Source organism: Musca vetustissima, unplaced genomic scaffold, assembly GCF_032173495.1.
Source record: "Musca vetustissima isolate MV318-11 ecotype Yass unplaced genomic scaffold, APGP_CSIRO_Mvet_v1 utg22496, whole genome shotgun sequence".
Lineage (NCBI taxonomy): Eukaryota > Metazoa > Arthropoda > Insecta > Diptera > Muscidae > Musca > Musca vetustissima.
Window position 1 is genome coordinate 133220 of NW_026880323.1, and position 144179 is coordinate 277398.

The 144179-nt window shown below is 34.2% G+C and overlaps 9 protein-coding genes across 9 annotated transcripts; 6 read left to right on the top strand and 3 right to left on the bottom strand.

The window, feature by feature from the left end:
• Positions 1-4828: 4828 nt before the first annotated feature.
• Positions 4829-8026, bottom strand: LOC133325899 (farnesol dehydrogenase-like). The gene is made up of 2 exons (XM_061534599.1): positions 7414-8026; positions 4829-5005 (listed from the first exon to the last, which is right to left on the bottom strand). Exons 1-2 carry the CDS (start codon positions 8014-8016, stop codon positions 4829-4831), a joined length of 780 nt encoding a protein of 259 aa, XP_061390583.1. The 5' UTR covers positions 8017-8026.
• A 2815-nt stretch (positions 8027-10841) lies between these two features.
• Positions 10842-14542, bottom strand: LOC133325900 (farnesol dehydrogenase-like). Its single transcript, XM_061534600.1, has 2 exons — positions 13909-14542; positions 10842-11018 (listed from the first exon to the last, which is right to left on the bottom strand). The coding sequence occupies exons 1-2, from the start codon at positions 14479-14481 to the stop codon at positions 10842-10844; spliced, it is 750 nt and encodes a 249-aa protein (XP_061390584.1). The 5' UTR covers positions 14482-14542.
• A 15009-nt stretch (positions 14543-29551) lies between these two features.
• On the top strand, positions 29552-30367 carry LOC133325902 (farnesol dehydrogenase-like). The gene is made up of 2 exons (XM_061534602.1): positions 29552-30121; positions 30191-30367. The coding sequence occupies exons 1-2, from the start codon at positions 29552-29554 to the stop codon at positions 30365-30367; spliced, it is 747 nt and encodes a 248-aa protein (XP_061390586.1).
• Positions 30368-45154: 14787 nt separating this feature from the next.
• Positions 45155-46006, top strand: LOC133325896 (farnesol dehydrogenase-like). Its single transcript, XM_061534595.1, has 2 exons — positions 45155-45748; positions 45821-46006. Exons 1-2 carry the CDS (start codon positions 45179-45181, stop codon positions 45995-45997), a joined length of 747 nt encoding a protein of 248 aa, XP_061390579.1. The 5' UTR covers positions 45155-45178; the 3' UTR covers positions 45998-46006.
• Positions 46007-49554: 3548 nt separating this feature from the next.
• On the top strand, positions 49555-50384 carry LOC133325897 (farnesol dehydrogenase-like). Its single transcript, XM_061534596.1, has 2 exons — positions 49555-50145; positions 50208-50384. The coding sequence occupies exons 1-2, from the start codon at positions 49576-49578 to the stop codon at positions 50382-50384; spliced, it is 747 nt and encodes a 248-aa protein (XP_061390580.1). The 5' UTR covers positions 49555-49575.
• A 14112-nt stretch (positions 50385-64496) lies between these two features.
• On the top strand, positions 64497-66272 carry LOC133325895 (serine/threonine-protein phosphatase PP2A 65 kDa regulatory subunit-like). The gene has a single exon (XM_061534594.1). The coding sequence runs from the start codon at positions 64497-64499 to the stop codon at positions 66270-66272; it is 1776 nt and encodes a 591-aa protein (XP_061390578.1).
• Positions 66273-90589: 24317 nt separating this feature from the next.
• LOC133325903 (discs overgrown protein kinase) lies at positions 90590-92092 on the top strand. The gene has a single exon (XM_061534603.1). It carries the CDS (start codon positions 90637-90639, stop codon positions 91957-91959), a length of 1323 nt encoding a protein of 440 aa, XP_061390587.1. The 5' UTR covers positions 90590-90636; the 3' UTR covers positions 91960-92092.
• A 12551-nt stretch (positions 92093-104643) lies between these two features.
• Positions 104644-108550, top strand: LOC133325893 (uncharacterized). The gene is made up of 3 exons (XM_061534593.1): positions 104644-104754; positions 104854-105000; positions 107990-108550. The coding sequence occupies exons 2-3, from the start codon at positions 104880-104882 to the stop codon at positions 108535-108537; spliced, it is 669 nt and encodes a 222-aa protein (XP_061390577.1). The 5' UTR covers positions 104644-104754; positions 104854-104879; the 3' UTR covers positions 108538-108550.
• Positions 108551-112188: 3638 nt separating this feature from the next.
• LOC133325891 (alkaline phosphatase 4) lies at positions 112189-113854 on the bottom strand. The gene is made up of 3 exons (XM_061534590.1): positions 113653-113854; positions 112904-113587; positions 112189-112839 (listed from the first exon to the last, which is right to left on the bottom strand). The coding sequence occupies exons 1-3, from the start codon at positions 113767-113769 to the stop codon at positions 112189-112191; spliced, it is 1452 nt and encodes a 483-aa protein (XP_061390574.1). The 5' UTR covers positions 113770-113854.
• Positions 113855-144179: the final 30325 nt, after the last annotated feature.

The window sequence follows — 144179 nt, forward strand, 5'->3', positions numbered from 1 at the left end:
AATCCAAGCCTATGGCTGTGATAAACCTTTGAAAAAATATTCTTTAAAAAATCCACGACTATGACTGTAATAATCCATGGAAAAATATTCTTAAAAATATCCACGCCTATGGCTGTGATAATCCTTTGAAAAATATTCTTTAAAAAACCATTATGGCTGTAATAATCCTTGGAAAAATATTCTTTAAAAACCTATATGGCTCTGATAATCGTTGAAAAAATATTCTTTAAAAAATCCACGCCTATATGGCTGTGATAATCGTTGAAAAAAATATTCTTTAAAAAATCCACGCCTATATGGCTGTGATAATCGTTGAAAAATATTCTTTAAAAAATCCACGCCTATATGGCTGTGATAATCGTTAAAAAAATATTCTTTAAAAAATCCACGCCTATATGGCTGTGATAATCGTTGAAAAATATTCTTTAAAAAATCCACGCCTATATGGCTGTGATAATCGTTGAAAAAATATTCTTTAAAAAATCCACGCCTATATGGCTGTGATAATCGTTGAAAAAATATTCTTTAAAAAATCCACGCCTATATGGCTGTGATAATCGTTGAAAAATATTCTTTAAAAAATCCACGCCTATATGGCTGTGATAATCGTTGAAAAAATATTCTTTAAAAAATCCACGCCTATATGGCTGTGATAATCGTTGAAAAAATATTCTTTAAAAAATCCACGCCTATATGGCTGTGATAATCGTTGAAAAAATATTCTTTAAAAAATCCACGCCTATATGGCTGTGATAATCGTTGAAAATATATTCTTTAAAAAATCCACGCCTATATGGCTGTGATAATCGTTGAAAAATATTCTTTAAAAAATCCACGCCTATGGCTGTGATAATCCTTGGAAAAATATTCGTTAAAAAACCTATATGGCTGTGATAATCGTTGAAAAAATATTCTTTAAAAAATCCACGCCTATATGGCTGTGATAATCGTTGAAAAAATATTCTTTAAAAAATCCACGCCTATAGCTCTGATAATTGTTAAAAAAATATTCTTTAACAAATCCACGCCTATAGCTCTGATAATTGTTGAAAAAATATTCTTTAAAAAATCTATATGGCTGTGATAACGAAAATATATTCTTTAAAAAATCCACGCCTATATGGCTGTGATAATCGTTGAAAGATATTCTTTAAAAAATCCACGCCTATATGGCTGTGATAATCGTTGAAATATATTCTTTAAAAAATCCACGCCTATATGTGATAATCGTTGAAAAAAAATATTCTTTAAAAAATCCACGCCTATATGGCTGTGATAATCGTGATGCCCTAAAAATCAATAATTTATATTCACCTTTGCAGAAAGAACATTCCTGTAACACCGTTTACGAGGAGATTATTAGCCGAAGCTCTCTGTCATCTCATACGAAATCCAAAGGTCTACAATTATAATCCTTGCTACTTTATGTGAGTGACTGTGCTTATTTAACACTTGGAATTTTATCTACGCAGTGGCATTCGCAAAAGACAGTGTTGTTGCTGTTATGAAATGGGCGGAAGGAAATCAAAGAAGGCCAAAAAGAAAATTCCTGATATGTAGCGGTGATTAAAACCAGTTAAATCAGACACACAAGATAAAAACTTTCGGAGAAAAGCAGGCGGTGGAAAAAATAAGGTTATAAATTATATAGAACATTCACCATAGAAGAATATGGTGGACTCCAGCACTACGAATATTTAATTTAATAGGAACAACATTTATATTCCAACTACCCATTTTAGAGCAAATTTGAGATAATTCACTTTGTATTTCATACGATAATCTGAGGATATTACAAACATATATATGTGAATAAGTGTGCACACATATAACACCGGAAAACTCAATTTGTACTTTTTTACCCTTCTATCGGCCATAAAAAGTCACCTGCAAAAAGGGAACTGCAGATGTTGGAATGCAGTTTGAAAATGACACAGACAACAACAGAAAAACTCAACTTAAGCCCGGAAACGAAAACGTGCACTATCGAAAAAAAGGATTGACTCGGCTGGCTGACTGGCTGTTTAACAGCGAAAGCTCACCTGCCGACACTTCAGTTACACAGAAACGGAAATCATTGTTAAGTTTAACATTGGCAGCCAACTGGAACGGCAACGATGAATGCAATGATGAAGAATGGAAGACACTTGTGTAAATAATGGCCAACGAAGTGTTGGTATAATCGCCAGTAGGATTCCATTCTTGGGTAAAAGGGTTTTTTTATTTAATTTGCTTGTGTGTGTGTGCAATAGTAATGGCAATTTCGAACACAAAATGAGGATGGAAAATTGCGAAGTAAGAGAAAACATTAAACTATTTGCAAAAAAAAGGCTAAAGTCAATACTAGCTAAAGGCAAATCACGAACAAAGTTTGAGTTTTTCTGTTGAAAACTAATTTTGAAGTGATTTAGCAAAAATTTACAAACTTCAGCAAAAAAGCGCAATTGTTTAAATTTTAGGTTATTTTTTCTGTTGAAAAGGGAAACAGGGCAATTAAATGGAAAGCTTTTTCAAAAAGAATTATCACTGCCAAAGACGTGGATTTATTAGAGAATATTTTTCAAGGATTATCACAGTTATAGGCGTGGATTTTTTAAGGAATATTTTTTCAACGATTATCACAGCCATAGGCTGGATTTTTATACCCTTCACCACACTGTGGTACAGGGTATTATGTCTTTGTGCATATGTTTGTAACAGGCAAAAGGAAACGAGATAGACACATGGTTTCTTTTGAGAATATGCATAGAATCACTTTCTAAATCGATTTATGCATGTCCGTCCGTCCGTCCGTCTGTCCGTCTGTCCATGTTAAATTGTGAACAATGTACAGGTCGCATTTATGATTCGAATTGGATGAAATTTGGCATAGGTCACTTATTCGGCCCAAGAACGAACCTTATTGAAATTGGGAAAATCGGTTCAGATTAAGATATAGCTCCCATATATATATATTTAACCGATTTAATGTAAACGGTCCCTATATAACTTTCGATTTGCACGAAATTTGGTACAGCCTAATCATTTAGGTCTAGAATGATGTCTGCCAAGTTTCGTGAAAATCGGTCCAGATTTAGATATAGCTCCCATATATATATTTAACCGATTTAATGTAAACGGTCCCTATATAACTTTCGATTTGAACGAAATTTGGTACAGCCTAATCATTTAGGTCTAGAATATATATCTTTCGATTAGCACGAAATGTGGTATAGCCTAATCATTTAGGTCTAGAATGATGTTTGCCAAGTTTCGAGAAAATTGGTCCAGATTTAGATATAGCTCCCATATATAGTTTCGTCCGATCTCATGTAAATGGTGCCCCAAAGTTCCTATATATCTTTCGATTTGCACGAAATTTGGCAAATGGATAGATCTAGGTAGATTCACATTTAGATAAATATCACATATTTTATTTCATCTAATTTCATATTAATAGTCTTGTTTAATATACCCATAGTGGTGAAGGGTATCATATAGTCGGCCCCGTCCGACTTTCCTTACTGGTTTAAAGAATATTTTTGTAAGGATTATCTCAGCTATAGGTGTGGATTTTTATACCATACACAACTATGTTGTCAGGGTATAATAGCTTTGTGCAGCCGCAAGAGTTTGTAACACCGCGAAATATTGTTCCCACCTTCCGTCCATTATAATTTGTAAACACGATACTGGCCACCGTTATGGACTAATCTTCACGAAATTTTGCATGTAGGATGGGTTCTGGCCAATGAAGACCCCTATTGTTTTTGGTAAATATCGGTTAATATTTAGGTGATGAAATGGACCAAAAACTTTATTTTGGTCTGATTTTCTGGTCGCTACAGAGGCCACAATAATGACCAGAACATCGTGAATTTTTCCATGGAGAAGGGGATCAGGCCAAGGAATAAGTATGCCTGTTTTTATAAAGATCGATACCAATTTTATTGTCATATGTACTCGGATGTGGGAGATACACTTAAATATTTACAGGTGCTTACGTATTCATATATTATTTAGTAAGCCATTACACTACTAGATGGCGGATGATCAGATATATTTATTGGGATAAAGTGGACCGAAAACTTAAGTTTTTGTGTTTTTCGAGTCGATCTATAGGTCACAATTGAAAGCCGAACAACACAACCCACAGTGAATTGAATCTGGACATGTAATTAGAAGGATTGTACTTAATATTAGTAATATTTGTTGACCTCTAGTCGACTACACTTCTCCGCTCACTGATTTAAAGATTATTAGATTTTTAAGAAAAGCAACAACAAGGAATTAATAAAGAAGTAATTAATAAAATAGTATTAAATTTGTCGAAGAAAACTTCATGTTCGTTTTGCGCATTTTTTGTGGCTTCACAAATTGCCATATGATAAAAACCATAAATTCGTCATACCATTTTTTCTCACCATCAACTGACCATGACACTTACTCGGAACTTCAAACATGTTGAAGGACACTCACAAACGTTTTGCGTCAATGCCAATATATAAGAAAAACACATTCACCCACACAACTTGAAATACGCATAACAATAATATTAATTGCAGATATTCCCAGTAGTCATCCAAAATGACCATTAATAAAATAATTATGAAGAAGAGGAAGATGTGTGCTCGGCTAAATGACTAAACCAATTTCATTTCGGCCACATATTTTGTTGTTATATTAATGGAAACTTCCTTGTCATGATGGGTTGTCTGCAAATAATTGCTTTTTAATATCGATATTATGTTCGATACATAAATAAGTTTGAAAAAAACACACACACACAAATTAATCTAAGATTAAAAATCCATGTATTTATTATTTACATTATTTAAGAACGTATTCTTTAAACCATTTCCCCTACAGGTTTAATTGTCATTTCATGAATTTGGACATGTGGTGGTGTGGATAGAGTGTACAAAATTGCATTGGATATATCGTGAGCATCCAGGAAGCATTCTCCCAAAAGTTTTCTTGTATTATCGCTAATAATTTCTGTATTAACAGCACCGGGACTAATGCTCTGTAAAAGAAAAGAAAAATAAAATCAAATTAGTTTTTAAGATTATTACAGCTATAAACGTGTGTTTTGGAAAAATATTTTTTATGAATATTTTTTAAGGGCTATAAAGCTATAATTGTGGATTTTTTTTATAAATAGTTTTTCATCGTTAAAATTGTGATTTTTAAGATAATTTGTATTTTTGCAAAGGCCTACAATTTTAACTCTAGATTGCCGAAGGAGGTCATTTTGACCGCTTTTCAATTTCAAGTACAAAAACAAGTGTGTATATTATGACACAGTTTTTTTTAAAATTTGGTGACTTTTTTATAATAAACGTAATTCTGTGTTGTACAAAAAGTCACCAAATTTAAAAAAGCGTCATTATATGCACAGTTGTTTTTATACATGAAATTGAAAAGCGGTCAAAATGACCGCCTTCGGCAATCTAGTGTTAAACATAATTTATAAATTATAAACTTATCAACGATTTTCGTGGCTACCTGGTATATTTACCTGGTGTATTTTTATACCCTACACAACTATGTTGTCAGGGTGTTATAGCTTTGTGCAGCCCCAAAAGTCTGTAACCCCGCGAAATGTTGGTCCTAGACCCACCTTTAAGTATACCGATGGTCGTATCTCGACTAGCTGAGTCGATCTAGAGATGTGTGTCCGTCCGTCCGTCTGTCCATTATAATTTGTAAACACGATACAGGCCACAGTTATGGATCAATCTTCACGAAATTTTGCATGTAGAATGGGTTCTGGCCAATGATCGGTTAATATTTAGGGGATGAAATGGACCCAATACATAATTTTTGTCGTTTTTTCTGGTCGCTCCAGAGGCCGCAATTATGGCCCAAATATCTTGAATTTTTACTTGAGAAGGAGATTGGACCAAAGAAAAAGCCTGTTTTGATAAATATCGGGTTAAATGGACCCTGACTTTTGTGTGAAAAATTACAAAATTTGTATTCTATAGCGTATATATTTACTCCTGAAGGACATAGAGTCGAGAAGTTGATAGTATATCCAAGAGGAGTGGTTGGCTTTTAAATTGATGCCAATTATATTGTCGTATGTACTCGGATGTGGGAGTTACACGTAAATATTTACAGGTGCTTACGTATTCAGATATTATTTAATAAACCATTAACACACTAGTGGGCGGAAATACAGCGCTGATCGCTTTGAAATGTTTCATGAGGTTCCAGTTATGGTCAAGTACAACGCCTATATTTTTCGTTGATGATCAGATAATAATATTGGGATAAAGTGGACCAAAAACTTATTTTTTGTGTTTTTTTTTCGATTCAATCTATAGGTTGCAATTATAAGCCGGACATCACAACACAACCCACGGTGAATGGAATATGGACAAGTAATTAGAAGGACTCTACTGAATATTAGTAATATTCGGAAAATATGTCAATGTAAGGAAGAGGTCCTGTTGACCTCTAATCGGGAAAGAGGGTGCAACTCACGAAATATTGCCCGAATATTGCCTAGAGGACCGAATTCGGAGTAGATATAATCATCTTTTGCTAATGCTTCCATATAATGGTACCTCTTGATTTTCGGTATTTGATTCCAATTAGGTTCTAATTGGGTATCAAATCTTCCTGCTAAAAATGATTAATATTGGTCAAATTTTTTGCGTAGCTCCCATATTACGATACCCACTCGATTTCTTTGTTTTGAGGATTTTGGACAGTTTTTTAACCAATTATAACGAGAATGCACGAGGTGGCACTCTGATACGGCAAACATTTGCCTCATCGAAATATTGATTTCATATCCCATGTTTGTTTGGACCAAATCCGTTTCAGACAATTTGGAGTCGATTTACAAATGTCCGTCCGTCTGAATGGCATGTGCGAACGATAGCTCTCGAAGGGAGTAACCGATTTCATCCAAACTTTGATCATTGTAATATTTCATCAAAACTTAGTTTAAGTTCGAAGAGAGGGAATATCAAACAACTCCCACAAAATGGTTAAATTTTCCTAAAAATTAATTTAAAATATCATGCGAACGGACTTTGTATGTCAAGCCCGAAGATTTTCAATATTTATAAATTTAATATCAGGCTTACTGGTTAAAGAATGTTTTATGTCTTTTTATATTTTTGTCAGGGATCATTGAATAATTTTATTAATCTTTTTTAGGATTATCACATCTAGAATGTCTTCTGGGAATTATATGAAACTGTGCCATTTTAAAAACACGTTCAATGCAAAGGTACAACCTCAATTTTTATGATGACATATGTTTTCGGATATGAGAGAATCACATAAAATACGAAGCGTTAACGGTGAGGGCAGCGTCTCTCCATACTGCTTACAACACACATTATCTCATAATTGAAAACTGTATGCTTAATCTATGTATAACATTATCTTCAATTTTTTTTATTTTCAACTTACTGTAATTTTCACTTTAGTACCCAAACCGCTGAATTCTTGACGATACATTTCAGTTAAAGCGGTAACAGCATGTTTCGATGGTGCATAGATGTTAGATGCAGGCAACCGACCGAAAGAACCAGGCACTTTATGACCCAAAATACTATTGATTAGAATAACATGGCCATCGACATTACGTTCCTTCATCGATTTGAAGGCACGCTGAGTACAATAGATAATGCCCATAACATTGGTTTGCAAAGTATTTTGTATCGACACTGGATCCATTGTCACCAATTGACCTTCCACGGTACAGCCAGCATTATTAATCAAAATATCTATGCCACCAAATTTGGCAATAATTTCATCGAATGCCTTATTGACCGATTCCAATTTGGAGACATCACATTCGATGGCGGTTAAAAGCGATTGCTGTTCTTTTGGTAAACTGGCAATGATTTCTTCAACACGATTCTTACGTCTAGCCAATGCCACCACTTTAACACCGGCAGCAACTAAATCCTTGGCTGCAGCAGCACCAATACCCGAACTAGCACCGGTCACAACAGCTACTTTATTTTGCCAACGTTCCATATTGAATAATTTTTGCGAACTAACAACCATCGGCTGGTTGTTTTACATTGATATAGGTGTCTATTTTTTCAATATTCGTTAAGCAATAGATAAGGAAAATATCGATTAATTAGTGTGAGGAGTGATAAGAAAAAGTAAAAAAGCTTAGAATAAAAATATTTGGTGGTATCAATGAACTTTAGTCTAAATTTCCACAATTTGTTAAAGTGTACGACCAAAGCAATGTTTGATTTGATACGTTAAATATCAGAGTATACATCTAATTTTAATGGTGACGAATGTATTTTTTTACATGCCCACCTGAACCATTTGGATAATGACGTTCATTTTGGTCGTGTGTCCAGTGTTGGCAAAATTCAGTGATATAGTACGATATTAGTACAGAAAAAAATTATAAAAATATATGTATTTCTTTAACATTTTTTAAGGATTATTAAAACCATAAGAGTTGATTTTTTAAATTTGATTTTTTTTTAAAGAATATTTTTTCTACGATTATCACAGCCATATAGGCGTGGATTTTTATACCCTTCACCACACTGTGGTACAGGGTATTATGTCTTTGTGCATATGTTTGTAACAGGCAAAAGGAATCGAGATAGACCAATGGTTCCTTTTGAGAATATGCATAGAATCACTTTCATAGTCGATTTATGCATGTCCGTCCGTCCGTCCGTTGATGTTAAATTGTAAACATAGTACAGTTCGCTTTTATAAGCCGATTTGGATGAAATTTGGCACAAGTCACTTATTTGGCCCAAGGACGAACCCTATTGAAATTGGAGAAAATCGGTTCAGATTTAGATATAGTTCCCATATATATTTTCGTCGGATTTTAGGTAAATTGTGCACCAAAGTCCCTATATATCTTTCAATTCGCACCAAATATGGCATAGCATACTGAATTAAGTCTAGAACGATGTGTGCTAAATTTCGTGGAAATCGGTTCAGATTTAGATATGGTGCACCAAACTCCCTGAAAATCATTCTATTTGCACGAATTTTGGCATAGCATACTGAATTAAGTGTAGAATGACGTGTGATAAGTTTCGTGAAAATTGGTTCAGATTTAGATGTAGCTCCCATATATAGTTTCGCCCAATTTTAGTTAATGATGCACCAAAGCCCCTATATATATTTCGATTTGCACGAAATTTGGCATAGCGTAATGAATTAAGTCTAGAATGACGTGTGCTAAGTTTCGTGAAAATAGGTTCAGCTTTTTATATAGCTCCCATATATATATTCGTCCGATTTTAGGTAAATGGTGCACCAAACTCCCTGAAAATCATTCAATTTGCACGAATTTTTTCACAGTGTACTGAATTAAGTCTAGAACGATGTGTGCTAAATTTCGATTCAGATATTAGATATAGCTCTCATATATAGTTTCGCCCGATTTTAGGTAAATGGTGCACCAAAGTCCCTGCAAATCTTTTAATTTGCACCCATTTTGGCATAGCGTTACTAAATTAAGTCAAGAACAATATATGAGAAGTTTCGTGAACATCGGTTAAAATTCAGATATAGCTCCCATATATATTTTCGTCCGATTTTATGTAGATGATGCACCAACGTCGCCATATATCTTTCAATTTACTGAATTAAATATAGAATGATATAGATTCAGATTCCTATATATATTTTCGTTCGATTTAAGTAAATGGTGCACTAAAGATCCATTGCTAGGCCGATTGACACTACGTACTGAAGTTAATATAGATTAATAGCTGGCAAGTTTCTTTGAAATCGGTTCAGATATAGATATAGCAAAGCTTCCATATATAATTTTGACTTATTCATATTAATTGTACGCCAAATAATGGGTGTCTGATTGAGATTAAATTTTAAAAAGTCCATAAGTTGCAGAATGACATGTGCAGGGATTGATGTTAGTCGGTGTAGATATAGATAAAGATCACACATTCAGTTTGTTCGTTCAATTTCATGTCAATGTTCCTTCGAAAAGGCGACGTCTTCTAGGATACGCGGTGAAGGGTTTCATATAGTCGGCCCAGTCCGACTTTACTACTTTCCTTACTGGTTTAAAGAATTTTTTTTTCAACGATTATCACAGCCATACAGGCGTGGATTTTTTACAGAATGTTTTTTTTTTGTTTTTCAACGATTATCACAGCCATACAGGCGTTGATTTCTTACAGAATATTTTTTTCAACGATTATCATAGCCATATTATGACAGCCATACAGGCGTGGATTTTTTACAGAATGTTTTTTTCAACGATTATCACAGCCATACAGGCGTTGATTTCTTACAGAATATTTTTTTCAACGATTATCATAGCCATATTATGACAGCCATACATGCGTGGATTTTTTACAGAATATTTTTTTTTCCAATTTATGTTTGCCACCAATTCGTCATAACATTTTTTCTCACTATAAACTGACCATGACACTTAGTCGGAACTCCAAATATATTGAAGGACACTCACAAATGTTTTGCGTCAATGCCAACAAATATGAAAAAAAAAACACATTCACCCACACAACTTGAAATACACATAACAGTAATATTAATTGCAGATATTCCCAGCATTCATCCAGAAAGTCCATTATTAAAATAATTATGAACAGAAGAAGACGAATGTGTGTGATCGACTAAATAACTAAACCAATTTCTTTCGAGGCAAATGCCTATTTGATGAGTACCAAACATTTTGTTGTAATATTAATGGTATCTCCTTTGCGATGTGGTGTCTGCAAATAATTGCTTTTTAATATCGATATTATGTTCGATACATCGACACATTTAATAGAAAAAATGAAAAACGTTATAATTTATGAATATAAAATCTTATATTTTTTTATTTACATAATTTAAGTAAGATTGCTTTAAAACAATTCACCCACAGGCTTAATTGTCATTTCATGAATTTGGACATGTGGTGGTGTGGATAGAGTGTACAAAATTGCATTGGATATATCGTGAGCATCGAGGAAACATTCTCCCAATATTTTTCTCGTTTTATCGGTAATAATTTCTGTATTAACAGCACCGGGACTAATGCTCTGTAAAAGAAAAGAAAAAAGAAACGAATATTTTATTAATAATTTAATTTTTAATGATTTTTACTATAAGCGTGGATTTGTATAGAATATTTTATTTCAAGAGTGTATATTTTTAATTTTTAATGATATTGTTTTTCTAGGATTATCTTAGCTAGATTTAGACTTTTTGAAAATATTTTTCAATGATTTTTGTAATTGAATTTTTCAACTTTTACTTTTAAATTAAATTTGTTAATTATTATTGTACCAAAAGGGCGTATTTTTTTCAGGATTATCGAAGCTAAGTGAGTAGATTGTTTGAAGTTTTTAAGTTTTATTTCAAGAGTGTATATTTTTAATTTTTAATGATATTGTTTTTCTAGTGATTGAGATCATTGTACCGACTGTATTCGAACGGGGCCTTGTTGATGCCTGTTCCTAAAATCCCCCTCTAAAAAACAATCAAAATAATATTTAAATGTGAAAATAAAATATTTCAATTGATAGCGCAAATGTATCAATGCTAAGGGAGCATCTCACAAAAATCTCTACCGGAGTTAACTTCTTAATCAGGTTCCACGAGTATGACTTACTTACTTAGCTGGCTTAAGACAGAACATTTGTTCCATAAGCCGAGCTTAAAAAGGATTTCCAGGCGTGTCGGTCCTGTGCGCGCAACTCATCTTATTTTTACATACCATGCTCCGAGATGTTGTCTTCCACTAAATATTTCCATCCAATTCGTGGCCTTCCCCCTCTACGTGATCCATCAGTTGGCTTGATTTCATATGCCTTTTGGGCTGGGTCATCCTCATCCATTCTCATAACATGACCTAGCCAACGTAGTCGCTGCAACTCGATACGTCTGATAATGCCAATGTCCGAGAATAAGTAGAACACTCATGATTCAACGACGATATTAACGCAGATCGGCCCATAGATCTTTCGGATAATTTTTCTCTCAAATACTATAAGAGGTGCCTCATCTGCTTGTAGTGTGTGAGTTTGGTCTGGCGAGAGGTGACCTTGTTTCAGAAATGCTTACTTAGACCACAGTAGCATCTGTTTGTCAACACTATTCACTCGTTTTATTTATGGCGGTACCAAGGTATTTAAAATCTTTGACTACTCCGAAGCTGTAGTTCTCAAGTTCCTCAGTTGGCCCGAATCTACAAGCTGATTGGAAGACCATCAGCTTGGTCTTCTTGCCATTTACTGCCAGACCCTTTTTGGCAGACTCCTTCTAAATTTGTTCAAAGGTGCCTGTTACCGATCGCTATGTTCGACCCAAAATGCCGATATCATCGGCGTAGGGGAGTAAATGTTCTGCTTAGCTTTGCCTCTCGTATGACCTTTTCCAGCAGGATATTAAAAAGATCACACGAAAAAGTGGCACCTTGTATGAATTCTCGTTCGGTATTGAAGGGTTCCGAGAGGTCCTTTCCGACGTTAACAGCTGGCCTTGCATAGACGTATTTTTGCAGGAATGCCGAAAGCAGTCATGCCTTTTAACACTTCTGAACTGATAAGTCTATCGAATGCGGCATTATAGTCGACGAATGAGTGAAATGTGTCGATTTGGCGCAGAGTGAAAATCTTCACAATGGTGGATTTGCCAGGTCTGAAGCCGCATTGGTATGGTCCAACAATGTCATTGACCATTGGCTTCAGTCGTTCACACAGCACGCTGGATAGCACTTTACAGGCGAAGGGAAACATACATATTCCTCTATAGTTGGCACATATCGTCTTGCCTCCTTTTTTTGTGCACGGGACATAGGGGGCTGGGGATCCAATCATTGGGCATGCATTCCTCTAGCCAAATTGTACTAATCAGCTGGTACATGCTCCTGACCAGCATCTGACCACCGGTCTTGAAGAGATCGATTGGTAACCCATCGGTACATCCTGCTTTATTCTTCTTTAGCCGATTAATTGCTACTCTGACCTCATCTTGGCTAGGCGGTATACAATCTATACCGTCATCTCTTATTGGCTGTGGGGGCAACTATTTGTTACCAGAAGCTTTGCAAAAAACTCCTTCCAGATCCTCAACACGCTGTCTGTATCTGCCACCAGGTTTCCTTCTTCATTTCTACAGGAGGATGTGCCTGCACCAATGCCTTCGGTTTAGTGTTTTACTCGTTTGTAAAATGTCAGGACTTCATTCTGACTCCTGTACATATCGATTTGCTCTTGCTCACGTTTTTTTTTTAAATACGTTTTTACTCTCTCTCCTTTTCTACGGATAATTTTCTCTCGCATTACGTGATGCTATTGTCTGCAGGATTGCCTACAAGCTACGTTTTTCACATCTAGAGCATTAAGACACTCCTGATCGTCGAGTAGGACAGTAGTAGTATTATCAGGGTACCGACAAGGGATTCTTCAGATTAAGAGAAACCTCAAATTTATTCCGAATTTCTCAAAAATTTATCGGAATACTCGATCGAAGGAATTCCGACGTCGCGTGTGAAGTTGGCTCAAGTTAACCTTCAGGGTGGCCCAAGAACTACTGGGGAAGGTCATTGGTTGTCAGTCGACGGCTATATAAAGGACCCATTCCTTGACCGAGTTCATCGTCGGAATCTTCGGTTGATCCGGTGAAAATAAGGAGTCTGCTGACATTGAATATACGTGACAATGACATTGAATATACAACCAAAATCTTAAGAGAGATTTATATACCGCATTTTGCCTCTGATATATACCCAATGTGGTGTAGGGTATTATTTAGTCCGACATTGCGATTTTCCTTAATTTCTTTTTTAATTTTAATAATTTTTAAACCCTTGTAGTTATTATAGCGCATTTTTGTGCGAGTGATTATAGCACACATGACACCATAATTGAAATATTTATGCTTAATCTATGTATAAAATTATCATAGATTTTTTCTTTTTCAACTTACTGTGATTTTCACTTTAGTACCCAAACCGCTGAATTCTTGACGATACATTTCAGTTAAAGCGGTAACTGCATGTTTCGATGGTGCATAGATATTAGATGTAGGCACTTGACCAAAAGAACCAGGCACTTTATGACCCAAAATACTATTGATTAGTACCACATGACCATCGACATTACGTTCCTTCATCGATTTGAAGGCACGCTGAGTACAATAGATAATGCCCATAACATTGGTTTGCAAAATATTTTGCAATTGCACTGGGTCCATTGCAACCAATTGTCCATCCAAGGTACAACCAGCATTATTAATTAAAATATCTATGCCACCAAATTTGGCAATAATTTCATCGAATGCCTTATTGACGGATTCCAATTTCGAGACATCACATTCGATGGCTGTTAACAATGATTGCTGTTCCGTTGGCAAACTGGCAATGATTTCTTCAACGCGATTCTTACGTCTGGCCAATGCAACCACTTTAACACCGGCAGCAACTAAATCCCTGGCTGCAGCAGCACCAATACCCGAACTAGCACCGGTCACCACAGCTACTTTATTTTGCCAACGTTCCATATTGAATAATTTTTGCAAACTAATAACTCTCGGCTGTTTGCTTTACATTGATATAGGTGTCTATTTTTTTATTTCACTTTTCAATATTTGTTAGCAAATAGATAAGAAAAATATCGATTAGTTAAAGTGAAGAGTGATAAGAAGTGTTGAAAAAATTTAAATAACTGGTATCAATGAACTTTTGTATAAATTTCCACAATTGTTTGTTAAGTTTTACAACAACAGCAACGTTTGATTTGATTCGGTAGGGTAGAGATCTAATGGTAGTGGTGACGTATATATTATATACATGCCCACTTGTAACGCTTTGATAATGACGAGCAATTTTGTCGTGTGTTAAAAAATTGCTTTGCGTGTGACCAGTGTTGGTAAATTTTGTTTGTATAAAACAATGTACAAATATACATATATTTAAGTGTATCTAATTATTGCTAGGTCGTTAGATAGAGGTTAGATATATTGCACCGATTTTGGTGTAGCCCCAATTTAACGGTATGACGTTGTGGACGTAACAAAATTGGGGAAGAAGGTTTTTTTTAGTGGAGTGATACATGATTCCCTGGGATAATATCCCAAGCAAAAAACTGAGAGAACTGATGAGGATTTGTGGCGATCCGAATCCGAATTCTCTGCCTTTCCCGAAAGTAATCAATGTGACCATAACCCACTTTAAAAATAAAAATCTTGTTATTTTTATTTTTTAAAACAACAAGAAAGGGATTGAGCTGTCTTATCTAAAAAATGTATCATCAAATATTTGGTATTTTGGATTTTTGCATGGTTTTCAACCAAATTGGCTGTAATTTGGTACTTCATGTTTCCATTGGGTAGCAAATTTCCCTAACAATATAGGTGCAGTTTTTATGATAGTTCCCTTATTATCCGGTATTTTGGGTAGTTTGGGCAACATTTTTTACAGAATTTGCGGTAATTTGGTACTATGACATCTTATTGGGTAGAAATTCTCCCTACTAAAAATTATAACGATAACCCCATTATTGCGGTTTCTGGGGTGTTTAGAAACATTATTTAACTGACCTGTTATTTGGTTGAGTTCTCATTGGGTACTCAAAATTATCGATATCGGTCTACTTTGAGTATAGCCCCTATACAGAGATATCCATTCTTGTTCGGTATTTTCGGCTGTTTGAATAAGTTTTCCCTCCAAATACTTTAGTACATTGAATTATTTAATTTGACTTTTTAAGATAGTCCCCATATAATATCCAACATAGTGGAATTTAATTTATAGTTTATGTTTTCCATATTGTAGATGTATATCCCTTAGCATACATATAAAAATTCTTATTATCATGAGATAGCCACTATTTTTTCCTAAAAATGTGAAAATTTCATTAATATCACAACTATTTTCGTACTTCGCTCAATTATACCACTATTTGTGTTTATTTTTCCTTTTCTCTCTTTAAAAAAAATATGTATTCATTGTTAGACTGTATTCGTATGTATTCATTTATAGACTGTGTTTAGTTTTGGTATCTTTCTCCGCTTCTTTCCTCATTCAGACACTGTTACCGATCTCCGCATTGGTTTTATAAAATTCGCATATGTAATTTCTAAATGATGCTAAATACAATATATCAAACATGTGTTGATGCGACAAACACGAATGTATTACATTGTAAATATGAAAACGAGAAAAGACTTATGCCCCATAGAAAACCCGCCATCACTACTACACTAAATAATACTCGAATGTGTTTTTTTTGACTTTCTCTGACAATAAACCGGTGTTTAAAGTTTTATGAATTGTATTCATAAAATATGCGAATTATCTTTTTCTGAATAATGCTATCCAATTCTGAGTCTGTAGAACATAACGACGTTTCCACTTTTAAAAGTAAATAATACCATACCATAGTACCATATGTACATTTTCTGTACTTTTTATTTTAAATGTCAACACACCTCACCTTGTAGTATATCATTTTAGCAAGTCATTTTCTAAATTAAAAAGCAGATTAGATTTCTTTGAAGATTAAATGTTGTCATTTCAGCAAAATGAGTGAGATTGCACTTCTTTATGAGGCACTAAAGTGCATACGAGTTGTTATTCTAAAAATAGTCATTATCTTCAGAACTAGTTACGCACAAAACTACACACTGTGTTAGATTCTCAATGAATAGTAGGTCTGCTAACATGTAAAAAGTCTGCGAACTACTGCAGTATTTATAAGACTGCAGAATTAATTATAATTTTCAGTAATAACTTTAAAGGGTGAAACATTGACCAACATAACCCTCTATTTTATACCCTCCGCAATAGAGTGGAGTGTATCTTAAAATGGGAGTCCAATCGAAAGAAAACGATGCATAAGGATGAAATTCAAGGTTCAATTCAATTCATTTTGCCATTAATTTTGACATTGCCATTTTTGTTATCTACAGTTGGATTGATTTTTTTCGAAATACGAAACATTTTCTAAAAAAAAAGAAAAAAATTTCACATTACGTGCCGTCCCATATATGACGTATTTACAGTGTCAGTTAGGTATCTTAACTTTTAATGACGTTGAAAAAGTTGTGTTTTAGCAATTTATTTCGCATTTTAAATAAATAAAATGCAGATTAGATTTCAAAAGAGATCTATACCCCAGTAATTATTCAACAGGTATAAAAATTTTGTGGCTGGTTTTTGTGTCTGATACTTAATTATTAAAACTAGTATCAACAAGTGAAAAATCGGTAAGTTCGGCCGGGCCAACTTTGGATACCCTCCACCATAGATATATTGACAGGTACTAGAATGAATATATTGGGAACATACCAAAAAGTGGACCTATACCGACATTTCTAAAAACGGATTGTGTATACCATAATACAAATTTTAGAAAATTTTAAATGATAATAATAATTTTTAAAGGATAATTATACCCTCAGCCTTATGGCTAATGAGGGTGTATACACTTTAACACGGTGAAAATGTGCCTCATCGAAATATTGGTTCAAGACCCCATGTTTCTTTGGACCAAATCCGTTTCAGAAAATTTAGATTTCATCCGAACTTTGCCTATCTTATTATTTCTTCCAAGCTTAGTTCAATTTCTGGAACTTTCAATCAGGGGCTAGGTCTAAATGCGGCTACAGTTCATTATCGAACCTTACGTTCTAATTTTTTATCTCTCTATCCTCCGCAGGTGAAATGATTGCAAAAGAGTCTTAGAACCAAACTCAAAACGCGGAACAAATCAGATAACTATTTTAATATAAAAAGGGGGTTATATGGGGTCGAATATTAATAATTTTTGGTAGGGAGATTTGTTACCATATACGACTACAAAATACCAAATTGCAGCAAATACGGTTGAAAAATGCGCTCAAGAACCCCAAAACACCGAACATTGGGGTTACGCTTATATTGGGGCTATCCGAAAAAATGGACCTATATTTATAATTTTTTGTATAGAGATTTGGAACCTATTAAGAACCCAATGTACCAAATTTCAGCGTATTCGGTTGAAAAACGCGCTCAAGAACCCCAAAATACCGAAAATTGGGGGATATCCGAAAAAATTCACCTATATTTATAATTTTTTGTGGAGAGATTTGATACCTATTAAGAACTCAAAATACTAAATTACAGCCAATTCGGTGGAAAAATACGATCAAAACCTCCAAAATATTGAAAATTAGGATGTACCGTAATATGGGGGCTACCGAAAAAATTGGACCTATATATATAATTTTTTGTGGGGACATTTAGTACCCAATAAGAAACCAATGTACCAAATTTCAGCGTATTCGGTTGAAAAACTCGGTCAAGAACCCCAAAATACCGAAAATGCAAAATTTCAGCACCCTATCTCAATTCCTTCAGAAGATAGCGTGATTACAACAGACGGACGGACATGTCTAGATCGTCTTAGAATTTTACCCTGATCAAGAATATATATACTTTATAGGGTCGGAAATGAATATTTCGATGAGTTACAAACGGAATGACAAAATTAATATACCCTCCATACCATGGTGGAGGGTATAAAAAACCCCGTGCATCTAAACAAGCTTATTAGACGCACGTGTTTTTGATTGTGGATTGAAGCTAGTGGTGCACAATGAGAGCTTCATATCGAAAACGCCATTGTCGCCCCCAGTATCCTCTACATACGAATCGTTGGGCTCAAAGATTAAAAAAATATTTCTAACTTTTAAAATTACTATAACAATTTATATTACTTGGAGACTATTTTTAGCCCATTATCGTCCTCTGTCCCCATATGAGGATAAACAGGTGTCCTCAGGGAGACAACTATAAGTATCTTTCTCATTGCAAATACACATGAGAAATGAATTTTAAGTTTTTTATTGAAACCTTTTATTTAGTCGGTAATCTATATATATAAAAATGAATTGCTGTTCGTTAGTCTCACTAAAACTCGACAACGGCTGAACGGATTTTTCTTATCTTAGTCTTAAAATATTCGTAGAGCTTCAGGGAAGGTTTAAAAGGTGAGAAAAATTTAAAAATCGCGAAAAATTTGCAAAAAGGAAAAAATATTATGAAAAAAAAATATTATGAAAAACAATATTTCATTTGTCAAATATTGAAAATTTTCAAAATATTTTATTTTATTCAATTGACATTGTAACGAAACTTTTTTTCTGAGAATGCAAAACAATAATTGAGATGAATTCGCGATCATTGTATGTACACGTTTTCCATAAAATTCACGTGCATTTTGGAACAAATGCAAGGATGAAAATCTGAAGATTCAGAAAGAGTTCTGATTCTAAGACACGTGCCCTAGATTATTCTTCTTGAAAATAATAATAGGAACATGTTGTTATTGAAGTACCTAAAATGTACCATTATATGGTGGTTATATGCCTAATCGTTGGTCAATGTCTTTAATCGCATATGTGTATCACAGAGAAAATTAAGTTCATATTGAAAGAGAACAACTATAAAAAGCATTTGTTATAACAAAGAGTCTCATGATGTTACCTCAATATGTCAACTACCAATATATTTAATACCATGAAAAATCGTTGTTAAGATCGAACTTTTGTACTTCCTAATATGTAGATTCCTTAAATCGGCCGGGACATTTATATGGACTATGTTACACAGTATGTGTAGTAGATTGGAAAACGGGGGGTAAGAACTTCAACATACTGAAAATTAAACAGGAAATATGTATGGCGCCTTTTTATTCCATTAAGCCAAATCCATGATCCATCCATTCCGTCAAATTCTTTACAAAACCGAAAATGGTGCGGGACCCGTATGTAGGAGCTATACAAAACTTGGTCCTGAATAGAAATGTTTCCGCAAATGTGTTTTACCCTTTCAATATCACGGAATGATATATGATATGAATGATATACGATACTATGGATATATACTAATACCACATGAGAAAATACCGAACAATAAGACCATATCATTATATGTATATCATTATATGGGGCTACTCGGACCAATTTGCACCAATATTGATAATTTTTTGTAAACAGGTTTTCTTCATCCAAAATAAAACATTACAGCACTTCGGCTGAAACACTCCCTAAAATACCGAACTCCTCAAAGTACCGACTATTGTGGGTACCTCAAAGATTTAACCAATATTGACAATTTCAGTACGATTCATTCTACCAAATATACAACCAAACGTGCCCAAATCCCCCACAGTATCGAAAAAGGTGGATTACTATTACATGGGGGATATTTGAAAGCTTGGGCGAACATAACATTGCAGCCAAATACCGAATATTAAGGGATGCCGTTAGATGGGGATATCCGAATACTTCAGTCAATATGGAAAATTCTAATTAGGGAGAATTTCTGCCCAATAAGTATCCCTAATATTAGGTTTGGGAAAAAGAAATCCATTAGACCGGTGGAACGATCGAATTTTACAGGCATGTCGTAACATCGTCCAGGAGCTAAAAATTAAACCATTCACACAAAGCTGGATTCAAAAATAAGCTCAATGGTTGGGTGCCTCACCAATACCAATACCGCAATTTCAGAGCACTATCTTAAAGATAATTTAATATTGGGCTATCGTTATGTGAATTATACATCAACAATATTGCTATGCAAGACAACGTTTGCCGGGCCGGCAATGTTGAATGTTGAAGTGTTCGTGAATCTTCAGGGAAGATTTAAAAGGTGAGAAAAATTTGAAAATCGCGAAAAATTTGCAAAAAATATTTTGAAGCATATTTACATTTCCGCGAATTTAGTATCGAGCTATATGGAAAGCACCACGTCGTAGTTCTTATTTTGAGGTATTTTGAGCGAAAATTGGTAGCGTATCATTCCTTTAAGCCTACATTTGTCATTTATTAAAATTTTTCAAAATATTTAATTTTTTTTAAATTGGATTGACATTGTATTGAAATTGAGAAGTATATTATTGAATGCACACGCGATCATTGTATGTACACGTTTTCCATAGAATACAGATACATTTTGGGACCAATGCAAGGATGGAAAATCAGAAGACATTCTGAATCGAGTTCGTGGCCATTCAGGATATTCGGATTCTAAGATCCATGCCCTAGATTAATATGTTTGAAAATAATAATATGAACATGCTGTTCCTTAAAGTAAATGAAATGTTGATATGCAACGGGAAATATGAAATCAGGTGGTTAAATGCCTAATCGTTTTTCAATATCTTTGAACTTAAAAACAGACCACGTCGCATATATCCCATACCAAAAATGTGTATCACAGAGAAAACTAATATACGAGATATTTTCTTTGCAAAAATCTATCATTAAGTTCAGCTGTAAAGAGAACAACCGACAAAAAACCAGCAAAATTAGAAAAATAGCATAATATCTAATTTGATGGTTGTACGAAAACCTCCATCCGATGTTACCTATTCGTATTGAACATGCCAACTACCGATAACACTCAGATTGGAAAACGGGAGTAAGAACCTTTAGATATAGTGCATAACTTCTGGGATGATGTTATGCCAAATTATAGCCAACTCTATGAGAAGATTAGGTCAATGTATTGAAAATGGGGCGAGACCTGTATGTATTGCTATATCAAAACTTGGACCTAAATAGGTAATTTTTCGCAGAAATGTGTCTCACCTCCAATATCCCGGAATGACATATTTTAGCTACTACAATGGGAATGGAAATATATACATTTTTGGTAGGAATATTTGACAGCATATGAGAAATTATTGGGGTTACCATTATATGGGTGCTCCCCGGAAACTTGGATCAATATTGATAATTCTTTGTAAGGAGATTTTGTACTCACTGATCATTTAAAATATAAAATTACAGCTAATTTGGTTGAAACACGTGTCCAAACCCCCAAAATACAGAGGAGTGGACCAATATTGACAATTTTAAGTAGGATTCATGCTACCAAATAAAACAACCAATTACAGCTGATTAGGTTGAAAAACGTGCCCAAAACTCCAAAAATTTGGAGTGCCATTATATGGAGGCTTTTCCGAAGCTTGCACAATTTTTTAAGGAACATTTTCTACTCAATGATCATCCAATATATAAAATTAAATGAAGGGATTACCGGGATACTTGCCAATATTGATAATTTTAAGTACAGATATTCTGTTGTAAACCGTGCCCAAGATCTTCAAAATATGGAATGTTTATTGCTACCGTTATATGGGCAGTACTCCGAAATATGTGCCAATATTGATAATATTTGGTACGGATATTTTCTGTTCAATTACAACCCATTCTGTTGAAAAATCGTCAAAACTTCTCATATTGCGAGGTACGGTTATATGGCTACCCTAAATAGTGAACCTAGGAGTAGTAGCAATGTATGTGCAAATTTCAGAGCACTAACTCAAATCGTGGAGGGTAGAAAAAGCTAACTTATTATTGGCCTATCGTTATGTGAATTATACATCAACAATATTGCTATGCAATACAACGTTTGCCGGGCCCGCTAGTGAATTAATAAAAATCAATTACAGCGATTTTTGACCGACAGTTTTCTTTTGGGCGTTAATGGGTTAGAATAAACTTTTGTGTATGTCAGACTGATAAATTTTCATGGTTTATTTTGTTTGATATACCGATTTCGCTTCAGGGTTCTAAGTGCATGTTTGCCAACAGTAAATGACATTTTTTTAAAATAAAACGAATTGTAACATAATAAAATGTTATATGTTTAATTTTTTTATTATTGTAAAAAATTTTTAGTTTATAAAATAGGATTTATAGTAATCCATAGTTCAGATTGGCTGAATTACACGATTTCACCAACCGGCTTAATAATCATATCATGAACTTGTACATGAGGCGGTGTTGAAAGTATAAACATTACGGCATTTGAAACATCTTCGGGTTTGAGTAGACATTCACCAAGCACCTTACGTAAGTCATCATAGATAATTTCGGTGTCAACAAAGCCCGGACTAATGCTCTGAAAGAAAAAAATACATTTGAATAATAATTGTATTAAAACAAGTAAAAAAGCGTCAGTCGGTGTTGCCGACAGATATATACCCTCAGCATATGGTTTTGCGTAGATCTTCGGAATTACACACAGGTTTTATTATTCGCTTTATTAATGTATATGTTTTTTATCAAAGGGATTGCAGATTTAATGTTGATTAATTAGGCTTGGACTTGATCTAAGATAATCGGCTGTGTAAATTTTGGTTCAAATCGAATATTCATTTCGCCTAATATTGAATTTACAAATATTGCAAATGTTGATCCATTGTGGGGGAGGTATTAGAAGGATTGGACCAATGGGTCCATCTTCCGACATGATGTAGGCTTGGTAAAGATAATAGTTTGTACAAAGTTTGGATAGTCTGTTCGAATGACATAAAATTATTTTTTGTACAATTTAGACCATTTTTTGGAGGAACCGATTTTCGTTATATTCGAACTTGAACTAAGTTTGAAGAAAACATTACAATGTGCAAAGTTTGGATGAAATCGGTTACTCGTCGAGAATTATCGTGCGCACCAGGCGACCAAACGGACTGACATTTGTTATCTGAAACGGATTTGGTCCATGGCGTCTAAAAGCAAATTTTCGATGAAGCACATTTTGCCGTAACAAAGTGTATATACCCTCATTAGCTATAAGGTTGAGTTTATCAAAATCATCCGACCACAAACATCAATATAGTTGAAATTGTCTTAAATATACTTTCAATTTGACCCGCTAAATATTGAACGATCTTCATCGAAAATTAATTATTCTGTTAGATCTCCTTCCCTGTGGTTTTCGGGTATATGGCGACTAGAAAAAATAAAAATGTTGGTCCATTTTATCCCCTAAATATTAACTGATAATTACCAGAAACTATAGGTATTTTAGGTATTTTTGAATATCTTAGACTTATTTTCCAATGATTGTGTTTGTAAATCAGCATTTCCATTTTTTGGACATCTTGCTGAATATTCGTTTGTTATATGTCTGGCATTGTCTCTAGTTTTAAAAACTAGTAGTTCTATAAAACATGTACCCGCAGGAGTAGATCATAGATCAATATTTATTTCTTAGCTAAGTTTGAATCAAGTCTGATCATCCGTTCCAATGAGATTATAATTTTTTAAAAAAGTCTTTAAAAGTCCAATGTCTCTCAAAACATGATATTAGTTGGGTCTAATTCGGCTTCTTTTATGATCGAATTCAACTGTTAGAAACATATTGTTTCCAACGACATTTGGGATCTAAAATATTTCAATGATGATTATTTTCCCCATTATTGAACATAACAGTCATAAGGGTATAATATAAGTAAAATTAAACACTTACCGATATTTTAATTTGCGTTTTCAAATCTCGAAATTCACTACGATACATTTCATTAATGGCCGTTATAGCATATTTGGTCGGTGAATAAATATTAAATGCCGGTGTTTGATTTGGAATTCCCAACAGAACCGAATGGCCAGCAATGCTATTCACATTTATAATATGACCATTGAAATTACGTTCTTTCATTGATTTAAAGGCGAATTGGGTACACGCCACCAGCCCCAATACATTCGTACGTAAAACCTTTTCTACATCATCCATATTCATCGATGACAATTGTCCCAGTTTCATACAACCGGCATTGTTCACCAAAACATCAATAGCTCCGAACTGACTTAAAATATTTGCAAAAACTTCATTTATACTCTCCCTACTGCTGACATCACAGTACATGGTAGTAAATTGTGAACGTTTATCTTCTGGTAAATCATTGTGAAGTTTTTCCATTAACTCCTTACGTCTTGCCAGACCAATGACTTGCAGTCCAGCCATAACGAAATCCTTAGCAATGGCAACTCCAATGCCCGAACTAGCTCCCGTTATAACTGCGACTTTATTTTGCCAACGTTCCATAATTAAGACTAAATTCAAACTGTAAACAACTGCAGTATGAGTTGCAATTATTTATACAGCTATTTCAAATATTTTAAGACACATGTTTTAGTCGGATCAATATTATTTAAACAAAACAAAGTTTATGTTTGTATAACAAGAACAATTGAAAAATTTGCTAATAACCAAAATATATTTCATTAGACAAAAAAAAAAAAAAAAAATATATATAAAAAAATAAAAAAAATAATCGAAACAGAGCAGAGCATTTCAAGAAACGCAACTGAAAACAACAATCTATGACAAACAAATTTAAAATTCGTAAAAGAAAAATTAAACGATTTTTATAAAAATATATATATATTTTTTTAAATTTGGGACAGATCAAAACTTGTAATTTATTTTATTTGCAGTCCAAAATAAATATATTCATACTAAATATGTTCATACTGATGCAAAATGACGTGAATGCTATATCATTTAATTTTTAGCGTCATTTTTTTATTAATATTTTTTTTTCATACATATCTGTAATGATTTCGAATATTGTGACTATTTTCAAATATAAAAATAAATATAACCAGTAAGGAAAGTAGTAAAGTCGGACGGGGCCGACTGTATGATACCCTTCACCACTATGGGTATATTAAACAGGACTATTAACATGAAATTGGATGAAATAAAATATGTGATATTTATCTAAATGTGAATCTTCCTAGATCTATCCATAAAGTATGTAAATCGACTTCAAACAAATATAAATAGGTCATCCGTTGGGCTATGTCTGTACTTCTACAAAACGCAACTACATAATTCTATGCTCAATTTTGTAAGTTGCGCAAAATTTGATGTTAATCTGACTAACATGAGGAGCTATATAGACCGATTTTCTCGAAATTTGGCAGACATCACTCTAGGCTTAATTCACTACGATATGCCATATTTCGTCCAAATCGAAAGATATATAGGGACTTTGCGGCACCATTTACATGAAATCGGACGAAACTATATATGGGAGGTATATCTAAATCTGAACCGATTTCCTCAAACTTGGCAGACATCACTCTAGGCTCAATTCAGTACGTTATGCCAAATTTCGTGCAAACCGAAAGATATATAAGGACTTTGGTGCACAATTTACATGAAATCGGACGAAACTATATATGGGAGCTATATCTAAATCTGGACCGATTTTCACGAAACTTGGCATACATAATTCTAGGCTCAGTTCAGTACTTTATGCCAAATTTCGGGCAAATCGAAAGATATATAGGGACTTTGGTGCACCATTTACATGAAATCGGACGAAACTATATATGGGAGCTATATCTAAATCTGGACCGATTTTTCCCAATTTCAATAGGGTTCGTCCTTGGGCCGAATAAGTGACCTATGCCAAATTTCATCCAAATCGGATCATAAATGCGACTGGTACTTTGTTTACAATTTGACATGGACAGACAGACGGACGGACGGACGGACATGCATAAATCGACTAAGAAAGTGATTCTATGCATATTCTCCAAAGGAACCATGTGTCTATCTCGTTTCCTTTTGCCTGTTACAAACATATACACAAAGACATAATACCCTGTACCACAGTGTGGTGAAGGGTATAAAAATTAACTACAAAATACCACTGCCTCTGGTGACAAAATAAGTAACTCAAATATAAAAAAAAACTTTTATCTTTGTTTCTATCGTATTATAGCAAGTCACCCTAAAAGTATGCAACATTCGACGTTTATTGTTTTCTTATGTTGGGCAAAATATATAAATGGAATGATAATAGAACTAGGGAATGTGCTCTGTTGATAGAAACCTCCACAGAAGTTTTATACGTGAAATTGTTATTTTTTATACCCTCCACCCTAGTATGGAGGGTGTATTGGTTTTGTTTTTTCGTTTGTAGCATATGGAAATAATCATTATCGATCCTATATAGTATATAAATTCTTGATCCGCGTAAAATTCTATGACGATTTAAGCATGTCCGGGTATCGCCAAAATTTTGCACATGGTCATCTTTTGTTTGCAGGCAGGTCAATTTGGTACATTAGGTTCTTATTGGGTACCAAATTTCTCCACTAAAAATTATAAATATGGTCCCCAAAACCCCCATATAATGGTACCCCCAAATTTTCAGTATTCTGGTGGTTTTGTTAACGGAACAAAAAGGCCCTATATATCTTTCGATGTGCACGAATATCTGCATAGCGTACTTAATTAAGTCTAGAATGATGTGTGCTAAGTTTTGTGAAAATCGGTTCAGATTTAGATATTTTCTTCGGATTTTATATAAATTGTGTACCAAAGTCCTTATACAGTGATGATGTTTTTGAGATTTTACTATGAAAACACATTATTATTTTATATTTTTTTAAACAAAATGGTGAATTTATTTAAGGTATCGGATATCAAATACAAACCAAAAACATGGGGAAGTCATATGGTATGGGTGCATACTCGTACGAATGTAAGCTTCCACTTTGTGATGTGTCCACAAAAATAGATTCTGAAATGTATAATGAATTATTAGACGTTGTTTTAATAATACATATTGATCAAAAAGAGGACAAATATATAATTTTTCACCAGGATAACGCTTCCATCCAGCCTCGAAGCAAACAGAAACTTGGTTTTCTGACAAAAATATAAATATTTTAATACAGACGGCTTGCACTCCAGACACTCCTATTGAAAACTTATACGAGATTCCTGTGGCATAAGTGTAAGACTCGGCATAACGTTTTCTTTTGTAAATTACCTTAAATATGCTGCGAGGGAAAATTTGATATACTCTCTGTCAAACTGAATTCAATTATTAAAAATCAAATTTTGAATTTTTATTTTAAAATGAGCTGCGCTTAAACGAATGTCCTGGCAAAAATTATATCTTTAGATTTGCACGAATTTCTGCATAAATTAATTAAGTCTAGAATGATGTGTGCTAAGTTTCGTGAAAATTGATTCAGATTTAGAAATAGCTCCCATAAATTTTTTCCTCCGATTTTACGATTGATACACAATTTTGTACAATGAATTGAAGTTAATATAAATTAATCTCTAATTTTCGTAGAAATCGGTTAAGATTTTAGGTTAATGGTGCACCCAGTGACACGACATTTTGCACAACATATCGAATTGAGAATAGAATGACGTTATTACAATTTTGTTGAAATTGGTACAGTTTCAGACACAGCTGTATCTAAATGGGTGTCTGATTCAGATGAGATTTTGAAGATTGGAGCCTAACGAATAGACCGTGTACCGTGTATCAAGTCGATTTACTTTAAACTAGAATATATCCAAAGTGATGATCATATAGTCGGTCCAGACCGACTTTACTACTTTCCTTACTGGTTCCGGTTGGAAGAATAGGGTACAACTATTTAGGTGAGCATTTAAATTACCTAAAACGGTAGAAAAACTATACCACCTAGGCAGGATGAGGTCAGAATAGCAATCAATCGGCTGAAGAATAATAAAGCAGCAGGAGCCGATGGGTTACCAGCTGCACTATTCAAGACTGGTGGTTAGATGCTGGTCAGGAGCATGCACCAGCTGAATAGTACAATTTGGCTAGAGGAATGCATTGGAATCTCAGCATCCTGTATCCCGTGCACAAAAAATGAGACAAGACGATATATTAATATCCAGCTGGAAAAGGTCATACGAAACGCAAAGTGAACAGAAATGACACTCTGTACACCAAACAACACATATTACTCGCCTACGCCGATGACATCGATATAATGGGTCGAACATTGGAGCGGTAAGAGACACATTTTGAACAAATTGAGAAGGAGTCTGCCAAAGTGGGTCTGGCAGGATTTTGGATTCCTGTTTGGCAACAAATCTTCCTACGAAAAATCATTAATATTCATTGGGGTAGTGCCCAATTTTCACCGAATTTTTTCGCTGTTATGGGGATATTCTGAACTCAAAATATTCAGTGAATTTTAATCCTCATGGAGGATGTTAACTCGGTAAAAAGTTCTGGTGTACATGGCGTTTATAATTAATTAAATAACCTCCCCGCAGAAAATTCACAATGTAGATCCATGTTTTATATTTTGGAAATCAACTAATATGTTTTTGAGGAGTTTTTAAACGAATATCACAGACAGAATTTTAAAAGGCGTAATTTCTCCTAATCACTATGTTATAATTTATTCCATAACCTAACTTAACTTTGTTTTACTTTTAAAAGAAGGTAATATCTTAAAATTAATAACCTTATAGGTAGCATGTAACCGAATTACGATGACTGTATACATTCAGCTACATATGGGCTTGTGTGTGGTTTATTTCACTTGATCGAAATATTTTGACTTATGAAATGATAAATACCTTTTCGTGTTGTTAATTGTAGAAAAAATTGAGGCAGATGAGTTAATAATTGCACAGCTGAATTAACATATTCGATATGTCATTTCTTTTCGGTCGTTTTGAGTGAAAAAACAATAGCTTGTTTGGTGAATTTCAATTAGCAATTTCAAGGCTGTAGGCCATTTTTTTTATAAAAATATATTCGTAACGTTATTTGTCATGAAATGACCCCTCTCATTTTAACATTTCGTTGATCATGTTTTTTTACTTTAGACTCCGAAGATAAACGATTTGTTTAGAATTACATTTTAATTGTAGACAAAAACAAAAACTTTAAATCGATGACATAGGAAACATTTCGAAATGTTTTCAGTTCGTCTTCGATCAGCTATGCAAGCAGGTGGATCTTCGGTGGATATTTTAAATATTCTGGCTATGGAACGTTGGCAAAATAAAATCGCTGTGGTGACTGGTGCCAGTTCGGGCATTGGAGCAGCCGTTGTTAAAGATTTGGTTAATCATGGTCTGTTTGTCATTGGTTTAGCCCGGCGAGTTGAATGTGTGGAAGAATTGAAAAATCATTTGCCGGATGCAAAAAAATCTCACCTTGTGGCAATAAAATGTGATGTCTCCGATTTGGATTCGGTTAATCGGGCATTCGATGAAATTATTTCGAAATTTGGTGCCGTTGATATACTCATAAATAATGCTGGCTGTTTGAAGGGAGGACAATTGGTCAATATGGATGTTCGCGAAATGCAACAAATTCTCCAAACCAATGTCATGGGTGTTATCCATTGTACGCAGCGGGCATTTAAATCGATGAAGGAGAGAAATTTTAATGGTCATGTGGTCATAGTTAATAGTATTGCAGGCCACAAAGTCCCGATTTGTTCAGATCTTCCGGAATTTAATATTTATCCACCCAGCAAATTTGCCATCACGGCTATAACGGAACTTTTGCGTCAAGAATTTAAAGGATTGGGTACAAAGATTAAAGTTACGGTAGGTTAGATGATCTGATTGTTGTATGCATTGGAAATTATTCATTTTGTTTTTGTTTTTCTCTTAAAGAGCATTAGTCCTGGTGCTGTTGATACCGATATTATTCCTGATTTTATAAGAAATCATGCAAATGGCTCTTTGTTGAAAGCCGAGGATATATCATCTAGTATTGTGTATGCATTGTCAACACCACCTCATGTACAAATCCATGAACTGATGATTAAACCAGTTGGAGAAATGTTTTGATAATTGATATGTTATAAAATATTTTTTATATACATGTCAATAATTTTATTTACATGAGAGTAATTAATAATATATTATTCAATACGTATGATATTATTGAATAGAACCGTTTTTGGTCCATTTTGAGAAATTTTTTAGTGTTCTTTTAAAATGGTGATGTCGCGAAATGAGTTGAGATCGAGTTGGTAGAAAATTACTAATTCTACACTTTATAATAAAAACAATTAGAAAAACAGTGAAGTTCGACCAGGCCGAACATTCTACTTTCTATTTCTATTGCGTGTAGGTCATTGTAAATTTTCTGCTAGTAAGTTGTTTATAAGGGACAACGACAAACCACACTTTAGACTCTCAGGTTGGAAAACTGGGCTAGGAATATCAACGTACGGAAAATTAAATGGAACTTTGAAAACTTCCTGGAAAGAATTTTTTTATTCACACTTATCCAGAATAAGAGCCACCTTCAGAACACCGCAAATGGGTCGAGTTCCTCTTTATATGGTTGCTATTTCAAATGATAGACCTACATCGACGTCACCGTCTATTCGAAGGGTTTTGGTCATATAATAACCGATATTTTCCCACTGTTATTGAAGAATACCAATTCGAGAATATGTAGTTTTAAAAAATCGGTGCCACACAACTCGATCGAATTTGGCTCTATTGCAAGAGACATTTCCTGGACGCGTAATTTCTCGTCCTGGCGATATCTAGTGGCCAACAGTGTCATAGGATTGGGTAATGGTTTTAAACAACGCTGGTTGGGTATACGCTTAAGACCGCATTTATGCAGATAAACCTTCAACTTTTGAAAACACAACATTCGTCAAGTTATGTCGAAGCTAAAGCCCAATATTTGTCGACAAGTAGTCGAATATTACCTCGTAAGAATCAATGCTGGTCACTGTTCTCGTGGAGGTTATTTAAATTATGTAGTTCTTCACACATAATGTCAACATTCAATCTTAATAATAAACCAGTAAGGAAGGTAGTAAAGTCGGACTGGGCCGACTATATGAAACCCTTCTCCACATTGTGTATATTCTACATAGTCTCCTAACAGACGTCGCCTTTTCGAAAGAACATTGACATAAAATTAAACGAAAGATATATAAGAACTTTAGTGCACCATTTCTATTAAATCGGACGAAAATATATATGGAAGCTATATCTATATCTGAACCGATTTCCACGAAACTTAGCACACATCATTCTAGACTTAATTTAGTACGCTATGGCAAATTTCGTGCAAATCGAAATATATTTAGGGACTTTGGCGCACCATTTATCTTAAATCGGACGAAAAAAATATATGGGAGCTATATCTAATCTAAACCGATTTTTACCAATTTCAATAGGGTTCTTTCTTGGGCCAAATAAGTGACTTGTGCCAAATTTCATTCAAATCGAATCATAAATGCAACATGTACTTTGTTTACAATTTAACATCAACAGACGGACGGACATGCATAAATCGACTCAGATAGTGATTCTATGCATATTCTCTCGTTTCTTTATGCCTGTTACCTGTTGGCCTTTCCCTTCTTCGTGAACCATCAGCTGTTTTGATTGTATATGCCTTTCGAGCTGGGGTATCCTCATCCATGACCTAGCCAAAGTAGTCGCTGCTGCCCGATACGTCTAACTATATCGATGTCCGAGAATAGATGGTACAGCTCATAGTTCATTCGACTGCGATATCCATCGTCGACACAGATCGGCCCATAGATCTTCCGGATAATTGTTCTCTCAAACACTCCAAGAGTTGCCACATGTGCTTGTGCCAGTACCAATGCTTCAGATCTATACAACAGCACGGGTAGTAACTAGAGTTATCGTGCGGTTCACCCAAAATTTAAATTGTACAAAATTTAGTACACATTAGTAGAGTAACTTTCGGTAATGTGGACCACCATTTTCTTTTTTTGATATTGTGGGCGTACCAACGGTAAAATCTGAAAACAAATTGTTTTCACAACATAGTAGATTTGTTTGCTAAATATATTCCAGGTCAAAAATTATATATATTTGTCTATAAAAATGTTATTGCATTATATTTCAAAAAACTTTAATCTGCAAATAAAAATAACTTGGCGTGTAATGTGGACCAGTATGTGTGGGTAATGAGTATCAGTTAGTTAAAGGTAGGTTTTGGTTTGGTTCTGATTTTCTGATTTCAATTTATTACACACTTGGGTAACAATGAATGCAAAAATATATGGGTTCATGTTTTGGAATAGCCCCCATTTAAGGGTACCGCCCCATTTCCGGTATTCTGAAGGTCCTTGCTTCATTATCCAACCGAAGCACCTTTAATTTCGAATATCGAGTTTTCAGAGGATAGAATACCTCGTCGCATATTAAATTCACCCACGTTTCGAACTCGTCCTCATGAAAAGGTCCCACTTTTTTATAGTGGTCCACATTACCCGACATTGAATATTTTTATTTAGAAATAATTATTATTTAGAATAATTATCGATTGTAATTACAGCTAAACGTATATAACAAAGTATTCGACTATTTTGCAAAAACGTTCGACTATTGTGCTAAAAAATGTTCAAATAACACTTTTACAATCAGAGCTCCATTTTCTACTACTACATTTTCAACATTGCAATTATTTATTAAAAACCAATTTTGATATTTGTTTCCACTAATAAGGAATATATTTATCAAGGCGGCATTGACATTGTTGGCGTGATACCGGTTAAGGGGAGAAAAAACCCAAAAAGAAAAACAAAATAAACCAATTTTATATTAGAATATATTTTCAACTTTATTTGGCAAGTGGATTTGTTTCGAAAAGCAGCAAACTTTACCTTTAGGTGTGCGTGCGAGAAAGCAAGCTTAATCAACGAGAGCGAGTTTGCAAGTGATGTTGCGATGGGCAAGAAAGCTACAGCAAGGCCGTGATCAACAACTACGACCACAGCATTGGAAAGCGCCTCTCTGCATCCGAACTAAGCGAATGTGGCTTCCAGGAGATATAGTAGAAGAGAGCGAACTCTCCCCTACAATCCGAACTAGGCGAATGAGGCTCCTGGAAGATATGCAGAGAAGATTTCCCCATTGGGCTCCGAAGAGCGGCCAATTAAAGTGGTTAATTGTAATGCTGTAGAAGGGGAAACAATGTATCGAACATATACATTGCCGTAAGCAATGTATCGAACTTAAACAGACATATTTCAAGCATTTTCTTAGATAAGGGGGGTGGTCCATATGAATTTCCAGAACTTCCTACAAAGCCCAATTCTACATTCCAACAGTGACCCTACCATCAAATTTCAAGATTCCAGCTCTATCGGTTCACCCAAATCCAAATTTGGTACCATTTAGTACACATTAGTACGAATTTCCAAAACTTTATACATAGCTCAATACTACATACCAACAAAGATCCTTACTCCAAATTGCAGGATTCCAGCTCCATCAGTTCACACAAAATTCAAATTGTACCAAATTTAGTACAATTTAGTAACCATAAGTATGAATTTCCAAAACTACATCCATACCCCCAATCCTACACTCTAACAGTAACCTTATTTCCAAATTTCAAGGTGTCCGGTTCAATTGTTTCACTTAAAAGTTAAATTGTACCAAATTTAGTACACATTAGTACGAATTTCCAAAACTTTCCACAAAGCTCAATCCTACACCCCAAAAGTGATCCGAACGTCTAATTTCAAAATTTCAGCTCAATTGGTTTTCTCAAACCCACATTTGGTACCATTTATTACAAATTTCCAAAACTTCATCGCATCGGTTCACCCAAAATTTAAATTGTACACAATTTAGTTCACATTCGTGGTAATTTCCTAAATAGCTCAATTCTACCTCAACAATGATCCTAACTTCAAATGTAAAGCTTCCAGCACTATCAGTTCACCCAAATCCAAATTTGGTACCATATAGTACACATTAGTACGAATTTTCAAAATTCTCTACATACCATAATCCTACACCCCAACAGTTACGATCCTGACTCCAAATTGCATTGTTCTAGCTCTATCGGTTCACCCAAATCCAAATTGTACCAATTATAGTACGATTTAGTACTTTTCGTACACATAAGTAAAAAAATTCCAAAACTACTTATATATCCCAAACCGGTAATGCTAATTTAAATTTTCAGGATTCCAACTCGATTTGTACCTCCAAATTAAATTTGTACCGAATATAATACCATATAGTAATTTTCGTATACATAAGTACACGCTTCCAAAGCCAGCCAGCCTTATATCGACCCTCAACCTTATATCCTTATATCCGTTTTTAGCTCTTGCTACGAAATTGTACTAAATTTAGTACATATTAGTACTTTTCGCATACTTATAGTTCGAATGTCCAAAAAACCATTTGCTATCTCTATTCTACACTCCATCAATGACCCTCATTTTAAATTTAACAGTTTAAGCTCTACCGGTTTGCCAAATAAAAATGGTATCACATTTAGTAATTTCCTAAAACCCAGCCTTATTTGTTACCTTTGGACCAATGACCCTCACCCAAAATTTCCAGATTTTATCTTCAGCCGTTTCGTCAGAATCGTTAAATCAGTTAGTCAATTACTTTACTCTTTTATTAGTATAGATTATTTAATGCTCATATATATTTTTAATTTGTCTTTTATTTTTCATTCCAGATTTTTATGAATTATATATGATCGAATTTCCGTATGATGACAAGCGAAAATGATATACAAATTATTTGAAAATATGGCAGGCCCGCTGTCAACGATCAATATATATTTTGGAATTATCCTCATTTTTCAATCATAAAATTCCACAAGGAAGGATTACAATAGAATCTAGTCCAAATAAGTGTGCTAAGTTGTTAAGAAATTTATTCCTTAAAATTTATATTTAATATATTTTTTAAATGTATGTATATATTTTTTACAAAGAATATTGAATAAAAAATAAAGAATAATTAATTTACTAAAAATACTATTCGTGTTTATTTACGGATACAACAAATATGGTAATACATGTCCCTACGCATGCGGCATAATTTGTGTGATGACGTCACAATTTTTCATTCACCTGATTGTATGCATTTTTGCGCAAATTTCACAACAATACCAGGCGCCCAGAAGAAAATAGCATACATATTAAAAAAAAATAAATTTTTTAATATGTTTATTTGTTTATTTCAATAAACGAAGAAGGTTCATTTCTTTATGTACCTTCTTCGTTTCTCAACTCAACTACATACACCATTTACTTAGTAGTACTTAATACAATGGTAGTGTAGAGGAACAAATTGATGAACGATCGATATTTTCTTTCAGAAATTGCTCAAACCTACCAGGCATCCAGAACAGGTAGATCGAAGATTTAACTAATTGGCAAACTGCGGACTTTTAGTTCCGTAACATGTACCAGATTTGATATTCGGAACAACATTTTTGGGCTCATATCAGGAAATAGATTTCAAAAAATTCAACATAACTGATTTGGTAGTCATTAAAGAAAGATGGCTGCTATAAAAATACACTAAGACTGCTTATTTAAGTAAGGAATAGCCGCTTAAGTGGGTCGATTATACAGCCATTACATTGAACAAACGGGCTGTGAACCATTTTAACAGAGCACGCATTTTTATAAAAAAAAAACAATGATTTAAAAGGGTTGATTGTTTGTATGACTATTCATCGTTAAATTATAGCCCGAACTGAAGATGTTTGGCCGTGAAACAATACACGAAATATATTTAAATGGTTAAAAACAGTGTTTGCAATAAGATAATAGCTAAAAGGTCACCCTTTATAATTGAATGGCAGCGTGTAATAAAACTTCAGAATTTCTTCAGATATTTGTATTTCAATTCAACGATGGTCCGAAATGTAGGTGTGGTTGTATGTGATTTATGCACATCCCAGTAGAAAGTGTCTTGCAGACAACATTAACGAATCGTGCAAGACAATGGCAATTCCTTGAAGACACTTTGCAGACAACAATGTGAGATCCTTGACGAAATTTTCACACAAGTGTCGCAGTATTCATGCAAGACAACTTGGGCGACAAGGTAAGCAAAGTTGTCGTTGACGACAACTCGATTCAGACTATTTTTGTTTTGTTTTCATATTTCGAGAAGAGCGACATTTTCGACGATATATCATGTGTTTAGTCATGAATGACAATTCCATAAATTTCGTCAATGAAATTGTCACGCAAGAGAGTATTTTCTACTGGGTCTGTCCCTATAGCTCAATCCTCAACAGTAATTTTAATTCCTAATTTCAGGTTTTCAGCTCTATCCCATCAGTGACCCTTAATCCGGGATCAAAGATCTTTAATCCGGATTAAACCTTAATCCCCTCAGTGACCCGGATTAAAAGTCATTGACCCCGGATTAAGGGTGACTGAGGGGATTAAGGCTTAATCCGGATTAAGGGTAATTGACACCGGATTAAGGGTCACTGAGGGGATTAAAAGTCATTGACCCCGGATTAAGGGTGACTGAGGGGATTAAGGCTTAATCCGGATTAAGGGATTAGTTTTATTAACAAGCAATGACCCTTAATCCGGGGTCTATGACGTTTAATCCGGATTAAACCTTAATCCCCTCAGTGACCCTTAGTGACCCTTAATCCGAATTAAGCCATAATCCCCACAATGACCTTAATCCGGGGTCAATGACCTTAATCCCCTTAATGACCCTTAATCCCCTCAGTGACCCTTAATCCCTTCAGTGACCCTAAATCCGGGTTCAATGACTTTTAATCCGGATTAAGCCTTAATCCCCTCAGTGACCCTTAATCCGGGGTCAATGACCTTTAATCCTTAATCCTCTCAGTGACCCTTAATCCGGGGTCAATGACCTTAATCCCCTTAGTGACCCTTAATCTGGATTAAGCCATAATCCCTTCAATGACCTTAATCTGGGGTCAATGACCCTTAATCCGGATTAAGCCTTAATCCCCTCAGTGACCCTTAATCCGGGGTCAATGACCCTTAATCCGGGGTCAATGACCCCTAATCCGGATTAAGGGTTACTAAGGGGATTAAGGGTCATTGACCCCGGATTAAAGGTCATTGTCCCCGGACTATGGGTCACTGGAGGGATTAAGGCTTAATCCGGATTAAGGGTCATTGACCCTGGATTAAGGTCATTGAGGGTATTAAGGCTTAATCCGGATTAAGGGTCACTAAGGGGATTAAGGTCATTGACCCCGGATTAAGGGTCCCTGAGGGGATTAAGGCTTAATCCGGATTAAAGGTCGTTGACCCCGGATTAAGGGTCACTGAGGGGATTAAGGGTCATTGACCCCGGATTAAGGTCATTGAGGGGATTAAGGCTTAATCCGGATTAAGGGTCACTAAGGGGATTAAGGTCATTGACCCCGGATTAAAAGTCATTGACCCCGGATTAAGGGTGACTGAGGGGATTAAGGCTTAATCCGGATTAAGGGTAATTGACACCGGATTAAGGGTCCCTGAGGGGATTAAAAGTCATTGACCCCGGATTAAGGGTGACTGAGGGGATTAAGGCTTAATCCGGATTAAGGGTAATTGAACCCGATTAAGGTCATTGAGGGGATTAATGGTTATTGACCGGATTAAGGCTTAATCCGGATTAAGGGTAATTGACCCCGGATTAAGGGCCACTGAGGGGATAAGGGTCATTGACCTCGGATTAAAGGTCATTGACTCAGGATTAAGGGTCATTGAGGGGATTAAGGCTTAATCCGGATTAAAGGTCATTGATCCCGGTTTAAGGGTCATTGCCTGGTAATAAATTAATTCGAGAATGCCGTATATAACCTTAATATATAAAGGAGCTTAGTGATAAGTGAGTGGCTGTGAGATTATCGCCCAGACGAAACGGCTGAAGCTAGAAGTATGAAATTTTGAGTACTTATGTGTATGATAAGTACTAAATTTGATACTATTTGCATTTATTTGAGAGGAATTAGGATTAGTTTTGGAGTAGAGGACTAAAAGCACAAAATTTGGTTCAAGTTGGATTTAGGTGAACAAATAGAGCTGGAGTCTTGAAATTGGGAATTAAAATGAAAGTTGGATTGTAGGATTGATGAGTTTAGGAAATTCGTACTTATGCGTACGAAAGTACTAAATGTTACTAAATTTAGTACAATTTGGAGTTTGGGTGAACGGATAGAGCTGAAAACCTGAAATTTTGAATTAAAATTACTGTTGAGAATTGTACTATAAAGACAGGTTTGGGAATTCATATTTATGTGTACGAATAGTACTAAATGGAACTAGATTTGGTACAATTTGGGTTTGAGTGAACGGAGAGATCTGGAAACCTAAAATTTTGATAATAGTTATTGTTGAAGTGTAGAATTGAGATATGAATGTAAAGTACTTATGTGTGCTAAATGGTACTATATTTGGTACAACTTGATTTTGTGCAAACGAATAGGCTGGACTTCAGAATTTTGGAATTAAAATTACTGTTGGAGTGTAGGATTGATTTGGTTTAGGAAATTCGTACTTATGGGAACAAAACGTACTCAATGGTACTAAATATTTTATCATTTGTTTTTGTGTGAACAGATGGGACTGGAATTCTGCAATTTGGGTTTACAAATACTGTTGGAATGTATGTGTACCAGAAGGTACTAAACTTGGTACAATTTCGATTTAATAGAAATGGAAACCGGATAGAAATGGAAAACTGAAATTTCAATAAAGTTTACTCTTAGAGAACATGATTGAGGTAGTTAAGAACGAACAGAACTAAATGGTGATCCCGGTTTAAGGGTCATTGCCTGGTAATAAATTAATTCGAGAATGCCGTATATAACCTTAATATATAAAGGAGCTTAGTGATAAGTGAGTGGCTGTGAGATTATCGCCCAGACGAAACGGCTGAAGCTAGAAGTATGAAATTTTGAGTACTTATGTGTATGATAAGTACTAAATTTGATACTATTTGCATTTATTTGAGAGGAATTAGGATTAGTTTTGGAGTAGAGGACTAAAAGCACAAAATTTGGTTCAAGTTGGATTTAGGTGAACAAATAGAGCTGGAGTCTTGAAATTGGGAATTAAAATGAAAGTTGGATTGTAGGATTGATGAGTTTAGGAAATTCGTACTTATGCGTACGAAAGTACTAAATGTTACTAAATTTAGTACAATTTGGAGTTTGGGTGAACGGATAGAGCTGAAAACCTGAAATTTTGAATTAAAATTACTGTTGAGAATTGTACTATAAAGACAGGTTTGGGAATTCATATTTATGTGTACGAATAGTACTAAATGGAACTAGATTTGGTACAATTTGGGTTTGAGTGAACGGAGAGATCTGGAAACCTAAAATTTTGATAATAGTTATTGTTGAAGTGTAGAATTGAGATATGAATGTAAAGTACTTATGTGTGCTAAATGGTACTATATTTGGTACAACTTGATTTTGTGCAAACGGATAGGCTGGACTTCAGAATTTTGGAATTAAAATTACTGTTGGAGTGTAGGATTGATTTGGTTTAGGAAATTCGTACTTATGGGAACAAAACGTACTCAATGGTACTAAATATTTTATCATTTGTTTTTGTGTGAACAGATGGGACTGGAATTCTGCAATTTGGGTTTACAAATACTGTTGGAATGTATGTGTACCAGAAGGTACTAAACTTGGTACAATTTCGATTTAATAGAAATGGAAACCGGATAGAAATGGAAAACTGAAATTTCAATAAAGTTTACTCTTAGAGAACATGATTGAGGTAGTTAAGAACGAACAGAACTAAATGGTTTCGATTTGAGTGAAAGGATAGACATTGAAAACCTAAATTTGGAATTAAAATTACAGGATTAAGGTATGGATTAAGGAATTTCGTACTTAAAGATACTAAAACACTAGATGGTACTAAATATGATACACTTTTGGTTTGTGAGAACGGACTGAGAGGCAATCCTAAAATTTTGAATTAAAATTACTGACAGAAGTGTAGGATTGAGACATTGAGGTAATCTTGAAAAGTCGTAATTATATGTACTAAATTGTACTAAATTTGATCAAATTTAAATTTGGCTGAACGGATAGAGATGGAAAAGTCATATATCGTGTAAGACAATGGCAATTCCTTGAAGACACTTTGCAGACAACAATGTGAAATCGTTGACGAAATTTTCACACAAGTGTCGCAGTATTTATGCACGACAACTTGGGCGACAGGGTAAGCGAAGTCGTCGTTGACGACAACTTCGGCGAGTAATCTCCCTACTTTCGTAGGGAGATTTCGTTATCGAAATTGTCACGCAAGAGAGTATTTTCTACTGGGATATGCAATGTAAAATATATTTACTTACACATACACACCCTGTAGCTGTATGAAGGAAAAAGCTTCCATTTTTGCAAGATCTATTTTTGTGGTGTTTTTCATTTTTTGGTAATAGGCGCTCAGCATCAAACAGAAAGCATATTTCGAAGCATGGTAGAATTGAAATTCGAATAACTCCGGAAGTACTTAACCGATTTTTATGAATTTTGCAGCAAAGGTTAAAACCCGCTAGCAAGAGGAACTAGTTCGTAATCAGAAAGTCGTCGATTCTCAGCTCTACAGTGACTAGTTCCACTTTACACCCCTTTACAATGTATTTAACTGTTTACTTTAACATGGGGATGTCATAGGAGGCAACCAATTGACACTCCTTCGCTTACTCGAGGGCTAGTATTATACTAGTTACAGGTTTACAGTCAAAGACTAGTTACATTAGACTACCCACATTTCTAGTTCCGTAAGAACTAGTTCAGTACCGTTTTTATGGTGAAATTAGCAATAAAACACTCATTTATTAATTGGATTTTAATTTTTATTTTTTTTAAATACATATAAGTAAAACCGTACTACTTTCATACTGCAATTTCGGTCGTGTCAGATCCTTCGGTTACAGGTATTGAATCTGGAAATAAATAACAATGATTATAATATTATAGTAAAAAAGAGAAAATATGTGTCTAATATCTTACCTAAAAAGAACATTACAAAAATTACTAAGATAATGTAACCCCCTTTTCCATAATTTTCCAGAGTCATTAATTCACGTTTTATAGTAGATGTCATGACCTTGATTTGTAAGGAAAATACAATAATATTTATTCAATAGGAAATAAATTATATTTAGAAGTACTTACATATATATCCTTCCATTTGAGTTAAAAATTCATTTGTTTTAAATGATACAGATTTTCTTTAATATTTCACAATTTGATGCCACCGCACTTCAAGACGATCACAAAAAGACTGGTTATTTCCAAACAAAATTCATCTTGCATTCATGAAGAATAACGGATTTTTTATGCAGACCAACCACCAAAAACCGTGTTTTTTTTCTTTATGGTCGCAAGAGACTCCTTCTCGTTTACTACAGGATAAAAAGGTAGTCAATTGGTTCGGCTGACATTACTTTAGGATCAAATTTGTAACTGGTACGATATAACTAGTGCTGAGACTAGCTACATAACATCAAAAATACTAGTTTTTGTGGCTGTTGGGAGAGAATGTTTAAATATTTTCTCTTCTCGTTTGAAAAAATAAAACTGAGTTTTTTTTGTTTAATATCGCAAGTGACTCCTTCTCGCTTACTATAGGATAAAAAGGTAGTCAATTGGTTCCTCTTGCATTAATTTAGGGTCAAATAAGTAACTTTTACGGTTTATAACTAGTGCTGGAACTAGTTACATACCATCAATTGGAATTTTCATTGCTAGCGGGAAGGAATTCTACAGTTTTATTACGCAATGACATTATATATTTAATACACCTATAATGGTGATTTTTTAGCTATTATATTTTTGGCAACACAGTTTTTACCAGCATACACACATCTCGTGTTTTGTTTTCCTGTCATACATCTTCAGTTTGGTCCATAATTTTATGATGAATCGTCATTCAAATTATTGAATTTGTTTTTGTTTTTTGTAATTAAAGAAAAGTCCTTATTTTTGATGGCGGGCGTGATAACTCCTCACTGGAACATCGGAATCCGAAAATTGACTTCGCTCTAAAATTAACAAAAATTGCGGACATTTGAAAAAATATTTTTGGAAAATCGCCGATTTTTTATCAAAAACCAAGCTAAAAAATAAGGAAGATCTTCACCGATTGGCTTTATCCTAGTTCATACGATAGCTATACACAGAGAAACGTGTAAAAATTTAAAATCGATTGGGTTATTAGTTTTTGAGAAAAAGAGAAAAACGCGTTTAAAGTTTGAGAAGCCCTTTAGCCGTCACTTGATGCTGACACAATAAATCGGCTATATCTTCAAGAGTTCTTGAGATTTTCACTTCAAATTTTGTAGGGACATTCTTGATTTAGTGTAGATTCGAATTAATTAATTCGAATAAATTAAATAAACAGATTAAAAAAAAGTACTAAAAATGTGTGTCTAGTATTTATGGACGTCTAAAAAATCTCTTAGTGAGGGCTCACAATATTAGTTTCTTAGTAGCAATAACGCCCAATGTCACAATAATGGCTCCCAATGAATTAAAAAATCCCAAAAATTTGGTGCAATTTTGCGCAAATTTCACAAAAACACCAGGCGCCCAGAATGAATGAAAAAAAATAAATAAATAAAAATTTCGAAAAATTTTGGTCTGGCAACACCCAACCCGCGAAAAAATTCGAGTGCCTAAAAGAATGCTACAAATTTTGCAATTTCTTTGTACGGCATTGCCAGATGTAATTTTTTTACATTTTTTTGGAGGGCTACTTTCTATTTTCCTAGGCGCCTGGTATTTTTTGTAAAATATGCGAAAAGTACTAAAATATACTAAATTTAGTACAATTTCGGAATGGATAGAGTTAAAAACATGAAATTTGGAATATAACGATCTGGCTTTGGAAGCGTGTACTTATGTATACGAAAAGTATTATATGTTACTATATTCGGTACAAATTTAATTTGGAGGTACAAATCTAGTTGGAATCCTGAAAATTTAAATTAGCATTACCGTCGAAGTGTATAGGATTGGGATATATACGTAGTTTTGGATTTTTTTTACTTGTGTGTACGAAAATACTAATTGGTACAATTTGGATGTGGAAATTCCTACTAATGGGAACTAAATTTTCTACAATTTAAATTTTGGGTGAACCAATACAGCTGGAATCCTGAAATTTGGAAGATAGGGTTACTGCTAGGGTATAGGATTGGGATATGTAGAAAGTTTTGGAAATTTGTACCAATGTGTACAAAATGGTACCAAATGGTCTGAGTGAACCGATTGAGCTGGAATTTTGAAATTTGACGTTCGGATCACTTTTGGGGTGTAGGATTGGGCTTTGTGGAAAGTTTTGGAAATTCGTACTAATGTGTACTAAATTTGGTACAATTTAACTTTTAAGTGAACCAATTGAGCTGGAAACCTTGAAATTTGGAAATAAGGAGTGTAGATTGGTGTATGGATGTAGCTTTGGAAATTTATACTTATGGGTACTGAAATGTACAAAATTTGGTACAATTTGCATTTTGTGTGAACTGATAGAGCTGGAACCCTGCAATGTTTGTACTAAATGTTACCAAATTTGAATTTGGGTGAACCGATAGAGCTGGAATCTTTAAATTTGATGTTAGAATCACTGTACAATTTAAATTTTCGGTGAACCCATACAGCTGGAATAATGAAATTTGGAGATAGGGTTACTGTTAGGGTATAGGATAGGGATATGTATAAAGTTTTGGAAATTTGTACCAATGTGTACAAAATGGTCCCAAACAAGGATTTGAGTGAACCGATAGAGCTAGAATCTTGAAATTTGAAGTTAGGATCACTGTTGGGATGTAGGATTCAGGTATGTATAAAGTTTTGGAAATTCGTACTAATGTGTACAAACAGGTACCAAAATTGGATTTAGGTAAACCAATAGACCTGGAATCCTGAAATTGATTAATAAGATTTCCATTGGATTGCATGATGTAGGTAGTAAGGGAAATTTGTACTAAATTTGATACAATTGGATGTAAGATTGAGCTATGTAGAAAGTTTGGAAATTTGTACTAATGTGTACTAACTGGTACTTAATTTGGATTTGGGTGAAGCTATATTTAAAATTTGGAAATTTTACACGAGTACAAATTTTGTATAGAGCTAAATTTCTTTTGCGGTCGGAATTAGTCTGTAGGGTTGAGATATGGAGGTAGTTTTGGAAAAAAGTACTATAAGAGAACATTGGTACTAAGTGGTTCCAAAATTGTTAATAATGTTTGGTATTGGGTTTTAAATACTTCCCACATTCGCTAACGAAGTAGCGGGTATATGCTAGTTATAAGTAAAACAATCAGGTAAAATCTATGTAAAGACTCATCCAAATTATATAATGGGATTTTTTAGTTTGCGTCCAATATAATCGAACATACGAACCTCCCGAAATCAAAGATAACGGTCGATTTTTGATGAATAAAACCTTTTCAAATTCTTAAACCCATAGGGTACTTGAGTGTGGCCCTCAAAGTGCTACAAACAGAATGACAAGTGAATATAACTTCCATATTATAGTAGAGGGTATAAAATTACAGTGACGCTATTATTATTTTATATCGAGGGTATGTATGTATGTCGAACGTGTAACGTCGTTGATGCTTTCTTTAACCTAGGCAAACTTGCATTGTCATTTGTGTATGTGAAACTGTGTGTGTTTGCGAAGCAAATGCAATTTTATTTATCTTATCTCGTATTTGTTTTCTGACATTGCAATTTTAAAAAATAATAAATAAAACTGACCACATTACATGAAGTAGTCATATTGATGTAATAGATCTTCAGCATAAATTAAGGTTTCAAATAGTTATTTTATTAAAAAAAATATTAAGAAAAAAAAATACAAAATGGATCGTTGGCATAATAAAGTGGCCGTTGTAACAGGAGCCAGTTCAGGTATTGGCGAAGCCATTGTTAAGGATTTAGTTGAAAATGGTTTGCAGGTTGTTGGCTTGGCAAGGAGATTAGAACGTGTGGAGGATATACGCAAAAAATTATCACCTACAAAACAAGGAAATTTAACCGCCCTACTATGTGATGTCTCCGATTTGCAGTCAGTTAATAAAGTATTTGATGAAATCATAACCCGATTTGGTGGTATTGATATTTTGGTAAATAATGCTGGATGTATGAAACAAGGTCAATTAGTGGACATGAACATTCAAGATATTCAACAAGTTTTACAAACAAATGTTATGGGTGTTGTTTATTGTACACAGCGGGCGTTTAAATCGATGAAGGAACGTAATTTCCCCGGTCATGTTGTGCTTATTAACAGTATTGCCGGTCATGGATTTAAAGCATTGCCCCATACACCGGAAAGCAATATTTACGGCCCATCGAAATTTGCCATCACAGCTATAACTGAAATCTATCGGCAGGAATTTAAGGGTTTGGAAACGAAAATAAAAGTTACTGTGAGTTGGAAAAAGTTTTTAAGATATTGTGTGCGATATAACTAAATTTGTATATATTTTCTCTACAAATAGAGTATTAGTCCTGGTGCAGTGGATACGGAAATATTACCCCAGAATGTAAAACACTTGATTGGTGAAACAATGTTAAAGGCCGAAGATATTTCATCTGGTGTTCTTTATGCCATTTCTGCACCGCCTCATGTGCAAATCCATGAAATGATTATAAAACCTCTGGGAGAGATGTTTTAATTGTTGAATACAAAAATTAAGATTAAAATAAAAATTGTAGCTTTTGTTTAACAAATTTATGTAAAAAATTAATATATGTAAAAATAATTGTAATGTTATCAATTTCGGGGTTTCAAAAGTAAAAGTAAATAGAATACATATAAAATATTTGTTCATTATATATCTTTTTTATACTCTCAGCCTTATGACTAATGAGGGTACGGCAAGTATGTATCTTATCGAAATATTGGTTTTAGACCCCATGTATCTTTGGACCAAAACCATTTCTGACAATTTGGAGTTTACAAATGTCCGTCCGCCCATTTATCTAGCCGGCTGGTGCGCAACTCTCGAAGCGAGTAACCGATTGCATCCAAACTTTGAACATCGTAATATTTCTTCCAAACTTAGTGAAAGTTCGAAGATGAGGAATATCGCATCAGAACGGACTATCCGATTTTGACTAAACTTCCAATATTATATACTCATTGTGTTTTGTTCCATAGACTTCCGTAAACCATAGGCTGAGGGTATATAACTGTCGGCAACACCGACTTACACTTTTTTACTTCGTTATTATAAAGTTTGAACGTTGAATTTATGTGTGAAACACTACATCATTTAAATGAGTTCCACGCGAACTGTTCTTTCGACCCTTTTTGGCACATATTGGACTGTAGCTCAGCCATAACTTGACAAATGTTGGTTTTCAAGCACTCAAGCCTTAAGGTTTTATCTGTTTAAACATGTGTAGCCCATAAAAAATGTTTCTTGTAATAAATATTCGTTCAACCAATAATATGTACTACCTACATCGTACTTCCGAAATATCCCACTTATGTATATAAATATATATAAATACGATTCCCATGCCAGATTTTAAGATTTTAGATCTATGTCTTCACTCCAAAAATTTTAGAAAAATTTCGTACAGTATTGTACGAAATAGGTTTGTAAAAAATTTCTTCGCCAAAACTTTTCAATATTGTTCCATGTTTTGATTTCGATGTAATTTTGACCTTTCAGGCTCTAGATGAGTAAAAAAATGGTCAATATATGCACATCATACCGCTCTATTTTAATTATTTTCATGGCTCTAGATGGAATAGTTTCATGGCTTCAATCGAAGTATTTGTAATTTGTCATTCCAGGTCTTAAGTGGTTATACCGTCCGTCCGTCCGTCTGTTGGTGTTAAATTGGCCCAAGGACGAACCCTATTGAAATTGGGAAAAATTGGTTCAGATTCAGATATAGCTCCCATATATATTTCCGTCCGATTTTATGTAAATGGTGTACCAAAGACTTATATATCGTTCGATTTGCACGAAATTTAGCATAGCGTACTCAATTAAGTCTAGAATGATGTGTGTTTATTTTCGTGAAAATTGGTTCCGATTTAGATATAGCTCCCATATATAGTTTCGTCCGATTTTATGTAAATGGTGTACCAAAGTCCCTATATATCTTTCGATTTGCACGAAATTTGTTGTGTGTAGATGTGTTTTCCGTGGATCTTCTCCAGGATTTGTTGCAGTGTGAAAATCTGGTCTATGCTCCAATTATGTTATTGATCATTGGCTTCCGTCGTTCACATGAGCTCTGGATAATCTATATATATAAAAGAGCTTAGTGTTAAGTGAGTGAGTGAGTGACTGACTGACAGATCATCGCCCAGACGAAACGGCTAAAGCTAGATGCTTGAAATTTTGAGTGTAGGTTGTTGTTGTGTGTAGGCGTGAGATAAGGCTGGGTTTTTGGCGATTCGTACTATAAGTGTACCAAAAGTACTAAATTTAGTTCTAATTCTACATATATTGAACATATATAGCTAAAATCTTGAAATTGTATATAGAATACAGGTTACGAAGTGGTGTTGATGTATAGAAATGGTTTAAGATTTTCGTACTTATGTTTTTTAAAAAGTACCAAATGGTAATAAATTTGGTACTATTTGCATTTAGTTGAGTGTATATAGATGGAATCCTGAAAATCGGAATTAAGACTACTGTTGGAATACAGGATTGAGATAGCTTTAAAAAATCGTACCTTTGTGTACGAAAAGTACTTAATGGTACTAAATTTGGTGCAATTTGGATTTCGGTTCACATATAGAGCTGGAGTCTTGAAATTGGGAATTAAAATGACAGTTGCAGTGTAGAATTGAGGTAGTTTTGGAAATTCGCACTTATTGGTACGAAAAGTACTAAATCGTACTTAAAAAAAGCTTAAAACCTGAAATTTGGAATTCTGATTACTGTTGAAGATTGAGCTATAGAGACATCTATGGAAATTCGTATTTGTGTGTACGAAAAGTACTAAACGGCACTAGATATGGTACAATTTGGATTTGGGAGAAAGGAGGGAGCTGGAAACCTAAAATTTGGAATAATGGTTGCTTTTAGAATATAGAATTAAGGTATGGAAGCATAGTACGTATGTGTACTAAATGGTACTATATTTGGTACAACATGATTAAGTGGATAGAGTTGGCCTCCAGAATTTTGGAATTAAAATTACTTTTGAAGTGTAGGATTGACGTAGTATAATTATAGAAACTGGGTACGAAAAGCTCAACATTTGGTACAAATTGGACATTGGTGAACGGGTAGAATTCGAATCCCGAATGTTGCAACTTAGGTCACTGTGGGAGTGTAGATTTGATAAAGTTTGGAATATGGGTACGAAAAGTATAGAATGGTACCAAATCTGGTACAATTTGGTTTTTTATGAACAGACAAAGCTGGAATTCTTAAATTTTGACTTACGATTACTATTTGAAATAAGGATTGAGGTATATTTGGAAATTCGTACTTATGAGTACGAAAAGTACTAAATTTGGACTTTGGTGGAATTAAGTTTACTGTTGGAGAGCAAGATTGATGTAGTTTTAGATAGTTTTACTTATAAGTATGATGGTACTATATTTGGAACCATTTGGATTTGGATCCTGCGATTTAGAATTTAGATTACACAGCGGGCTGAATTACGTCTAGAACAATGTGTGTTAAACATCGGGAAAATCGGTTCCGATTTAGATATAGCTCCCATATATAACTTCTTCCGATTTAATGTAAATGGTGTACCAAAATCCCTATATATCTTTCGACTTGCACGATATTTGGCACGGGGTACTTTACTACTTCCCTTACTGGTTTTAATCTGTTTAATGGAAGTAAAAGAGATTTCGGAAAATAGTGCTTATGTGTATGAAGAGTAATAAATCGCAAACTATAGTACAACAAATTTACTGTATTTACGATACCATATGAAATATTTTTTGTATTCCCTTTTCGCATACGAAGTAGCGGGCACATTGCTAGTACTTAATATAGCAAAAACTCATTAGAGTGTATGATATTCGTAGTCATTGTATGTATACAATGACTAACAACTTTTTAATTATCTTATCAAATATTTGATATTAAATCCAATTCTATTGTGAAAAAATAGTCGCCATTAGAGTCAATAAATCGGTGATTCTGATGTAATATTTGCCCGTATATAAATTGATATAGCAAAACACTTCCCTGTTCATTCATTAACTTACGCTAACACATAAAACAACAACTAAAATTCAATAAAATAAAAACAACTAAACATGGAACGCTGGCAAAATAAAGTCGCAGTTGTAACGGGTGCTAGCTCAGGTATTGGTGCTGCGATCGTTAAGGATTTAGTAGAGAATGGTTTACAAGTGGTTGGCTTGGCTAGAAGATTGGAACGTGTAGAGGCTCTGCGTAAACAATTGTCACCAAAGAAACAAGGAAATTTAACTGCCCTGCCATGTGATGTCACCAATTTGGAGTCAGTTAATGAGGCATTCGATACAATTATTACGAAATTCGGTGGCATTGATATTTTAGTGAACAATGCCGGTTGTTATAAACAAGGACAATTGGTTAACATGAATATCGCTGAAGTGCAACAAGTTCTACAAACAAATGTTATGGGAGTTGTTCATTGTACCCAACGAGCTTTTAAATCGATGAAGGAACGTAATTTTCCTGGTCATGTAATAATCATTAATAGTGTTGCTGGTCATGGTGTGGTTTCGCCGGGTGGTATTCCTGATAGTAATATCTATTGTCCATCGAAATTCGCCATTACGGCAATAACTGAAATCTATCGACAGGAATTCAAAGGCTTGGGTACCAAAATAAAAGTTACTGTAAGTAGAAGTGATATGTGATTTTAAGTGAAATAAGTGGATCATATTTTTCTTTAAAATAGAGCATTAGCCCCGGTGCTGTGGATACGGAAATTATTCCCGATAATGTAAGACCTATAATTGGTGAAAATATCCTAAAGGCTGAAGATATTTCATCTGGAGTAGTGTATGCAATTTCAACGCCTCCTCATGTGCAAATCCATGAAATGATTATAAAACCTCTTGGAGAAATATTTTAAGTTAATCGGAACTTTTTGTGACTACTTACGTGATATATTGCAGTTTAATTTAAAAATAATTTTTGATATTTAATAAAAATGTGATTTTTATTAATTTTTGTAAAAATATGATATAAATAAATATTTTGTAATCAATAGATTACACAAAAAACAAGTTTTAATACATGAAAACTATACAACAACTAAACCTGGTTCAAACGAACATGGTTACAACACAAGCAGTTATTATCGCAATGCTTAATTGCAACTCATGTTGATAAATATAATTATACTAGCAAAGTACCCGCTACTTCGTATGCGGAAAGGGAATAAAAAATATTTCTTATGGAAATCGTGAATACCGTATAATTAGTTGTACTATAGTTCTGAATTCCACCTCTATTCCTACATTTAATATCAAGTTTATTACCATTAAGTACTCTTCATACACATAAGCACTATTTTCCGAAATCCACACTTTAGCAAAAACGTATAGTTCTGAATTCCACCTCTATTCCTACATTTACAGCCTTATTCTGGATATTTGCTAGGGAGATATCTCGCATGTAAAAAAATTCGCTTTCACATTCTCGCCTTATTCTGAATGAATAGGGAGATGCAAAAAATGCGAGATGCGGATTCGAGTTTTCGAAAATGGTGGTTGAAAAAAAGATTCGTGTTGCCATATCGTAAATTAAGTTGCAATGTGTGTGGCCATATTGTAATTTAAGTTGCATTGTGTGTTGCCCCATTGTAATTTAATTGTGTAACATTTTTCAATATATTATTTATTGATTTTTGTTATTAAAAATTGTTAATTTTTATTGTTATTTAAACTATATAGCAATACAAATGTGAAATATCAAGAATCCGCTGTATAAATGCTTTGTAATTAAAAGAAAATAAATTAAAGTTTGAAAATATGGCAACCTACAATATGGCATGTGAAACAGCTGTTCATTGTTTTGATGCAATTTGTTGCAACTACTACAATAGATTACAAATAAAAGAACATTTTTATGATGGCAAAAACACAACGAATAATAGGAAGGAATCTGCGATTTAATTAATTAATACACAGTTTATTATTTCACTACATAATTGTGTGCCTTTTTATTTAATTCCTATATTTTATCTCCCCAAATTCTTAAAATCATAACATAGATTTTCTTTTGAAAAAAAATTTTTTTTTGTTCTTTCATAATTATTATTTAAATTTTTCACTCTTAAGCGGCTCATCAGGCAAATTTGGGTTTTTAAAATTTTTTCTTGAGAGACAGATCCTCACCCAAAATGTCTGTATTTCGTCTCCAAAAATCAAACTCGACTTAAATATGCCTTATTACCTTCATACATTTCTTGGCAATACTTGGTTCAGCATGCATCGTTATCAATGGGATTTCCAATGGCAATTGCTTACTATCATTTATAATATTCTAAATCGTCATAGAATAAGTATTGTGTAAATATTTTTCATAAAAATAGTTATTACTTATGTTTTTGTAGTCAACTCACTTTAAATTTATTAGCGAAAAATTTCGAACAAAATTTCATCTCATTCTCCTACTCCCTGTAATTCAGAATACCTAATTTTTTCCCAAAGCGGATTTTTTCGCTTTCGAACTTCATTCAGAATAAGGCGAAAGAGAGAATGCGCAAAAAATCACAGGAAAATGTTGTTCAGAATAAGGCGAACGGAAAGAGCGAGTAAATTCACATGGAATTGACATCCAGAATAAGGCTGTTAATATAAAGTTTATTACCATTAAGTACTCTTCATACACATAAGCACTAATTTCCGAAATCCACACTTTAGGAAAAACGTACAGGTTCCACATGTAATTCCATTTAGAACTTTTCGAACACATAATTCTACATTTTCAAGACTACCTCTATACCGTCACCTCCACTAAATTTAATACCAAAAACCCTTTGGTCCTTCTTTCTAACTCTCTGTCAATGACCAACATTCTAAATTTTAGGTTTCCAGCTCTCTCCGTTACCCAAATTCAAATTATTCCAAATTTAGTGAATTTTCTTCCACCATAGTCCAAATTGTTCCAAATTTAGTGGTTTTCATACTCATAAGTACAAATTTCCAAATGTACCTCAATCCTTCTTTCAGATAGTCCAAATTTAAGAATTTCAGCTCTGAGTGAAACCATTCCGCACTTTTCGTACCCATAACCAAACCAATCTCAATATTCCAAACCTGCTTTCAATCGTAAGTCCAAATTTAAGAATTTCAGCTCTATCTGTTCACTAAACTGTCCCATATTTGGTACCATTCTGTACTTTTCCTACACTCCCAGAGTAACCTAAGTTGCAACATTCAGGATTCGAGTTCTACCTGCCTCTGCCTCAATTTCCCACTGAAACAGAAATTTTATTCATTAATTTCAGGATAACAGCACTATCTCTTCACATAGATCCAAATTGTACCATATTTAGTACTTTTCGTACTCATGAGTTCGAATTTCCAACACTGTCTCAATCCTTTGCTATAAGAGTAATTTTATTTTCAAATCCATCCATCTCTATCCTTTCACTCAAATCTAAATTGTACTAAACTTAGCACCATTTAGTACAGATAATTACGTATTTTTAAAACTACCTCATCCTACACTCCAACCTTATTTTTAAGTCCAAATATTAGGATTCCCGCCCACACAAAAAGAATTGTACCATATTTAGTACCAATTAGGTCTTCTCGTATCCATAAGTACGAAATTCCAATACTTCCTTAATCTTGTAATTTTAATTCCAAATTTACGTTTACTATCTCTATCCGTTAACTCGAATCAAACTTGTACCAAATTTTTTTTACCATTTAGTACACATAATGACGAATTTTAAAAAATTACCGACATATCTCAATTCTGCACTCAAACTGTAATATTAATTCAAAATTTCAGAATACAGCCCTATCCGTTCACACATTTCTAAGCTTTTCGGTACCATTTAGTACTTTTTGTTTCTATAATTAAACATTTCCTAAACTATGTCAATCCTACACTCCAACAGTAATTTTAATTAAAAAATTCGGGAGTTCAGCACTATCCGTTCACACGTAATCAAGTTGTACCAAATATAGTACTATTTAGTAGTAGGTAGGTGACATGCTTCCATATCTCAATTCTATATTCAAACATCAACCATTAGTCCAAATTATTGGTTTCCAGCTCTCTCCGTTCACCCAAATCCATCTAGTGTCGTTTAGTACTTTTCGTACACATAAATACGAGTTTCCAAAGATGTCTCTATAGCTCAATCTACAACAGAAATCTTAATTCCAAATTTCAGGTTTTCAGTTCTATCCTTTCAATCAACATCCAAATTGTACTAAATTTAGTACCATATATATACCTTTCGTACCAAAAAGTACGAATTTCATAATCTACCTCAGTCCTACACTCCAACAGTCATTATACCCTTCACCACACTGTGGTACAGGGTCTTTGTGCATATGTTTGTAACAGGCAAAAGAAAACGAGATAGACACATGGTTCCTTTTGAGAATATGCATAGAATCACTTTCTAAGTCGATTTATGCATGTTCCTATGTCCATTTTAAATTGTAAACAAAGTACAGGTCGCATTTATTATCCGAATTGGATGAAATTTGGCATAGGTCACTTATTCGGCCCAAGGACGAACCCTATTGAAATTGGGAAAAATCGGTTCAGATTCAGATATAGCTCCCATATATATATTTAACCGATTTAATGTAAACGGTCCCTATATATCTTTCGATTTGCACGAAATTTGGTACAGCCTAATCATTTAGGTCTAGAATGATGTCCGCCAAGTTTCGTGAAAATCGGCCCAGATTTAGATATAGCTCCCATATATAGTTTCGTCCGATTTCATGTAAATGGTGCACCAAAATCCCTATATATCCTTCGATTTGCACCAAATTTGGCATAACGTACTGAATTGAGCCTAGAATTATGTCTGCCAAGTTTCGTGAAAATCGGTCCAGATTAAGATATAGCTCCCATATATAGTTTCGTCCGATTTCATGTAAATGGTGCACCAAAGTCCCTATATATCCTTCGATTTGCACGAAATTTAGCATAACGTACTGAATTGAGGCTAGAGTACTGTCTGCATTGTTTCGTGAAAATCGATCCAGATTTAGATATAGCTCCCTTTTATTATAGATTGATTTTAAGTAATTGACGCACCAATAGGCTGATAGGAACAAAATGTTCTGAAATTAGTATAACCTAACATGTGACAAGTTGGTTTGAAATCGCTTAATATTTGGATAGAGCTTCCATATATATTTTCGCCCGATTTCAAGTATATTGGGCATCAAACTCCTCATGTTAGTCAGATTGACATAAAATGTTGCACAACTTACAAAATTGAGTATAGAATTACGTAGTTGCATTTTCTAGAAGTACATACATAGCCCAACGGATGACCTATTTATATTTGTTTGAAGTCGATTTACATACTTTATGGATAGATCTAGGTAGATTCACATTTAGATAAATATCACATATTTTATTTCATCCAATTTCATTTTAATAGTCCTGTTTAATATACCCATAGTGGTGAAGGGTATCATATAGTCGGCCCCGTCCGACTTTACTACTTTCCTTACTGGTTTTAATTCCCAATTTGAAGACTTCAGCCCTATCTGTTCACCTAAATCCAACTTCCACCAAATTTAGTACCAATTAAGTACTTTTCATACAAATAAGTACGATTTTTTAAAGCTAATTCCGATTATCAAGATTCCATCTCTACACACTCAACTGAAGGTAAATAGTACGGAATTTAGTACCATTTTACACTTTTTATACACATAAGTACGAATGTCTTAAACCATTTCCGTACATCAACACCACTTCCCAACATGTATTCCATTTAAAATGTCAAGATTTCAGCTATATATGTTCAATATATATATACAATAGGAACTAAATTCAGTAAAGTTTAGTACCTTTAGTACACTTATATGTCGAATTTCCAAAAACCCTTTTGCACATCTTTCTAACTTTCCATCAGTGACCAACATTCCAAATTTCAGAATTTTAGCTCTTTCCGTTCGCTAATAAAAAGGGTACCATATTTGGTATATTTTAGTACTTTTCGTATCCTTCTACTTCCAACAAAACTTCCGGCATACCCCGATCCTACACCCCCATAATGATAGTACGAATTTCCAATACTTCTTACTAAACCCACACCCCCACAGTTATCCTAAAACCAAGTTTCAGAATTCTAACTCTATCGGTTCATCCACAATTCAATTTGTACCAAATTTAGTACACTGTAGTACGAATTTCCAAAACTTCCTACTTAACCCAAACCTACACTCCACAGTGATCCTAATCCCAAGTTTCCGAATTCCAACGCTATCGGTTCACTCACAATCCAAATTGTACCAAATTTAGTACACAGTAGTATGAATTTCCAAAACCTCCAACTTACCCTAACCCTACAACCCCACAGTGACCCTAAATCCAAGTTTCATGATTACAACTCTATCGGTTCACTCACAATTCAAATTGTACCAAATTTAGTACACAGTAGTACGAATTTCCAAAACCTCCAACTTACCCTAACCCTACAACCCCACAGTGACCCTAAATCCAAGTTTCAGGATTACAAATCTATCGGTTCACTCACAATTCAATTTGTACCAAATTTAGTACACTGTAGTACGAATTTCCAAAACTTCCTACAGACCCCAATCCTACACCCCCACAGTGATCCTATATCCAAGTTTCAGGATTCCAACTCTATCGGTTCACCCAATTCAAATTGTACAACATTAGTACCAATTTCCAAAACTTCCTACATACCCCAATCCTACACCCCCACAGTGATCCTAAATAGTTTCAGGACACTCTATCGGTTCACCCTCAATTCAAATTGTACCAAATTTAGTACACAGTAGTATGAATTTCCAAAACTTCCTACAGACCCCAATCCTACACCCCCACAGTGATCCTATATCCAAGTTTCAGGATTCCAACTCTATCGGTTCACTCACAATTCAAATTGTACAAAATTTAGTACATAGTAGTACCAATTTCCAAAACTTCCTACATACCCCAATCCTACACCCCCACAGTGATCCTAAATCCAAGTTTCAGGATTCCAACTCTATCGGTTCATCCACAATTCAATTTGTACCAAATTTAGTACACTGTAGCACGAATTTCCAAAACTTCCTACATACCCCAATCCTACACCGCCACAGTGACCCTAACTCAAAGTTTCAGGATTCCAGCTCTATCGGTTCACCCACAATTCAAATTGTACCAAATTTAGTACATATTAGTACCAATTTCCAAAACTTCCTACTTAACCCAATCCTACACTCCACAGTGACCCTAAATCCAAGTTTCAGGATTACAACTCTATCGGTTCACTCACAATTCACAAATTCAAATTGTACCCTAACCCTACAACCCCACAGTGACCCTAAATCCAAGTTTCAGGATTACAACTCTATCGGTTCACTCACAATTCAAATTGTACCAAATTTAGTACACAGTAGTACGAATTTCCAAAACTTCCAACTTACCCTAACCCTACAACCCCACAGTGACCCTAAATCCAAGTTTCAGGATTACAACTCTATCGGTTCACTCACAATTCAATTTGTACCAAATTTAGTACACTGTAGTACGAATTTCCAAAACTTCCTACAGACCCCAATCCTACACCCCCACAGTGATCCTATATCCAAGTTTCAGGATTCCAACTCTATCGGTTCACCCACAATTCAAATTGTACAAAATTTAGTACATAGTAGTACCAATTTCCAAAACTTCCTACATACCCCAATCCTACACCCCCACAGTGATCCTAAATCCGAGTTTCAGGATTCCAACTCTATCGGTTCATCCACAATTCAATTTGTACCAAATTTAGTACGAATGTAGTACGAATTTCCAAAACTTCCTACATACCCCAATCCTACACCGCCACAGTGATCCTAACTCAAAGTTTCAGGATTCCAGCTCTATCGGTTCACCCACAATTCAAATTGTACCAAATTTAGTACATAGTAGTACCAATTTCCAAAACTTCCTAAATATCCCAATCCTACACCCCCACAGTGATCCTAAATCCAAGTTTCAGGATTCCAACTCTATCGGTTCAACTACAGTTCAAATTGGATATTAAGTACACAGTAGTACGAATTTCGAAAACTTCTTACTTACCCCAAACAGAGATGCTAAATACAACTTTCAGGATTACAACTCTTTCGGTTCACTCACAATTCAAATTGTACCAAATTTAGTACACAGTAGTACGAATTTCCAAAACTTCCCACTTAACCCAAAATTTCACCCCCAGAGTGATCCTAAATCCATGATTTAAGATTCCAACTCTATCGGTTCACCCACAATTCAAATTGTACCAAATTTAGTACACATTAGTAAAAAATTTTAAAACTTCCTACATATCTCGATCTTACACCCCAACAGTGATCCTGACTCCAAATTTCATGATTCTAGCTCTATTGGTTCGCATAAAATTCAAATTGTACCAAATTTAGTACCATTTAGTACCCATGAATATAAATTACTGAAACTGGGTAAAAAAATTCCAAAACTACGTACATTCCCAATCCTATACTCCGACGGTAATGTTAATTTCAAATTTCAGGATTCCAGCTCGATTTGTATCTCCAAATTAAATTTGTACCAAATATAGTATCATATAGTACTTTTCGTACACATGAGTACACGCTTTCAAAACCATCTCCTTAAATGGACTCTACATCTCATCCCTAATTCGCATTCCAAATTTCAAGTTTTTAGCTCTATCAATTCACATGCTACGAAATTGTACAAAATTAAGTACATTTTAGTACTTTTCGGATATTTATAGTTCGAATTTCCAAAAACCCGTACATCTATCCTACACTCAGCGACCACCAATCCAAATTTCAGAGTTCTAGCTCTACCGGTTCGCCAAATACAAATGGTATCACATTTAGTACTTTTTAGTACTTTTCGTACCGTTCTAGTACGAATTTCCAAAAACGCTTTTGTACATCTTCCTAACTTTACATCAGTGACCCACATTCCAAATTTCAGAATTCTAGCTCTTCCCGTTCGCCTAATACAAAGGGTACCATATTTGGTACATTTTAGTACTTTTCGTACCCTTCTAGTTCGAATTTCCAAAAACCCAGCCTTATCTCACGCCTACACACCAACACCAACCCACACTCAAAATTTCAAGCTTCTAGCTTTAGCCGTTTCGTCTGGGCGATGATCTGTCAGTCACTCACTCAATCACTTAACACTAAGCTCTTTTATATATGTAGCATCTGTTGGCCAATACTATCCTTTTCCGAATCTCAAACTGTTATTTATTTTTGAATTTATGGCTCAAACAAGGAAATAAAATCTCTGACTGTAGTTTTTAAGTTTCATAGTTGGTCCAAGTCAACTTTGCCCTCTCGCCATTTACTATCAGACCCACTTTGGTAGACTCCTCAATTTGTCCAAAGGTCTCAAAACTGGTGTTATTTTTGCTTTATTTATGGCCGTACCGAGGTAGATAAAATCTTTTATTACTTCAAAACATTGGTTTTAAAGATCCAAAGTTAGTCCGAGTCTACTAGATGTCTTGCGAATTGATAGCATCAGCTTGGTCCACTCACCATTTACTGCCAGATCCACTTTAGCAGACTCCTTCTCAATTTGTTATACCCTACACAACTATGTTGTCAGGGTATTATAGCTTTGTGCAGCCCCAAATGTTTGTAACGCCGCGAAATATTGGTCCTAGACCCACCTTTAAGTATACCGATCGTCATACTAGCTGAGTCGATCTAGACATGTGTGTCCGTCCGTCCGTCCGTCTGTCCATTATAATTTGTAAACACGATACAGGCCGCAGTTATGGACCAATCTTCACGAAATTTTGCATGTAGGAAGGGTTCTGGCCAATGAAGACCCCTATTGTTTTTGGAAAAGATCGGTTAATATTTAGGGGATGAAATGGACCAAAAACATTATTTTTGTCGGTTTTTCTGGTCGCTCCAGAGGCCGCAATTATGGCCCAAACACCGCGAATTTTTGCATGAAGAAGGGGATCGGGCCAGAGAATAAGCATGAATGTTTTGATAAAGATCGGTCAATATTTAGCGGGTCAAATGGACCCTGACTTATGTGTGAAAAATGACAAAATTTGTATTCTATGGCATATATATTTACTCCTGGAGGATGTAGACCCCAGGAGTTGATAGCATATCCAAGAGGAGTGGTTGGCCTTTAAATTGATACCAAATATAGTGATGTATCTACTCAGATGTGGGAGTTACAGTCAAATATTTACAGGTGCTTACGTATTCAGATATTATTTAGTAACCCATTACCACATTAGAGGGTGATATATCGCGCTGATGACTTTGAAATTGTTCATGAGGTTCCAGTTATGGTCAAGAACAACGCCTACAATTTTCAGTGATGATCAGATTAAAATGTTGGGATGAAATGGACCGAAAACATAATTTTTGTATGTTTTCGAGTAGAGTATAATCCGAAAATCACAACACAACCCACCGTGAAGGTAATCTGGACAAGTAATTATAAGGACTAGACTGAATATTCGAAAAAAAGTAAGGAAGAGGTGTTTTTGGCCTCTAATCGGACAAGAGGGGGCAAATATCTCGAAATATTACTCAGACTCGGAATAAACATCTTCAGAAAGTTAGAGTTCGTGGTAGTTGTGTAGGGTATCGTATGGTCGGCCCCGTCCGACTATACTGCTCCGCTCACTGGTTTGATTATGTCGATATCATCGGGCGCCATTACTGTTTATCTTTGCATCTCGTATGATCTTTTCCTACATGATGTTAAGTCAGACCTTAGGTTATATCCTTTCCTGAATCCTCGTTCAGTATTGAAGAACCTTGATGCTGGATTGCTGAACGCAAATATGACTTCAACACATTTGAGTGGAAAGGCCGGATTGATGTGTTTTTCGTGGATCTTCCCCAGAATTTGGCGTGAATATCTGGTCTATGATGGATTTGACGGGTCTGAAGCCACATTGGTATGGTTCAATAATGTTATTAGCGATTGGCTTAAGTCGTTCACACATCACGCTGGACAACACTTTATATGCGATGGGAAGGAGATTAATTCCTCCGTAATTAACACATATCGCATTGTCTCATTTTTTGTGTAGGGAACGCAGGTATGCATTCCGGGATACAGGCATGCATTCCTCCAGCCGAATTATACAAATGATCGGTATTTGACCACCAATGTTGATTAGTTCGGCTGGTAACTCATAAGCACCTGCTTTACCACAACTGGAAAATTCCGAAGCGATCAGTAATATATTCCCGCATTCTAGTGTGGTAATTGATTACTAAAAAATATCTGAATACGTAGACACCAGTAAATATTTAAGTGTAACTCCCACAACCGAGTACATACAACAATATAATTGGTATCAATTTCAAGGTCAACAACTCCTCTAGGATATACTATCAACTCGTCGGGTCTATGTCCTTCAGAAGACTACAATTTTTTCTAAAATATTGACCGATCTGTATCAAAACAGGCAAGCTTGTTCTTTGACCCGATCCCCTTCTGTACTATCTGTATCTGTCACCGGGTTTCCTTCGCCTCTACAGGAGTATTTGCCTGCACCAAAGCCTTCATTTTAGTGTTTTACTCGTTGGTAAAAATTCTGGACTTCATTCCGACTTCTGTGTTTTTTTTTTAAATGGTTTCTCAATTCTTCCGATAGTTCTCCATCGCATTATGTGTTGCTACTGTCTACAGGGCTACCCGTTGTATCCTTTTTCGTTTACGAATGGAGGCCCCCTAAAATATGGTTCCATATTTGTTATCAGAATAAAAATATATAGCGATTTACCCATCTCAGTCTGCATGTTGAAATTACGAAAGAGATCGCTATACTTAAGATCGATTTAAGACATTTTCCTCATACATTTTTAATACTCCTAGGCTGCATGGTATTGAAAATGGGACATATCTGTCCACTTTATAGTTTTAGTCGTCTTTTTCATCCGAAGTCCTCTTAATTTGGCATCCCGGGTTATAGATGGATATAGAAGAATTCAGCCCAATTTTAGTTATTTTTTAGGGTTCTAGCCTTCTTCTCCAAGCGGATTATCGGGATTTCAAAGAATAAAATATCTCTTTACAGAATATTCCATGTTTTGATCTATTCTTCTTAAATTAGTCCGTCCGTTTAAATAGATATTAATGGTCTGAGGCACATTTTCCAAATGATTTTTTTTTTTTTTTTTTTTTTGAAATACATAGTTTAGGTATTTTCAAGGTTCTACCTTTTTTTCCAAGTGATATTTACTAAATATGAATTTCAATAATTTTTAACGTAACTGTATTTTTTACTGGGTTAATTAAACAAAAACAAACTCAATCTTGATTCCAGACTTCTGGTATATCTTTCATTTGTCATCATGTCTGCTAGAATATAATTTTTTTATTTAATTATTTTGTTAACCACATCCAGGTGGTATTCAATTAATTATAAAATGAAAAAAGGGGGAGGAGATATGTATGCATGGAGACCACTTCAGAATTTGTATTCTATTTATTACTGATGGTTACTTATCTATGTCTACCCCGACACACAAAAATTCGCTAAAAAGACACACACAAGAGGTGACGACTTCCTACCCCACATCCGATCCGATATACTACTCCACCACCCCATTTCGATTTTATTATTTATTAATAATTTGTTGTGTCCCTCCCAAAACATAAGTGTTTGCTGATCACATTATTATTTATACACATTTGACATACATAAATTACGCGTCTTCGCATGCTTGAAGTTTTCTTGATTCTTTTTTTATTTATAATGAGGAATAGATTCTGATAAGTTTTTTTTTTTTTTTGTTGTTCGTGTTGTCATTCCGTATGGGAAGAAACAAGTTCATACGTTTTTGGGGTAGATAAGAAAATCTAAATAAAACAAGGAATAGATATTCGTTCTCTTAATGATAATGAAAATTGCATTCGTAAAAAAACAAACATACCGACAAATGTGTGGAGGGTGGAGTGGAGGGGTTTGAAAAATCGGTATGTGAGATATTTAGTTAGGGGAATGCAACGTACGTTGTTTATTTTTAATTTGTTAGCTAGCGCCATCTATTTTATATATAATAACAAACAGATTACCGCTCCATGACACAGAAGTGAATACTTAAGTATGTACGTAACATATATGGCAAAATGGCAAACGCATATCGTTTCCTTGTGATTGTTGTATTTTCGATAACATATAACGCGACGGATGGCTCAACGCTAGCATTCTGCTTAGCCCTTTGTTGGTGCAAATAAATGTCAAAAATGTTGTTGTAATGTTGAACCAAAAAATTAAAAAACAAAATTATAAATGAAAATCTCGTAGTTTTGTAGAGCTTGTTTGGCAATATTTTTATTAACAGTTTCTACAAGAATTTGTATAAAAAAAATTTTGTGAATCTCTTTGTTTTGGCAAAATATTTTTGACATATCAAAATACAACAACCGATGTTTGTTGTAGAAATTCGCCTATGCGGGTAACTTGTATATCTACCTTGATCCGCCGCGTTATTTGTTATCGAAAATACAACAACCACAAGGGACCGATAACCCCAATGCTAGAAGTTGATGTGGGTTGCACTTCTGAGTTATATATATTTTAAAAATAGAATAAATAAAAACCCCATGCTACAATTATACAAGGTAACCGCAATACTCTGCTGATTTCATTGTATCGTAAAACTCGTGTCAAGTTCGATATGACATTTTTGATTTATGTAAAATGATATATCGCTTTTCCTCTGTTGTTACGATATCATAACAACAGAGCGAACAATATTAAACATTCTAAGCAAGCTTATTAGATAAAAGAAATATATTTTCAGTGCAGATCTCTGTTTTTTTTACATTTTATAAACACATTATCGCGTAGTGGCATTTTTATTGTTAACATGCCTCTGTTATACCTGATTCCCCTGGATATTTTTTATAAACTATTTTATCAAAATGCATTTTGTCGATTTTTTACGGTTTCTATATCTTTGTTTTGGGCTCATTGAAAAATTTTTACACTGATTTTACAGTTTTTTCTATAATACAGGTTTTTGTTTTTTTTACTGCTGCTATAGCCAATGTCGGGATGGGCTCATCTCGTCGTATCAGTATTTAATTGATTTCTGAGCCGATTTTTCAACTATGAATTGGCATGAGAATTCCAAATTAAAGTAATCGCAACATAAAGGCCTAAGCAGAATGTTCGCGTTGAGCGTTTTTTGTTATCGCGTTAACGCACGCAAAAAGTTAAAATATATTTAACTCCGAAGCGCAGCGCACATCAACTTCGAGCGTTTGTGTTATCGTTTCCTTGTGGTTGTTGTATTTTCCATAACATATAACGCGACGGATGGCTCAACGCGAGCATTCTGCTTAGCCCTTAAGTTCGTTGCCCTTTGGTTTACAATTTACTTCGATTTCCTAATGGAAAAATGTGAAACAGCAAATTCCTTTGCAATGAAAAATTCCCATTTTCAACGCTATTGTATTTGTGCGGGTCCTGTATTTTGGATCTCTGCCGAAACACGGACCTTTAATAAAAATGTTTTGCCAAAAAAGTTGTATGTTCTTCGACAACCCTGGATATAGGGTCTCCGACGAATAGTTCGAGTTGTTTAAATCGGAAAGATAATTTTTATATACACCTCATGATGGAGAATACATAAAAACAACTCTGCATAGAGGGCCTAGTTCCATCAGATTGTGTTTATTTTCAACATACATATATCTAAAAACGATAAAAATTAATGAAGTCATTTTTTCCCAAAATCATGGTGTAGTTATTTCTTCCAAATGAATACTGTAACATTTTCTCTCATTTCGATAATCGATAGTCAATTTATCGATAGTCGACCTACGCAACCCTAATCCAAAAATGCTCTATGTGCAAAGAAAGAATTGCGACTGGTCTCATCATTCGTAAATTCTCCATAAGAAGCATACTGGCTGACTGACTAATATTGCGTGTTTTGCTAAATATCTACACATATATATATCGAAGGTGGTTTATTGATTGAAAATAACTGTATTTCTATCTGCGAAAAACGATTGGAAAAGTGTATCAATGGCGTCGACTGATAAAACTGTTGACGACTCCCTATATCCAATTGCGGTTCTTATTGACGAACTAAAGAACGAAGATGTACAGCTTCGTTTAAATTCTATTAAAAAGCTGTCAACAATAGCACTCGCCCTCGGCGAAGAACGTACCCGATCTGAATTGATTCCCTTTTTGACGGAAACCATTTACGATGAAGATGAAGTTCTTTTGGCATTGGCTGACCAACTTGGCAATTTTACTAGTTTGGTTGGAGGACCCGAGTATGCCATGTACTTGATTCCACCATTGGAGAGTTTAGCTACCGTCGAAGAGACTGTGGTCCGTGACAAAGCTGTCGAATCGTTACGTATTGTGGCTGCTGAGCATAGTGCTCAAGATCTGGAAATTCATGTTGTGCCTACTTTGCAACGTTTAGTTTCCGGAGATTGGTTCACCTCACGCACTTCTGCTTGTGGTCTGTTCTCCGTTTGCTATCCTCGTGTTTCCCAGCCCGTGAAGGCAGAGCTACGTGCTAATTTCAGGAAATTGTGCCAGGATGAAACACCAATGGTTCGCCGTGCCGCTGCAAGTAAATTGGGAGAATTTGCCAAGGTGGTTGAACTCGAATACTTGAAATCCGACCTCATTCCAAATTTCGTTCAATTGGCTCAAGATGACCAGGATTCCGTTCGCCTATTGGCCGCTGAAGCTTGCGTAAGTATTGCAGAGATGTTGCCTCAAGAAGATGTCGAACATTTAGTATTGCCTACACTGCGCCAATGTGCCAGCGATTCTTCTTGGCGTGTGCGTTACATGGTGGCCGAGAAATTTGTTGACTTACAAAAGGCCGTAGGACCGGAAATAACTAGAGTTGATTTGGTGCCTGCATTCCAATATTTGTTGAAGGATGCCGAGGCCGAAGTACGTGCTGCTGTTGCAACAAAAGTCAAAGATTTCTGCGCTAATCTTGACAAGGCCAATCAGGTGCAAATCATTATGACCTCGATTTTGCCCTATGTTCGCGATTTAGTGTCCGACCCCAATCCTCATGTCAAATCGGCTTTGGCTTCCGTTATCATGGGTTTGAGTCCAATGCTTGGATCTTACAACACTGTTGAGCATCTTTTGCCATTATTCCTCATCCAGCTCAAAGATGAATGCCCTGAAGTGCGTTTGAATATTATTTCCAACTTGGATTGTGTCAATGATGTCATTGGAATTCAACAACTATCGCAATCATTGTTGCCAGCCATTGTGGAACTAGCCGAAGACTCCAAATGGCGTGTACGTTTGGCAATTATTGAATATATGCCTGCTCTGGCCGGCCAATTGGGACAGGAATTCTTTGACCAGAAGCTACGTGGACTTTGCATGGGCTGGTTGAACGATCATGTCTACGCCATAAGGGAAGCGGCTACCATTAACATGAAAAAGTTGGTCGAACAATTCGGTGCTCAATGGGCTGAACAAGCTATAATTCCCATGATTTTGGCCATGTCACGCAACAAGAACTATTTGCAGAGAATGACTTGTTTATTCTGCATTAATATGTTGGCTGAAGTCTGTGGCACAGACATTACCACCAAACTCTTGCTGCCAACTGTTCTCCTCTTGGCCTCTGATCCAGTCTCCAACGTTCGTTTCAATGTCGCAAAGACCCTACAGAAAATTTCACCTTTCCTTGATAGCAGCGCTATCGATTCGCAAGTCAAGCCGACATTGGAGAAATTAAATTCTGATACTGATGTTGACGTCAAATATTTCACTTCGGAAGCTATCGCAGCCATTGCTGCAGCCTAAACTCTTGCATTGTCGAGTATTTAATAATTATATTTTTCGTACCATGAGCTGAAGCTACCAAGGAAGGAAGGAGAAATGAAAAGCCGCCAGTTTATCGGTTTACATTATGTATTAATTACCCCATTTATAAACATCATTTATTATTACGAAGATTGAAGTTTATAATGTTCAAATAAATATTAATTTATCATTTAAAATAAAATAAAAAAATAATCTGTTTGAATGTAATGTGAAATCTGTGAAATCTTTTTAGATACAAATGATATTGAATAATAATTAAAATAATTGTTTTAGTACTACTCCATTTATCTTTTGCATTTTCATTATTCTCATAAAAGGAACTAAATATGCTATAAATTAGAACGGGCTAGAAAGGTCAAATTGTTGATCTACTACACTACCATCCATTCAATTTTTTAATGGGTACATTAAAAAATTGTAAAAAAAAATAATTCATAAAAATAAAAAAAAAAATCAAAAATTGATTGTATTATATTAGGTATTCTGTACTTAAAAAAACTACCTAAATTTAAATATTTAACTCTTAAATTTCTAGGAAAAAAATAAGAAAAACAAAATTGACTCCAATGTACTCACTTTTGCACGTCTGCATTTTATGAATAATTTAAGAAAAGGAATGCAAAAACACTTTTTTTATTCTTTTTTGGTTTTTATTAGTTCTTTTTTATAATACATTAATTAAATCCCGTTTATTAAAAACATTGTGGACATTTTGAACAAAAATCAAATAATTAACTAAAAGTAATAAATCATGAAAAAACGTTCAATAACCACTGAAGAGGCCATGCGGGTCTTGAGTGAGACTTAAAATGTCCCAATTAGTGGTTATATGGGTACAAAAACGATGTTACATTGTTCCCTCAAATTTGAGTTTGTACATCGCTTCTAAGTTGTGTGGACCCACGGAAAAGTGAACTGATAAGTTTTAATACCAAAATATCCTTCGTTTGTACTCGTCAAACCTGTTAATCGGTGAACGGGGTGAAGTGCCCCTCCCGACAGCAATAAAAAACAAAAATCTCTATTATCGGAAAAAAACTGCAAAATCAGGGTAAACAATTTTCAACGAGCCAAAAATTGAACAGTGGTCGACTGGAAACGTGTAATCGGGTTTCCGACGAATCCAAATTCAACCGTTTTCAATCCGACCATAAGCGTTATTGGTGATGAAAACGAATTCAAAGGCTCGTCTATAAAGACGCACTTCAGTTCGTCTATAAGACGGTCTGAAGGGAGTCTTTCATAGACGAGCTGAAGGGAGTCTTCCATAGACGAGCTGAAGGGAGTCTTTCATAGACGAGCTGAAGGGAGTCTTTCATAGACGAGCTGAAGCTGAAGGGAGTTTTTCATAGACGAGCTGAAGGGAGTCTTTCATAGACGAGCTGAAGGGAGTCTAGACGAGCTTCATAGACGAGCTGAAGGGAGTCTTTCATAGACGAGCTGAAGGGAGTCTTTCATAGACGAGCTGAAGGGAGTCTTTCATAGTCGAGCTGAAGGGAGTCTTTCATAGACGAGCTGAAGGGAGTCTTTCATAGACGAGATGAAGGAAGTCTTTCATAGACGAGCTGAAGGGAGTCTTTCGTAGACGAGCTAAAGGGAGTCTATCATAGACGTGTCTTTTATAGACGATCTGAAAGGAGTCTTTATAGACGATCTGAAAGGAGTATTTATAGACGATTTGAAGGGAGTCTTTATAGGAATGCTGAAGGAAATCCTAATAAAGTCTTCAAGCTATTTGCACACGATACTGTTATATGGGGGATGTGTAAATCTTTACTGCAAAAGAATTCAAAACGAAAAAATATTCAACCATCCATAGTCCCATATACATACATGGATTTTTTGGAGAATTTTCTATGACAGAACAACCACTAGGTCAAATTCTCTACTTTCATAGAAGACGAAAATGTTAAATTTTTAAATGTAAAAGTTTACATAAGAGGAAGGAATTCTTGGATGTAACTATGTCTAGTCGTCATCTATGTGTCCGTTGTTCGCTTGGTAAAGAAATCAAGTAACCAGTCTAAACATTGTATTGCTCAAGCATGGTATATATTTAATATATCTTATATCGGTAGCGACCTCTATCTTGGGGTCTTTTTATCTGAGAAAACTAAATTACAAATATTCCAGGATGGAAAATCGAACTGGACCCGCAAAAATACCAAAAAAAATGCCCTTAAATGGGGAATATCTAAGTCATATTCCCAACTCGATTATGAAAATAAACCCTGACATTCCATTCATTTTTCGCGTTTTCGGTAAAATGTTAAAAATATGGAAAATGAACAGAAAAAATTGTTGCATTTGTTTTTATTTATTCTGACATTATAGTCCACAAGGTAGAGTTGTATTTTCCCTAAATTGACAAAAGATAACCTTAACAGCCCTACCTAAAATTCATCTAGCTCGGTCGACGTTTTTCACCACAGAAGTAGAACACATGTATTTATATGAATGTTACCGAAATACGTCGAGCGTACAAAATTTCAAGTTGAACAATTTCAACCTTGACAGAACGTATTTTGTTTTTGTTTTTTTTTTCTTTTTTTTTTTTTGAAATAAAACAAATTCGAACGTGAACATAAAATATTTGGATTAATTTAAACAATTTTCAATTTTGTTTGGCGGTTTGTATTATTCGCTTGAAGATATGGATCCGACATATTTGGGTAATACGGCCGTACACAACGTTTTGGATTATAGGTAACGTTGTAAAACATTAACTTATTTATAGTAATCTTATAGAAGTCCATATTTCATGTCGTATGCGTCTACGAAGTACGGTAAGTACCCTAGGACTTTGTTATTTTATATTGAAAGATCCTTTGTTTAAACCCTATGCTTCAAAAGAGGATTAAAAGGAGAAAAATCGTATTTACGAACTTGTTGAATTATAAATTCATTTCGAAAATCATAATAATTTCCTTCAAAATTCTTCTTGTACAATAAATCGCATGGATAAAAAAACTACACATTTCAAACGCCATCAAAAATACAACCCTATGGTCTAGTACGAAAAACATCTGGCATGTTGTAGCAACGTGGATTTACTACACACAACAGCAACACTGCGCCACTGATGAACGCGAAATATGTCAAATGAGAATTCGAATTTCGAAATTCCATACAATTTTTTCACAATGGCGAAGTAAAATTCATGGCACACGGAAATTTATGAAACAGAAATAGTTATTTTTTATTTAACTAAAAAAACAACACAAAAGAAAAACAAATCGATAAATTACAAAAATAAATATAAGAAACGCCAACAACTACAACAGTTTAAAACAAATGTAAGTGCAAAAAAATTGGAAAAAATATAAAAGAAAAGCAAACAAGAAAGAAAATTTTTGTGTGTAGAAAAAAATACCCCAAGCTTTGTATACGTAAATGAAACGAAAAAAAAGTTGAAGGTGAGACAACCGAGCCAGTGGTGAGCTATCAGAAAAAAATAATAACCGAGTGTGTGAGTAGCAGGCAGCGCCACACCACATCGACGACATAAAATGTGCTGCGAGCTTTGTGTAAAAAATGCAAAAATAAATTGATTTGATGTTGCGTGTTTGTGAAAATTAATTTTGCAAAAAAAAATGAATTATTGAAAAAAAAATCTGAAAAATGTGTTAAATTGTATCACTTCGGAAATTATATTTTTTTGGTTCATACAAAAAGGAGATAAAAAAAAGTAGAAGGAATTCCTTACGAAAGAGAAAAAGTGTCAAATGCAGTGACAATCAGAAATGTGCAATTGCCCTCTTCTTCAAAACTATAAGAAACGAAAAGAGACAACCATATCTATATATGAATGTGTGTGTGCGTGCGTGTTTGTATAACTCTCGCTCTGTGTGTGTGTATAGATTTAAGTCTCATTTTCGATATCCAAACAAAAAATATTAAAAAAAGAACTTTCCTCCTAGCAGAAAACAAAGTCAGCTGTCGATGGCTCAGTAAAGCGCCGCCGTTGATTTGTTTTCCTTTTTTTTGGCTGTGCAACAACAAGAGAACAACTAAAACAAAAACCTTTGAGTAAAGAAAAATACAAAAAAATGAATTATTGATTGGGGTTATTTGCCAATAACCCTTAGTTTAGATTAAACTATGTTTTGTTAAATATGTGAAAACAAATATAGAACTACTTTGAACGTATGTATGCATATTTAATATTATTCTTATGAAAATCTACTATTTTGATTAGTTTGAAATTAATTATAATTTTAGTGTATATTTTATGTAGCAAATATTTTTCAAGTTGCACCACAATTCCATAAAAGCAAACGAACAAAAAATCATCCTGCCTAATTATACCCTCCACAAAGCTACTCTTCAAAAAAGGAAAGGAATTTGAATGAACATTTATTTATTGCTAACATTAAGCCTTCAAGGCCAATAAATAGCGTTAAAAATATATCTTATATTTTCTAAGTAGGACTAATCCTGTTTTGTACCAGATTCAGGCATTCGCTCCTATACAATTCAATGCAATCGTGGGAAGAGTATCACTGAATCTACAAAAATAGTGAACTCAAAGACATACATTTGTGAATCAGAAACAATTTCAAGGAAATTTTGCGAATTGACTACTAAATGCTAAGTTGGACCCCAAAATTTAGACATTTGTGGAAATTAATTTGCGAAGTGACCGTCGGCATCATCATCAAATGCGGGTATAACAGCAGCCTAATCATGACAACTGGTTTGCGGATTTATTTTTAATGTTTTGGAAGATTTTGTCCTGCGAAAGTAAAAATTTTCTGAAGTATGGACCTCCCAATTTCAATAATTATATACACCACAAGCTGAAATGTATATTAAATTTGTCATTCCGTTTGCAACACCTGAACATAATTTTCGAAAACCCCCAAAAAGTATGTCGATTTAGCCATGCCGGTCTGTCGGTAGAAATCACGGTAGAGATTTGAAATTTTGAACACACATTGCTATTACTCCTAGGGATATTGCAAATGGGATATATCGGTCCACGCTTTGGTATAGCTCCCATATAACACCGCTAATATTCGGTATTTTTAAATTTTTTAACTGTCGTTTTCAACTAAATTGACTGTAATTTGACATTTAAATTTCTCATATGGTGAATAATATTTTTGCAAATTTTTTTTCATGTACATCATATAAAGGTCCCGACCCACTTTCAGCATTTTGTAGGAAGTGGTTGTAATTACAGGCGAATAAAGAACTTCTTTAATAACGATCCTCGCTCCTTTTAAAAATGTTCTTTTAAAGATTATTGTTGTTGTAGGCTTCGGCGTTAGGTAGAGAATTTGATCATTTCATTTCTCATATATGCAAAAGTTTGAAATTGTTGACTCTTGACCCGGCGACCAGTCCTAAAAATAGACTTGACATGGACTTGATTTTAGTAACCACTTTCTATAATACTCAATCATCTTAAATACTCGTTTTGTTTAACAGCATACCAACGATAAATGTTAGAATAACACGAGATTTATTTAATTTATTATTTATTTTAAAATATGCCTCCATATTTTCACTCAACATCATGATTAATTTTACTTGAAATCTTTAGTAATCAGAAAAATAAGCAAAGGTGATTATATTTTCATTTATAATAAATATTCCAAAATACCATAAAATGTGCGATAAGAGCCCAATTGTAAAATTATCAATTTATTAAAGATATCTAAAAACCCCTTTAAACGTGTTAGAGATTCTATTCTGTCTTAATATTTCAAGTACTCAATTTTCAAACAATTGACTGAACTTTCACAAATTTTTGGAATAACATACTTATACCGCATAATTTATCACAGACTGATCTATACCTCCTGCAAGTGGTTCTAAACTTCCTCTTACATCTAAGCTGTGTTTTAACAGTTTGACTCTTGCGGATTTCATCAGTATAATTTTACACCTTCATCCAAAGAATTAATAAAAGTATCTGAAACTAAAGCAAAATATCACCGTAAGAATCTACGATACCATATGGAAGTGGATCAGGCATATAACGAACATGTATTTAATGTAATGTTTATTGCAGAACCTCTAAGACTGTATTATTACTACGATTACAATTTGTCCTTTATGGTATCTAAAAAAGCCGACAAGTAATTTAGTTCCTGCTTTAAGTCACTTTTTCATTTAGTGTCTCCTTTTATTATTAACAAAAAATCAGCAATTATTTTCCTAAACAAGTTGAAATTATTCTGACGTCTCTGTTGAGTCTGAAATGATGTATTGTTTAGCTAAAACTGATGTAAAGTAGTAACCATACATACAGTGATCTCTTTAAGATACGTTCAGATTTACGAAATTCACTCGATTTCAAATGTCAATTCCATTGCTTATACGTCAAATAAATCCACTGGATTAGTGAACACGATACGCAATGGAATTGACATTTGAGATCGAGTGCATTTAGTAATCTAAACGTAGCCTTAGGCGACACAGTACAATGCATTTTGCTTATTAATTCTTTTTTGATATATACCATTTTACTGGCATCAACGATCATCTTCCTATATATTTTCCTTTGCGTTTTTCTATTTTCCCTTCTCAAACACTTGATTTTTTATCATTCCTTGAAGAAACAAAACACTTCCTCTTTAGGCTTGTCTGTCTGTCAAAAATGCCTTTATTTGCCGCCGTTTGCTTTCTATCCCCCAAACGCCGTTAAAAATTAGTTAACGCCGTTTACCAAAAACAAATGCAACAACGACGACGACGTCGACATTGCCCATTATAACGTTTCGAACATGAATTGTTTGTATGTGTGTGTGTGCGAGTCAGTGGGTGCCCGGAGAGCAGTGTCCAGGTTGTCGAAAGAGATTTTGATGTTTTATTTTCTTTTATTTTGCAAAATTAAACAAATGAAGATCGGCAAAATAATGCTTGCTTGTGGAAAAATGAGTGCAAATCATAAATATTAAATAAAGTGTGTGTGGATATTAACAGAAAATTAATTAATTGTGTTGAAAACAAATAGGTTGCGTAAAGAAAAACATGTGGAAATTGTAGAAAAAAGGACTGGTCAAAATACATGTCCGCCGCCGCCGCTGCTGGGTCCCTTGACTACACATGCAAGTGAGAGCCAGCATTAACAGCAGTTTAGCACATATGGAACCAATAATTTGACATACAATTCTCTTGAAATACGACAAAACAACACCAGGAAAGCAAAAACAGGCACACACCAATACCACGAATCATCGTCATCCACATCGTTTTCGTCTGTCTGTCTGTTCGTCCGTCCGAGCGAGCAGCAGCAGCCACCACTTGATACTAAACAAAGAAAATTTCGAACAAAAAATTATTGCAAAAGAGAGCTTGAAAAAAAGAAATCAGTTTTCGAAATGAAATGTTATTTTGATGCCAAAAACAAGGTATATTTATTTTTTTTATTATTTTGTTTAAAACAATTTGCAATAACATTTAAATTATTGTGTTTTGCAGAAGTACTAAATGTGAATGTGTGTGTGCTTTTTTGTGTTATTTTTAAAATGTATGCCTGGAAAACCTTCGAACATCTCACGTATGTCAAAATCAATGCTGCACGGATTGTATCCGCATCAGTTGTTTACTTATTGTTCCAATATGTATTTTTCTCCAACAACAATTCCCATTCGATATTGCTGCCAAATTCGGTTTTTTTAGGTTATTGACATTAAAGTTATAGAACAATTAGTGACCCTTTTCTCATAATTATCTATTTCTTGTGTTCTTGTCACCACACTTTATGGAATGTCCATTGTTTTTCCCCTTTTTTTCCATTACATCCGTTCTTGCAATCAATGATGATGGACGGACAGACAGACGAACGTATGTGAACATACTTGCTAGACCGACAAATAGTTGTACCTTAACCCTTTCTTTTTACAATTCTCTACCATTTTTCTTTTGTTGTTGTTTTTTTCTTCAGAAATGTATATTTGGATTTTAATTGGATTTATTCGATTTTTTTTTGTTTAGAAATTTTGTGATTCATTGCCGAACTGTGAATGATGATTGCCGCTGTTACTTCTCTGCTGGGTTTTGCATAAATTTGTAAATGATTTTATATATTTCGAAATTGCTTAATATTTTATTCCTTTCGAAGTAACGGATCTTTCTTACAAGAAGCTTTGCTTGGCTTCATTATTATACGAGGGTTGTTTTTGTAATAGTGTGTGTGTATGTCATCTGTGTGATTTTTATTTGTTGTCATATAAGTCAAAATTCAAAATGTCATGATGATAATGTTACCTAGAGTAATTTTTTATGTAATTGATTTCATATCATGTTACTAATGTCGCCAGTTGTGTTGTTGCTGCTGTTTTTCGTTCAGTTAATTCGCTTGAAGTTCCCTACTTAAGTAGGGTCGAAGGATGTGGAAATATAATAACAAGTCAGCTGGAAGCCCTCTTAAATACCTTTTGTCTATTGTGATCATGTTAGATTAAAGGACGGGGGACCACTGCATTAAGTCTGCACCCACTTCTTTCGTCAATCTTCGCGTCGATATGTTTATTCCACTCGTTAAAGGAAGCAGGGTACTGGTTGTACAGATCTTAAAGTGTCCTGGGATGATACTAACAGTTATTAATCGGCACCCAATGGTGAGGCTTAATAGACGTTTTGAAGCGATTTTTTTTTTAAAGCGAGCCTGAGATGAAGCTGAAGGAGTCTTTTTAGGCGAAATAAAACAGACCGCCCGCCCATAGATGGGTCAAAAGCAGATTCTTTGTATAAGACTTTATAGAGAAAATTCAAACAGAGGGTCCTACAGACAAATTGAAGGAGTAGGTCCTGAAGTAGAGAGTCCTCGCTAACGTAGTATGTATAGATAAGCTAAAGGGGATATTAAGCAGGAAATCTGTATAGATGAGTAAAACCTTAATACTGTTGTTTAACGAAGTCTTTATAAACCCAGGAATCTCTAGATTTAAAAATCTTGTTCTGCACGAGCCTTTATAGAAGAATTGGAGTTGATCGTTTATAGAGATATGTTAAATCTGATAGACTTTATAGAAAAAGAGCTGAAGTGGATGATTAAAAATATCCCCATAATTGAGAGAGGACCTCAATTATAAGATGTCGTTAATGAATTCGACTCATCCGACAAGCCTTAACCGTTTTTATAATTGAATATTATGTGTGTGAAGGTCTTCTTGATCCATCAGGTTTTGCTTGTAACTCAAGATTCAAGAAGGAAGCGACATGAATAGGTTGAGTCCAAAATAAAGGTGTGGTTAAGAGAGGGTTTGGTTAGGCAATTAACCACATGCGGGATGGGTGTAACGTTCGGTAGCTTATTTAAGTCGTCCGCCACAAGCCACCGCTATTTGCGATAAGATGAGAAACAGAAACAAGCTCCTCAAGTCGCTTGCCGGCAGATCTTGGGGTGCCGATAAAGAGACATTTTTGAAAATTTGGTTAAAAGAATGCCTTCAGATCATTATCAAATGCCGGACAGATATTTTTTTTATCGTGCCATTAATTCTTGCCCAATACGAATTGAGGTGGATATACTATCCTGATCTCAATTGGACAAAGACCACTCTGTTTTATCGCAATAGCAGCTGATCTTTTGCTGATATCAGTACCGATTGCTTTCCAAGGTTTAAAAAATAACATTATTATTAGATTGCTTCCTCAAATGCATCAGTTGGTTTATTTTTTATCTCTCCAGAACCATGGGACACACCCTGATGCTTTTCTCAGGGCGGAATATTTTACCATTGCGTAGCACTTGTATTAACCTATCACTTTGTAGACTGACAAGAATACTTCATCAGCTCCCCAAATATTTCCGGATATGGAGATTAATAACCTTGTTCCCTCTCTTGACATTGTAATGGCTGTCGAATATGAATCTTAGAATCATGGAGCGATTAGTGGTCAGAATAATTTCATATTCCTCGAATGGGAAAAACTCTGCTAGTTCAAGGAAATAAGTGGGAGTGTGTTATTCACCATGCCTTCTTTTTGATTCTTCTTTTTGATAGATTTGCACAGTTTTTCATTGAGTTGCTGCACTAATGGTGAAATGTAAAACTATTGTCACACAGTTTATCGCCGAACAATCCCAATTTATTTTTAAAAAATTAAAATCTTTAAGGCTGATTTGAAATAAATTTGAAAGTGATTATATTGAGATTTCGATATTGATCTCATTCGATTTCATGTCTACAATGGCTCAACGATTTTGCGTCTAACAGATCGACACTTAGGGTACTGAGGTTATTTGACATGGGTCATTTATGATCTTCATAGGATAATCATGTAAATGATGGACCCAAGTCTTTACATATGTCCCATTCATAACCTACATAATTTAGACTAGAATGAGTTGTGTCCTCTTTGCTTTACATCTGTTCAGATTTATGCAAAGAGCCCCCATTTGTAATTTCATCTGATTACATGTAAATGGTGCACCAAAGGCGATACGCCAACCGACACGAAATTTTGAAAATTGTGTTTAATTGGGGCTGGTTGGACCCAATTGTCCCCAAAAATCTATATAATTTCATTGCATTTTATGTTTGCCCTAAACTAACGCCCCTTTATTTTATTATCACCAACAAAAATCACACATCACTTGTCTTTGGACAAAACAACGTAGAAAATATGCCGTCCACCTCCTGCTTGGAGGAGGGGAGTAGTGTGTGTTACATTATTTCCCATTATTATTATGACATTTGCCCTCATAGTGTTTTCTTTTTTGCTACCTTTTTCCTTTCCTTGCTTTTTTTGGTATCCTTGACAACGCTAATACAAATTATGCCGGTTATTATTTTTTTGTATTTACTTTCCCTCGGTGTTAAGCAACTTGACATAATTATTAACCTCCGCCTACACATGTTTTTATTCATTATAAGAGATTTTGTGAGCGTTTTATGTTTTTCTGTGTTGTCATCAAATTGCATGTCTTGTAGCCGTTCATATTTTGGTATTTATGTTGCTAGGACAATAATAAGCCGCCTATTACTTACAACCAACCATTTGACATGTGAAGAAAAAAAAGTAACCAAAGGAACGAAAACGACGACCTCCCTAAAAAGAATGTTTTTCCTGTTGATTTCCGGACACGGAAAAAATGGGACACGCATTTACAAAATATATGCCGGTGGAATTTTACAATTTTTTCTGCTGTAGCCTTTAAAACAGTTTGTATTAAAGAGAAAGAAAGATAAACAGTAGAACATTGTAAAATATTGAATAGCCAATCTGCAGTTGTATACAACCATTTGGAATGGAAGTAGAAGGTCAGAGGATGCTGTCACAGGATGCTAAGGTTTCAATCATTGGGCATGCATTCCTCTAGCATCTGACCACCGGTATTGAATAGTTCGGCTGGTAATCCATTAGCACATGCTGATCTCATCTTGGCTAGGAGGTATACATTCTATACCGCCATCTCTTATTGGTTCTGGGGTATCTTCTTCACCGCCACTATTTGATACCAGAAGCTTTTCAAAATGCTCCTTCACAGATCCTCAACACGCTGTCTGTATCTGTCACCAGGTTTCCATCTTCATCTCTACAGGAGGATGTGCCTGCGCCAAAGCCTTTGGTTTGATGTTTTACTCGTTAGTTAATGCTGGGCAAGCATGGGAACTGGTGCCCGTGTTTACATGTATAAAAAAATTCGTTCTCTGCGTTCTCTTTTAGTAAGTCATTTCATATGGTGGTTTCTCATTTTTTCTCTGAGAATTATTTCTTTGCACACCTCTATCGTTAGTAAAATGTCCGGACTTCATTGTGACTCCTGTATATCTCGTTTTACTTACGCTCACGTTTTTCTTGTTCTTCCTTCTTTTCTGAAAATACGTTTCTCCTCTTTTCTCCCGATAACTCTCCATTGCATTACATGTTGCTACCGTCTGCACACTGCGTTTTTCACATCAGTAGCATTACGACACTCCTGATCGTACCATGGGTTTCTTGATGGTGGTTTCTGGTATACAAGTGTTGCATTTTGTATGGTGGGTAAATTGAGCGAAGTAGCTTTCTGCTACCTGTTGTACTTGCAGTTTTTCGACGTCGAGTTTCCGTGTTACATTAGATCGCACCATTGCTGCTATATTAAGACGGGTGCGAACCTTGGCTGCCACAAGGTAATGGTCCGAATCGACATTCGCTCCTCGTATCAATGGAACATCTAAAACCCTTGATGAATGTCTTCCGCCTATTACAACATGGTCAATTTGATTTCTCGTTGCTTGATCAGGAGAAATTCAGGTTGCCTTGTGTATATCGAGATGCTTGAATCTGGTGCTGCTAACTACCATATTTTTTGCTGCGGCGATGTCAATCAACCTCATGCCGTTGTCGGATGTTTCTTCATCCGACTTTTCCGACGGTGCAACCAAAAATATTTTTCCTTCCGATTTTAGCATTAATATCTCCAAGCAGAACTTTAATAGCATGGCTGTTTCTAGGCGCTCGTAAAAATGTCTTTGGTCTGTTCATCTTTGTCTTCAGTCGGATAATGGGCGCAAATAAGACTGATGTAGAAGAACTTCGGTTTTATACGGATTATAGCAATTTTTATCATCTAATGGAGACGAGGTGTTTTATACTCCTGTTCACCATAAATCCGCAGCCAAATTCATGTCTCGTTTCATGGCACCTATAATACAGGGCGTAATCATTTGATTTACTTACACCAGTCCCTTTCCATTACATTTCCTGTAAGGCAATAATATCGGCTTTGTACTTCTTGAGTACATCCGCCACGCTTGTGGTGGTCGTCAACATTGGAGGGGTTTTGTTTTCTTTTTCGTTGCTTTTTGATGGTAAGAGGGGGTTTCCAAATGTGGGCAACTAACCCGACGCCTCAACCCATTTTTTATAGTTCTTATGGGTGAACATATCAGCTCACTAATTCAATGGATGATGAAAATAGTGTATTGCGGGGAGGCTCAATGGATGATGAAAATATCCCCTACGTCACCCAATTATTACCGTTCAATCGTTCAATTTCCGTTTTCGAAAAAACAGGATGCAAACACACCCTCGGAAACAGTGACTTTTTCTGGATGTAATGGCCTCTCATCAATTACTTGGGAATTTAAGAACCGCAAATACCACAATTTTGTTTAACATACCCGTAGTTGAACCATAGCCTTCTCTCTAAACACGATATGTGGTCTAACACTTTACTTGATATCCGACAATATCATTACTTCCCTCCATTCAAGCATGGTAGATTGAACGACTGAATTATTTCTAGTCGTTGTTTTAGGGCCCAGCTTCACACAGTATTATTACCACCACATCGTCAGCATAAGCCACCACTTTGGGTCTATGATTACCATCAATTTTGTCAATTCCTATATATGTCTTAATAATATAATGACATTTGTCACGTTCTGATTTGTTTTTTTTTTTTCACAATATACTATACGTTATCATTGTCTCTTGGTTAGGTCAGCTGTTTACCGTTGTTTTCTTTTTGGTGCTGTTTTACTTCTTCTTCATAAGCCTCAATATTGGCTTTCTAAAGTATACATTGTTTTGTTATTTCTATTTTGTTTATAATCAATCACCTAACCATATTCCTGTACACGCACTTGCAACGCATTGAGAAGACACAGTTTTTTTTTTTTCAAATTACATGACCACGACCATTGTCAATATGACTGTCACGTTGCACGCACTGAGTTCAGAGTCCCCCCGGACAACATTGTTGTTTTAGTTTGGTAAATGCAAATAGTTGAAGATTATTGAAGAACTTACGAAAGATTTCATACAGCAACAACAGCAACAAATTTCTATACATATGGAAGAACATAGAATAAATCTTTGGTAATGCTACCAGACCAAAATAATGGTGGCGTTCGGTCGTTCGTTTGGTGGTGGTGAAATAGTTTTGTCCACATATAAACCTTTCAGGCTACTATCTTTTCGTTTCAAATATTCTTTAAAACCAAAGAGGAAGAAAGAAAAAAATAAAAACAAGTAGTGGTGAGGTCAGTCAACAGCTGTGTGTGTTTGTGTTATTTTGAAAAGGTTTCGAGAAATAAGAAAAAAGTCCAATGCAAAGAGGGAGAAAGGGCAAAGCGATAAAAAAAGAAATCTTATCATTAATCATGAATTTGAATCACGGAAGTTTTGAATTTTTTATTTATTTTTTTCCTTGAAAAGAAAAACTGACGACGAAAGCAGTAAATATTTTGTGTCGTGTGTATGTACGTATATATACAGCGCTCTCAGGCCTCCTGCCTACCTGGCTTTTAATGACCACAAACAGGCTAAGAAACCGGCAACCAGCCAAACTTATGACTTCGTTAGCTTTTTTTTGGTAAGCTAGAAGAAATGGCCTGGCTTGATTTTAGTTTATAACACCTTAACAGCTAAAAGAACAAAGAAGTGAAAACCTCACCCTCTTTCCCCATCACCACTTCAATAACTAGATAGATAATAGCTGTTGCGATTGCGCTTCAATGGGTTTTGTTTTTCATTTTCTTCTTCAGTTCCACAATTTTCTTCCAAAAAGGCGTTTGAATATTATTCTGGTTTTCTATGTGTTTACTTGTTCTTTATGGTCTTGTTTTTACTACAAGTTTTCTTTATTATTATTTTTTATGGTGCTTTATTTTCTCTTTCATTGTATTAAATCAAAAAACAAGGAATAGAAAAAAGAGGCTAAGTGGTTATAAGTCTTTCTATTTTTTATATTTCTAAGTGGATTTTTTTCGGGTTGTTGTTGTGTGTGCCGTGGTGACTGGCCTAGCCGACCATTGTCATCGTCGTCACATTCATCCATCCATCAACAACATGAAAGTGTTTCTATGTTTTTGTACAAAAGTGTAGTTGTTCTTGTTGTTGTTGTCGACTCCCAAGAACCTGCTGGTTTTAACCTAAAAAACACAGAATAATAAACTTCATAAAAAAACATGTCCAACTGTAAATATAAACATATGACCAACCGACGACCAATGCCGCTACGGCCATATTTGGTATTTGAATTTCTTTTCTGTTCTGTTCTTTCTTCTTTGTAATATTATATTTAAATTTCGTGTTTATTACCATTTTTATATATTTTTTTATACCAAATAAGGGTTTTGTTTATATTTTCGTCATTTTGGGAATTAGTTACTAAAAATAAATTGTACACCTTGGTAATAAATAGTGAGGGTTAATGATTCATTTGTAGCGCCATCCCATTTCCTAATAACGGTCTAAATTTTTTTTAAATAGATAAAACATTTTATGGGTATAGTTTTCTTTGAATTTGTATTCCCTCGCGGGTAGTTATAAATTATTTGTTATGGTCAACATCGAAATATGTATTTAATACGTCAGGTGTGTTTGTATCAAATCAATTTCAGAAAATTTAAAATTTAAATCGATTTAAAATGTTCGTCCGTATGGACGAATATCCGATTCGGCCGAAAATTTGCACATATTTAATTAATTTTTTTACAATGTTGACAACCAAGCCTAAAAGGCCGTCTATGTCACAGAAACAAATGGCGTCGAATCGAATGATCTTGGTGGTTATAGCCATGACGAGATTTTCAACAGAACGAAGACGCACAGGCCTGTGCTTGGTCGTATCTTGAACGAATCAGGCATGTCATTGGACCAACGCGTAAAACTAAGCGACTATATATTACCAGTCCTGAGATTTTACGATGTAGATGTCGTTATTCCCAGTAGAAACGACTGGAACCGAAGTAACCCTCCTCTGGACGGTCTGGCCTTCTATACAGACGGATCCAAGTTGGAAGAAGGTACAGGGGCAGGCATCTACTGTCAAAGGCTAGGTCTTGAGTTAACCTACAAGCTGGATTGCAACTGTAGTGTTTTCCCAACTGAAATCTTCGCGATTTGGAAGCCAGCGGAATTGTTAAAAAGTCTGAATGCAGAGGTCATTGAACCGGGTACTATCTTCGTGGATTGTCAAGCGACTCTTAAAGCCATCAAATCTTAGGCCGTTCTCAAGTGTAGAGCAGCTTTGGAAGAACTTACTTACAGCTGTCGGCTGTGTAGGGTACCAGGACCAGGACGTGACATCTTGGGTAATGACATAATTAGAAACCTAAAGTGGTTGGGAAAGTGCAACCTTGACACGTAATATATCTTCTGACCGATCTCTATAGCCATCGACATTATTTCAAACTTACCTTCTTATATCTTATTATAAGCTCCTCATCTCTCTTTATTTCTCCTATCTTCTTTCCCCTATAGATCTCTCCTTATCTCTTTTCTTATCGTGGATGATCACAACGGACCTGACGGTCTCAGAGTCCTGCAGCCGCATAAGTGACTGCACATCCCCAAACCTAACCTAACATAAGACGCACTAGCCTTACAAAATTTGTAACCGCTCCAAAATCATCAATTTTTTTTACAATTTTGCCTAGTTGGATTATTATTTAAACCATAATGTTCTCTTAAAGCACCATATGCGGATACAAGTGCAATAACGTCATAAACCATCTTTCAAAACCTGCATTTCAAAAAATGAGATGCGTCTTCCTAGGCCATTTCATATATTCTGGCACAACTTATGTCTTGATATTGTAATGCTCTTAATACTTATCGAGATAGCATTTTGCCCGGAATCTTATGTAGGTGTTCTTCCTGCAGGCAATGCCCTCACGTTATTTATTCGCATTAATGCAGCTGTGTGTGAAGGTCGTGCTGATCAATCTGCATCATTGTATGAGAGAAGCTGCAGAGCTACTTCTCAACCAACAGACAACCAAATCCTGATAGACCTATGGTTCCTTCACAACCTAGGGGCTGGTTTTAATCGAATTTTTCGTCTCCATACAAATTGGCCCGCCATAGTGTATATATAAATAGAAAATATCTGACATACTGATTAAAATGATAGTACAAAACCATTTTCCGATCGAGTATTCGGTGAGAAGAATATAACATAATTTCTTATACTGATATTTTGGGGATTAATAATTTTTAAAATTATTTACTGGTGTTCTTTATTCCATTCCTTTTAGATGCACCTGCCAACTTTTTTTATAGTTTGTTTTACTACAAAATCTTATATCTATTCCAACCACCACAACATTGAAAACAGATTACAATGTTTAACCTTTAAATTAAAAAAAAACAACAACAGCAAAAGCCTTCAAATAAAAGTGGTAAACGCCATTATCCACTCAATCATTTATTAGAAAATCAATAATCCCCTACGCTTAAAATAGACAGAACAGTACTCCCAACTAACTATCACTCGGCACAAAAAAGATAATCATCAACAATCCTACTACCCCAAATCCCCCTTGCAGCGTACAAATTCTATACTAACTAGCTGCGCATAATACTTTTATTTGTTCTTTATTAATTTTAATACAACAATACACAGTATTTGTTATTGTTCTTCCTATTCCAATTAATATTTAATATAGTTGAACAAAAGCATATAGAAGAAGAGGAAGAAATAACACAAAAACAATTGAATGCCTTTCTTAAATGCATTTTTAAAGAGATAAGACCGACCGATTCGACCAATCGAACCCCGACCGATGGATGGCAAATACCCATTGACTTTATATAGCCCACACACATGTATTACGAACGAACGAACACGCCAAATAAAAATCAATATGTTGTGTGTATCATCGTCGTCATTTTGTTCCTTTATTTTTATTGAAAACCCATAGAACAATATGTACTTACGTACGAACTTACAATCATGTGGCGGCGGTGTTACATATTATCGTAACGACGACTACAACGTCGTTCCTACAATTTTCAACCTTTGGTGGAAGTACAAACCTATATTTTTTGATTGAAAACTTAGCTGCTGCTACTATAGATTTTCAGCCTTGCGCTTCATTTTCTGGTGGCGTTCGTTGTTGCTTGCCAGATTTAGCCGCTGGCTGGTTTGGTTGACTGACTGGCCGCTTGTCTGTCTAGCTATAGTTGAAGGTATTAAATCAATTCAAATACATAACAGTGACAGCAACGTACCACCAGACACTGACTAACTACAGCAGCGTAGACCTAAGTGAAAAGCAACCAAATATTGCAATAAATATATTTTTTCACACTTGAGATCATATATTCGTCATATTGTTTTTGGAAATCGTTTTTCATATTTTTTGTTGTTCTTGTTTTTTTTTTAAGGTACATTCATATTACTACATTAGATATCATTTTTGTTCGTCTGCCAGTCGACGGCCAAACTCTCTTATTAATACACGTGTTGGTGTATTCCTTTTGCACACTTTATTTGTGTAATCCGACTCGTTGTTTACCACCATCATCGATGTGAATGATTTGCCAAGCATGAAATGCTTTTGATTTTAAGTAACAAACAAACCATAGTAATAATCGTTATGATTCTAATATATTTGTTATATAAAAATATATTATATTTCATTACGTTTTCATATACTATCGAAGTTATAAAAGAACAAAATTACACTAGATTATCATGTCGATTTCTTGAATACGGGATATTCTACAAAGAATAAATCGAATTAGGAAGGCAATTAATGTGGATAAGAACTTTGTGTATTAGATGCTGTTATTCTCTTTGCAATACCTCATATTTATTATTCGTCGGACCCCATAACGATATTTCTTCATAATGACTTTCGCAAAAAGGACACCATAAGAAGGTAGTGTATTTTAAACAAACCATTCCATTTGTAATAATTTGAAATATTCTTTGTAAACCTACCTCATAAAGAAAATATTCTTTTGATCCGAGGGGATTTTTATTCCAATTTGAAATTCCTGCCTGTATTTCGAATTTTTAAACGTTTAAGCCCCTTAATTTTGAATCTTAGGACAAAAATGTTCTTTGGAGAAAATTTTCCATATGTAGAGTCAAATCCGCTTATTTGAAAGTGTTTGGAAGTGTGATATATGTTTTATTAAGCCACAGCTCGAAGCTCGATAAATTTTGTTTAATAAATATGATATTGAAATAAATCCAGTTTTTTTTGAAACCTTTCTAAATAGCTTCTGTGTCCATGTTATTCCATTCTCCAATTTTGCCCCCTCAGCAAATCATTTTGACAATTATTCCAAAGAAAAAGTCGATCAGTCAGTAATAAGAAGCATGGGACAACTGAAAAGTCGATGTTCAGAATTAAACTTCGCTATATTTACATTTCAAAGCTAGGTTAGGATAGGTTTGGGGATGTGCAGTCACTTATGTGGCTGCAGCACTCTGAGACCGTTAGGTCCGTTGTGATCATCCACGAGAAGAAAAGAGATAAGGACTATAGGTGAGAGAAGATTGGGGAAAATAAAGAGAGATGAGAAGCTTACAGAAAGATATATGAAGGTAAGATTGGAATAATGTCGGTGGCTATAGAAATCAGACAGAAGATATATTACGTGTCAAGGTTGCACTTTCCCAACCACTTTAAATGTCTAATTATGCTGTATATTAAGGCAGGTTCAGTTGTTGAGAAGAAGCTAAGACTAGGTACAAAATGAGCACCCACTGTGCCGCTTGTAAGCCAGGGCTGGTCAGTAACACTGAAGATGCTCAATCGTATCCGTCTCCTCCTCTTCAACGCAGAGTCTACAACAGTAATCAATTGCATTAAGATCCCATTTACTAGTAAAGGCCCTGATATTGCAGTGACCAGTAGTGATTCCTGTCATTACTCTTGTTTCAGACAGAGTCGGCTAAATGGACCTTGTCACGTTGCACATAGGTTCGTTGTGCCAAAGTTCATAGAAGAACGCCTCGAAGTTCCGGTAAAGATGACATATGGGTAGTTTGATTGAGTCATCAACTGCTAGATCTGTGGATTGAGATCCTCGTCTAGCTAATTCGTCTGCTCTTTCAATACCCAAGATGTCACAGTGTCCTGGCAACCAACACAGCCGATAACTTTAAGTACACTTGAGGACGGCCTCAGATTTGATATAACAAGATTTGATTGATTTAAGGGAACCCCCCCACAGTGGGAAAAAATACCGATCTAGCGCGCAGAAAATCAAAAAATGAAGTTGAAGGAAACTTTAAAACATTAATGCAGTTTTAAAGTAGAGTGTTGAGAGTACTTAAGTCCGTATAAAATAATCCGAATTAATAAGCTAGAACGGAATAACGGTACATTTAAAACAGAAAATTTTTCCAATGTTAAAAATGGCATTTTTTTGCTATAAAATTGCGATGGTCGTGTGCATTCTGTGAATATATTATTAAAAAATTTTGTCCATTTTTGATATATAGTATTGGTATTTAATTAAATGGAATAGTTATATAACCCATAAGTTATTTTAATTTAGGTGTTTCGGGCTAAATATATATAAGGTCCGTTTTTTTAATTCGTTGAATTAAAATAGGGGTTTAGTATGGAGTGCAGACGAGTTCAGCGTTGTTATTTTATTTTATTTTTATTTTTTTTTTTGTGTCTGTATAGAAAATTATACTAAATGTTTTCCTGCGACTTCTTGCGACTCTCGGATTTATGGCAAGTTTTTAAAAAAATGCAAATTTGGTGTAGAGCTTTTTTAAGGTTTTGTTCAAATAAAATTAAAAATTTGTGAATTTTTTTGATATAATTCATCAAATATGACTTGGAATATATAATAGCAGATAAGAAAAAAAAAAACAAGTTCAAAATGTCCATCCTAAGGTTCCAGAGTACTGGGTGTGAGTATGAAAATGAGGGTATTTAAGTAAGCTGCTCCAAACGTTGATTTTAAACTCATGCACTGAATATACATTTATTCCAAATGTCTTTCTAAATAAAAATTGAAATTACAACGAAATCGGTTGTAAGAGTCTTCTAAAATACCGCAGGTAAAGGGTCCACTTTATGAACCCTGGAAAATATCATTGGTGTAACATTCATATATACACGGTTTTACCTACATTTATGGTTTTCGCTATAAGCACATAACACCAAAAGTAATGAATGATTACAACAAAATTTCGTCACTAACACCAAACATCAACTTATACGAATACGGCCTGTCTACCTTACATGCAAGGATTCGATGTTTAGAATGTATATTGCACATTTCATACCGACTGGTTTTGAAAAAGTGGAAAATTAATAGCTCCGATCGGCCACTTTTCGAAGAAAGGAAGGCACGTATCATTAATGATTTGAAGGAAGAAATGCACATTATTGTTGACACACCTAAGTCAGTATCCGGAACAACAAACGATGGCAATACTGCTAGGCGTTTTTTAGCCAACCTGGCTTGGCATCGTCGATAACTGGTGTTGATGAAAAATTAATTAAAAATTTTAGTATCATCCTTTCAACCATGGCCTGTGGATATGCTATTAACGCAGAGTCTTTTAAAAAACTTACTGAGGAAACATTTATTCTTTTCGTGGAATTATATTCTTGGTTCTATATGCCTTCAAGCATACACAAAATATTAGTGCATGGAGCTGATATAATTAAATGTGCAGCTTTGCCCATAGGAATGTTGTCTGAAGAAGCCATGGAATCCAGAAATAAGGACTTTCGGAACTACAGGGAACTGTACACCAGAAAAATTAGTCGTGAGGAAACAATGAGGGATCTTTTCAATAGGTTGCTATTTTCTTCTGATCCAAAAATATCAAGTTTGTCTCGTAGTACATCTCTTAACCATCGATATAGTGAGCCACTATCTGAAGAAGTCCTTAAACTACTGGAGGATCCAATGCTACCAACTAATTCAGATCAAAACTCGGATTCTGAATGTGATTAGTATTTAATAAGTAACGCCTAAATTTTGTAAAATATATATAGTTTAATGTTTTAGATATGTAATATTAACAATAATAAAGATATATATAATAACAATAGTGTTTGCCCTTAACCCACTTTTTACCCTCCAAATGTTTCGGAATATTTAAAAGAAGCTTCCATTTTAGGAGTACTATTAGTTATAACGAAAAATGTTGCTTATTATAAAATATTTCAATTGCTTCAAAATAGTAATTTTCACCTAAAAATTTAAGTTTTTTCTAAAAAAAATCAGCGCTTAATGGGTTACTAAAAAAAATTGCCAAATTTTTTCATAAAATAATTAAAATTGTCCATTTTAATCTATTCTTATCCAAAATATCGATAAACATACAGTAAAACATCTACTTTTATTTTCTTGAGAGAAAACTGGTAAAGTTTGAGAAGCCCTTTAGTCGTCACTTGATGCTAACACAATAAATCGGCTATATCTTTAAGAGTTCTTGAGATTTTCACTTGAAATTTTGTAGAGACATTCTAGAATTAGAGTAGATTCGAATTAAATCAAAAAAATTTTTGACACCGAGAATGGGGGGGGTCCCCTTAAGTGTCACTTGACTATCCACGAAGATAGTCACCGGTAGGTTAGCTCAAGGCCTAGCCTTTCACAGTAGACGCCAGCCACTGTACCTTCTTCCATCTTGGATCCGTATGTATAGAAAGCCAAAGTAAGCTTGCCTTAGTGTTATTGCTTAGTTGAATAATAAGAATATTATGACAAATTTATTTTCTAAATGAAATTTTGGAAATATTTCGATCTTGGAGTCCTGCAGTAAAATCGAAATTTCTTTGTATTTCTCTTAATCCTCTTTAGCAACTGGATGTGAAGAAATAAATCATTGCAGAATCGAACTGCAGGAGGTTGGTGGAGGCCGAGAATCACTTATTCAGTATAATTTGTTGTTCAAATTTACAGCTAAAACATGATCTGTCGTCATTCCATTATTTAATGTAATATTCATAGTATACACCTTTTTCACATGTTATTCAAAGCTTATCAAATGTAATTCATAACATATCAGTTGTAATTCGAGAATGTAATTGGTAATATTCAACATTTCATTTGTAATTTTCGAATTGCAATAGAAATGTTCTGAATAACATTCGAAAAAGGTGTAGTCCCCTGCATGATAGATTGCTAATTATGTTAAAGTTAGGATTTGTAAATGAAGAAATTAGTATATCAAAAAATAGGAAACTTCTATCCCAAAATAGTCCATAATTACAATTTGAGCATCCTTCCCCTTCTCCACATTGTTGTTTGTAGGGTATTATTATTATGAACATTATGTGGCGGAGAGTAACATTGCATTAAAGTTTCAAACTTGTTGCATACCAAAATGTTGTAAACCATCACAGCTGTTTTTTTTTAACATTCACCTGTTGTTGTTGTTGTTGCTGTTGTGTATTTATTTATATTGCTAAATATTTCTCAAATGTTGTATTTCACTTCTACACAACAATTGTTTTACTTTTATTTTTAGTCAAATGACCTTAATACTACGATTGCTAGTAAGCCAGCCAGCCTGCCTACCTGCCCAGTATGGTAGTTGAAACTCAACTTTTTTTAATAAAAAAAAACTAATTGTTGTTTTTGTTTGTTTAATTGTTGTTAAGAGGTAAATTGTGTATTACGGTTAATTTATGTTTATGTTAAATTAGAGAACAACAATGAAAATTTGTTAAAAAAAAAACATTTTGTTCGAAAAAAAAAAATCATATTGGGGTTTGTAGGTTTGTTTTTATTCATTTATTTTTTTATTTTTAGTTCAAAAATCTATTTTTAGATTAGCAGTTTTGTTGTGGTAAAGTGATTTTTAAAGTTATATTTCCTGTTTCTAAATTAGATGGTGTCTTAGAATCAATTTGCTTGGTGTTTCTGAAATCTTTACAATGTAAAATGTTATTTAAAATACTTCGTGAAATTATATCTGACGTCCTTGGGAGGACTTTTGCTAGTACCAGTACATGGCAACCTTATATGTGATATTCCTGTTTTTTCCTCAGGGATATCTGCATAGTTTTTAATACGAATAATATTTTTAATACGAATATAATAAGTTTGAATATAAAATAAAATGATATTACCCATTAATTATCCTGCAAGAATGGTTTCCGATTTTCCCTTTATAAATTTGAAAAATTTATTGACATTTAACTAATGCTTTAATCATTATTTTCTATTACAGATAATTATAAGCAAAGGATAAAACAACACACTACAAAATAAGAAGAAGAAGAAGGAAACAACACTAAACATTTGAATTACTAGTATAAACCGTTCCGCCGCCAGCCCAGCTTCACAAAAGAAAACACACCGCCGCATTAAAAGAATAGAGAGAAGAAGAAACATACATTTAACTAACAAACAACAAAAAGTTGTTACAAAAAAGAAAATAAACAAATATATGAAGTTTAAATTTGGACGCCAAGTGAAATAAACAAGGGTATGCAAATATATTTATTTTCAAATTTATTGACCAATTTATTGACCATTTTTTATTTACTATTTGCAGAAACATCTACACAACAAAAAAGGGGCGACTTTGGCCATTTAATTTTTTATTTTTTTTTTTCATTTGAAAAAAACCCTTTCACATAAATCATAACCTAAACGAAACCCGCGGCTCCTATCATCACACAAATACCTAACCTACACACTCAAACTCACACACACAGACAACACAATGGAGTTACGTGTTGGCAATAAATATCGTCTTGGACGCAAAATTGGTTCCGGTTCATTTGGTGATATCTATTTGGGCACAACAATCAACACAGGCGAAGAAGTTGCCATCAAATTAGAATGTATACGCACCAAACATCCACAGCTACACATTGAATCGAAATTCTACAAAATAATGCGTGGCGGCATCGGTATACCGCGCATTATCTGGTGTGGCAGCGAGGGTGATTACAATGTCATGGTCATGGAACTGCTCGGCCCCTCACTCGAAGATCTATTCAATTTCTGCAATCGCCGTTTTACACTGAAGACCGTTCTACTGCTGGCCGATCAAATGATATCACGTATCGATTTTATACACTCACGTGATTTTATACATCGAGACATCAAACCAGACAATTTCCTCATGGGCTTGGGAAAGAAGGGCAATCTGGTGTATATAATCGATTTCGGTTTGGCGAAAAAGTTCCGGGATTCCAGATCGATGAAACACATACCGTATCGGGAAAACAAAAATCTGACGGGCACAGCACGTTATGCCTCCATCAACACACATTTAGGTATCGAACAGTCAAGGCGTGACGATTTAGAGTCGCTGGGCTATGTGCTGATGTATTTCAATTTGGGCGCCCTACCGTGGCAGGGACTGAAGGCGGCCAACAAACGACAGAAATACGAACGTATTTCCGAAAAGAAACTCTCAACCACCATAGTGTCCCTGTGTAAAGGCTTCCCTAGTGAGTTTATCAACTATTTGAACTACTGCCGGCAATTGCATTTCGAACAGCGTCCCGACTACTGTTATCTACGCAAAATGTTCCGCAATCTGTTTCATCGTTTGGGCTTCACGTACGACTATGTGTTCGACTGGAACCTCTTGAAATTCGGCGGTCCCAGAAATCCACAGGCCTTGCAACAGGCCCAAGATGGCAATGGTCAAACAGCAGCCCAGGAGGGCAACGGTCCACAGACACAGCAGCAACAACAAACGGCTGCTCAGCAACAACATCAACACAATCAAAATCAAATCGCCAGTGCTGTGGCCACAGTGGGGGGTAGTGCCACCCAACAGCTGTTGAGCACCGGAGGCGCTGGCGGTCAAACACTGGTGAGCAGTAGCGGCGGTGGCATAATGGGTGCAGGCTCCCAAATGCTGGTAGGTGGCGGTGGAAACGGTGGTCTCACAATGGATGATTCAATGGCAGCCACAAATTCGTCGCGCCCTCCCTACGATACACCTGAACGTCGTCCCTCGATTCGCATGCGCCCTGGCGGTGTTGTACAACCGGGTGGCGTGGTAGCCGATATACGAAATGCAAAATAATATCTTATCTTTTAGATTTCTATCACAACAACAAATCTATCTATAATATTTTAATATTATATGTCGTTTATCTATCCTCTATACTTGCGCGTCTCTAAATTTAGACACAACAACGTGGTGGCGGTGGCTCGGCGTGGCGATGACGACGACGAGGGCTACGGTAGCCGCCACTTTAGAGAACACAGTCAATCACTCACTCACACACCGAATCTAACGAGCAACAGCAGTGCGTGTGTGTGTGCCTGTCTGTCTGTTTGCCCGTCTGCCGACTGTTGTGAGCAAAAGTGTGGCTCCTATTTTTGTCCACCTCTCTATCCTGGCCGCCCCTCCTCAATTTAACCCTGCCCTTTGTATAACTCCCTCAGCCCCGCCACAAAATGAAAAACACACACAAACATACATACAACCAACCACACACACACATTTAGCTTGTAGTAAACTTGTATATTTTTAGATGTTTTTATTAATTTCATTATTAAAAGAACAACAACAAAAACAAAAAAGAAAACAAAACGTAATTTATAAGTTTTCCCCTTTTTTCTTAGAATTTAAAAAAGCGAAGGAAACAAAAAGAAAGAAGAGAGAAAAAAACAAAACAAATCATTTTCATAATATTATTCATAATATATAACAATAACTTTCATACAAAAAGAAAAACAAAAACAATTAAAACAAAGAAGAAGAATTAGTTTTGTGTTAAATTATTAATGGAAAAATGCAATTAGTTATTATCATTATTATATATTTTTTTTGCTTGAATAAAAGAAGAAGAATGAAACGAAAACTAAACAAAATGTAAAGTAAAACACATTTATGCGGGGACGGGGTGAGACTCCAGCAAAACTTGAAACATTTCTAACACTGACGCCAATTTCCAATTTATGGATTTATTAATAAATATAATATATTTTTAACAAAAAAACACATTTAAAGTAAATTTCAAGAAAGAAAAATCAAGTTTTGATATCTCTCTCTACCTCCCCAGCAGCTATAAAATTTAATACTGTATCCTTTGTTCGCAATTTTTTTCGTTTTTTTTATTTTTTATATATCTTTTTTCTCTCCCCTTTACCCTTAATATATATAAACCTAAATTATATGTAATTAAATGCTTTAATTTGAAATGAACAGAAATAAATCTTAAATTATAATAAATAAAAACAAAACAAACAAATAATATATACAACTCTTTTATATGATTATTGTAATTTTATACAAAATAAAAATGAAGTTTATCCTAAAACATAAATCGCAAAAGAAACAAAACATAATTCTCAATTTAAACCAATTTGTTTATATGCCAATTTTTCATTTTTTTTCTGTCTTGCTTATATGTGTAATTATTTCTTCAGTTCATAATAATGAAATTCATTTACTATAGTTTTCATTTCACACATTAAATGGAAGAGTGAAATTTAGGAGCAGAACATATTTTTTTAAATAACATTTAAGAGTTTTATTTTCCGTTTTAATTTAAATATACATAGGCTTAATAGAAAGAAAACTCTAATCCATTTTTCCGAATATTTTAATAAACATTTCTATATTAATGATTTCATTGGAGTTTGTTTAAACCAATTACAGTTGTCGATATAATATATTTGTTTTGGCAAATAACTTGCAGAAAATCTTTCTTAAACTATGACTCTATGATTTTCTTGTCAAATAAGGCCTGAAAGTAATAAAACCAATAAGTATATTGCTAGTTTTTAAAATTCCAAAAAATTTTGATAAAACCAGTTTGGTGTTTTTTTTAACTCACTTGGAGTCACCATCCTTCTCGTATAAGAAATAAATTGAATTTAGAAAAAGACAATTTATTTATTTCATTGCTGTTTCTTCTTCTAAACTCTCCCAGAATCATACCAAAATAATATTACAACAAAAATATTAGATTGTCTCTATATTCCCTCCTCGGCTTCGCGTATACGAAAATAGTCTAATATTAGATTTTCCAATCTGGAGGTAATATATTCCCAATTTCTCTAAATAGGACTTTTACAGCATGAATTCACTTTCCTATCAACTACTAGATTTTCAATTTGGATTTAAATATCTGATCCTGCAGTAATGTTTATCTCTAGTTTCTCAATATAGATAATAGAGAAGTATTCACCACGTGAGACTATCGACCTGTTGGATTTAGAGCTTTCATTTGCCATCGACTAATCTAATACTTTCCACCAGAATCTTTGCTAGAAAACGATAGGACGATTAAAAAGTTGATATAGGTTATGTATGGATATCATCCGGGTAGTAGAGATTCGTTGTTTCTGACTTTTCAAAAAGAGTTTAAACAACTCCGTTAAACTTTACAGAGTTTTTTCGTAGATCAAAGTGGACAGTAACTACTCCTTTAATACTTTATTCTGTAATAAATTAAATATGATTCACCTATGTCTGCAGGCTGTTGCAACTGTATTTGAGTAAAAACAAAATGCTCTGTTGCATCGAAAAGGAGAATGTTCGTAGATTTTTTAAAATTAGGATCTAAGATAAAACTTATAAAAAGAAATCGGGAATTAAAAAAAAATTAAAGTTGATCTAAAAACTGATGTAATAAGGTATTTCATTAGAAATGGTTTAAGTAAATATATTGGAATTTTGTAAAGTACTTAATTGACTCACTCTATGTATTTTGAAAAATGGAACGCATTTGAAAAAATCTTTAGTTCCGTCAAAATATCTCATCGTCTTTATGAAGTTGTGTGATAACATTTTTGCAATTAAATTATTCTCCGTATCCCTTTGTTATCTATCCATGGGTTGATAAAATTCTGACAACATTTTGCAAACCCGATTTTTGAATATTTCACAATAAAAATTTAAAAATGTCAAATTTGAATACAATACTTTGAATACTTATTTTTGTTTCCTAATCAAAATCTCAATTCACACTTCATGTCTCTATCTCCAGAAGAAAATCTAATGAGGGTATTCTATTTATAAAAGACCTTTATTGAAAGGCATTCGTATGTAGAAGAACTTTAGTTTTCCTTTTTGATAGATGATCTTGAATTTTGAATCTTTTATTTAATTCATTCTTCTCTTTTATCTATAGAATGCTTTTAAAAGGACTTTCTCCTATGAAGTGGCTTTCAAATCGAGAGAATTTGCATTGTAGTAGCCTCAGCGCTTTTGGCGTTTTTGTACAACGACGATATCTTGGTTATCGTTTTTACGCACTTGTGGATGAGAGGGAAAGTCGATATCCTTTGAATTCCAGAAGTTTTATTCGCAGTTTTTCAAATTTACAGTTGTCCAAATTTAGAATTGGTTTTATTTCGAAATAATTTCTAGATTGCTTTATTGGTTATCTTCTGTACCAGTGACAGTTTATTGAACTATTAAACGATGTCAACTTACTTCATTTCCGGGTGATGATATAAGACATAAAAGGGTTACATGGGATGGGAATTCTAATTTCTAATAGTTCCTTCAAATATGAAGTGATTTTCTGAAATTTTAAATACAGTTCTATATGCAATTAAAAAACACAGATATTACTGCGAGATCAGAACCTTTAAATCCAAATTGGATGATGAACTCACAATTTTTATCAAAATTCAGTTCTCTATGCAATTAAAAACACAAACTGACATTTCAATTACATCATGAATTTAAATTGATATAATCAACTGTCCAATTAAAGATTTTACGCTAATTGACACATAGAATGGGAATATTTTCGTTCTCTATTTCTGGAAATGCCAGTCCTCATACCATTGCTGTCGTCCATGTATAAGGCATTAAATTTATGCCAAACTTTGAATACTGATGAGCACAACATGAATGCCAGGTTATCAGATTGGATTATATCCTAAATCCTTATCAGAAGTTTAATTTTAAAAAATCATTGGCTTTTATTTGGCATATTTAAAAACACCCTTCTTCGTTGAAACAATCTTCCTTTACATTTCTAATAACAGAATTTTGATTATACCGTTCCACAGTAGTTCTATAAATAACGAGTTTTAAACACTTGTTTATATTTTTGCCTAACCATTTATTCCAATGTGGTTTTTTTATTAGCTCAGATTTCATTCATAACTCCAACAATAGCCGCAGACAAAAAGAAAGTTAAATTAACATAAAATAAACCACAACTATTTATTCATAAATACAAAAAGCAAAACAAACTAAAATAATATGGAAAACAGAAAAAATTTATAAATATAGTTTTTAGGCCTAACCTAACAAACAACAATTAAATCAAAATAATTACTAAAAAATAACAACAAGTAAAGTTTTAAATTCTCTATATATTTATTGTTTATATTTTTTTTTCGTTTTTTTTATATAAGAGTAATTTAAAGCCAAAATAATTTTTAAGTTATTTAAAAACGTTTTTTGATTTGTTTAATAATTCTTTTAAATTTTATTTTTATGTTATAATAGAATGAGAATGAGGTACAATTGGTCTGATAAGGCATCGATATCATAGAGGTTTTGGAATAGACATAATTTAAGATCTAAAATCGGAAAACCTCAAAAAAATATTATTATATAGAAGGTCTTCCAGTGTAAAAGGAGAAGGAATTCCATCGAAGGCTTGTATACAGTTTTTTTTTATAGAAGTCTATCATATTCTATCCTCTTTTATCTCTAAAATACCAGAACTTCTGTCCAAGTCTTATAAGAGGGCTTCTATCTATCGAAAAAAAAAAACATTTTATAAGGTTTCGTATCGATTGAATATCTAATGAAGGTATTGAATTTATTGAAGACATTAGGAAGGTGTGTTTTAATAAACCCATCTGCCAGATAGAAGATATATATATAATATTTTCTATTTGTAGTAGCTCGATAAATGTTATTCTGATTAAAAAAGGAAGGTTTTGATATATAAAGTCTTCTGTCCCCAGAATACCTATGGAAGGGGTTCCATCGAATACTTCCTTTAGGAGGCCTTCTATCTATTGAAAATAATAAAAACTTTCGTATGGAAGACATCAGGAAGGTATGTTTTTAGAATACCATCTAGAAGGCCTGCCAGATAGCTTTCATCTGAAATTTACCCATAGAATATATCCAGTGAAGATGACCTTCTATTCATAGGTGGGCTGTAGAATATATTATACATGTGGGAGACCTAGACATAGTCCTCAATATATAAATTTCTTGCTACCTTCAACAGGACTTTTTTAATTTAGTTTATTTGATATGGATGAGTTCAGAGTGTCGGGCAGAGCACTTCCTTTAATTGCATATTTTCTCAAAACCTGCTGATTTTAGAACATTTTCTATATATATATGATGGTTTTCAATATATTTATTTTGTAATAATCTTCAACAGGACTTTTTGAATTTAACTTAATGTTATGTTTCGGCAGATCACTTTTTTTAATTGCATCTTGATTAAACATTTTGATTCCTATTAATAAAATGTTCAGACGAAATTCGTTTATAAGGAGAGGAAAATCAACCTGTAAAAGGTTTTTGGCCCATATTTATTTGTCTTTTGTCATTTTGTAATAATCTTTTGATTTTACCCAATGTAATGATCAGCTCTACTAAGATGAGAAGCGATTATTAAGAGTGTAAATTCCAGTTTGTCTACATGAGGACCTCCTGAAATTTTTTGTTCGAAATTTTATTTATTGACATCTTATTTCTCTTTCCAGTTTCTTTAAGTTATACATTAACCTTAGAATTATTTGTGGGAAAATAGAAATAAAACAACCCTAACCTATAAAAGCCACTTTAAGAAAAAATAAAACTTTATATATGCAATATTTGCAATTAAGAAATAAATATATATGTAGAAATGCAACAACTCACAAATTTACTATATATATATATATATATTAAAAAAACAACAACCAAAACTGATAAATAAATATATAAAATAAAATAACAAAACAATTTAGGTTAAGGCGTAAAAGAAAAACAAAATAAATATAATATAGTTAGCGTAAACAAAACTGAACAAAAATAAACGGGAAAATATTCAAAATAAATATAAAAAAACAAGTAATTCAAAATCTTTATAAACAAAAAGATAAAGCTTATATGCATACAAACAAACAAAAAAAAAATCACAACAACAAGAAAAGAGGAAACAAAATATATATTCATTATATATTATAGGATTTAATAAGAAAATAACTAAAAAATAAAAAAAAAACAAACAATTGAAAATAAAAAAAACTACAAATGTTTTATATACATACATATATGTTTAAGTCATTATCTTTATGATTAGCCACATAACAATACCTAACCTTTGTAAGGGATATTTAGTTGTATGTGTTTCGTTTAATTTTGTAATATTTTGCGAAAGTTAGAAGGTAAGACCATTAATGGCATCCAAAATTGCATCTTCAAAAAAGGCAAAAAATGCTCCTATTTTGTCCAATTGTATGATGCCTTTATTATTGTCCTTCTATCTTGCATCATTTTCATTTATAATTATGTACATATATGTTATATATAGAACTGAACTCATTATTTTTTTAAGTTTCATCATACATTTGTTTAACAATATTAGATTTTTTAAAGATTATCAACAAATGGAGAATAAGTTTAATAATTAAAAACATTAAAATACAAAACTCTAATAACAATATACAACAAAATCTATGTGTAATTATAAAACAATAACAAAGTGAAATTAAAAAAAAGCAATTTAAGAAAACTATTTTTAGTTACTATGTTAATGAAAAAAAAACACACACAACCCTTAAAAACGCAAAACTCCGCATCTATACCTTCAACATAAATATACATAATAAATAAAAATTAAATTGCAAAAAACGTATATTATTTATTTGAATATTCAAATTATTAAAAAAAATAAAATAAAATGCTGCTTCCTCAACTTTTGTTTTGGATATAATTTAAATCTTACAATCTAGCATCGAATCGAATTTACCTTTTTTTATTGGCAAATTATTTTATATGTTTTATTTTAAGTAAATTAATTTAATAAATAGAAAAAGAATGGAACATTAATTGTTTAATTATTTTTATGGCATAGAATATTAAATATTAAAAAGAAAAATAATCACCCCTATTCCGTATGTCGTCGTCGTTGTCGACGACGTTTCTCTTTCGACATCACTTCGCATCGACATCGACATCACTTCGACACTGATTTGGTATTCTGTAACACTCATGCGACGATGTCGACTATTTATCGATAATATCAATAAAAACAAAAAAAATTATTGCATATTTTTGGGCAAAAATGTGTTTGTATCCTTCACCGCACTGTGGCACAGGGTAAATGTGTTTGCAACGACCAAAAAGAAACGAGATAGACCCATAGTTACTTTTTATTATATATGTACATAGAATTATTTTTCAGTCGATTTATGCATGTCCCTCCATCCATGTATTATTTTGAACAAGTTACATGCCACCATTATGATCCGAACGTGATGAAATTTGGAAAAGTGCATCCAATTGGGATGAAATTTTATTTGGCGCATAGACGATTCCTGTTGACATTGGTCAAAATCGGTTCAGATTTATATATAGATCCCATATATTTTTCTTTATTTACACTTTATTTTGCATTAAGTATTGAATAGATTCTAGAATGATGTATCCTGTTCTTGTCCGGTCATGTTTTTTTTTTTTTAATTTCTAAAAAAAATTTTCAAACGCTTCTGTCGTCAACAAAAGCTATGTCGAAGAAATCTTCGACATCGTCGTCGTCACACATTGTTACGGAATACCAAAAATGTTTCAATAGTTATCGATAAATGTCGACAACGACATAGGGAATACCAATTTGCAAAAGACGACTCTCTTCGACGTCGTTTCGTGTCGACGACGACATACGGAATAGGGGTGAATATAAAAACAAAACGAATGCATATTTGATGATACCCCAATTTATAAGAATTAATTACAACCACTGTAAAATACTAAAACTAAAATTTAATTACAATTACAACAAATAACTAATAAAACTACTTTAATACCTAAATATAAATACTACATATTAAATTTATAAAATCATGTTCTATTTTTGTTTTTTATTTATTAGTTTTTTTTTTGTTTTATTTTTTCGTAATCATTATTATTGCAAAAATTACAGGCATTGAAGCCCTCTGTAGGCAAGACTTTAAATTGTTGAAGGAAATAAATCGATTTTAATGTTAATGGGGGGTCTGTTAATGTTAATGGATGATCACCAATTCATAGGAGGACTGTAAACAAAATTTCTTACGACCTTCAATAGGACTTTTTGAATTTAGCTTAAATGATATGGTAGAGTTCAGAGTATCGGGCTGATTATTCGTGTAGATCACTTCCTTAAATTGTATTTTGCCTCAATCTATAAAATTCTTACAACCTCCAATAGGACTTACTAAATTTAGCTTATTTGGTATTGAAGTCATTTAAGGGAACTGACACAATAAATCGGCTATATCTTTAAATTTCTCGAATTAGTATAGGTTCCAATCAAATAAAAATAAAAAAACTAAATGAAATGAAGCTGAAAATGGGGTCACCTTTAAGCTCAAAAGATGATCTGTTGTATGCAGAAAAACTATTGCAGGTAAGACTTTCAAATGTTGAAGGAAATATATTGAATATCGATAGGTAAAATGGTATATGCGGAAGGCCTTCTATCTATAAGAGGGATGTGGAATATATTTTACCTGTAACGACCTGCAACAGGATTTTTTTTAAATTTATCTTATTTGATATAGGCGAAACCGGTGTGTCAGAGTGCTAAATCTTCCGGAAGAACATTTTATTCATGCGACCTTCAACAAATATGTTGTATGATATGAGTAAATTCAGAGTGTCTGGAGACTGAGTGTTCCAGCAGATTACTTCCAAAAATTACATGTTACTTCACTGCCCTCCACTACCCTTTCATATGTAATCCGATTATTACGAGAATGGATATTTCAACCTCTAAAAGGTTTTTGGTCCAAATGAAAACTTGTTTAATTATACCCTCAACCTTATGGCTAATGAAGGTATATACAAGTTAATACGGCAAGATTTGGACTATAGGGCAACCTAATCTGGATCCACTCAACTTTTTGAAAAAAATTATACCTTATATAAAGCGAATAATAAAATCTGTGTTATATATCTGTCGGCAACACCGACTGACACTTTTTAATTGTTGTAAAAAAATATCATCTTGTGGTAATCGTCCGTAAACAAATATTGAAGAAATTGTGGATGCAAATGTTGCATAATAACCCGAGATGGACGGACGAAATGATTTAAAAAAATAGATTTGACTGAAGACAAATATCACCTGCAATAAATGCAAACAAATATATAACATACTTAATCACGCCACGACTCAAAAATTTTACTTATGGCGAATTTTCACTTCTAGGTTCTTTATACACTAGCCAAAGGCTTTCACCCTTACGCTTTCAAGAGGCCAATAAGTGGTATTTTATCCCCTAAAAATTAAAATGAAAATTGGTGGCATTTGGATTCCTGTATTAATTTGTGGATTTATATACTATTAGATCGGACAATTATTTAAAGGTTAATATTTTCATATTGTGGTAAGGTAACTCGGTAGTTAATGCCTTCTTATTCCAAAAAATTTTATAAAACTGAATTATTAAGAGAAAACTATTTAAAAAGTATTGCTATTTGAATCATCTATAACATACCTGGATACAGGTATGTTATAGAGGTCTATGAATGTAAAAAGTATGATATTTAGCGGTAATGTCCTGTATCTACATTCTATTTTTCTACTAAATAAATTTCGTATAACAATTTATTTTCCTTTTTTATAATTTTTTAAATTCATTTATTTATTGTAAATAAATTAAATTTTTTTAACACAAGGGTAATGTAATACATAACAAAAACATCTAATATAATTGTAAAAAAAACAAACAAAAAATATTTATACATAATAAAAGAACTAAACAATTTTAAATTTATTTATTTATAACCGTGATAATATATAGTATAAATTACTAATAATTAAAAAAAACACACACTCCCCACACAAATATATATACAAGGATCATAAGAAAAAAAGAAGAAAACAACTTATTTGCTAGATATTTAGAGCATCGTATAATATAAATTAACTAAAAATTTAATAAAAAACATTTTCTTTTGGGATTTTTGGTCGAAAAAAGGAAACAAAATAATTATAAACAGCCATTAGATATTAATAACTAATTATTAATAATTACTTTTTATTTACTAATCCTAAGAACTTGAACATAAAACAAAATGTGACAACAAAAATGCAGAAGATTTAGATGTATAATTATTACTATTTAAAATATTAATAATAACAAGAACAAAATATTACGAATATTAATAAAAAAAACAAAAAATATTTTCTAAATTAAGGGCTTATATTGCGTGTAAAATATTAATAATAACAATAACAAATTAAATATTTAAAAAAGAAAATAAAAAACTAATATATATTTCATTAATTTGTATGTATCATTTAAATTCACAGCATATAATAATTGGCTACCATAAACATAGGTATAAAAAACTATTTTTTTGCAATACTTTGTGGTATATTTATTAATTATTGTATTTTCTTCATTTTCCTTAAATATTGACATTTAATGCCATTGATTTCATTATAAAATATAAAATTCCTTGTCAATGTCATGTTTATGGGACATAAGTCTTGTGACCATAACCCACTTTAAAAATAAAAATCTTCCTTCAAAAATTGAGATTTCAATTTCACATGTCGTAACAATTGTTCTTATTTCCCAGTTGAAATATTAATTTAACATGAATTTTTAAATTCGCTCATATTTTAATATTTTCTAATTTAAATTTGTCTTTTTTGAAAAAGTAAAAACAACCACAACAAATATTTTCCAAAAACATTAAAAACCAAAGATTATTAACAAAACAAGAAAATATCCATAAGAATATTTCAAAACATAACAAAAATAAGTAATGTGAAAGAAAAAACAGATTCTAATAAAACACAACAAACAAAGAAATGATAAACTGAAAAGAAGAAAAATAAAAACAATATTAAAAATAAATAACTTTTTAAAATAATTATAAATTCATGGTAAGTAAAAAAGATAAGCAATTTTTTTTATTAAAAAATATTTTTATCGAATCAATTGTGACTTTAAAATTTAAGCTATCTGATTTTTCTTTTGGAAATGAAGGATTATATAAGGACCAAAAGGCATTCAATCGGAAAATATTTTCTCAAATGTTGAATGAGACTGAAACCAAGACCTATTAATAAGGTCACCCAGCTAACGAAAGTGAGCTGTTTTTTCTCAAGTCTAATGTCAAACATCTGGCCTTTGTTTACGTTTTCATAATGGAAGTCAATTCACAACAATGGTCTTTGACAGCAAACTTTAGAGGCAGCTGATATCCAGCTGGTCTCCCTGCACGACATTATTTATAGGGCATGTTCTAAACCAGTGTTGGGCAAAATTAAATTGCGAGCAAGTGTTTGCGAGCGTAACTGAGAATTCACCATTAACAACGACTGACATAAAGAGAGAAAAAGAGAACATGTGTTTACCCATCGACCCTCAGTTACGGTAGCGTATATGGGTAAGCATGCCTGTTCTAAACTAATTGAGGGCTTTGAGAGGGGACTACTTTATTAATTCAATCTGTTTCAAATTTCATTACACTATCCTATTTAATAAACTATCGCAGATATAATCCAGTCCATCACTGATTAGCATTACATTCGTAACTGGGCATGGTATAATAATAGAAGGTAACAGCAAGTGTTGTTGTACAACAAACGATACAACAACCACATGGACATTTTTTTTTTGTTATATTAGTGTCAACGTCATTTGACAGAAAAATGAAAGAATTATAACTTTTTGCAGGGTTAGGCTACGTTCAGACTTCTAAATCCACTCGATCTCAAATGTCAATTTCATTGCTTATAAGTCAAATATAATCCACTAAATTTATGAACAGGATTAAAGTGACATATACGCAATGAAGTTGACATTTGAGATCGAGTGGATTTAGTAGTCTGAACGTAGCCTAACCCTGCAAAAAGGTTTTTTAACCCAATTGGCTGGTATTTGGTACTTTGAATTCTTTCATTGACTAATAAATATTCCTACAATAATTTTCAAAATTGGTCCACTTTTTAAGATTGCACCTATATAACGATGCCCATTATTCTATGTTTTAGATGGTTTAAACACAAAGTCAATTTTTAGGTGACGTATATGAAAACAAATAAGCATTTGAAATCGAGTGGATTAAGTAGTCTGAATGAGGTCTTGGCTTTAATTTGGTTCTCATTGGGTTACAAATTCATGGTACCAGGCAGAATAATTTGAGGTGAATAAAAAAAAACAACTGTGTACGTTGTGGCTTCATCTGTCAAATATAAAATAAATCTACGCAACAGGTTTTTGGTTTTTTATTATTTAACTCCTCCTCCAACTCGTCCACTTTATAGGACCATGCCCTTATATGTAGACACCGTCTAAAAAATATCTATAAATCCTTCTGGCTGGCTGTTGTTTTCTATGATAAGCTATAAATTCGTCCAGCTCGATAGATAAAACACTTGTCAAGTTAAGCGAAAGCTTACATTTTGTAGTTCACAGCGCCATTTTGTAGTTTTTTAAGCCCGTAGACGTAATTGTTTTGTATAACTACACAAAACCTAAATCACCCTTTTGACAAATGTTCTATAAAGTGCAAACAATTTTCTCTGAGACACCCTGTAACATTTCACTCATTATCAAATGTCAACAACAATAATACAGTTACTTTGACAGCTACACGTTTGATGGATTTTTGGTAAAAAAAGTTTAGTTTTTTTATTGGTAGACGGGAGATTTCTGCTGAGCTCCAAAGGTTTGTTTTGTTATTAAAAATTGATGCATGCGATTTTTTAAAGCACCATGGAATTAATTTTCCACTCTTCTACAATTGCAAAACCCATCTAATTTGCAGTGATACAAAACTGAGCCGCAAACAAAATGGGAGCAGCACATTCATCCGAACCGCGTTCAGTGTCTATGGACAATCCAACACCAGCCGGTGTTATTGATATCTCCGATGATGTTGTAAATCGTCTAAAGACGGGCATCTCAAAACAAGGTAAGTGCTTGCATCACATTGTCCAGTCACATTAATATGCTTTTCTTATTTGCTTCGCAAATTGACGCTATGTCACCGACGCTTTTTAGCCAAAAATAAGCGAACGACAACAGCAATTATTGTTGGTTATGCAACCGAGAAACTAAAATGCAGAATTTGTGTGTTATTTTGCGAATGTTTTTTGTCGTCTTTTGGATAAACAAATGTCTCGTTCCGGGAGCAGGGTTATTATATGACGTCATGTAGCTGATTTAAAATAATCATGGGTTCTGAAAATGTTGAGGAGTATAATTTGTAGAAATCGATTGTTGTTGTTGGCTTGATAAATAACAAAGGACTATTGAATACGATTTATGTTGTCCAGTTTTTAGGAAATTGTACGTGAAGTGTCAATGCTCCGAGATTGTTATTTACATTAGCAGTGCTACATCGTTATGATAAAAATTTGACGGAGATTCTAAATTGTTGAGCCTTCTATTTACCCATATGTATATATGGGTGAGCAACTGTTCACATTGCATCTTCTTGCTCCTATCCTGATCAAGGAACATCATAAGGTGGAGTGTATTTTACATTTGTCATACTCATACAGATTTGATCAGAAACAAATCTATGCCGATATACCAATGACTAACCCTGAAATCACAATAGAACTAGCAATATGGAAGATATTACTACTCCTACAACGTTTGATATTGGAAATGGAATATATCGGTCCACGTTTTGGAGTAGTCTCATGGTACCTCCTTATGTTCGGTATTTTGGACACTTTTCCAATGAGTTGGTGGTAATTTGTTATTCTGAGTTCTCATTGGGGTAGGAAATCCAAAATGTATCAACATTGTACCATGTTTTATATAGCTCCCTTTTTGGGTCTCATTGCGTGCATTCTACATAAAAATGTTGTGATATAATCCCCATATAGCAGTGTCCCCAATTTTCGGTAATTGAAGGATTTCAGGATTTCACAAATCTTTAGTACAAAAAATTGCCAATTATGGATCGGAAAATGGCCCCCGTATGATATACAATTCCTTTTGATCTTAGAGATGTAATTTTGACGGACATTCCTGAACGAATCGTTAACCATACATCTGATGCTTGTGAATTATCACCTGACAGTCGTGAAAGCAATAAATCAATAAAGGGTATAAAAATCCACGCAAAAAGCTCTGGTATTCCTTTAAACGAATCGGCATTTTAAACCCAGTGAGCAGAGCTTTATATTCGGACGGACCGACCCTATGATACCCTACACAACTACAACTACATTTCTGTGGATATATATTCCGAGCCTAGGCAATATTTCGAGATATTTGCACTCTCTTGACCGATTCAATAACTCCACTGCGGCATCTTTTCTTAATCAAATTTACACAAAAAAAGTTTTGGTTCATTTGAACCGCTAAATACTGACTAGTTGGCCACATCATCTACCCCATAAAAAATATATGATGTTCGGCTTGTTCAGCTTGACGTCCAGAGCGACTAGGCAAACAGACAGAGCGTCTAGATAATAATAGTTTTTTCAGTTTCATTCCCGAAATATCTTATCATCATCGAAAATTATAGGCTACGTCCTTGACCATAACTGGAATCATGCAAATTTCCTAGTCATCAGCGCTTCATTTTTGCCCTCTAACATGGTAATACTAAACACTATCAGAATACATAAACTCCTGTACGTATTTAAGAAAAACTCCCACATTCGACTAGATAGAACAATAAATTGGCGATAATTTGTATCAATTTAAAGGTTTAACGTCTCGAGTCTATCAGGAGTAAATATATACACAAAAGGTTGGATCATTTGACCCGATAATTATTGGCCGATCTTCATCAAAGCTGTCATGCTTATTCTATAGTGTAAAATTTCTCTGTGTATAATTTCGCGATGTTCGGGTCATAATTATGGCCTCTAGAACGGCCAGAAAAACAGACAATAATAAAGTCGTTTCCACCACAGAGGGGTCTACGATCCGAAACGACCCGAGTCTTACTCGGCCAACGTCTGTCACTTCAGTTTATTGTGTAAAAGCAATTGGGCTGCTACAACAACAATAATAAAGTTTTTGGTCCATTTCATCCCCAATGTGGCTTGTATCGTCTTTACAAATTATAACGGACAGACGGACCCACATGTCTAAATCAGCTAGATGAGATCTGACTATCGGTATATTAAATAATGGGTCTATGACCAATATTTCGCTGTGTTACAAAACCACACAAAGCTATAATACCCTTACAACCTAGTTATGCATAAATAGAGGTTTGTAGCTCCGATATCCTTTTAAACTTTGAAAATTGGGCCTTGGAGATCTGATATTCATAAAAAATGAGTCTTGCAAATCTGACATTCCTTTAAAAGTCCACACTAATAATTCTTGAAAAAGTCCTGAATGAACAGACATTATCTATTGTCGTGCAATCAATAAATTAAATATACACGAAACATTGTCCGGTATCCCGCTTTATAGTACATGAACATAAAAAGAAAAAAATGCATATTTTCAGAACTGTTGTGAGAACTATAAATTTCGTTTCAATCGTCTTTTGTTCAGCAGACAGTCTGTTTTCATTAGACTATGCCCACGTTAATAAAGTTACAGACATTATCTATTGTCGTGCAAGCAATAAATCAAATGTAGACGGTACATTGCCCGGTATCCTACTTTATAGTACATGAAAACAAAATAGAAAAAAAAAACATATTTTCAAAACTGTTGTAAAAACTAAATTTCGTTTCATCCGCATTTTGTTCAGCAGACATTTTGTTTTCATTAGTCAAGGTCCACGTTAAGAAAATATAATTCATTATATATTTAAGTTCATTCATCGCGACGAACAAAAATAATTCATATCGGTTCATTTCGTCACAACATAATAAGCCATCAAACACATCCATCATTAGTCTAAGTTTTGCAGTATTTTTTTCCACTAAAGAATAAAACGAAGAAAAAACCTCCTCCACACATTTTATATTTTGCAGCAAAAGAAAATGCTAAAGCCCAGCAGTCATCAACACCACCTCCACCACCATCGCCACCAAAATATGAGGCACCCAAAGCTAAACCAGTTCCAGCACCACCAGCTCCAACTATAGTCTATCAAAATCCACCACCAGTGGTGTATTCTGCTCCAGCTGGCACAACATTCAGTGCCAGTGATATGCGTCGTCAAAAAGAAATTGAATTGCAACAAAACGACGCCATGTGGAAACAACGTATGGCCAATTTGGAGCAAACCCTCAAAAAGACCAACGCCATTATGGAGAAGGAATACTCCTCGGCTGTGGAAGATGTACGCAAACGTTTTGCCAGTGCATCGCCCATTCATCAACTGCCACCATGTCAAGATTTGAAAGCACAAGTCATTGCCTGTTATCGTGCTCATCCCGGTGAGACTCTGAAGTGTGCCGAAGAGGTGGCAGCTTTCCGTAATTGTGTTAATTTGAATCGTATTAAGAAACTTGATGCTGAAGAGGCTGCCGAAGCAGCGAAGGCATCAGCAGCTGCTGCCAAGGCCAAAGCGGCATAACCCACAGAACCTTTAGAAAGTGAACAAATTAAAGGCTAAAAAACAACAAAACAAGAAATAAGAAAAAATAAATAAATGTTCCCATAATAAGCAATGTAAAACAATGTCGATACATTTGTGGAATTATTATATATATTTAGCTCTATTGTGTGGATACGGCCTCTTACTTTAGTCTATTTAAACAAATAGTTGTACAACAAAAATAATACCTCCCACAAAGACATGTTTTCGTTGCATTCTTTAGTTTTTCCTATTTGTTTTCTCTTTTTCATTATTTTAAACAAAACCAATGCCGTGTTGTAATTACTGTACGAATGGCTAAGACTTGAGTTAAACTTAAAGTGAACGCGATACATACATACATAAATGATTGATATAAATGCAAACTAGAAAAGTGATTTATTAAAGAAATATTATTTCAAAATACATAATTTATAAGAAATGTGTTTTTTATTATTGTTTGTTATAAGGTAAAGGAGTTATTAAGTAAATATACAATTTGTAGTCTCGATCTTCATCTTTTGGAACTATTCTTTGGAAACTATTACTTTTTAAAGGTTATCTATAAGGATAATACAAACACAGTGGTTCATTATGAATTTCCGCAAAATACAGAGCATATAGACTCAGCTTATCTTTTCTTTTAGACCCATCAACATATTTAAAGTCGAACATTTTCTGGAAACATGGGAATCCGAAATGTATATGAAACCGAAAATTGTGATACCGTTATATATTTCCACCATTAGGCGGATATTTAAAATATCTGTAATCATTCGGGATTTTTATATACGAATGGTACATTTTTTGGTTGTTGTTGATATTGCTTTTACACAATGGGCTGAGGTGACAGACGTTGGCCGAGTAAGACTCGGGTCAATTCGGATCGTAGACTCGAAGAAAAGAGAATTTTTGGTAGTGAGATTGGGAACATAATGAGAATTTGAAATTGCAAATTACAGCAAACGAAAATTACAAAAACCGTGTCCCTCAAAATACCGAAATTTGGGAGGCATCGTTATATGGAGGCTATCCGAAAAAGGGTCCAAGATGCGCTAGGGTAGGAAGATACGCTACCTAAATAGAAGTCAACAAATTACAGCTAATTCGGTTGAAAAACGTGCCCATACTCCCGTGTCGTTATATGGGGGCTATCTTAAAATGTGGATGAGTAAGACTCGGGTCGATTCGGATCGTAGACCCCTCTGTCGTTGAAAAGAGAATTTTTGGTAGTGAGATTGGGAACCTAATGAGAATTTGAAATTGCAAATTACAGCAAACGGAAATTAAAAAACCGGATCCCAACTCCTCAAAATACCGAAATTTGGGAGGCATCGTTATATGGAGGGTACAAAAAAGGGTACAATATTGATTGGTAGGAAGATGCGCTACCTAAATATAACTCAAAAAATTACAGCTAATTCGGTTGAAAAACGTGCCCATACTCCCGTGTCGTTTTATTGGGGCTATCTTAAAATGTGGACCAAAAAAATCCACGCCTTTTGTTGTTGGGCCTTGAAAAATATTCTTTAAAAAATGCACGCCTTGTGTTGGTCCTTGAAAAAAAAAAACCAGTAAGGAAAGAAGTAAAGTCGGACTGGGCCGACTATATGATACCCTTCACCACTTTGGGTATATTATACATATGTATCCTAACAGACGTCGCGTTTTTGTTATATATCTATATCCGAACCGATTTCAGGGAAACTTGCCAGAGACTAATTTATATTACTTCAGCACATTCAATCGGCTATGGATCTTTTTAAGAAGCTTAGCAACATCATTCTAGACTTAATTCAGTACCCTATACCAAAATTCGTGCAAATCGAAAGATATATAGGGTCTTTGGTGCACCAATTAAATAAAATCGGAAGAAAATATATATAAGAGCTATATCTAATTCTGAACCGATTCTCACGAAACTTTGCACACGTCATTCTAGACTTATTTCAGTACGCTATGACAAATTTCGTGCAAATCGAATGATTTTAGAGACTTAAGTGGACTATTTACCTAAAATCGGGTGAAACTATATATGGGAGCTATATCTAAATCTGAACCGATTTTCACGAAACTTTGCACACTCATTCTAGACTTAATTCACTATGCTGTGCCAAATTTCGTGCAAATCGCAAGATATATAGGGACTTTAGTTGACTATTTACCTAAAATCGGGCGAAACTATATATGGGAGCTATATCTAAATCTGAACCGATTTTCACGAAACTTTGCACACATAATTTTAGACCTAATTCAGTACGCTATGCCAAAATCCGTGCAAATCAAAAGATTTCCAGTTACTTTAGTGGACTATTTACCTAATATCGGGTGAAAATATATATATGGGAGCAATATCTAAATCTGCACCGATTTTCCCGAAACTTTGCACACTCATTCTAGACTTAATTCACTACGCTATTCCAAATTTCGTGCAAATCGAAAGATATATAGGGACTTTGGTACACCATTTACCTTAAATCGGACGTAGATATATATGGGAGCTATATCGAAATCTGAACCGATTTTTTGCAATTTCAATAGGGTTCGTCCTCGGGCCAAACAAATGAGCTGTGCCAAATTTCATCCAATTCGGATCATAAATGCGACCGACAAAAATACATGGACGGACAGACGGAAGGACATGCGTAAATCGACTCAAAAAGTGATTCTATGCATATTCTCAAAAGGAACCATGGGTCTATCTCGATTATTTTTGCCTGTTACAAACATATGCACAAAGACATAATACCCTGTACCACAGTGTGGTGAAGGGTATACAAATCCACGCCTTGATGTTGGTCCTTGAAAAAAATATTCTTTAAAAAATCCACGCCTTGATGTTGGTCCTTGAAAAAAATATTCTTTAAAAAATCCACGCCTTGATGTTGGTCCTTGAAAAAAATATTCTTTAAAAAATCCACGCCTTGATGTTGGTCCTTGAAAAAAATATTCTTTAAAAAATCCACGCCTTGATGTTGGTCCTTGAAAAAAATATTCTTTAAAAAATCCACGCCTTGATGTTGGTCCTTGAAAAAAATATTCTTTAAAAAATCCACGCCTTGATGTTGGTCCTTGAAAAAAATATTCTTTAAAAAATCCACGCCTTGATGTTGGTCCTTGAAAAAAATATTCTTTAAAAAATCCACGCCTTGATGTTGGTCCTTGAAAAAAATATTCTTTAAAAAATCCACGCCTTGATGTTGGTCCTTGAAAAAAATATTCTTTAAAAAATCCACGCCTTGATGTTGGTCCTTGAAAAAAATATTCTTTAAAAAATCCACGCCTTGATGTTGGTCCTTGAAAAAAATATTCTTTAAAAAATCCACGCCTTGATGTTGGTCCTTGAAAAAAATATTCTTTAAAAAATCCACGTCTTGATGTTGGTCCTTGAAAAAAATATTCTTTAAAAAATCCACGCCTTTTGATGGTCCTTTAAAAAATCCAACCCTTGTGTTGTTGGTTTGAAAAAATATTCTTTAAAAAATACACCCTATGATATTTCTTAAAAAAATATTTTTAATAAAAATTCTCTATAGTTCAAAATTTATACAATTTTATTTATGTTTAATTAAAATTAATCATATATACAACTAGGAAAGCATCTTTTAATTACAAATAACAATCAACAAATAAAAACTTAAAACATAAAAACTAATTAAAAAGTTTCACTAAAAACACAGCCAAAACTACGATCAATGGCATTGTGGTTGCCGCAGCAATAGATGAGGAACTATTTCGGCAAGTTCCATCGAAATCCTTTGCCGGTCCCATACAACCGGCATAGCTCATAATATAGGCCAAATAGTTTTGCTCAAAAACACCACGGACCAAACTTGCCCCGGGGCCATTGGCAAAGACAATAACATCTTCACCACCATGAGATTCATCTTTAAGTGGCACTGTAGCCATATGGCGATAAGTTGGTGACTGACGTTGTTCCACCGTAAGGGTGGTTAAATTTTTCCAGAAATGAAGAGGATTTTGTGACACCGCCACTGTATCATTTGCGATATGATCATAGAAACCGGGACCATTGGCATACATAATGGTTTCATAGACCATGGGATCTGCCTTTTTGTTGGCAAAACCTAAAATGTCATTGCCACGTTTAGGATAGCCGTTCAGGGTGACGGAATGCGAGTGATCAGCTGTGACTAGAATGAGGGTTTCATTGGCATTGGTGTTTTCCAAGGCAGCTTCAATGGCCTGATCAAATTCATAGACCTCGTGGAGGGCAGCATGGGCATAATTTTGATGATGACCTTGATCAATGCGACCACCTTCGACCATGAGAACAAAACCCTGAAAGAAGAAGATTTTTAATTAATTATTTGTTGATGTTTGTGTGCGTATCTCCCAAACTTACATTTGAATCTTCTCGCTGCAAAACTTCAATAGCAGCCTCTGTCATTTCTTTCAGAGATGGTTCTCCCTCTTCCTTGCCAATGGCATAGGTGATATGATTGTTACGGAACAAACCCAACAAACGATCAACTTCTTTCAAATCCACCTCATCCAAATCCTTAATCGTTTGAACAAATTCACGTTTCTCATTCATGGCCTTGCCATTCTCCAACCATTTCTTGGGTAAATTCAAGCCATCACCACGAGCACAAATATTTTCAGTATCACCTTCCCAGGGTGTGGTTATCTTTTCATTGGCATTTGTAGCACCCGTTGGCTTGAGACCACCACCCATAATAACATTGAATTTATTACCGGGTGCATTTTCAAATAGCTGCCTGGCAATGTCGGTATGAATTCCTTGCGATTCCAATGGCACTTTTGTATCACATTCCCAATCACGATGATAGATGCGGGCATATGTGGCAGCGGGTGTGGCATGTGTAATTCGTGTGGTTGTGACAATACCGGTACGTTTGCCTTCCGCTTGAGCCCAGTCCATAATTGAGGTAAGACGTCCTTGTTTGGAATTTGTCTTAGAACGGGTGGTGTCCATACCGATTGCACCGTAGTCGGTCTTGGTACCGCAGAACATGGCCGTGGCTGTACCAGCGGAATCGGGTACTTGTTTGTCGACATTGTAGGTCTAGAAGAGTTAGGGGGAATTATTAAATTCTTCAAATTTTAAATTTATTAAAAAAAGTTTGATACCTTTGCCAATCCGGTATAGGGAAATTCATCAAATGCCAATTTCTCTTCTTCACCATAGCCATGCTTCAAATACTGTCCCTTGTAGATACGTCCCGCCGTAATGGTGGTCAGACCCATACCATCACCCACAAATATGATGATATTTTTGGCTTTACGCTTGAAACCATTTTCTTGATTTTTCTGGGCATTCTTGATGGTCTTCTCCAGCTGTTTGCGGGCCACATTGTACCAGAATTGGGCATCTGAAAAAATGAACCAATTATAAAGGACTCGATAAAATAATGTCAGGAAATTAAAAAAAATGTGAATGAAATCAGAACATATAATAATAGTTCCACATAACTGTACCACCCCAAAGTTGCTTCAGTTTGCAAAACATTTTGTCAGAAAGTTGTTATTTTGTGTTCAAGTATTGACATATAAAGGTCCCGACCTCTTTTCGATATTTTCAAAATTGTATCCGAATTGTCCAACCGAACTGACTGTAATTTGCCTCTACAGTTTCGTGGATGTTGAAAACTTTATTTTCATACATTTTTCAATATAGGTCCAAGTTTTAACATTTGTAGGTCCTGCAGAAAACCCCGCCCAATTTTTGATATTCTGATGCTCTTAACCACATTTCCCTCCAAAAACCTGCAATTTGACATGGCGGATGGTGTAGAAAATTTTCTATTTACATTTTTGAAAGTTTTTACCGATCCTCACATAAAGGTCCTGCCTCATTTTCGGCATTTTAAAGATCATATCGGCTATAGCCAACCGACGCGGGTTTATGGAGTTTGAGAAACATTTTAAAAAGTATATTTTCAGAATTTTTTTCATGTACATAGGTCCATGTTTTAGCATAGGTCCTATTCGATTTCGGAATTCTGAAGGTTTTAAAATTTGACATTTCCGATTCAAGTAGGGGGCAAAATATTTTTTCCAGAACATAATCTATTTATGTCCAAGTTTTGGCAGGGCCTCATATAAAGAAGGTCCGACTGATTTTCTGCATTTTGAACATTTAGCCGTATCTTCCAACCGATCGGGTTCATGGAGGTTGGTGAACATTTTGAAACGTATATTTTCAGACATTTTTCGATGTAGGATCATGTATTGGTTTAGGCATTGTACAATGGGCCCAATTTTCGGTATGATGGTTTTAGCCGCATTTTCCCATCAAAATTCCTGAAATTTGTCATTCCGGATTCAAGGAGAGGGCAAAACACTTTTCCAGAATATTTTCTATTTTGAAAGGTCCTCATATAAAGAAGGTCTTGCCGATTTTATTTATTTTGAAGATCTTGTGGTGGACCGATTTTCTGCATTTTGAACATTTAGCCGCATCTTGCAACCGAGCGGGTTTATGGTGGTTGGTGAACATTATGAAATGTATATTTTCAGACATTTTTCGATGTAGGATCATGTATTGGTTTAGGCATTGTACAATGGTCCTGCCCAATCTTTGGTATATAGGAATCAATGATGGTTTTAGCCGCATTTTCCCATCAAAATTCCTGAAATTTGTCATTCCGGATTCAAGGAGAGGGCAAAACACTTTTCCCTGAATATTTTCTGTTTTGAAAGGTCCTCATATAAAGAAGGTCTTGCCGATTTTATGTATTTTGAAGATCTTGTCGCATACCCGCTTCATGTTGAGAAACATAGGTCCTACATAGAGGTCCCTTCCAATATTCAGTAATCTAATGATTTTATCCACATTTTTTTCACCAAAATTCCTAAAATTTGACATTCCAGAAGTATGGAGGTTTGCAAAACATATTTCCAGAACATTTTATATTTAGGTACATGTTTTGAAAGGTCCTCATATAAAGAAGGTCCCACCCGATTTTCTGTATTTTTGAAGATATAGTCCAATTTTCCTACCGAAGCGAAGTTGGGAAACATTTTTGCAAAACTATTTTGAATTAGGTCAATGTCCAGATTTCTAACGGATAAAAGGTCCATGTTTTTATATGGCTCTAATACAAAGTTACCGCTTAATTTTCGGTACGTTTAGGATTCTAGCTCAGCTTTCAAACCTAAGTGTCTGTTATTCGGTATTTAATTTTCTCCGGGCAATTATTATATTGTGTTCCATTTCTATACTTTTCCTCTTATAGTAACCTTAGAATTTATAGATCTAGTAGAGAATCTAGGGCTTCTTATGGTGTGTTCGTTTTGTTAATTTACTTTTCAATAAAAAGTTTAGCTAAGGTGCAGAGATTTGATAAATTTGTTAAAGATTTTAATCGAATGTTGCCCCTAGAATATTGATGCAATTGATGGTCGGAATTGTGGACAGAGCAATTTATGCTCAAATAACTCGAATCAGCTCTGCAGAAACTTTAGGATAAGCGGAACAATACAAATTTTGCAACATATTATCAGATAATCTAAAAAGTCCTGGGCCAGAACCCAACCCTCAATGGAATCGAACCATATTATACCCATATCGATTCATCTGATCAATATATGATTTTCGGTTCGGTTATAAACTACTGTAGAATGTTTGTCACAAGTTAAAATGTCGGGTCGATATTCAAAAATATTTAAAATCAATCGAAACATTTATATTGGGCCTATGTCCCATTGGGTTAGGACTCAAAGTCTTCAACATTTTCGCTGGGAAGTTTTGCCACTCAATGAGAACCCAATTTGTTTGAAAATTCGACCAAAATCTTATAAATACCGAATATTGAGGGGTACAGTTATATGGGGTTTAGTCATATTTTTAGAAGAAAAAATATTTAAGTAGAAAATGTTCTACCATAAAGCGAAACCAAAATATAAAATGACTTCTAATTTGATTGCAGAATGTGCCCAAACTATTCAAAATACCGAAACATGTTACAGTTATATGGACTATACCCCGTAACTTGTGCCAATATTTTGGTTGAGAGATTATCTACTTAGTTTCTGTCCAAATTAATCAAAATACCCGTTAAATGGGGTCTACCATAAAACTTGGGCCATCTTAATGTTACCAACTTTAGCTAACATTTTCAAAATAGCGAAAATGGGTGCTATTTTTTCTATGGGTGCTATTTTTAACATGTGGGAAAATGAGGCCAATAGGTCCACCCTTTCTGGTACCAATCTCATTGTAAATCCAATTTCTAGCGAATATTTTTATTAAACCAGCCCGAAGATGAAATCCAAAACTTGTAAATTGAATATGGAGTATCTGATTTGATCCATTGAATGCACATCGTAATATCTTTACCAAACCCTCCCTCAATCCGAAAATGGGTGCCACTTTTACTGATACCTCCCCACACCGACTGACATTTTTTATATGTTTTTAATAGATTGTTGTTGTACATTTAATTCCTCAGCTGTTATCTAGTTTTGAATAATGCGATTACATCGTAAACATGCCTGAATGTTACTGCTTCCGCGAAGGTAATCTGATAGTACGTCATATTTCGGCTGAGCATTGCTAATTTTTTGACAATTTTGTCTGACAAGTTCATTGTGCATTAATTTTTTGTAATTTTTTTCCTGTTCGTATTTAATTCTCCACCCTCAATATTGTGTAGAGTACAAAAACGTGATTGGAATATGAATTAATTTATGTTAATAGTTCGGTGATTTTTTCTAAATTATTTATGATTGAATTCTTTTCAACCTTTTAATTGGAATACGAATTAAAATGCATTAATGCAAAATAACACTTCTCTGGCTTGTTTAATCTTTCAATCAATCAATTTAAATCCCCATTCAGAAATTTATTACACAAATGATTTTGAGGCAAACCAAATTCCCCTAAGGGGAATTTTTCAATTTAATACCTTAATTCTAACTATTATATATATATATTTGTATTTATCCACGTGACAACATGTTAATTATTTCCCAAATGTCATTACCATTTATTTGTTAACTATTTACAATGCTGCTGGAACAATAAAACATGTAATTAGTTAAACCTGTACATTTAACTTTAACACTTTTATTATTATTTTTTGTTGTTTTGTAAATTTTTGTGTTTGAATTTGTTTGGCGTTCGTCTGCAACGTGACATTCATTAAACGTTTCTTTTTGTTGTTTTTGTTCTCTATTGGCAAGTGAATTCTTTATAAATTCACAAAACAAACTAATTTAAATATTAGCAAGTTGATTGACTAACTATTTGCCGGTATAGTTAGAAATTTGTATTATTTTTTATAGAATACACAGTTAGACCGGTATTTTCGAGTAGGAAATATGGAGCTGTTTATGTAAACACAAAATTTGAAAATGTTGTTTACGGATTCGGATTTCCCTAACAAAGTAGGTTTGGAAAAAAACTTTCTTATATGGGTAAATATTAAATAAAATAATGGTAATCGGAAGGGTATATCAAAATACCGTACACCATTCCATGTGAATTTTATTTAGGAACTTAACATTAATGACCTGATTGATATTATTAATGTTGATATTCACTGATAAGTTATACTGTATAAATTGGAAAATAGCTCCTTACAACCCAATTGGCTTCGAATTTCCACTGAGACTTAATTTTCAGAAGGTTATTTCTACTATCGTTTTCCAAACATATCCTCTTTATAACATGACTCCTTTTTTGAACCGTAAACTAAATACCACAAAATGAGATTCTTTGACATCCACATATTCTACAAAAATGTCGTTCGCCACTTCAGGAAGGATCCTCAAAGACAAGAAATCTATATTTTTATTTTTATTTGTCCTTTTCAAATTTTACTCGATCCTGGTACAGAAAAACAAATTCTAGATTATGAAAAATAATAAGATTTTTTCGAGGTAGACTTATCCGGATCCCAACATTTCTGAACTGTCCGTGTTTTTATATGAATCACAAAACTTTAATGTTCAGAAAATTGAATATTAAAGTTCCCAGCCCTTTAGTATTTATTTTTTTTTTTTTAATTTTCTCCGAGTTTTTATATTGGGTTCCATTTTGGAACCCATTCTCTTTAAATAGCTTATGATGTTTGAATATAGTGGAGAATCTAGAGCTGCTTATGGCATATTCTTGGTTGTATCGGAGTTGGCCATACAAGTGGAATATTGTAGTAACGTGGAAGCAGCATGTCACTCTTCTTAGTGCAATGTTCGGGAAGAATTTGTGGTAAACATGCGTTGGCCTTTCACAGTTTGGCCTTTCTTTCTAAATGAAGTTTATGTTAGATGCGGATATTTGATAAGTTTGTTCCTGATTTTCATCGAATGTTGACCCCAGAACTTTGGGGTAATTGATTGATAGATTTTACTGTTAATTCCTGGAATTTGTGCTCAAATAGCTCAAAGCATTTGATATACGAAGGAACACACATTATTGCAACCATACTTTTTTCTGAAGATATATTCTTCGGTTTGTCCTCTTAATATTAACAGAGAATTTGGAAATATTTCAGATCCTGTGCTGGGCCAGAACGCAACCTTCATGGGGATAGGAATATATAATACCCATATCAATTCATGTGATCAAAATATTATGTTCGGTATCTAAAATACAAACTATTTTGGATTTTCAAAGGCTTATATTCCACCCCCAAAATCTTGTTGCACAGTGAAATCGAAGAGCAATTTTGTTTAATGAACCCATAATAGTGTTCCGCCCGATAATTGGCATCTGAAAAGGGGTAAAACCTCATTATGGCTAATTATTGTCTAAATCACAAGTTTCTTTGGATCAAATCCGTTTCAGACAATTTGGATTTGATTTAAAAATGCCCTCCACAAAGAGTCAACATTTTGACATTTGGTAAATATAATCTATTACAATCCAAATATCATTCAAACTTGCAGGAAGTCCGAAGGTACGAGGTCGTAGGAACCAATAATCCACTCCTTTTTGAACCTCCCCCACAAAGGGTTATAATTTTTAAAACTTGTAAATCCAATATCCAACGTATGGAGTTTACGATTTCATCGATTGATTGCACTTTGTCACACTTTTTCCATTTTAAGATGGGGTCTATAGGACAAATTCTCCTGGAACCTCCCCACAAGTCATTGATAAACCAGTAAGGAAAGTAGTAATGTCGGACGGGGCCGACTATATGATACCCTTCACCACTATGGGTATATTAAACAGGGCTATAACATAAAATTGGATGAAAAAAAATGTGCTATTTATCTAAATGTGAATCTACCTAGATCTATCCATAAAGTATGTCAATCGACTTCAAACAAATATAAATAGGTCATCCGTTGGGCTATGTCTGCACTTCTAGAAAACGTACTACGTAATTCTATGCTCAATTTTGTAAGTTGTGCAAAATTTGATGTTAATCTGACTAACATGAGGAGTTTGATGCCCAATTTACTTGAAATCGGGCGAAAATATATATGGAAGCTCTATCCAAATATTGAGCGATTTCAAAAAAAATTGTCACAGGTTAGGTTATACTAATTTCAGAACGTTTTGTTCCTATTGGTTCCTTAGTACGTCAATTACTTAAAATCAATCTATAATAAAAGGGAGCTATATCTAAATCTGGACCGATTTTCACGAAACATGGCCGACATCATTCTAGGCTCAATTAAGTACGATATGCCAAGTTTCGTGCAAATCGAAGGATATATAGGGACTTTGGTGCACCATTTACATGAAATCGGACGAAACTATATATGGGAGCTATATCTAAATCTTGACCTATTTTCACGAAACTTGGCAGACATCATTCTAGACTTAATTCAGTACGTTATGCCAAAATTCGTGCAAATCGAAAGATATTTAGCGACTTTGATGGACCATTTGCATCAAATCGGACGAAACTATATATGGGAGCTATATCTAAAACTGGACCGATTTTCTCTAAACTTGGCAGACATCACTCTAGGCTTAATTCAGTACGTTATGCCAAATTTGGTGCAAATCATATATCTTTTGAGCTATATCTAAATCTGGACCGATTTTCACGAAACTTGGCAGACATCATTCTAGACCTAAATGATTAGGCTGTACCAAATTTCGTGCAAATCGAAAGATATATAGGGACTTTGGGGCACCATTTACATGAAATCGGACGAAACTATATATGGGAGCTATATCTAAATCTGGACCGATTTTCTCCAAACTTGGCATACATCACTCTAGGCTTAATTCAGCACGTTATACCAAATTTCGTGCAAATCAAAAGATATATAGGGACTTTGGGGCACCATTTACATGAAATCGGACGAAACTATATATGGGAGCTATATCTAAATCTGGACCGATTTTCACGAAACTTGGCAGACATCATTCTTGACCTAAATGATTAGGCTGTACCAAATTTCGTGCAAATCGAAAGATATATAGGGACCGTTTACATTAAATCGGTTAAATATATATATGGGAGCAATATCTAAATCTGAACCGATTTTTCCCAATTTCAATAGGATTTGTCCTTGTGCCGAATAAGTGACCTATGCCAAATTTCATCCAATTCGGATCATAAATGCGACCTGTACTTTGTTTACAATTTAACATGGACAGACAGACGGACGGACGGACGGACATGCATAAATCGACTTAAAAAGTGATTCTATACATATTCTCAAAAGGAACCATGTGTCTATCTCGTTTCCTTTTGCCTGTTACAAACATATGCACAAAGACATAATACCCTGTACCACAGTGTGGTGAAGGGTATAAAAAGTATGCATTATATAATGCGAATGTTGAAATTATCTTGTGTTCTTCCAATTCTAACAATTTTTAACATATATAAATTTAGTATAAAACATGTTAAGAAGTCGTTAAAATCGGCCAATCCGGTATCTTTATATGAGTTGTTTATTTTGAAATTTTTGGTAGGAAAATTTGAGAACGAAATTATTCATTTAAGTGAAAATTATTTAATTAAAGCCGATTCGCTTAAGAATCGTTATCGTGTCGTTAAAAGTGAACCAATGTTAAATATTTGCTACCCTATTTCGGAGTACCATGTATATTCGGTTGAAAAACGGACCCGAAATCCCCAAAATACCAAAATTTGGTAGGTACGGCCATATGGGGGCTATCGTAAAAAGTGGACCGGTATCGATAACTTTTGATAGGTATTGGTATTTTTATATATTTATATAGCATTCCATTTACATTTTTTTGAAACAGCTTGTGAGAAAAGTACCAGAAATGGTAGACCAATGGGTTTTATATAAATTTTGCGACGTATGACATTTTTCAAATTTCCCATTTGATTCATATTCGCATATTATTTACATATTTATTTTTCTTCGAATTTTTAGCGTTTTATGATCAAAGTTTTATAATTAGTTAGTGTTGTATGAATCCACTGTCTTCCGTTTATTGTTGTTGTATTTTTGTAAGCAATGTCTTTTTTGGATTGACTAGCCAAGAATGTTATGACAAAATATGACTAACATGGAATTTATGTACTTAAACTTGAAATATTCATACATATTTGGATAAATATTTGAAATTGTCTGTTATACGATCTGCTGCTACCTCACTCACGATTACTACTTCCTTTAGGCAACTTATGAATTGCTGTTTGCCCTAGGTTAAATTAAATAAATAATGTGTATTTATTTAGAGATAAGAATGCGTATAAATGGATTTGAATAAACAATTAAAAAAACTACTGAACACATAAATTTTAGATAGATTTTTTTAGACAACAACAATAGCAGCAGGTGACATAGGGGATCAAATTTTACATATTTTTAAATTAATTTCATACATTTTGATTTTTATAATGCTAATACCTATTTTATTGAAAATCTGTTGCTTAGTCGGATTTTTTAATTCTAAATCAATTGTTCATTTAGTAGAGTACACATACTGTTTATGGAAGTACTTACTAAGCGTAAAAAATACAAAACATTGTGCATTAATTATGTCAATGACAACTTTTATAAATACAATAATACATAACAGATTTTTTTCAATCACAAAACATATTGACACTGCACAACTATTGATCGCAAAATCGGAAGTAAATCACTTTTGTTTGTATAGCAACAAAAAGACAAATGAGTGACACTTTTTTATTGCCATTTATGGCAATGTGCCATAATTTGTAATTGGATTTTTATAAATGTGTTATTGTATTATCTTCAAGTGGAATGCTCCCATTTGGAAATGTTAGACAATGAATTTTATTTATTTTACTACTTAAGTTAATTACCTGTAAATGATATATATTTTTTAATTTGTCATTTTAATAACGCAGGTGATGTGTCAGTATTTTATTTAAAAAATCCACAGAAATTATGGGCAATTTTTAAGGTATAAACAAATTGAAAGGCGTAGATTGTGTTGCAACGAATAAAAAGCGTCTGGAGTCGATAGATAGGAAGAACATGTATTTGTGGACAAACAACCGCATTTTTTTCCAATTTTAGGATCAAACATCAAACATATCGAATATTCCCATTAATTTATTCCTCTGAACTTTTCCAAATTTTCCCTGTAGATTTTTTGTTTTCGAAATTGAAAAGAAAATCTAATTTTCTCTATAATATAGACTATAGGTCCACCATCAGAATCGATGAGGAGATTCGGTCCCAAATAAGGAAAAAACTCGGCAATAATTTACTTTGTGACTTTAACTTCCTTTAAGGGGACCCCCCATTCTCGGGGTCAAAATTTTTTGATATAATTCGAACCTACAGTAAATCAAGAATGTCCCTACAAAGTTTCAAGTGAAAATCTCAAGAACTCTTGAAAATATAGCCGATTTATTGTGTCAGCATCAAGTGACGGCTAAAGGGCTTCTCAAACTTTAAACGCGTTTTTCTCTTTGGCGAATGGCGGGCACGATAACTCAAAAACTAATAACCCAATCGATTTCAAATTTTTACACGTTTCTCTGTGAGTGTATAGCTATCGTATGAACTAGGATAAAGCCAATCGGTGAATATCTTCCTTATTTTTTAACTTGGTTTTTGGTCAAAAATCGGCGATTTTCCAAAAATATTTTTTTAAAGGTCCGCCATTTTGTTAATTTTGGAGCGAATTCAATAATCCTAGACATGTGCTCTTTCTAACACCGTTGGAATTTTCAGATTACGATGTTCCAGTGAGGAGTTATCATGCCCACCATGAAAAATAAGGACTTTTCTTTAATTACAAAAAACAACAACAAAACAATAACAAATTTTTTTGGTAAATTATTTTTTTCTCTTTTAAATCCCCAAATATATATGTGCAAAGTTACAAACCTTAACAAGCATTGGTATTGATTTACCAGCCCATTGAAAATCTTGAAAAATTAAAATCGTGAACGGGTGTGGTTCCCTTAAATTCCCAATAACGACTTCTTCTTCTTCTGCTCGTTTTCAATAACACTCGTAATTTTTAGAGAAATTGTAGGCTTGTGTATAAAGACACACTTCAATTCGTCTATATAAATCCACGAATTTCTGATATACACCTATCATTTATCCTAAGAATGGCGAGGAACAATAGTTCAAGATAATTGAGAAGAGTAACAAATAAATTGTACCGAAAAAATAAAGTCGACCAAAGGAAAAAGAGCTTGCCATTAATTTGATCAAGCTGTACGAGGCTTGATCCAATTAATAATCCCTCTCATATAAGAGGCCAGATTGTGACAAACTAATATAGGATTTTGAAAAGATGACGTAAACAAATTTGTACGGAATCAACCGTGATCAATGGGCTACAATACCGTTGGTTGTTGTAGTCAAAGTTAGACATAACCTTGAAAAAGCGGAATAATAGAATACAAATCAATATATTGTATATATTTGCAGATTTTGGAACGGACACAACTTTCGGAAATTCTGATTCAGACTATGCGAATTGGTCGTTAACAAAATATTCCATGCTCACATGGAAGGACAATTTTTTTTTAAAAGAAAAAAAAAACCGCATGAACTTTCTTACCAAGGAGTCGAATCATCACATTTTTAAAAGTGTACACACAAAGTCCTGCATTCTGCATATTGAACCAGAACGATGTAATCGAAAGTAATGCTTTAAACAGTCCACCAAAAGCGAAGATGATGAATTCCATTTGAAAACAATCAGGTAAGCTTTCAAAGAAAAATTATTAAGAAAGTTGTTTAGTTCGGCTGTAGCTTCTCCCCTACACCTTTGAACGGAGCTCATCAAATCTCCGGTTTTCCGACCCGTAACCAATTTTTTAAATGACAATCTTGTTCTCTATCAGCTGAGTAACTTCTGGGGCTAAATTTTCGTAGGCAGACGTGATAGCCAAAATGAATCCAAAATACCCAATTACACCGACTTCTGTTGAAAAACATGTCTAAAACATCCAACTTCCGAATAATGGTACCGTTATGCGGGTGCTACCTTAAAAAGTGAACCAGTATTGATTATTTTCGATAGGACGAGTTGATACCCAATGAGAACCAAACGTAGCAAAAAATCCCCATAATACCGAATATTTGGGGGTACCTTTATATGGAGGCTACACCACATCGTGGACCGATATGTCCCATTTGTACAACTACCCCGAAAATCTAACATTCTGCTGTTCTATATATTCTGAGCCTGGGCAAAATTTCTGCTCTGAAAAGGGATGTTCTGGTGTTATGCCAAATGTCTGAACCTTGACACGCGTCGTATAATGGTGGGAATGTAGTATCCCTCTGACTTTCCTTTTCATTGCAATTTTGATGAACTACATATCTCGAAAGAGAAATAAATAAAAATATTTATCGATATTTGCACCCTATTGACCGATCATAGGTCAAAAGCTCCACTTTCTAACCCTGTCATATTTTTCAAATCGTGTTTTTCGGAGGTGAATATTTACGCCATGAAATAAAAATTTGGTCACTCTAGATTTGGTAGATCTAAGTATTTGGTCTCATCCCCCTCACCGTGTAAAATATGTGAAATATAATTTCAAGATCACGGAAATTTTGGGCCTCGTCCTTGACCATAACCGGAACTTCATGTAAAATTTCAAAGCGATCAGCGCGACATTTCCCCCCTCTAGTGGGTAAATGGTAATACTAAACAATATCATAACACATAGACACCTGGAAATATTTACTTATAACTCTTATATCCGAGTATATACAACAATATCAACAACTCCTTGGGTATACTATCAACTTATCGGGTCTATGTCTTTCACACAAAAGTCAGGGTCCATTTGACCCGCTAAATATTGACCGATCTTTATCAAAACAGGCATGCTTATTCTTTAGCCCGATCCCCTTTTCCAGACAAAAATAAAGTTTTTGGTCCATTTCATCCCCTAAATATTAACCGACCATTACCAAAAACAATAGAGGTCTTCTTTTGCCACAACCTGTGCTACGTGTCAAATTTCGTAACGATTGGTCCATAAATGTGACCTGTATCGTGTTTACAAATTATAATTCATTATACCCTACACAACTATGTTGTCAGGGTATTATAGCTTTGTGCAGCCCCAAATGTTTGTAACGCCGCGAAATATTGGTCCTAGACCCACCTTTAAGTATACCGATCGTCATATCTCGACTAGCTGAGTCGATCTAGACATGTGTGTCCGTCCGTCCGTCCGTCCGTCCGTCCGTCCGTCTGTCCATTATAATTTGTAAACACGATACCAATATGGACCAATCTTCACGAAATTTTGCATGTAGGATGGGTTCTGGCCAATGAAGACCCCTATTGTTTTTGGAAAAGATCGGTTAATATTTAGGGGATGAAATGGACCAAATACTAAATTTTTGTCGGTTTTTCTGGTCGCTCCAGAGGCCGCAATTATGGCCCAAACACCGCGAAATTTTGCATGGAGAAGGGGATCGGGCCAGAGAATAAGCATGCATGTTTTGATAAAGATCGGTCAATATTTAGCGGGTCAAATGGACCCTGACTTTTGTGTGAAAAATGGCAAAATTTGTATTCTATGGCATATATATTTACTCCTGGAGGATGTAGACCCCAGGAGTTGATAGCATATCCAAGAGGAGTGGTTGGCCTTTAAATTGATACCAAATATAGTGATGTATCTACTCAGATGTGGGAGTTACAGTCAAATATTTACAGGTGCTTACGTATTCAGATATTATTTAGTAACCCATTACCACATTAGAGGGAGAAATATCGCGCTTTGAAATTTTTCATGAAGTTCCAGTTATAGTCAAGAACAACGCCTACAATTTTCGGTGATGATCAGGATACAATTTTGGGATGAAATGGACGAAAATCACAACACAACCCACCGTGAAGGTAATCTGGACAAGTAATTAGAAGGACTGTACTGAATATTCGAAAAAAGTAAGAAAGAGGTGTTGTTGACCTCTAATCGGACAACAGGGGGCAAATATCACGAAATACTACTCAGACTCAGAATAAACATCCTCAGAAAGTTAGAGTTCGTGGTAGTTGTGTAGGGTATCGTATGGTCGGCCCCGTCCGACTATACTGCTCCGCTCACTGGTTTAAAAAATATATTTTAAATATCTCTGCCCTTAAAACAATATTAAACAAGTGAGCGGAGCAGTATAGTCGGACGGGCCGACCATATGATACCCTGCACAAATTCCACGAAAATCTAACTTTCTGTGATACTACATTATGAGCTTCGGCAATATTTCGTGATATTTGCACCCTCTTGACCGACTAGAGGTCAACAAATATTACTAATATTCAGTACAGCCCTTCTGATTACTTGTCCAGATTCCATTGACCATGGGTAGTGTTGTGATGTTCGGCTTTCAATTGTGGCCTATAGGTCGACCCAAAAAAGACAACAAATTTAGTTTTCGGTTCACCCCATCCCAATATTTATTATCTGATCATCACCGAAAATTATAGGCGTTGTACTTGACAACACCTCTTTCCGCCCTATAGTGTGGTAATGGGTTACTAAATAATATCTGAATACGTAAGCACCTGTAAATATTTAATTGTATCTCCCACATCCGAGTACATACGACAATATAATTGGTATCAATTTAAAGGTCAATCGCTCCTCTTAGATATATTATCAACTTCTCGGGTCTATGTCCTTCAGGGGTAAATATATACGCTATAGAATAAAAATTTTTTGATACCGATATGACGATCGGTATACTTAAAGGTGGGTCTAGGACCAATATTTCACGGCGTTACAAACTCTTGGGGCTGCACAAAGCTATAATACCCTGACAGTTGTGTAGGGTATACAAATATATTTTACAAATCTAGGCTCATTGATTCATTAAAAATATATTTATATCGATATTTAAAAACCAGTAAGGAAAGTAGTAAAGTCGGACGGGGCCGACTATATGATACCCTTCACCACTTTGAGTATATTCAACAGATGAATCCTAACAGAAGTCGCATTTTTAAAGGACCAGTAAAATGAAATTGGAACCATAAACACGTCATTCTGCAACCGATACTAAATTGTTCATTTGGTCAGATATAGAAGCTATATCTAAATCTGAACCGATTTCAGGAAACTTAACACACATCATTCTAGACCTAATTTGTTACGCTGTGCCAAATTTCGTGCAAATCGAAAGATATATAGGGACTTTGGTGCACCATTTACATTAAATCTGACGAAAGTATATATGGGAGCTATATATAAATCTGAACCGATTTTCAGGCAACTTTACACACATCATTCTAGACCTAATTTGCTATGCTGTGCCAAATTTCGTGCTTAAATCGACTCAAAAAGTGATTCTATGCATATTCTCAAAAGGAGCCATGGGTCTATCTCGATTATTTTTGCATGTTACAAACATATGCACAAAAACATAATACCCTGTACCAGAAAAAAGAATTTGGTTCAAGAACCTCAAAACCTGGGGGCTACCAGAAAAAATTGACCAATATTTATAATTTATAGTGGAGAGATGTGCTACCTAATAAGAACTCGACGTACTAAATTACAGTCAATTTGGTCGAAAAATCCGATCAGAACCCCCAAAATACCAAAAATTTTGGGGTACCGTTATATGGGTACTACCAGAAAAACTGGACCTATATTTATAATTTTTAGTGGAGTAATTTGGTACCCAATAAGAACCCAATGTACAAAATTTCAGCAAATTCAGTTATAAAAAAACGAGCCCAAAAACCCGAAAATACCGAAAATTGGGGGTGCCCTTATATGGGGGCTTTCCGAAAAAATGGACCTTTATTTATAATGTTTGGTAGGGAGATTTGCTACCCAATAAGAACACAAAGTACCAAATTTCAGTGAATTCGGTCGAAAAATGCGATCAAAACCCCCAAAATACTGAAAATTGGGGGTAATCTTATATGGGGGCTATCCGAAAAAATGGACCTTTATTTATAATTTTTGGTAGGGAGATTTGCTACCCAATAAGAACTCAATGTACAAAATTTCAGCGAATTCAGTTAAAAAACGCGCTCAGGAACCTCAAAATACCGAAAATTTGGGGGTACCCTTATATGGGGGCTATCCGAAAAAATGGACCTTTATTTATAATTTTTGGTAGAGAGATTTGCTACCCAATAAGAACTCAAAGTACCAAATTTCAGCGAATTCAGTTAAAAAACGCGCTCAAGAACCTCAAAATACCGAAAATTTTGGGGTACCCTTATATGGGAGCTATGCCTAAACGTGGACCGATTTTCTCCAATTTCAATAGGGTTCGTCCTTGGGCCAATTAAGTGACCTGTGCCAAATTTCATCCAAATCGGATCATAAATACGACCTGTACTTTGTTAACAAAAATACATGGACGGACGGACGGACAGACGGACATGCATAAATCGACTCAGAAAGTGATTCTATGCATATTCTCAAAAGGAACCATGGGTCTATCTCGATTATTTTTGCTGTTACAAACATATGCACAAAGACATAATACCCTGTACCACAGTGTGGTGAAGGGTATAAAAATCGATGTTTATTGATGCCATTAAAATATTAGTGGTATCTAATTATTAGAAACTTTAAACAATCTCTATTATTTCTACACAATCATAGTCTGAAGATATATATCCGTCGGTAAAATCAACTGATATAAAAGTCAGTTGATTTTACTTTTTTTATAACTTTATATTTTTTAAGAAACTATTTTCAATGGCAATTTTTATAAATGGTCTGTTCCCGTACTGCAAGAATCTACTCGATTTTACTATTTTCTTCGATATCATAAAGGAAAAAAGTGTTATCGGAGTAAAAAATAGTAGATTCTTGCAGTACGGGAACATACCAAAAATTTGAAATTTTAATTATTTGTATTTTCCCCTCAAATCTAATTATTTTTCTATGTTTCGGAAATTTTACAAAATTATTTCACTTTCACAAAAATCCCTCATATTTTTTCTTTCTTCTTCACCACTTACCTTCAATTGGTTTCTCCGATTCATTTTCTTCTTCGTCCTTTGTTACTGGTTTTGCGTTAATTGCAGGCGTTGAAGTTTCATTAACCGATTGAAATTCAGGACCCACATCTGTAGAATTCAATGTATGAATAATGGTGGGAGGTTGTAATGTTGATACGGCGCCATAGGCCAAATGGACCAATACAAACAAATAACACGTAAAATATAGGAATTTCATTTTTAACAAAATTTTTCCGGAATTTCCGTCTTAAATTATATCACAGTTCGATGTTATTGTTAGTATTTAAAAAAAAAAATAAATACAAAACACACAAAAATACGTTTTACTGCATTTAAAGAAAAATATGCAAAGCGGACGAAAATTTAATTTGACACCACGACAAATTAATATTTATTAACGCGTCTGGTTCTTCGTATTAGTTTATTTTCAATTTTGTTTTTCGAATTCTTCCGCTTAACGCTGTGTTCTGCTGCTCGCGCTTTTTCTCCTCCAACTAATCAAGTTGCACTGAGTGGAAGTGAATAAATCTGTAGTGTTTAGCTTGAATGTAGGTAGGCAAACTGCTTATAGGCTCGCTTGCTGACAACTGACTGTTGTGGGGTATTCGAAGTACAACAACGTCTTTAGTTAAAATAACGTAACGACGTATTCTCGAGATATGCGAATACCGGTGGTTTTTATTTTTCTTTCTGTTAGCTAGCTAGCTAGTAGAGCAGCGTTCTCTAATGGTTCTGCTACGACTATGATCGTCTTAAGGTTACAACGACGTTTTAATAGTTCTTCTTTTTTAGCTGGACTAGACAGACATCGGCCGAGTGACAATATCCCATTTACAACCTGACTAATAAAAAAACGGCATTTGTTTGTCTGTTTGTAAAAAATATATATTGTATAAAAATATATCTCAATATAGATATACTTGTACGTAGCTTAATTTTTATATGTATGTACAAATGTATATCATACAGACATTCATATATACATATGGGGGATTCTAACAGCTGATTGTGATGTGATTAGGTTTTGTGTTTTTTATTATTTTTACTCCCCCCGATTGCATCGTTCGTTGTGTTCGTCGGTATGTTACGACTTAAGAGGGAGGTGTGCTAGCTATGTTTGATCGCCGCAGCTGGTTTTGCTGCTAAGAAGAAAGTGATTGCGTAGTGTCATTGTACAATTCATGTGACATTGTCACCCACATCCAAAGCTGATGCTAAACAAAGATGCTCACTTGAATTTCGGGTGAATTGTTTCATGCAGAGTTGTGATCTGTGTTATCTTGACGTATGATGGGATTCGCTGAAAAAACAGTTTAAGGCTTCTAAAGAAAAATATTTTCTGCATCTTAATTCTGAAAAAGTGAAGAAGATTAAAACAGTTATTTAGAAAACGATTTGAAAATGTTTCTGTATTACAGTTACAAATATGTTTGGAATAGAAAGTACCGACCCTTCCGATTATACATTTTAAAAGGATCATGGGTAACAATTATGGGTCGGTTTGTGGAATTGGCTTCAATTCGGTATTTTTATACCCTACACAACTATGTTTTCAGGGTGTTATAGCTTTGTGCAACTCCAAAGTTTGTAACGCCGCGAAATATTGGTCCTAAACCCACGTTTAAGTACCGATCGTCATATCTCAACTAGCTGAGTCGATCTAGACATGTGTGTCCGTCCGTCCGTCCGTCTGTCCATTATAATTTGTAAACACGATACAGGCCACAGTTATGAACCAATTTTCACGAAATTTTGAATGTCGGATGGGTTCTGAAATGGAAATGGACCAAAAACTTTTTTTTGTGTGATTTTCCGGTCGCTCCAGAGGCCAAATTTATAGCCCAAACATAGCGACATTTTTACATGGAGAAGGAAATCGGGCCAAAGAATAAGCATGACTGTTTTGATAAAGATAGTTCAATATTTAGCAGGTCAAATGGAGCCTGACTTTTGTGTGAAAAATGACAACATTTGTATTGTATTGTAGCATATAGATTTACCCCTGAAGGACATAGACCCGAGAAGTTGACAGTATATTCAGGAGGAGTGGTTGACCTTTAAATTGATGCCAATTATATTGTCGTATGTACTCGGATGTGAGAGTTACTCTTAAATATTTACAGGTGCTTACCTATTTATATATTACTTTTTAACCCATTACCACACTAGAGGGCGAAAATATAGCGCTGTTCGGTTATAATTTTCGATTCCGATCAGATAATAATATTGGGGTGATGTGGATCGAAATTTTTTTTCATTTGTTGTGTTTTTTCGAGTCGATCACAATATAACCCACGGTGGAGGGAATCTGGACAAGTAATTAAAAGGGCTGTACTGAATATTAGTAATATTTGTTGACCTTTAGACGGTCAAGAGGGTGCAAATATGGCGAAATATTGCCCAAGCTCAGAATATGGAACCACATAATGTTAAATTTTCGTGGAAGATGTGTAGGGTATCATATTGTCGGCGCCATCCGACTATACTACTCCGTTAACTGGTTTTATTTTCATTGGGTAGTACATGTTTATAAAAGAATAAAAAAATTTCAGATATTTACCCTCAGCCTATAGATTGGAGGTCTACGGAATAAAAAAACTGATTTTAATATATACTTTATATATGGTATATACGAGTTCACCATCTTTGGAAAGGTTCTCATCTGGAACCTTTCCAAAGATGGTGAACTGGCATATTACGATTTGCAAAGGTTCGATCAAACCAGACATCCCATTATCATGACAACACTTAGGATGTGTAAAGTTTAGTTCAAACCGGATAGTCGTTCGCATAATATTATAGAATTAATTTTCAGCAAAATGTAGACCATTTTGAGTGGGAGGTACCAAAAAGAGTGGACCGGTGAATTAAGTTTGAAAGAAATATTACGATGTGTACATTTGGTATCAAATCGGACATTGATTGGATTAACATAAGAAGTGGTTCTATAAGAAGTGGGCTAATAGATCCCATCCAGCTACGTGGTATTGAAACCGTATGGTGGGGCGGATGACAATGTTATATGGGGGTACAACTAAAGGGGGGTCAATATAGATTACCTCTGGTAGGAAATACTAGAAAATAATGAGGTGTCATGAGTCGTGTGTATAATATGTGAAATTAATAGTTTACTTTTTTATCTCCATACGATAAACATTTAAAATATTCGACATAGGGAAGTTTCATTATTTTGGGGCGATGCCTACATGTGAACCGATATATTTCGATAATCTCCGAAGGTAGTATGATTACAACATATGTACAGACGATCGGAAAAAGCTAAACCGTCTTCAATGCCATGCTTTGTTGGATATAAGCTGACAATTCCGAGTTCAGAATATCCCCCATATTATGGTGGAATACGCTTATATGGGGACAGCCAAACACTATGGGGTTATATGGGGGTTATATAAACTCTTGGACATTTTGTATAAACATGGTTTATACGCATCAAGAACTCGGAATTCTAAACTACCAAAAATACGGCGGTATCATTGTTTGATAGCTACACCAATGAAGTTTTCTTCCCACCGACAACCTAGAATGCCAAATTACAGCCATTTCGGCTGGATAATGTGCCTAGGACTATCAATATTGGGCGGGAAATGTATATGTGGTCTATGTTGAAAATTATACAGTTTTTTGCGATGAACTCAATTTACAGACCCAATGGTTGAAAATGTGCTAAGATCGGGCAGGATCTTTGTACAGGGCCTATGCATTGATCTATATTGAACAATTTTGTGAAGAATCCAGAATACAAAATATCAACCATTTGGGAAATGTATTTTAAAGAACAACATATCAATTCAGTAACAATTCTTAAAAATATTGCTTACGCTGCTCCGCCGGTGTCTGCGGCCCAGTCTGTATTTGTTTATATTTTTCTTATTGTTATTGTCGTTATGACAAAACAAGTAATAAAATAATTCAACCGAGTTTACTGTTTGTTGTATGTCGTATCTGAGAAATGCAAATCTTATTAGATCAGTATGTATTTTGTAATCCACAATTATTTGAGGTGATCTCGAAGCAGATCACCTTTCACTGAGTGAAAATAATTTCAATTTTTTTACATAATATACTGTACTGTATTAAATGTGAATGTAGTTTTCACGTGATGTGTTTTTTAGACAAGTGATACGCGATCAGTGATCATTTAGCAAGACAAACACACGAGTACAATAATCTGTGTAGATAAATGACAAAGAATTTGGTTTGGAAAACTTTGTGTAACTATGAAATTTATATGAAATATATTTGCTTATAATATTTAAAATAAAAGAACTCCTGATTTATTGTTTAAATACTTAAAAAAAAACAATAAAATAATATATTAAAAATTAAAAAAAAATCCGAGCTCTGATAAGTCGGATAAAAAAATAAACCAGTGAGCGGAGCAGTATAGTCGGACGGGGCCGACCATACGATACCCTACACAACTACCACGGAACTCAAATTTTTTGCGGATGTTTATTCCGAGCCTGGGCAATATTTCGTGATATTTTCCCCCTCTTACCCGATTAGAGGTAAACTGCACCTCACAGTGATATATTTTCCGAATATTTCGAGTATTCAGTACAGCTATTGTCCAGATTCCTTCGGCTTTCATTTGTGGTCTATAGATCGACTCGAAAATAATAAAAAAAATTAAGTTTTCGGTCCACTTCATTCCAAAATTAGTATCTGATTATCACCGAAAACTATAGGCGTTGTCCTTGACCATAACTGGAAGCTCATGGAACATTTCAAAGCGATCAGCACTATATTTCCGCCCTCCAGTATGGTAATGGGTTACTAAATAATATACGTATACAGAGATACCTGTAAATATTTGGGTGTAACTCCCACATCCGAGCACATACAACAATATAATTGGTATTAATTTAAAGGTCAACCACTCCTCTTGGATATAAAATCAACTTCTCGGGTCTATGTCCATCAGGAACAAATATATACGCTATAGAATACAAATTTTGTCATTTTTCACACAAAAATCAGGGTCCATTTGACCCGCTAAATATTGACCGATCTTCTCCATGCAAAATTTCAAGATGTTCGAGTCATTAGATCGACTCAGCTAGTCGAGATATGACGATCGGTATACTTAAAGGTGGGTCTAGGACCAATATTTCGCGGCGTTACAAACATTTGGGGCTTCACAAAGCTATAATACCCTGACAACATAGTTGTGTAGGGTATAAAAATCCTGCTTATTACTCGGACAGTTCTTCAAAAATCTTCTTAAAAAAATCCGAACATTGATATTTGTTGAACAAATATTCTTAAAAAAATCCACGCTTATAGCTCCGATATTTTTTTTTTTTTTTTGAAAAATCGAGGATTACAGCTTCGCTAGCTCTTCAAAAAATATGCAATAAAAACCTAAGTAAGAAATATTCTATAATAAATATAATAAATAATGTAGGTTATATATCATCTGATAGTTCTTCAGGAAATATTTTTTTTTTACAAAATCAACGCTTACAGCTTTGCTAGTTCGCCAAAAAATATTCTTATAGCTTTGATAATTATACCTCTAATAATTCTTCAAAAAATCTACGGCTATAATCTGATTTTTCTTCAAAAATATTCTTTAAACCAGTGAGCGGAGCATACTGCTCCGGACACATCTTCCAATCTAACGATACCCTACACAACTTCAAATCTAACGTTCTGTGGTTCTATATTCTGAGATTGGGCAATATTTCGCGATATTTGCACACTTTTGACTGGTTAGAGGTCAGCAAATGTTACTAATAATCAGTACAGCCCCTCTAATTACTTTTCCAGATTCCCTTCCCCGTGGTTTGTGTTGTGATGTTCGGCTTTCGATTCGAAAAGTACAAATAATTAAGTTTTCGGTCCACTTCATCCGAAAAATTATTATCTGCTCATCATCTAACATTTTAGGCGTTGTCCTTGACCACTACTGGAACCTCATGGAACATTTCAAAGCGATCAGTGCTATATTTCCGCCTTCCAGTGTGGTAATAGGTTACTAAATAATATATGAATACGTGCACCTGTAGATATTTAAGTGTAACTCCCGCATCCGAGTACCTACCACAATATAATTGGTATCTATTTAAATGTCAACCACTCCTCTTGGATTTACTATCAACTTCTTGGGTCTATGTCCTTCAGTGGTAAATATATACGCTGTAGAATACAAATTTTGTCAAAAAATAAAAATCCACAAATAAAAAACCAGTGAGCGGAGCAGTATAGTCGGACGGGGCCGACCATATGATACCCTACACAACTACCACGAAAAGCACACTTTCGGTGGTTCTATATTCTGAGCCTTGGCAATATTTCGTGATATTTGGAACCTTTTTACAGATTATAGATCAACAACTCCTATTTCTAAGTCTTGCACATTTTCCAAAATGTTTTTTTCTTGAATATAATTTTTACGCCATACAATAAAAATTGGTCACTTTAGGTTTTGGTTGATTTGACCCTCGGAAAATTGACCGATCATCATCTAAACCGCCGCTCTAAGTATTTGGTCAGATCCCCTTCACCTTGTAACTGTAAAATATATGATGTTCTGTATATAATAATTGCCTCTAAAGCGACTAGAAAATCTGACAAAATTAAAGTTTTCGGTTCATTGCACCCCCTGAATAAAATCTCAACTTCACCGAAAACTATAAGCGTCGTCCTTGACCGTAATCGGAACTTTATGTACAATTTCAAAGCGATCAGCGCGACATTTCCGTTCTCTAATGGAGTAATAGTAATAATGTGCACATAGTCACCTTTACTTAATTACGTATCTTTACTTAATTACGTATAACATCGGAGTACATACAGCCATATAATTGGTATCAATTTGAAGGTCAACAACTCATCTTGGACATACTATCAACATCTCGAGTATATGTCCTTCAGGAGCAAGTATATTCGTCCCAGAATAAAAATTTTGTAATTTTTCAGACTAAAAGCAGGGTCCACACGCTAAATATTGACCGATCTTTATCAAAACAGGCATGATTATTCTTAGGCCCGATACCCTTCTCCATGTAAAATTTCACGATGTTAGGACCATAACTGCGGCCTCTGGAGCGACCAGAAAAATCGACCAAAATTTAGTATTTGGTCCATTTCATCCCCTAAATATTAGCCGATCTTTATCAAAAACAATAGGGGTCTTCATTGGCCAGAACCCATCCTACATGCAAAATTTCGTGAAGATTGGTCCATAACTGTGGCCTGTATCGTGTTTACAAATTATAATGGACAGAAGGACGGACGGACGGACACACATGTCTTGATCGACTCAGCTAGTCGAGATATGACGATCGGTATACTTAAAGGTGGGTCTATGACCAATATTTCGCGGCGTTACAAACTTTTGGGGCTGCACAAAGCTATAATACCCTGACAACATAGTTGTGTAGGGTATAATAAAAATCCACACTTATACCTCTAGAAGATTTTCAAAAAATATTCTTTAAAAAACCCACGCTTTTAGCTCTTATAATTCTTCAAAATCCACACTTAAACCTCTGATAGATTTTAAACAAAATATTCTTTAAAAATCCACGCTTATAGTTGTCGAAATCCTTCAACAAATATTCTGTAGAAAAATCCACTCTATTAATTCTTAAAAAATCCAATCTAATAATTCTTCAAAAAATCCAAGGTTATACTCTGATTTTTCTTATAGAATATTCTCTTCGCACTTATAACTCTGATAATTCTCCTAAAAATATTCATTAAAATCCACGCTTATACCTCTGAGTGGTAATCCAAAAATATTCTCTAAAAATTCACGATAGATCTATGAATTCTGAAAAAATCTTTAAAAATTCACTGTTATATCTCTGGGAATTCTTCACAAATATTCTTTAAAAATTCACGGTTATATCTCTGGTTATTCTTCACAAATATTCTTTAAAAAATCCACGCTTATATCTCTGATACTTTTTCTTAAAAAATATATTTTAAATCCACGCTGCACGCAGCTGTAATAGTCCTTTAGAAAATTGTATATTTTACTACAATGTAATATGCCATCATATAAAAATTATATAAACTGAACCCAATAAGGAATTAGTCTTATAATAGAATATTCATGTAATACTTAATCATTATCAAAAAGTAAATCCATAAATGATACCACGTGTACACCTCTCGAAACTGTCATTTCATATTTTACACCTTTATTTTAATTACCCCCTTTTGGAATGCTTTAGCCAGCTGTTCTCCCAATGATTAGGGAGTGATCTACGCTACGTTAGATAAATTATAGTTTAATTGTAATTGTTTGTATATTTTAATGCATTCACATAAAGATTAGACGGCGAGATGTTGTAAGAATATAAAATCAAATTGGCATTGCACATCTTGTCAGCATGGTGTAAAAATTTCCCCCATCTGTATTTGAATAAATGCTGACGTGTTGACTAATCTATATTTCTATTTCTAAAATATAATAAAATATTTAAACAGTTGTAATAAACCGAGTATGTGTGTATTTGTATCTGCCTGGAAATAGAAACAAACCGAATGAGGTGAAAATCGACACTTCACACAATAATGTAAAATGATTGTAGAAAAATTGCAAGTTATCATACTAATGTAAAATCGTTGTAATTATCGTGTTGTTGTGTCAAATAGAAAGTGGGTGTTAGATTGTTCTATACTTGAGAAAAGAGAAGCTATTCAATTTGAAGTATTTTTGAGAAATATATAATACTAGCGGGCCCGGCAAACGTTGTCTTGCTTAGCAATATTGTTGATGTATAATTCACATAACGATAGCCCAATATTAAGTTACCTTTTTTACCCTCCACGATTTGAGGTAGTGCTCCGAAATTTGCACATACATTGCCACTATATTTGGTATTGAAAATGTTCAATATTAGTTTACTATTTAGGGTAGCTCCCATATAACGGTACCTCGCAATATGGAAAATTTTTCAACAGAATAGTTTGTAATTGAGCAGAAAGTGTTCGTACCAAATATTATTAATATTTGCACATATTTCGGGGTACCGTACATATAATGGTAGCAATAAACATTTCATATTTTGAAGATCTTAGGCACGGCTCCCAGAAAATCTCTCTACTTAAAATTATCAATACTGGTCAAGTATTGGGGTAATCCCTTAATATTCGGTTTTGGCAGTAATTTTACATTTGCGCAAGCTTCCGAAAAGCCTCCATATACTGGCACTCCACACTTTTGGGGATTTGGGCACGGCTTTCAACCTAATAAGCTGTAATTGGTTGTTTTATTTGGTAGCAGGAATCCAACAGAAAGTTGTAAATATTGGTCCACTCTTCTGCATCAACCAAATTGGCGCGTATTTCAACCAAATTGGCTGTAATTTTATATTTTAGATAATCAATGAGTACAAAATCTCCTTGCAAAGAGTTATCAATATTGGTCCAAGTTTCCGGGTAGCACCCATATAATGGTATCCCCCATAATTTCTCATGTGGTGTCAAATCTTCCTACCAAAAATTAATATATCTCCATTCCGATTGTAGTAGCTAAAATATGTCATTCCGGGATATTGTTAGTGAGACACATTTTTGCCAAAAATGATCTATTTAGTATTTGTTTTTTGTTGGGCCCAACAAAAACATCAGTAATAAATAATATTATCTATTTAGGCCCAAGCTTTGATATAGCAATACATACAGGTCTAATTTAATTAAATTTTCTCATTGAGTGGATAAAAGACATCATCCCAGAAATTATGCACTATAGCTTAACGTTTTTAAAAGACGCCATAATTATTTCCAGTTAAATTTTCGGTATGTTGAAGTTCTTACCACCTTTTTCCAAACTGAGTGTTATCGGTAATTGGCATGTTCAATACGAATATGTAACATCGGACCGAGGTTTTGGTATAACATTCAAATTAGATATTATGCTATTTTCTCTAATATTGCTGTTTTTTCTTAGTTGTTCTCTTTACTGCTCGCGTGTACATTCAATGATATACTTCTCAATTATTGTCCCAAAAAATGTTTCAGTACAATGTCAACCCAATTAAAAAATTCAATATTTTGAAAATTTTCAATATTTGACAAATGTAGACTTAAATGAATGATATGCTACCAATTTTCGCCAAAAATACCTCAAAATAACAACTACGACGTGGTGAATGGTTTAATTTTTAGCTTTGTGTGAATGGTTTAATTTTTAGCTCCTGGACAATGTTACGACATACCTGTAAAATTCGATCGTTCCACCGGTCTAATGGATTTCTTTTTCCCAAACCTAATATTAGGGATACTTATTGGGCAGAAATTCTCCCTAATTAGAATTTTCCATATTGATTCAAGTATTCGGATATCCCCATTTAACGGCGGGATATCCCCATTTAGGGAGTGTTTCAGCCGAAGTGCTGTAATGTTTTATTTTGGATGAAGAAAACCTGTTTACAAAAAATTATCAACATTGGTGCAAATTGGTCCGGGTAGCCCCATATATTGATATACATATAATGATATACTCTTATTGTTCGGTATTTTCTCATGTGGTATTAGTATATATCCATACCCATTGTAGTATCGTATGTCATTCATATCATATATCATTCCGTGATATTGAAAGGGTAAAAAACATTTGCGGAAACATTTCTATTCAGGACCAAATTTTGTATAGCTCCTACATACGGGTCCCGCGCCAATTTCGGTTTTGTAAAGAATTTGACGGAATGGATGGATCATGGATTTGGCTTAATGTAATAAAAAGGCGCCATACATATTTCTCGTTTAATTTTCAGTATGTTGAAGTTCTTCCCCCCCGTTTTCCAATCTACTACACGTACTGTGTAACATAGTCCCCATATAAATGTCCCGGCCGATTTAAAGAATCTACATATTAGAAAGTACAAAAGTTCGATCTTAACACCGATTTTTCATGGTATTAAATATATCGGTAGTTGATATATTGATGTAACATCATGAGACTCTTTGTTATAACAAATGCTTTTTATAGTTGTTCTCTTTCAATATGAACTTAATTTTCTCTGTGATACACATATGCGATTAAAGACATTGACCAACGATTAGGCATATAACCACCATATAATGGTACATTTTAGGTACTTCAATAACGACATGTTCCTATGTTCCTATTATTATTATTTTCAAGAAGAATAATCTAGGGCAAAGGTCTTAGAATCGGAACTCTTTTCTGAATCTTCAGATTTTCATCCTTGCATTTGTCCCAAAATGTACGTGAATTTCATGGAGGACGTGTACATACAATGATCGCGTATACTTCTCTATTATTGTTTTGCATTCTCAGAAAAAAAGTTTCATTACAATGTCAATTGAATAAAATAAAATAATTTGAAAATTTTCAATATTTGACAAATGAATATTTGTTTTCAAAATATTTTTTTTTCATAATATTTTTTTTTTTTGCAAATTTTTCGCGGTTTTCGAATTTTTCTCACCTTTTAAACCTTCCCTGAAGCTCCACGAACATTTCAAGACTAAGATCAGAAAAATCCGTTCAGCCGTTCTCGAGTTTTAGTGAGACTAACGAACAGCAATTCATTTTTATATACATACATACTAGCAGGACCCGTGGCGCTTCGCTGCCCCTGAATCTTGAATTTTTATATGCTCGTATTAACAATACAGAAATGTGTAAAATATATATGCGTTCTCTTGTCTTCCTATCGGAAACTGACGATATTTGTATAAAATTTATGGAATTTTGCGCTGTTGTCTGTAATGGCGGTAGTTCTTGTTTTCTTTGAAACTAAGAAAAAGATGTTTTCCATATACTGAAAAAATTCAAAATTGATACCTTTTATAAGTTTTACACAAATTTTATTTCGTTACTAGCGGGCCCGGCAAACGTTGTCTTGCATAGCAATATTGTTGATGTATTATTCACATAACGATAGGCCAATAATAAGTTAGCTTTTTCTACCCTCCACGATTTGAGATAGTGCTCTGAAATTTGCACATACATTGCTACTACTCCTAGGTTCACTATTTAGGGTAGCCATATAACCGTACCTCGCAATATGAGAAGTTTTGACGATTTTTCAACAGAATGGGTTGTAATTGAACAGAAAATATCCGTACCAAATATTATCAATATTGGCACATATTTCAGAGTACTGCCCATATAACGGTAGCAATAAACATTCCATATTTTGAAGATCTTGGGCACGGTTTACAACAGAATATCTGTACTTAAAATTATCAATATTGGCAAGTATCCAGGTAATCCCTTCATTTAATTTTATATATTGGATGATCATTGAGTAGAAAATGTTCCTTAAAAAATTGTGCAAGCTTCGGAAAAGCCTCCATATAATGGCACTCCACATTTTTGGAGTTTTGGGCACGTTTTTCAACCTAATCAGCTGTAATTGGTTGTTTTATTTGGTAGCATGAACCCTACTTAAAATTGTCAATATTGGTCCACTCCTCTGTATTTTGTTTGGACACGTGTTTCAACCAAATTAGCTGTAATTTTATATTTTAAATGATCAGTGAGTACAAAATCTCCTTACAAAGAATTATCAATATTGATCCAAGTTTCAGGGGAGCACCCATATAATGGTAACCCCAATAATTTCTCATATGCTGTCAAATATTCCTACCATAAATGTATATATCTCCATTCCCATTGTAGTAGCTAAAATATGTCATTCCGGGATATTGGAGGTGAGACACATTTCTGCGAAAAATTACCTATTTAGGTCCAAGTTTTGATATAGCAATACATACAGGTCTCGCCCCATTTTCAATACATTGACCTAATCTTCTCATAGAGTTGGCTATAATTTGCCATAACATCATCCCAGAAGTTATGCACTATATCTACAGGTTCTTACTCCCGTTTTCCAATCTGAGTGTTATCGGTAGTTGGCATGTTCAATACGAATAGGTAACATCTGATGGATGTTTTGGTACAACCATCAAATTAGATATTACGCTATTTTTCTAATTTTGCTGGTTTTTTGTCGGTTGTTCTCTTTACAGCTGAACTTAATGATAGATTTTTGCAAAGAAAATATCTGGTATATTAGTTTTCTCTGTGATACACATTTTTGGTATGGGATATATGCGACGTGGTCTGTTTATAAGTTCAAAGATATTGAAAAACGATTAGGCATTTAACCACCTGATTTCATATTTCCCGTTGCATATCAACATTTCATTTACTTTAAGGAACAACATGTTCATATTATTATTTTCAAACATATTAATCTAGGGCATGGATCTTAGAATCCGAATATCCTGAATGGCCACGAACTCGATTCAGAATGTCTTCTGATTTTCCATCCTTGCATTGGTCCCAATATGTACCTGTATTCTATGGAAAACGTGTAAATACAATGATCGCGTGTGCATTCAATAATATACTTCTCAATTATTTTTTGTAATAAATGACAAATGTAGGCTTAAAGGTGTGATACTCTACCAATTTTCGCTCAAAATACCTCAAAATAACAACTACGACGTGGTGCTTTCCATATAGCTCGATACTAAATTCGCAGAAATGCAAATATGCTTCAAAATATTTTTTGAAAATTTTCCTTCCCTGAAGATTCACGAACACTTCAACATTCAACATTGCCGGCCCGGCAAACGTTGTCTTGCATAGCAATATTGTTGATGTATAATTCACATAACGATAGCCCAATATTAAATTATCTTTAAGATAGTGCTCTGAAATTGCGGTATTGGTATTGGTGAGGCAACCATTGAGCTTATTTTTGAATCCAGCTTTGTGTGAATGGTTTAATTTTTAGCTCCTGGACGATGTTACGACATGCCTGTAAAATTCGATCGTTCCACCGGTCTAATGGATTTCTTTTTCCCAAACCTAATATTAGGGATACTTATTGGGCAGAAATTCTCCCTAATTAGAATTTTCCATATTGACTCAAGTATTCGGATATCCCCATCTAACGGCATCCCTTAATATTCGGTATTTGGCTGCCATGTTATGTCGCCCAAGGTTTCAAATATCCCCCATGTAATAGTAATCCACCTTTTTCGATACTGTGTTCCTATTATTATTATTTTCAAGAAGAATAATCTAGGGCACGTGTCTTAGAATCAGAACTCTTTCTGAATCTTCAGATTTTCATCCTTGCATTTGTTCCAAAATGTACGTGAATTTTATGGAAAACGTGTACATACAATGATCGCGAATTCATCTCAATTATTGTTTTGCATTCTCAGAAAAAAAGTTTCGTTACAATGCCAATTGAATAAAATAAAATATTTTGAAAATTTTCAACATTTGACAAATGAATATTTATTTTTTCATAACATTGTTTTTCATAATATTTTTTTTCATAATATTTTT

Coding starts and splice junctions, on each gene's coding strand:
- LOC133325899 (XM_061534599.1), bottom strand. CDS start 8,016: ATGGTTGTTAGTTCGCAAAAATTATTCAATATGGAACGTTGGCAAAAT. Junction 5,006..7,413: donor GTACTAAAGTGAAAATTACA/GTAAGTTGAAAA, acceptor TTTCTTTTACAG/AGCATTAGTCCCGGTGCTGT.
- LOC133325900 (XM_061534600.1), bottom strand. CDS start 14,481: ATGGAACGTTGGCAAAATAAAGTAGCTGTGGTGACCGGTGCTAGTTCG. Junction 11,019..13,908: donor GTACTAAAGTGAAAATCACA/GTAAGTTGAAAA, acceptor TTTCTTTTACAG/AGCATTAGTCCCGGTGCTGT.
- LOC133325902 (XM_061534602.1), top strand. CDS start 29,552: ATGGAACGTTGGCAAAATAAAATCGCTGTGGTGACTGGTGCCAGTTCG. Junction 30,122..30,190: donor GTACAAAGATTAAAGTTACG/GTAGGTTAGATG, acceptor TTTCTCTTAAAG/AGCATTAGTCCTGGTGCTGT.
- LOC133325896 (XM_061534595.1), top strand. CDS start 45,179: ATGGATCGTTGGCATAATAAAGTGGCCGTTGTAACAGGAGCCAGTTCA. Junction 45,749..45,820: donor AAACGAAAATAAAAGTTACT/GTGAGTTGGAAA, acceptor CTCTACAAATAG/AGTATTAGTCCTGGTGCAGT.
- LOC133325897 (XM_061534596.1), top strand. CDS start 49,576: ATGGAACGCTGGCAAAATAAAGTCGCAGTTGTAACGGGTGCTAGCTCA. Junction 50,146..50,207: donor GTACCAAAATAAAAGTTACT/GTAAGTAGAAGT, acceptor TCTTTAAAATAG/AGCATTAGCCCCGGTGCTGT.
- LOC133325895 (XM_061534594.1), top strand. CDS start 64,497: ATGGCGTCGACTGATAAAACTGTTGACGACTCCCTATATCCAATTGCG.
- LOC133325903 (XM_061534603.1), top strand. CDS start 90,637: ATGGAGTTACGTGTTGGCAATAAATATCGTCTTGGACGCAAAATTGGT.
- LOC133325893 (XM_061534593.1), top strand. CDS start 104,880: ATGGGAGCAGCACATTCATCCGAACCGCGTTCAGTGTCTATGGACAAT. Junction 105,001..107,989: donor GACGGGCATCTCAAAACAAG/GTAAGTGCTTGC, acceptor TATATTTTGCAG/CAAAAGAAAATGCTAAAGCC.
- LOC133325891 (XM_061534590.1), bottom strand. CDS start 113,769: ATGGGTCTGACCACCATTACGGCGGGACGTATCTACAAGGGACAGTAT. Junction 113,588..113,652: donor CCTATACCGGATTGGCAAAG/GTATCAAACTTT, acceptor TAACTCTTCTAG/ACCTACAATGTCGACAAACA. Junction 112,840..112,903: donor TGCAGCGAGAAGATTCAAAT/GTAAGTTTGGGA, acceptor TTCTTCTTTCAG/GGTTTTGTTCTCATGGTCGA.